Consider the following 112,721-nt stretch of genomic DNA (forward strand, 5'->3'; position numbering starts at 1 on the left):
AAGGTTGGCAGAATGTCATTATCTATACTGGAGCTCAGCCAGGACCTGGGGCTCGCCCTCCTCCTCCTGGGAAAGTGCCATTGGGTATTTGACAGCTCTATTGGGTCCATCCACTTGGGTTTAGGTATCCTCTGAAAGACCGGAGTTGCTGGGGCAGGAACCCCCCTTGGCTTCTTGCTGGAGCTAAGACTGTAGATAGCACCTACCAAATCCTCCCGCGCTTGCAGCACCCAGGCTCCCTTTGGCAATCCCTGTCCGGGTTCTGGCAGCTGAGAGCCTGCTTCTCCGCATGTGGGGTCAGGCAGGATGGCAGCCCGTCTGCAGCTTTGTCTTTATTACTGCTGTGGGAGGTGGCCACGGCTTTGGTCCATTTCTGCCCTGCACCCTCCTATATTCAACTGAACACCCCCAGAGCCTGCAGCAGGGAGGGGATGCAAGACAGACAGGTTACTGCATGCCTATGGCTTTTGCTGGTGCAGTTCCCCAAATCCCCTCTCCTTTGGCCACATCTGGACACGCCGGTGCCTGAAGAGTCCTGGTTTCCTTGCTGTGCCTGTGTAACGAGCCAGCCTTGCTCCGTCCTGGTGTCATCCACAGGACTGATGCTCCTCGGTGCCCTGAGGGTGCTCGGTGTCTGCAGGTCACGGCTTTGTCCCGGTGGCCACAACACACCGGGAAAGTTCTTTCTTCTGGATCCTTGACATCAATATTTGATGTGACCCAGGAGCATCCCAGCGGGGCTGCGCGGTGCGCCCTGAGCACGGGCCACGGGGATGGAGGTGGTGGATTAATTATTATGAAACAGCTCTGAGAAATAAATGCAGGTTGCCATGGAAGCACCAGCAGCGACAATGTCACCCCGGGGTTTAAGATGCTTTCAATGCTCCAAACACCATTTCCCTCCTCTTTCAAAACAAAATCTTCCAGGGGAGGGGAGATGGGGCTGTGTCCATAGGCTGTAAACCAGGCTCCCCTTTATTACAGCTGGGATCAACTTCATGCCTAAGCCATAGGGAGAGGGCACAGGGGCTGCAGGCAGAGGAGCCAACCCAGGAGGCAAAGGGGAGTGCAGGCTGGAGACCAGGGAATAGGCTGGGGATGCAGAGGACAGCTTCTTGTGACCCCTGCTCCTTGGGAGGTTTGGGGTGTAGCGGGAGAAGAGTTAAACATTAAAGAGGGTTGGAACATGACAGGGAAGCGTCTCTGAGGGTTTGAACGGAATAAATTGAGATCTTGTTTGAGAGAGGGAAAGAGGTGAGCAGAGATGTCGAGAATTGGTAATGCTGATCTAATGAATGCAAAAATTCAAATTACTGGAGCACCGTGTAAAAAACCCACACGAGGAAATGCCTGGAAGCTGGGCTCTGCCTGCCCCCTTCGCTCATCCGGATGAAGCAAGAAAGTGACCTTTTAACCCACTTTATTTTAATGACCCGTCTGTTGCCTGTCTCGCTGCAGGAGCCTGGGGCTTCGGTGCCTGCAGCCAGCACCAGCAAATCCAAGGGAATACCAGCTGTAGCCGGGTCTTGCCCTGTCTGTCCCATCCGCAGGCTGCAAGCATGCGATGGTGTTTAGCTGGTGCTGTGGTGCCATCTGCCAGCAGAGCCACCCTGACCAAGTGATGGCTCGCTCCTTGTGTAAGCTCAGGCAGCTCCTGCAGCACCTCAGGTGGGCATCAGCTGCTGGATTCACTGAGCCACTGAAACTTCTCACGGCCCAGAAACCAACCGTGTCCTGGGCTGCATCCAAAGGAGCGTGAGCAGCAGGTCATGGAGGTGATCCTGCCCCTCTACTCTGCCCTCGTGAGACCTCACCTGGAGCATTGTGTGCAGTTCTGGGGTCCTCAACATAAAAAGGACATGGAACTGTTGGAACAAGTCCAGAGGAGGCCACGAGGACGCTCAGGGGCTGGAGCACCTCCTGTATGAAGACAGGCTGAGAGAGTTGGGGCTGTTCTGCCTGGAGAAGAGAAGCTGCATGGAGACCTCAGAGCAGCTTCCAGCATCTGAAGGGGGCTATAGGGATGCTGGGGAGGGACTCTTCATTAGGGACTATAGTGACAGGACAAGGGGTAACAGGTTCAAACTGAAACAGGGAAGTTTAGATTGGATCTAAGGAAGAAGTTCTTTACTGTAAGGGTGGTGAGGCACTGGAATGGGTTGCCCAGGGAGGTTGTGAATGCTCCATCCCTGGCAGTGTTCAAGGCCAGGTTGGACAGAGCCCTGAGTGACCTGGTTTAGTGTGAGGTGTCCCTGCCCATGCAGGGGGTTGGAACTGGATGATCTTAAGGTCCTTTCCAACCCAAACTATTCTATGATTCTATAAATGTGACCACCACAAGCCGGTGTCCTGCACGCTTCCAGGTGTTAACAGCAGCATTTGTCCTGTTCTGGTTGGGCTTGGCCTCTAACAAACTATTCCTGCCTTTAGAGCTGTGCTTGTTCTGATCCTGCAGTCAGTCTCTCACCCACTTCAGCTCCCTGGCTTCTTGATTCTGTGGCCCCTGCCTCATTTTTGGGGCTGTCTTTGGTGTAGTGCCCTGCATGCTTAAAAACCTGTGCTGGCAGCTGCCTATAAAGACAAGGGCCTTAAAAGGCTGTTTCTGCAGTGCCTGGCTATGAGTAGAAATAGATTCAAAACTGGTGGAGAAAAAAAAACCATTAAAATTTCATAGGTTCCTCAGAGCCAAAGTCTCTGCTTTCTGAAACCTTCCAGGGCAAGGATCTCTGCTGCCTTGGAGGCTCTTCATGGACATGCTAATTGCTAACACTGAGGGCAGCAAGATTCGTCCAGGAAGGGAAGAATCACGGTCGGGGAGCTTGGGTCTGGCTCTCAGGCATAGAATCATAGAATCGTTGGGGTTGGAAAGGACCTTAAGGTCCAGTTCCAAGCCTCTGCCGTGGGCATGTTTGCACAAAGGGGATTGTGCCCCTGTGTTTTCCCCCAGACCCTGAGAGGGGTCACTCCACTGCTCAGGACTGGCCTTAAAATCGATCTTGGACTAAAAAGGAGCATTACAACCCCTGTGCGTTTGGAACCTTCACACACGTTCACGGAGAGCTCCTGGGAAAAGGTATGTTTTAACCACGTAACCAATGCCATAACTGAGCTCAGCCTTCCTTTTGTGCCGTTTGCTGCTGAGGTGAGGAGGCCAAAACCAAAATCAAAACGTAAAACCTCGCAATGCTTTTCAGCAGCCTGGGATGGCCCCGTGCAGCAGGAGGACTGCACTGTTCCAGCTGTTCAATCAAGTGATTGTGGGTGTTGGTTATGTGCTGACAGGCAGTGATACCTCCCTGCAGTAACAGCAGGAGCCAGAGCCAAGCCAGCGGGCAGAGATGCAAAGTAAGTACTCTCCTTAGATTCATTTTAATTCCCTCTGTATCTTAGGATACCCGCTAAATCATCGCCAGCAGGAATAGCATCTGCGGTTCTTAGAAGCAGCCATCAGTCCACCTGGCCCCTGTAGCTGTGCTGACCCCAGCCTGTCTGCCCGATGCTCCTGCTGTGCTGACCCTGCACCTCTGCAATGATAATGGGTGCTGATGGAAAAAAGAGGATGCAAAGCAGAGAAAGATGCACGGAGACGACAGCCGGATCTCTGGTACCTAAATCAGCCATGGGGCACTGGAGAAGTCACCTGAGGCCTGCTTGGCTCCAGCTCCAGAGACCAGCCCATGGCCATCACCCTTCTCTCAGGCCTTCCTCTCCTCAGCTTCCCACCCCAGGGTCCATTCGCTCTTATTTCTGCTTCACTCCCAGACCCGAAGCCCAGGCTGGTGCTGTTCAGTTGGAGCTCCTCGCAGGGAACAGCAGAGTACAAGGAAGGCAGTGATGGTTTCACGTGGCCTCATCCAGCAGAGGTGTAAAGCAGCATCCTCACATCCCATCAACTGCAATGAGACTTAAACGCTCCCAGCATCCCTTCACCATCAGTTTTAATGCTTTGGCATTGGGCTTGGAGGCTCTGGGGTAAAAGCCCTTCTCGCGGAACGATGAAGAAGGCAACCTCCGATCCCAGAGAGCAAACGTCAGCCTGAAGCTCGGGAAAGGGAGGGAAATAAACACCCAAGGCATCAAAGGGGATACAGATGGTCAAAACTTGATGGAGAGCCCAACTCCCTGGCAGCGAGCCTGCGGGCATTAATGTGAAAGCGATTGTTCTACAGATGCACAGTTCTGACAAACCAACGTCGAGCAGCTAATGAGAAGCCAGGAGCCATGTAACTAAAGAGCAATGCAGATTTAGCACTGCAGTTTCGATGGGGTGTTTTGGAAACAGTGAGGTTTGGGGGGGGTTGTGTGTGTTTTACAAAGCCTCCTCTTTCATTTGAGTTTAGAAACAGTTCCTGCGTTTCCTATCCCTCCCATCTCCAACCTGTTTGTGCAGCAGGTGCTGAGGAGCCCAGCCCCACGTGCGGATGCGCAGCACCAGCAGCGAGCAGTTTCCAGCAGCCCGAGCAGTCAATGGCCTTTCTGTGCGGTGCTCAGCTGCTGGCAGTGCCCGTGCTGCTGCAATCAAGCTGCTCGCAGAGCCAGGCTGGGCTGGGTGATGTGCACGGGGAGCCAGCTCCACACCGAGCTGTTGGCTCGCTCCAGCCTCCGGCGTGCAGCGAGCGGAGCGCTGTGGCCTGAGGGTGTCCCTGAACTCTTGCCATTGGTGATGAGCCATGTGAGCGGTCTCTTATGCGGCGTTCTTCATGGGTTCATTTGTCTTTTTCTCTTCCTTTGGCAGATGGAGAGCCTAAAACAGAGCGGAGCAACGTTTTGGCCGATTGTTACCCATTGAACCCATCTGCAGGAGCCAGAATAAATCAGAGTCACCCAAACGCCAGCGCAGCGGCGAGCCATGAGATAACGCTGCCCCCATCCTCTTCTCCCTATCAGGTTTTATACAATGAGTCTTATTTATGCCTGAAGCACTGGAGTGCTACACACATGATTCCCAAATGACTCCCCAAAACTTCCTGCCTCTTTCTGTGCGACAGAGCCCACGATGTGACACCCAGTGTGTAACATGGCACCAGCAGGGCCCACAGGGACAGGGGGATTTGATGCTCCTTTGCCAAAATCGGGCACCTGGGGCTGTAGCAGTTGGTCCCTGTGTCGGGTTTGGGGTGCTGAGAGCACCCTTGGGGAGGAAGCTCTGCCCTCACCGCTGCGATGCTCTGGATTGCTGCTTGCTCACACCAGACACAGACCAAACACAGATTTCTTCCTTACTGGGCCTATGGTGGGCTGGAGGAGAGCCCCAATATCCCCGCTCCTGCCCTGCACAGCCGATGATGTTTCTTGCAGCCTGGCACTCTCCACCCACCTCCTGGAAACTGCACAGAGCTGTTCCCAAAATACACAGGATGCAAGAGGAGCCCCGGCTTCAGCACAGCCCCTCTTCAGCAACTGGAGAAAATGAGAGCTGACAAAAGGTGCCCTTAAGGGTGTCTGCTTCCCAAAGGAATGACCTCAAGGGCGCTGTGAAGTGCACTGATGTTATTAAAAGGATGTGCGAGGGAGGCTTGTCAGCCCTAAGTGAAATGGATAAAAAGATGTTTTATGCAACAGGCTGTATCTGAATCGAAGGGACAATTTAAGCTGCTTTGTGGGTAATAGCATCTCTTTGATTGAGAAGCCGTGTTTTAAATATGGAATTAGTGAAAATGAGCGTGTTGGTGACCCTGTTTTCGGGGAAGGCTCTGTTATACACGTTGCAGTGAGCAATAGGACTTGAGGCACAGCAGAGTGGCTTTAACCATTCAGTGGCTTTCACCTGATTAAGAACAAGCCCCTGAGCTCTTTCCTGGCATGTCTGAGGTCTGGGTCTGGTCCCTGACCGCTCTGTGGAGGCTGTGCTCACTTGGGAGCACCAGATGTGGGGAGTGCAGGTGCTCAGCTGCTGCCAGCAGAGAGGCAGAGCCTCACCAGCCCTGGCTGACTGCCTCCTGTCTGTGCGGGGTCGGCCCCTGTTTTGGACAGCTATCACATTCATTATCCTCTCCATTCCGAGCTGTCATCTGATGTTACCGCTCCCTGACACGTTCCACCCCAGATCTTGGCTCCTTTTCAGGGCTCCCTTGATGCAGTTTGGCATCTGCCTGGCAAGAAGTGCTATTGCTGCCACCTTCCCCTATCAGCATCCCTTTCTTGTAGTGCCCTTCTGCCTTCGCGTTCAATACTACCAACTAATTAGCATCACATTATAATTGAATTGTCAAAAGGAGCTTGCATTAAGGTTGAGCAAGTCAGCAGGGTTACTGCTGTATCCTTTGGTCTTACGGCATCTTTTTAGCATCTCTTCTTCATTACTTCATCATTCATTAGTCATTACAACAGCTAAGGATTAGACTGGGAGCCTTTCGGGGCAAGCTCTATGTCTCCGTATCCCTTCTGCAGCACGCCTGCAGCACTGCAGGCAGCCAGAAAGCTGTGTCAAAGGCTGCTGTTTGGTCCCTACCCCGTCACTGACTCGCAGACTCCCTCTTCCTTCAAGCTGTGCTGAGTCTCCAGAGCGACTGAGGAGGATGTTTCCAGAGGCTTCAAGTGGCAGCAGATGTGCAGGGGTTGCCTGCCCAGGGAGTAGAAACAGCCACTGAAGCCAGAGCTAGGTAAAAGGGGCTTGAAGGAGCTCTTGCTCACTGCTGGTGCCTCTTAAGAGCTGCCCCATCCTCCTCTGTCCAGCCTCATTCCTATGGGACTGCGCTCTGTGCCCTGGTCCTGCTTCCAGCACTGAACCCTCTGCACTTGCCAGGGCTGGGGGTGAGCACCTCGACTCCTCTGCCAGCACAGCCCAGCTCCCGCTCGGCACAGACACACAAACGAGGTCTGGTGCAGCAGGGGCAGAGCTCGGAGCCCGGCACTGCTGCTGGCTGCAGTCTCACATAGCCCCACTTCCCTTCATGGCCCTCTCGGCCGTGAGTCTGGGGCTTCCCTTTCGGCGGCAGCAGCAGGGGGGTTGCAGATGGAAAGCAGCGCAGCAGAGCAGCGGGGCCGGAGCAGGAAGGAACCAATGCGGATTTGCCAGGCCCCACTGAACTCACCTCTTGTCCGCTGCCACTTTGCACAAGATGAATGCGGAGAACACGTAGAAAGTTCCATCCATCTGGGAACCCCAGCAGTCCCTGTTGATGCTCCTGCTCGTAGCCAAGCCACGAGCTCCCAAAACACCACTGGGACCCACTGACCAGCAGCACTTCCAAATAAAGGAATCAGTTCTTGCCCAGAGCCCTGCAGGGCTGAGGAAGCAAAGCTGCGTTGTCTTCTTTGCAGGTGCTTCGACCTCCTCTTCCTGAGGCTGTTCAGCAGCAGCACTTCCATTCTCCGCTCCCTTCACATCCCCGCTCCGGGCAGCTCCGAAATTCCTCAGGGAGCTCCTGCTGCTGTTCCCTCCACAGTGTGGGGAAGAGCCCGCATCACAGGCTGCAGACACCGAGGCACCCGGCTGCAGCGGTGGCTCAGGGGTGGCTGCTTTGCACCCAGCGAAGCTCTTCAGTAAAGGTGGGCTCTTCTTTGAGGATTAGGCTGACTTCCCAGCGGATTCATATGCTAACTGAGGGTGGATCCATGGGAAGCACATAGGAACCACCCAAGGGCTGGAGCAAGAGATGTGATCCTCTGTGCCAGGGGCTGGCAGGCCAGGCCAGGTCCCTTCAGTGCTCCTGTCCACACAAGCGGGTGTCCCAAGGAACCTCTGAGGAGGGGAGGTTCAATTCAATCACTGCTGATGTAGAGGCATAGCTCCAAGGAGCTACTTGTGTGCTGGCCATCAGCACTGACCCGATGCTCACGTTCAGGGCTGCCTCTGGCAGCCCCTTCCTCGCTGCTGGTTGCTGGGAACTTGAAGGAGTCCTCCCCTAGCTGGGACTTGCGAGGTCCCTCGGAGCCTGTGGCACCCAGCCTGGCCCCGCACAGCCCCTGCTTTGCTGCAGGGCAGCAGCCGGTGCAGGCAGCATCACCGCAAAGCCTGCGCAGGTGGGGGTTCATGTGCCAGCACAGCAGCACTCACCCCCCTGGTCCCACTGCGTGCTCTGCTGCTCTGTGGATGCTGCATCCCCCCGTGCATACACCCCTGGCCAGAGCCCCCGCAGGCTTCTTGGCTGCTGTATCTCTTTCCTCGCTGTAGCTTGAACACCCGGAGCCCTGCGTTTCAAAGCCCTTCCCGTTCTGCATGGACTGAGCTCCCTGGCTCTGTGCTTCCAGGAGCAGGGGCCTGGGCTTTGCTGCGGGCTGCAGGAGCCAGAGCTGCTCAATGTCCTGCATGGGAAGCCAGCCAGCCCTGCATCCCGTGCCCAGGGTCAGCGTGGCAACCTGCACCCCAGGGCTGCTGGCCAGAGAGAGAGAGCAGCCAGGACACAGCTGCCATCCCACTGCTCTTAAATGGAGCCCCTTAGCTGGGCACGCAGCTGAGGACTCGCCACCAGCACCCTGTTAATGCATTTCCCACATTACAGTGCACCCCAACTCACACATGATTAATAGAAACCTCTTGTTGCTATGGGACTGACGTATCCCTGCCTCACCTCGTCTTTCACTTTTCCTTTTCGTTTTCCAGGTAAGTGCTCTTTGTTCTTCCATTTTCCTGCTCAGAAGTGGTGGAAAAGCCGGGACTGGGGGAAGCGAAGGGGTGGGAAGGGAGATCTGGAGCTTGTGATGGGAAATGATGGATTTTTGTAAATACACAGGCAGCTTTTGCATACGGCGCAGCAGGAATAATCTGCTTTCTGTGGATCAGGAGCCATGCAATTGCACTGAGGCTGCCAGAAGGGCTTTCCAGAAGAGAGGCAGCAGAAGGGACCGGATACGCTGGGCAGCTGGGGACAGGGCTGGGGAGGTCACAGGGTGCACGTTAGTCCATCCCTGTTCTCACTTGCTCTGCATCCCCAAACATCCAAGGCAGCCAGCCTGAGCATGCCATGATGTGAAGAGCCAGCATTTGGCGTTCATCGGACTCAAAGCTGCACATCAAACCCCACGTTTGCTGCTGGGGTGGTCACGCACTTGTTGCATGATCCTGTTATTATCTGCCCTGGAAACAGCACTGTAAATAGCAGCAGGGCTTAACTCACTGCCCCACGGAGCTCAGTGCGGCAGCTCCTCATTTCCCCACAGGGCAGCAGAGGAAGGGACCTCCTGAGGAGCTGGGTTTGGGTCTCCAAGACCTCTCCCAGGGTTGTGGGGAGCCGGCGTCAGCCCCAGCATGGGACTGATGCAGGGTGGCTGCTGTCGTGGTGTGGAGGCAGAGCTAAAAGCAGCAGCAGGGACCAGTCTGGCTCCCTTTGAGGTTAGCTCCTGTTGGTCTCAGTGCTGTAAAGAGGGCTGAGTCCAACTGTGTCCTTTGTGATGGCAGAGGCAGAGCAGGGACCACTCCTCTGTGCCAAAGATGCTCATGAGAAAGGTGCTAATCCCTTCCCCGGGAGATGGCTGTTCTAACACCTTTTGCTTTGCTCAAGGAGAGTTATCTTCCTTCTTTTAAGTCATTAACGTGGAATTAGCGATACCCATGTTCTGGTTTGTTATACCTCCTAGCAGGGTTCAAAGCAGATAGATTTCCAAAGAAATGTAATTGATGCAGTGCAAATGAGCACCGTGACATTCAGCATCGAGTTGGAATACGAATCAGCGCTACCCGAGGCACGGGATATGAAGGTGATGTGGGGACCAGCAGCCTTCAGAGGAGCCGATGAGGGCCATGCATGGATGGGTAGCTCTGCTATACCAGCAGGAGACCAGCAGCCATGGGAAAAGGAAGCTGGATTCAGAGCAAACTGATTTCTCAGCTGCACCTGGCATGAAACAACCTGAAACCCAGTATGCAGCCAGCTGAGTGACTGAAAGGTCAGAGGGGAGGGCTGGGATTGCCACTCTGGATTCCAGAATAGCAGAAGCTACAGGACTTAATTCTCCCTTTCAGCAAGGCTTAGCTTAGGTTTTTCCACTGCTAGAGGATGCAACCCAGCTCTTGACAAATTGCTCCAATTGCCCTTAATCTTGAAACACAGAACACCACAGAACCCCCAGTCTGGTCTGAGTCAGATTTACCCAGCTCCATCTTCCAGGGCTCGGGTAAGATCCCGTTGTCTCCCTGGTTAAAGAGCCTCTTTGGTCAAGCTGCTGTCCCGCAGGATGCTGCGCTGCAGACCCAGAGCGGTGGCTTTGCTCGAAGGGGAGAGAAGAGAGCATCGAGCTCTTTATCACCGCCCCTCTCACACACGGGTCTCCGACTTTCGGCACGAGAAAACTCCTTTGCTTTGCAGCAGCAAGGAAACAGAAGCCAGCAAAGGACAGGACGTTTCCAGCCAGGACCCAGTGACTTTTCAGAGCAGTCGGGGCAGGGCCTTCCCTTTGCGGTCACTCAGAGCTGAGCACCCAGCCCGGGCAGCGCCAAGCTCATCAGCATGTGACAGATTCCAGTATTACTATTAAAAGCTCAAGCCCCGGAGCCAGCTCCTCCTCCAGGCCTGAAGAGCACCAACAAAAGTCACATTTCTCTGCTTGCTCTCTGGGTTTTTGAACTCCTTCATGTTCTCGACCACAAAACTCCAGAAACCTCGTGTTTTAGGGGAAAACTTGGGATCCGATAACGCAACCCTCGGGGCTGTGTGTAAAACAAGGAGGCTTGCGAGAACTGGGCCCTCCAAAAGCTACAAAGCGCATCCAGAGCAGAGGATGTGACCCCTGCTCTCTGCATGTCCTCAGCATGGAATGTTCGTTTGCTGGCCTCTTCTGCTCTGCCAGCTCTGCCTGCGCCTTCTGCATGGGAAGCAGGGAGGATGCTCTGTTGGGAAAGAGAATCCTTCACAAAGCCTTCGTCTGAGTGGTTGGGCATCCCTCACCAAAGGCAATGTGCATACAGAGGTGTCCTGGCTGCGAGGGATGATCTCAGCACACAAAGAAAACATCGGTCTGAACTGGGGGGTGAGGAGATTATAAGGATTAAACAAGATGGAGAGAGATGTTTAGTTATTATTAGCTTCAAATTCAGCCCAACGAGAGCAGCAAGGCACTGCCCATCTGCTGTCTGACATTGACACAACCTCAGTGGTTCTGTTCCCGTCTGCACCCTAAATTTGATGTTCTGGTACAACCCCAATGTAAAGCAACCCCAGAGGCAGCACAGTCTGACACTGGTGATGCGGCGCTGGCGGTACTGAAACTGCCCTGTGAGAAAAGCTTGGAGAGAAGGAAATAGCCTCTTAAATGCAGTAACCTAACGGGAGAGAGGACAGGAAGAGCTCTGCTGGGCAGGCAAAAGGCAACCCAGAGTGTTCTTAAGGAAAAACTGAGAAATGGTTATAATTAAGAGCACATTAAATCGAGTGGTAACACTACATGAGGCGGTCGTGGCTTTTCACACAGTCCAAATTGACTCCCTTGGCATCTGTGTTATAAATTCCCTTATCCATGTCTGCTCTGTAACATGACAGAGAAATGTTGCTCTGAGCTGCCACAGCAGCAAAGCACATGAGTGAGGGGGATGGAGGATCTGCCAGGAGCTGGCTTTGGGAGATGGGAAGAGGATGAAAGCTTTTCCAAAGGAAATACACACAAATTAAGGGATGGATTTTCCGAGGTCTTTCCTAAGAAATCCTCATCTCAGCAAAGGGGCTATTTCCTAGGGAAAGATTTGCCTCTGAAAGGGGAGGACGCTGGACCCAGTGCAATCCTGGAGGGTGTTTGTGCAGGGGGTTACATATGTAAACCATTCCTCAGGCACCAATGCATCACTGTTTTCAGCTCATCGTAGTCAACTCTTTCACAACGCATAAACACATCCACGTGGGAGCAGGAACCACCCTCTGCAGCGCCTGCTGCAGCCAGATGCTGCTCTGGTGGTACCTGGGCTGAAGCCACAGTCCAGCCTCATCTCTGCAGCTTCTCAAAGGCAGCTCCCATGTCCCCGCAGTGCTCAGCTTGCAGCCCTGGCCCATCAGCTGCAGCTCGTCAGGCACATTGACAAGGCTGCCAGGCCTTGATTGCAATTAGGTTGCAGCTACTCATTACCCCGGGGCCTGTTTTCCATCAGCAGGGGCACTTCAGCCTGTGCAGCAGTCAGCCGGATTTTATTGGCGATCCAGGCAAGGCTATGGAGAAGTGAGCACAGCTCCAGAGTAGGATGCAAAAGCACGGCAAAGAATAGGAAATTGAGGCCATGGTGCTTGGGAGAGCGCGTGAGGATGGTGCCAGCAGCGGGCAGGGTAATGGGTGTTTTAATCTGGGGGCCCCCAGCTGCGGGGGCTGTAAGGGAGGTGAGAGCAGCAGGGGCTCTGCCCGCTGTGTTTGTACCGAGCAGGGCAAGGAGCAGCATGAGCCAGACCCCCAGAGGAGACCCAATATCCCTGGCTCCAGGAGGGGCGGGCCCTCAGTCCCGCAGCTGCAGCTCCAGGGGTTTTAAGGATGCTCAGAAACCTTCCTTTTAGCTGGCAAAAGCTTCAGGATGGCAGCAGAGCCCCGTGCTGCGCCCGACAGCCCCCGTCCGGCTGCCGCTCACAGGAGCAGACTGCGCTTCCCATCTCCAGCCTGGTGCTGCTTCCCAGCCGGCGCTGATCCCGGGCATCCGGCACGGACCGGGTGTGTGGTGCTGCCGGAGCTGGTCCCATCCACAGCCTCTGGAGAGCCCTTTGCGCGGGTGACACCACGACTGCTGTGACTGACACCGACCTCCCGTGACGTGCACTGCAGCCAACAGCAGCACAGTGAGATACTGATTCTGCTCTATTTGACACTGTGCATATTTATAATGCCCTTTCTTCACAGCATGTTAATTGAGTCATTAACAAAGTGTTAATGACTGCGGGAACTTAAGTCCTAAACATGCCCATAAATTAGAAGTTTGCTGATGATCTGAGGCCTGGGTCGGTTACAGTTCAGCCTCATGGCAGTGGGCGAGTGGAGGCGATCCCTGCTAGCAGGGAGCAGCTCGGCCTTCCCTGCACAGCCGTGGGAGCAGAGAGGACTTTTGTCATCCTGGAGACAGGGAACATCGCCCTCACAGCTACTCGCTTAGCCAGGACAGCTCGAATTATGGCAAACGAATGTCAATGAGAGCACATTTGTATTGCTGGTTTTACTTTCTCCTTAATGAAATGTCAAAGGAAGGGAAAATAGCCGCAAATGTCAGCAATTGGTCTTTTATCACACAGCCCGTTAGACACAGCCCTTTGCAGCAGAGATGCCAATTTATTCGGAGGCAAACCTCGGATGGGTTTGACAGAGTGGAAGGAGCTCAGATTTCCATTAGTGATCACCTTTTCACCAGCTCCAGATGTGCTGATTTGCTCTAAATGCACTTTGCTATAAACATGAAGCCATTAGAGGGCAGGGGCAGAGCCTCGGGAGCAAGCGCTGCCCTGGCGGGGGGATGTGGCTCTAATAACTTGATAAATCAAAGCAGGGAGTGCCTGAGCTCTGGCAGGACAGAATAACGCAGTCACTGGGCTTAGCCTGGGGTTGCCTGTGCCCAGTGCTCCAGAGGATTCAGGGATGGCTCCGGGGGCTGTGGCCCCTCCAGCTGCGGATCTTTCCCATTGGAATCACGCAGTAACTGCTCTGGGAAATTGCCATGGAGGAAAGGATGGGAAGGAAGCCGCAGAGCAGCACACGAGTGCTGAGAGAACCAGAGCACGGAGTGATGGATTTAAGCACAGAAACGGGAAACTAAATCAGGGCTGTATCCGATACCTGCCCGTGGCTTTCTCAGGTTAGTTTATCAGCGAATTAACTGCAAAGGTGTCTGCCTTAACTCATCACGTATTGGCAAGTGGAGAGCCCTCCAGAGCTGCTGGGTGGGAGCTGAGCTTCATCAGCGATTTAGGGAGATGTTTGAGCTTGCGCTTAAACCTCAGCCTTCAGTTAGGTCTGAGTATGTCCTTCAAGCGCAGATGCTTATGTGAGTTCCTGCAGGGATGATCTGTGCGTGTGCTTAAATGTGCTCCTGACAGCGCGGGGTTTCTGGTGTTTCCTTAGAGAGCCGCTCCATGCGGGGAGTTCCTGCTTCCAAGTTTCAGTCCCCGTTCCCAACTCACCCCCTGCGTTCTCGTGTTTAAACCAGGCACTACGTGCACGTACTGGTGGCACCTATTTTAGGTACGTCCTGGTTTAGATGGGGCTTTTTGGAAGAGGAATTCTGCTCAACCCTTCCAGCACCACCTGTGCGCTCGGAGGGGAACCGGTTCTGTTGGTGACTTCAGTTTGTTGGCCCCTGGCCATAACCGCGAGGGGGAACGTTAAAATTTAACTAAAAAGGCATTTTCAATTCCACAAATGTTTCTGTGGATAATAGGCTTTGTAAAGCATTACTGCACAAATCCCAAATACGGGGTTTAACCTCCTGCTTATTATCCCTTTAATTTTGGAAAGCCTTTAAGGGCTTTAATCTTCCATACAATTATGCTCAGGCTGAGTTGAGGGCACGCTGGTGGCCGCGGTGACTCGGATGCTCTGGCTGAGCTTTATCAAATGTGGTATTTTAGTATCATGTCGTATTTTATCGGGGGGGGGGCAATCAAACACCTTTTGGGGTAAATTCAACTCTTTTGGTGTGTCCTGCTCTGAATCCGGGGGGGGAAAGTGGGACCCCCATGGGAAAGGCGTTTGCACTGGGGGGGGGTGCTCTCGGAGATCCCCCCCCCCCAGGTTTGGGTCCCGGGATTGCCCCGCGGGTCGATGGGGGCGTGGCCTCGTGACGTCACTTCATTTGCATGCGGGCCCCCGCCTCCGGACGCGGTCAGCGCTGGCGCCGCAGGAAAGTTTGCGGCGGGGCGGGCGCGGAGCGGAGCGGAGCGGGGCCGGGATGGACGCGCTCAAGTCCGCGGGTCGCGCCCTGCTCCGCAGCCCCAGCGTGCACAAACCCTCCTGGGCCAGCGGCCGGCACAAGAGTGAGACCCGCACCCCCCTGCGCGCCCCCTTTCTTCCTCCCCGCCTTTATCCGGCTTCGCGCCCCCCGCGTCCGCTCTTCTCCCTGCTCGAGTTTCCCCTCTCCTCGCTCCCTTTCCGCGCTGCTTTGCCCCGTCCGCTCTCCTGTCCCCCCCTCCCTTCCGTGCCTCCTGTACCCACTTTCAGCTTCAGTCCCGCCCTGCGCCTCTCTCTTCGCCCCTCCCGTTGCCCGCTTTGCCCCCACGCTTTTGCTCCCTTTCTCCCTTACCCGCGGGGCTCTCCCTGTCCCTGCCGGGGGGGATTTGTCCCCATTCCCGTGGCGCGGCGGTTTCTGGCTCCGTCCCACGATCGATGGCCCCCGGGCGGCCGCTCGGGTCCCCTGTGGCCGGGCAAGGGGGGGCCCAGCGCGGCTGAGCCTGCCCGGCCCGCGGGAGAGATCGAGCTTCTGCGTGTTGCTGATGTGGTGAGACCGACCCGGCCCCGCTGCGCCCTTTCGCTGGGATTAAGGGCCTGCGGGAGGCGAGGGGGGGCCGAGCTGCACACGTGGGGTGCTGGCTGTGGGGCTTTGAGGGACTCCACAGAGACCCTTCGGGACACAGCAGCCCTGACCCTGCTATGGGGTGACCTTGCAAACCGCCCTGTGCCCTTTGCTGCGCGGAGCATCGCACGGGATGGATGCGCCCTTGGCCTGGCTGCAGTCACTTGGTTAACGGGGGGACAGTGAGGTGGTGGTGGATGGTGCAGAATGGGACGTGTGAAGGAGCGTCCGTGTCTGCCTTCTGCTGCCTTGGGTGCTCCTTCCTTACTGAAAGCAGCACTTAAACCACCCAGTTTTGTCCTCTGCCAGTGTGATCTGTGGGTGGCATCATCCTGGGATGCTCAGAGGGTCCCCATTGTCAGCAAGGCCTGGAGCTGCCCTGCGCAGGATCCAGGAGCAGTGCCTGGAGGTTCCATCACCCAGCTCACCTGGCTGTTCACTGGTGCTCTCTGGTTCTAGCTGGGATGCGAGGCGAACGCAGCATCCCTCCTGTCCTTGGGTTTTCCTTTCCACCTCCTTGTTTGGCACCCATGTGTCGGGCACGGAGTCCTCCCGGGCCCGCTCCCACTCGGCTGCCGTCACTTTGACTTCCAGCCGCGGCCGTTCCCGGCGCTGGGAGTGGTGCTGGGTTCGTGGCTGCTCGTCCCGGAGCTGAGTCACCGGTCACCCCGGGGTGCGGCCGCCCCGGCTCCACAGGGAGCTGCAGTTTGGCCCCGCTGCGCTGAGGCGGCCGAAGGGGACGGAGCATAAAGGGGGAAGCCTTCAGGGACGTGTTTTGTCTGCGGCGTGCGGAGGCTGCTCTCTGGGAGCCCCACTGCCCCCCAGGGCTGGGAGGCACCTTGGGAGGGCTGTGGTTTGTTGCCACATGCTCCAAGCAAGATCCTCCTTAAGCACGAGAGTGGCAGATCCTGGGTGTCAGCTCCGTGTCTGGAAGTCAGCTCCGGTGGGGCGGTTTCAGGCTCTGAAATACCCCCTTGGCTTTCAGTTTGGTCCCAAACTTATCTCTGTGTTTAGAACCATTCTTCCCACCACCCCCCCAGCACTAAAGGAAGAGGCTGGAGGCCTCCTTGGTGGTTTCCAGGGGAGAGCAGAGACATCTCTGAGGCTTCACCCCGGCAGTGGCTCCGTGGGGCTGCTGGTGACTGATTTAGCAAGTCTGAGCACATCACCTGGATACCTGCGGCTGCACATGGGCTCAGCCAGCGGCAAATCCCGGCTTAGCCCTGGTGGGTGGGTGATGGGTAGCACAGGGTAAGGTTATCCCTGTGATAGGTAACAGAGTAAGGTTATCCCCATGATGGGTAACACAGGGTGAGGTTATCCACACAATGAGTAGCCCAGGGTGAGGTTATCCCTGTGATGGGTAGCCCAGGCTGAGGTTATCCATGTTGTGGGTAGCGCAGGGTAAGATTATCCCTGTGATGGGTAGCACAGGGTAAGATTATCCCCATGATGGGTAGCACAGGGTGAAGTTATTGCCATGATGAGGCAGCCCTGACCCCTCCCCTGTGTGTGGCTGGGGCTGATGCTCAGGATCAGGTTATGGTGTGGGCCTGGGCACTCACAATTAAGCTGAGGAACGGATGGATCTTAAAGGGCTTCTGCTGTTTGCTGCAGCTCATGGCTGAAGCATACTGTCACCTCTTCTGACAGCCCCATCTCCCCCCAGCACCTTGCATGCTGCAGGAGACCAGGCAGTAGCTAAACCAACACCTTGTTCATACCAAAACCCTCCCTCAGGGCTTCTCAGAGGTACCTTGGGGTGTCAGAATCCAAGAGCCTCTTTGTTGCCTCTCTAGAGCTCCCAGAGAACTGGACCGATACCCGCGAGACGCTGCTGGAGGGGATGCTCTTCAGCCTCAAGTACATGGGCATGACCCTGGTGGAGCAGCCCAAGGGAGAAGAGCTCTCTGCGGCCGCCGTCAAAAGGATCGTCGCTACCGTGAGTATCCGTGCTGGAGCAGAGCCCTTTCTCCTGATGCTCAAACCAACCTGTCATGGGGAGAGCATCAGAAGCCCCAGGTCTAGAGACCAAAGTGCTGTCCATCTGCAGGTCCAGCCCTTCCAGTGGTGAGCAGGCTCCTGGTGCTGTAGGTAGAGCTGTGGGCACTGGCACTGGGGAGCCTGCCCGTGGGGCAGGCTGTGGAAAGCTGTTGTTGCAACTCTGAGCTCTGGCTCCCCTTGATAAGCTCGGGTGACCCTGGGTGTGGAAGAAGCCTCTGACCCAGTAAAATCGGCCTTCCCCAAGGCTGTATCTCCTCTTGCAAGGCAGGGACAGCATTTGAATGTGGCCAGCATGTGGCTAAGAGCTGGCGGGCAGTTCTGGCTTCTCCTCGCTGGGATTTGAAGGGTTAAGGGGAGCAGGGAGCAGGAGTTTGCTCCCATTCCCAGCTAATACCACTCATCCCACTGTAACTCGGAGGTTACAGCCGTCCTCTAGCATGGAGCCTCCCTGGAGCCCCTGCTCACCAGGCTCCAAGTGAAATTAACACTTCTTTAAGCCCTCATAAAAGGGAATGAGGCAAAGCCCCGGTTGTACAGTTAACTGTTGTAAAGTCAATGGGGTGTCCAACTGCGCTGGGTAATGGCTGATCCGTGCCTGACATGTGCTGAGCTGGACAGAGGGGAGTGCTCGCATGGAACGGGAGCTGCTGGCAGAGCCCTTCACATCTGCTCTGAGCAGCCAAGGACAGAGCCTTGAAATAAAACCCCTGGGGCTGAGGCCATTGGAGGGACAGGTCTGACCCCGCAGCTCACATGAGATCCGTGGGCAGCGGGGCTGAGGACCCGCTTCTGTCAGTGTTTTATCAGTGACTTTCCCCTCCCTCTTCTCCTTCAAAGGCAAAAGCAAGCGGAAAGAAACTGCAGAAAGTGACTCTGAAAGTGTCCCCCCGAGGGATCGTGTTGAACGACAGCAGAACAAACGAGCTGATCGAGAACGTCTCCATATACAGGTGGGTTATGGGCTGCACGTCCCGAGGCTCCTCCTCTGACCCCATCTGCACCCAGGCTGAGCTGGCACCTCACTGGCCATCACGTCTGATGGGAAGCAGAAGGTGGGGAGGGAGGGCGGTGGCTAAATTTAAGGTAAATTTACATCATCTGCAGTAAGGACAGCTGGTGGGAAGCTTGGAGGTGTGTGTGTGGACTGCAGATCCTCAGCCAAGTGCTTCATGGCCACGTGTGACTTTACAACCTGTTTGTGGCTATAGCAATGACCAAACATCTGGGGCGACAGGAGGAGGTGGTGAGAGCATCTCTGAGTGGGGGAGAACACAAACAGCAGAGCCTGGGCTGCCCTCCCCTTGCTGGCTGCTCCACACTTCTGATAGAGTTAAATAGCTCTGGTGAAGAGCAGGGCTGGGACAGCAGTGGGGACCCAGTACCACCATGGGGAGGGCAAGGATGGGTTACCCCATATCCACTCCTCTGGCTTTGACAGGTATTTCATCCAAAGAGGCTGGAGGCAGGCACGGTCCTGGTGGAACAGAGCTCAACTCCGGTCCGGCCCTTTCCATCCTCTCTGTCCCTCTGCATCCCACACTCTGCTTCTGTCCTTCACCTGCTGCTCTGCCCCCCTTTGCTAAAGGTGGGGTGGGGAGCACTGGGTCGGGGTGCTCTCTGTAACCAAGCTACTAACCTGCTTGCTTTCCTCTTAGTTCAGACTAAGCTGTGTGCACAGAGCTGTGGTGCTGAGCCCCAGCCCTCCCCAGGAGAGGAACTGCTAAAGAGCAGAGCCAGGATGGGGGTCACTGCTGGGTAGCAGCAGGCAGAGCCATGGGTCTGCACTTCTTAGGTGCTGCTTCAGCTCCCCCCGTTCAGACACTGTCAACAGCCATTGGTAAAGCTGCTCCCCCCGGTCCTTGCTCACCTCCAGGCACCCCCCGATTGAGCTGCCTGAGGTCAGCGCATCCTCAGCAGGCTGCTGGTGCTGCAGGAGCAGGGGGCACAGCAAACACTGGTGTGTGTGTACCTGGGGGGGCCATGGCCCCACTCTGTGAGCGTGCCCCAGCAGCGGCGGTGCCAGGGCTTCCCTCTGACACCTCGGATCTTCTCTTGGGGTTCTCTGTGCACCGGGATGATGCTGGCTCTGAGCTCTTGCCAGATCATGTGCTGGGGCAGGACACAGGGGCCGTGGCTAAGCCGCAGCCACCGAGAGGCATCGGTTGTAACACGCGCACAGGCGGGCGCGAGTGACTCTTTCCCTGGGGATTCAATGGCCATCAGCTCTGGAGCTGGTGCTGGGGCTTTCCCATCTCTGCTCAGCGACCTTCTGCAGCTTTGTCAGCATCATTAAGAGTGGTCAAGCTGTTCTGTGGGAAAATGGGAGAAAGGGGTAAACTTCCAGGGACCTCTTTAATCCAGAGCAGGGCTCAGCTCTGGGAAACAACATCCAGGCCATTGAGCAGAGGCATCCTCGCATGCAACAAGAAACTAATGCAGTGCAATGCGTTTTGAGTGTGGCTTTCTGGAAGTCATCTGCTGGGAACCGGGACCTTCCTATCCCCTCCCTGCAACCTCTGAGGGCAGCGCAGGGCCATGGGAAAGCTTTCACCCAAGCGTCCCGCTTTCTCCTCAGGTTTTCTTTCCTTAACCCCCATTTGCTCTGTTGTATGCCCAGGGCAGAGGCTTTGCTTGCTGCTCGCGCCTGCTGCCTTGCACTAAACCTCCGGGGCTGCTCCAGCCTCTGCTCGCTGCCTTCAGATGAGATGCTCAGTGCTGCATCTCCTGGCACGGATGGGCCCGTGGGAGATGGTGGTGGCTGATGCTGAGGGACCCACTCACCTGCAGCAGGGAGCTGAGCCCCCAGTCACAGCCTGGGCTCCCCAGGCAGGTCAGCCCCTTGCTCTGCCAGAGCCTTGATCAGCATTTGGAGTCAGCCCCGCTGCGGTGCGGCCATCCCAGGGAGGCTGAGCCTCCTTCCCGTGTCCCCTGGGCTCAGGGGTCTCAGAACATCCTGCACCTCTGCTACTGCGGCCCTTGGAGCCTGACTTTCAGCTTTTCTTGAGCACCTCTGCATCAGTTTCTTTCGCTGGTTTGAGATGAAATCCTAGGCTGAGGGCAAGTCCTCCTCTCTCCTTGCCAGCTCATCCTCCAAAGCGAATCTGTGAGTGTCTCTTGTGGAGGCAGAGCATTCATCAGGCGCGGTCCCAGGTGGGACACTGCAGAGCCTTCCCCTTCTCTAACCTGCCCTTCCCCACAGGCTCAAGCACTTTCTCTCCTCTCCTCCCCTCTCCTGCCTCTGTGCACAGTGCCCGTGGTTCACACCATGGCTGCCAGAGCCGCGCTGCACTTCTCTTACGTTCACACCAGTGCCATCCGCTCCTCTGCTTTGGAAGCAGTTGCATCGAAGCCTGTTAATGCTCCTGTGCCCCCTCTGCCTTCCCTGCTTGGCCCTGGCGCTGGAAGCCCTGGGGTAGGCGCTTCCTGGCAGATGAGAGGAGAGGTTGGTTGATCTCCCCGGACAAGACGTTTCGTTCTGTCTTTCAGGATATCCTACTGCACGGCAGACAAGATCCACGATAAAGTGTTTGCCTACATTGCCCAGAACCAGCTCAATGAGAACCTGGAGTGCCATGCCTTCCTCTGTACCAAACGGAAAATGGTCAGTCCAGAGGAAGAAATGGGGATGTGGCTGTAGGAGAGGGAAGCAGAGAGGGTCCGTGCCGGTGAGATAACGGCTCTGCCCCTAGACAGAGTGAGGGGGCCCTGCCATGGGGAGCACCCCCCTCCTGCTGCTCACAGGCAGTGATCCTGGCAGTGCTGCCTGGCCGTTGCTATCGAGCAGGCAGAACTCGGGGCTGGATTCAGCCAAGGTCTAGGGCAGGGGTGGGAGGACCTGGTCCTGCACCCCCCTGAGCCCCGCTGTGTGCTGTGGTCCCACCTGATGGGACCCTTCCCTGCTCACATCCACCTCCCCAGGCTGCCAGAGAGGCTTTGGCAGGCGGGAGGTCTCTGGGGAGCTGGCAGCAAGTGCCTGAGGTGGCCTTGCTGATGGGAGACGTGCAGCCAGCGGTGCTGGGCTCGCTGCCCTGGCTCCCATTCAGTGCTTCCCATGCAAGGTCCTCGTCTAATTTTTAGCAGCCTCTCTACAGACCAGAGCCATGTGCTCCCTCCCCATGGGAGCAGCACAGGAGATCCAACTGCGTGCTGAGGATGGGGCCCAGGGCAGAGACCTGTGTATAGGAACAGTCTCTGGCTCTTGCTTTGAACCTGCTCAGGGGACTTTTTCCTGCTAATTCAGTACATCAGGATGGGCAGGGACCCACACCAGTGAGCTAGAGAGGGAGAGGCATGGGTCACTGCTGCAAGTGGGGCAAGGAGAGCACTGGGGGCCTCTCCCTGAGAGAGCCCCACAGCAGGAGGGGGCTTTAGGGGAGAGGAAGGGCAGGTTAGACCCATCTGCCTACAGTTACCCTTCCTCTGCTGCCTGTGGTGAGGCCCAGCTGGAGGACGGGATCCCCTGAATCCACAGGGAATCAAACCTGGGTGCCCATGCATCCCAGCGTGGTGATTCCTGGGTCCTTACAAGCGTTCCTGTGCTCAGCTCTTAATATTCTGCACTTCTCCCAGCTCCTTTTTTTTTCCTGGGGGAGAGAATAATGGGAGCCACAAGTCGTCTCCTTTCCGCCGTGCGTTCCCATCCGTGCAGGCAGAGATAAGCCTCGTTCTGCAGATTAGAATTCAACTCTCTCCAGTGCTAAAAGCCTTATCTCGGCGCTCCATCAGCTCGGAGCATCTCCCTCCCAGCGCACTTCTCCATGGCTTTTTGTGGCAAAACCTAGATTGGATTGATTGTTTTTAGCTTGTCTATAAAACACACGTGAGGTGCTGCCCTGCTCCTGGGGCAGGTCCCTGGATGGGCACAGGGCTTCCAGGCTCGGGCGTGTAATCAGTCTGTATTTTTAGCCCTTGGGTAATTCTCAGCTGTAGCTGGTCTATTGAACTTGATTCAGATGTGACAGCTTAAACTGTAAACAGCTGTGAGGAGTTTCATACTTAATTATGTATTTAAGGTTCTGCCATAAAGCATTTGCACTCCATCAAGGATGTAAATAGCTCCAGCACTGGATGAGCTCTCCTGCTTGGCTGGGCTGGCACCACCGGCTCTCCTCACTCAGCCACAGCTCCAGGATCCAGGGCTGCGTGCTCCAGCCCCAGCTCTGCCTTCGCTTACTTTGTGGCTTGGTAAAACCAGCCTCCTCCTGGAGGCTGCTGCAGCAGTGCAGGGTGCTCCCGGTTACCCCTTTGTGCTTCAGCTGCTCTCGAGCTCTGCCTCCTCCTGATGAAACCGCCTTTTGTGCCACATTCAGCACCTCCAGCCGCTCGGGCTGGTCAAGGTGGAGGGGTTTTAAATGCTCCTCAGGCTGTCGGCATGGGGAGGAATGGAGGGACTGAAGGGGAAGGTGCTCCTGCTCAGCCCTGGCTGTTGCCAAGCCATCCCACGCTGGTGGTCCAAGCCAGCGAGACCCCAGCTCAACTCGGGAGAGCCAGGGGAGGACCCTGGGGTCTCTCTTGTCCTGTCCCATTGCACCTAAAGATGTCTGCAACAAGCTGTGTCCTGCATGGAGCACGTCTCTGCGTTCATCCACATTCGATTACCCCTCCCCAGTCAGGAGGGGAGCCCGTGGAGCTGAGGCTGGATCCGGGTTTTAACGTGAATCTGCAAAGCCAAACCTCCACGTGGTTGAGCCCCACACGAGGAGCCGTGGGTTAACGCTGTCTTTCTCACCCCTGTCTTCCCAGGCACAAGCAGTCACCCTCACCGTGGCCCAGGCCTTCAAAATCGCGTTTGAGTTCTGGCAGGCAGCGAAGGAAGGTGAGGCTTCTCCCCTCCTCCCCCTCTTTATGTGGAAGCTCAAGGGATGACTTTGGGTTTTTTCCCAGCTTTCAAGTGCCTTTTCCCCTCGCCCCCCGAATTTCCAGGGTGCTGTTAAGGTTGATGCAACCTCTGATGTGATTTAAGGCATCTTCCACGTTTCTCTTGACAGCCCTATAAATCCAGGCAGGTTTTGGCTGTGCTCCTCTCTTGCAGGCGGAGAGTGAAGGTCTTGGGTACCCAGAGCCCTGCCACTGGCAGGATTTCTGCTTTCACCTTCAATGAGATGATAAAAGGCACCCAAAGCCTGGGCTGCTGGGGGCAGTGGAGACCTGGTGGTCCCTCCCCACTGTCCATCTTCCCTAAAGACTTGTGGGGAACCCTTCCCCAGGCAGTGATGGGGTCTCCTCGTTTTGCAGAGAAAGAGAAGCGGGAAAGGTTGGAAGGAGAAGGGACAAGCAGACCCAGCTCGGAAGCCCCTGCCCACCCCGACACACGTAAGTCCCCAAGAGCAGAGCTTTGCTTTATGCTCGGGCATGAGGAACAGCCTGAGGCTGCGGGGTTTGCCTTGACCAGGGCATGCTCCTGGGAGGGTTTGGCGACCAGCGAGGAGCAAATGCTTCTGTCCTAGCAGGGATGCTGCCCTCAGCAGAGTGCTTGGGGCAAAGTCCTTCCACCCCCAGATACATCTCATGCAGCCCCTCCTACACAGCTGCTGCCACCCCAAGTCTGGTTGCTTCTGCCCCAGGCATATTGGCTGTAATGTCCTTAGGAGCTTAGCGTGGACCCCCCCATCCCAAGTTTGGTTTTGGGTTTGTCTTGGACCCAAAACACTTGCCATCCCATTGGCTGAGGGAGATGGACATCCACATGCCACTCTGCCTCTGGCTTCCCTAAGGAAAGCCCCATAAACCTGCTCATCATTCAGTGCCATGGGTCCTCTGCTGCCTCTGAAACGCAGGATGCATGGCCAGGGAGAAATGGGACAAAAGGCTGATCTCTCTTCCATGCTGGCCATGGAGATTTGGCACAGAGGAAAATAGCATTAAACTGGGCTTCCTTGCAGGATGGCACATCTCATTTCTTCATGTGAAGGCTCAGGACTGGAGGAATCTGTCACAAACAGTGGCACATTGGGATGAGTGAGGCCCAGGGCTGCCACAGGTATAGGAAGGGGCTCCAGCCTCTGCCTGGGGGATGCTCCACAGCTGGGGCACTTTTGATCCCCTGTTACTGCAGGGTGAGGAGGAGGATTTGAGGCTTCCCTGAAACTGGTGCACCAGCAGCCCCCAGGCTGGGAACTGTTCTTCACCCAGGGCAGGATTTGTCCTCAGTCCTATAAAACAAAGCATCTTTTATAAGATGCTGAACCGCACGCAGTGTGCTGAGCTGAGGAGGTCACCCAGGGCTGTTCCCGCACTGGCATTGGGATGTCCTGGGGTGGGACCTGGCAGCTCTGCCTGGGGCTGATCCTGACTCATCCTGAGCATAAGCAGGTACCTGGAAGGCCCCCTCATGGCTGCTGGAGGGATGAGCCAGCTGGCCCTCCCCTGTGTCCCTGTCAAGAGGTGCCTGAGCTGAGCATCAGTAATAATTCAGGCTGAAACCACAGCGAATGCAGCTCCTCCGTGCTAAAATTTGGGGCCATCCTGAAGGGATGCGATGCAACCGTTTGGTTCCCTTCTAGAGGGGAAGTGCTTCCTGCACAAAGACTTGGTTTCCTGACATCTCTGCTCTCCTCTCCCCTGTCTCATTCCTTCTCCCCTCTGCTCACAGCAGCAGCCACGGGGAACTTGCTGGATTTAGAAGATTCTGCCAAGTCGCCTGTGACCAGCAGCACAAACTCCCCACACCTGGATAACAGCATGTTTGGGCCCAGCTCCTCTGTGAACAACAACATGGTGTGGGTAAGTACGTGCCCGGGGGTGCCATGCCACCTCCCTTTCCTTTGCTCCAGGTCCCATCACGGGGCTGCTTCTTGGATGGGTGCAGGCAGTGCAGGGCTGCCCGAGCGAGCTGGGTTTGGCGTCCTTGAGACGATCGATCAGTGTTCAAGCACCTGCTGCCTTTCTGAGGCTCTGTAGATAAATGATAGATACCCTGAGCAGTGCCCCTGCAGGTGAGTGAGCAGTCCTTATCCTCACGCAGCAGTCCTCAGTGGTTTGGCACTTCATTGAGAGACCACCCGACTGCTCTGTGCAGGGGAAAAGTCATGATGCTGATGGCTTTTGTTTCATTAGAATTGGGTTAGATTTATGGTCGTTGCTCTTGTTTTTCCTTTGTTCTTGGTTGTGGCTGTATCTGGCTTGTAAGAGCATGATGCCTTTAAAGTGTTTTCAATAATCTGGCTTAATTGTTCCATGGACCACCACCAACCCAGCCCATGTGCCCATCACCAGCCAGGCTGGAGCTGATCTTTGAACCCCCAACCGACCTGGGACCTCATCCCAGCCACGTGTTTCCCAATCTGGAAACAAGCTGAATGTTGCTAGGATTGTGGAGAATTGAATGCTAAATGCCTTTGCCTGGAGCCTGTTTCTTGAGTGTGGCAGGGCTGAGCCTGAGGCTTTTCAGGTTAAGCCTAAAGATCCACTTAAGTCATATCAAATCCTGGAGGCTTATCAGCGCTCTGCAGTCCCTCCCCTATCGCAGAGTTTTCATACTTTACATATTACATTAAGTCTGTGAGTGCATTACATGATTTTGGGAATAGTCAAGTCTGTCCATAGCAAAGCCCTTGCACTGCATGGGAAGCCTTTCTCCTGCAAGCAACTCAAATGCTTAAGAGCAGATCAGAGATAAAGAACCCCAGAGCTGCTTTCAAGCAGTGAAGGTTCCTCCTGTGCTGGTGCAGAGTGGCTTTCTGGGTTCCTGATCCAGATATGCCCCAAGGGATGCCTGGAGCCTGTTGCTGAGCTCCATCCAGGTCCCTCCTCCTAGCAGCACGTACCAGTCTCATGCAGAGAGCTGGAAGAGCTGAGGGCTGTGGTTAACCCCAGAGCGGGATGTGGTCCAGCTGATAGGCCAGATCCAACCCATGGGATCTGAATCAACCTGGTTTGGAGATGGTGGGAAAAGGCCAAGCGCCTGCCCCATCCCTGGGCTCTGAAAGGAGTGGTGCATCCCTGACCCGAGCCTTGGGATCTGCTCTGAGGAAGCCTGGACCACCTGGTGATACATCTCTTACCCTGGAGCTTGTACAGAGAGTGAGATAAAACCTGCCCGAGGAGGCAGATTGCTGAGAGGGCTGCTGCTTTAGGCACTCAGAAGTCAGTTTATACATATATAGATACATACTTTTTTGTCTGCTCTGCTGAAGTGTGGAGCCAGATCCCTAAATACACTTTTGTGCGTTCTCGTAGCAACTACTTCTCTCTCTTTTTATCTCTTTAACAAAGGAAATGGATGATGGTCTCGACGAGGCATTTTCAAGGTAATTCTAATAATTCCCTTTACAAGTTCAAGCCACTGGGGGCCAGCCCAGGAGACTGCGTAGTGACTGGCTTTTAATAATGCTTCTAATCTAATCAGCTGCTGTGATCTGACCTGGGCAGCTGCCCCATCGGTGCCTCAGCTGTTAATTGAAAGACAGGCTTTGAGGCTGCCTCACAAGCCAAATATTTTGACAACCTTCTAAGGATGGAGGGAGGCCCTGTGTGATAGGGAATTCAATTGCCCAAGCAGGCAATGTGTTTGTTGGCCTTGCTGGAGTGGTTTGAGCCTGCAGCGATGCTGGCCCAAGCTCCTGGCCTGGGGGAGCTTTATCCTTCCTACCTTGTTCCCATCTGTTCCCAACCTGCAGCAGCTGCTGAGGGCAGCCTCCCTGCGCCACTGGCCCTTGCTTGCAGCGTGGTTGCATCAGGGTGAGTCTGATGCACCAGTTTTGAATTCGTGCACCTGAGCACAGAGCTTGTGGCCATAGCTTCCTGTGCCTTAGTGCGCTTCCCAATCCAAATGAAGAGCTTCCCTGCACACACATGTCCAGCTGTGTTAAACAAATCCATTTCCTTTCAGGTGAGTTTCCCTGTGTGTGTGCTTGTGCAGGCAGCCCCTGCAGGGTGATGGGGATGCTTTAGGGTACAGGGGTCCCAGCGTCCGGCTCTGGGCATGAAGCCACCCAACTGGGTGCTGCAGAAGCCCCAGTTTGGGCAATGAACTGCATTGGATGCAGCTGGTGCAGGCAGCAGAGAGCTCCCAGGCTCCTGCTCCAGCTGGGACATCCTGGAAGAGGGAGCTGAGCCCAAGGCTGTCACCTCCCCAAGAGCCTGGGGGCTGTCACCTCCGCCCAGGTTTAGAGCAGTGCAGAAACTGCACGCTCAGCCCTAAGGAAGCAGACCTTCCTGCCTTGTTGGGCTCTCAGGAATGATTTACAGCTTCCACTTCCACAGTGGCCCTGTCCCAAGCTGTGTTCGATCAAGGGGCTGCTTGAATTTATGTCTTAGTGTCATCTGTTTTCCTCACCTCTGTTCCTTGCCCTACTTACTGAAGCAGATGGTGTTGACTGCGGTGTTTTGGTTTGCCCTGCTGGGTGCTGACTGTCACATCAGCCTTGGCCTTGTGGTGACTCAGTATTTGGGCTGCTCATCCACTGGGTGGGTGCTTCTCAAAGCGTTCCTGCCACAGCACCATCGCTGGACACTTCTTTATTAAAAGATGTGTTCAGGTTGAGGCCGTGCCTTCCCGGATGAAGCACCAAATACTTGAGTTAACCTTTGGCCCTGGGAGAATTGATGCTGCAGTGGTGCATTTTCACAGAGGTATTTAATAACACAGCAATAAATGGGGGCTTGTTAGGTTTTGTGAAACATCTCGTGACTCTATGATCGGGGATGTGCTGGCATGACCTCTTCAAGCCGATCCTGTGGGTACTAAACATCATCTGAGTCCTGCTGTGTCTTAACCCACGTTGTTAGATGCTCAGGCCGGGGAGCACAGCCTGTGTGTGCACACACCACCATGAAAACTCACCCGTGGTCAGCAGAGCCCTGCGCTGAGCTCAAACCCAGCTCCTGCCAACAAGAGCTCAGGGGAGGAGAGCGGCACCGTTCTGCCAGACCATTAATACCTGGGATGTCCAGGCTGTAAATTCCCTGGGTGCCTGTAGGGGAAATGTTAGGGTAAACCAGCAGCAAATGTTATGTGCCAGCTCTCCCCTTACTGAATGATTTCATTCCACTGGAGGATTTTGAAATGTGGACCTGCAGCTGGGCTTCAGCATTATGGATGCAGCAAGCATCCAGGCTATGAACTGCACAGATTTGTGTTCTTACTTTGTTTTTCTCCCCTGTTAGACTGGCTCAGTCGAGAACAAACCCTCACGTCCTTGACACAGGACTGACAGCTCAAGACATCCAGAGTGCAGAAACGCTCTCGCCGGTAGACTGGAACAAACTAGATTCCAACACAGGCGAGAAAGATGATCTGTTCATGTTTTGAGGTCAGAGGCATCTAAGAGCTGACAAGAGAATAACCACTGAAAGTCTGTGGACTGAATCATGCTGATCCAGGTGCTGTATGCAAGGGACTCTTCTTGGCTTTTCACCAAGTCAGGTGATGTTACAGCACAGTTTAGACCAAAGCTTTAGGAATCTAATGCAGATTTTTGTACTTTGCTTTTATCTAAACCACAAGATGCTCTTGAGCATATTTATTCATAACCCTTACAGTTTACATATACTATTGGAAGGTGTGTAGAGCATCTACAGTATTACATGGCAATATGCCATGGAAGAACCTTCAGCAGTGCCTGTTCCTCTCTGAAAAAAGACTATGCAACACCAAAGTCTCCCTGTAGATACTTTTGTAGACAAAGATCTGCAGATGCAAATGCAATTGCAAGCACAACTGTTACTAATCCACTGTTTTGGAACACAGCACCTGCCTAGGCGGAGCGGAGGAGATTTGCAGCAGCTGCTAACAGTGTTAAAATCAAAGAGGTAGCAGAGATCTTGCTTTTGTTATGAATGTCTGTGATACTCTCACAGTTGTCAATCACCCTTTTGAGTTCTGGCTGTTTCCTTGCCAGCTTTGGATGGGAATTGACACTTTTTTACCCAAAGACTCTATGAAGTTTTGCACTTTAAAACTTGAACTGAAAGCAGTGGTCCGAGCTGTCGAGGTAAGCGGTGCCTGTAACTTCTCTTCAGAAGCTATTAACCCCCCAAAACCCCAACCCAGCAGTGCTGCAGATCTGTTTCAGAACTGACTGCTCACGTGCGCCGTTTCTGATGTGACTCAAACACTAAGGCTCCATTGCCCTGTTGGCTTGAAAAGCAGAACCACTGGGGAGCAACAATTTGTTTTGCTGAAGCGTGTTGGAAGTTGCAGGTTGGGTGAAGCCAGCAGCACAATAGATCTGTGTTCTTAGCCCTGCTAAGTGGATTTGGCTGTGCGTGCCTTTTTACTGTCTCAGAACCATTTGGTTGTTGCTCACTCAATAGACTGAAATAGAATTGGATTAGGCAAGGCCAATACCTGGATGTTCAATTGGCAAGAGGTGCCCCTTCCAGCGGTGCTCTGATCCTCTGATCCGTGTCTCCCGCCAGGCTCGGGAAGCTGTCTTCATCTGCTCCTGGAGTTGAAAATAAGTAATGGAGGTATAAAGCTTATGCTAATTAAAAGATTAAGTTTAATGATCCTAAATAGTCGCACTGACAGTTTGCAGTGTTTGTGGCCTTATGTGAAGTATACTAATCTGTTTTATAGATTTGTAACTTGGGTTTGGAACACTAATTCATTCCCCAGATAGCTCTTTAGAACTTGCTTAAAACTGCTTGCAGAAGACAAAAAAACCCAAGGAAAAACCTCTTTGTCAGCTGTAAGGATTTATTAGGGAACAGCTGAGTGACTCTGACTAAAATTTGTTCCCCCCCCCCGAGTGTTATTGTGATAAAGTATCGAGGACTCGAGGAGCTGACTCATCATGTCTCTTAATCAAATGTGTGCTTTCGCCACAAAACTGTGTTTAAAGCAAGTTTCATCTGGAAGCTCCTGTGCCTGTGACTTGCTGGTCGTGTGTAGGGCAGCGCTCTCGCCATTGCAGGGGTTACTCCCACTTTGTCCATGCTCTGGAGACATGAACCTATCGCTTCAATCATGCCAGAGCCACGTAGAAGTGGTTGTAGCAAGCGCCTTGTCCAGCCCCGAGGAGTGGTGATCTCCCTAGGGAAGAGCTTGGGCTGTGGGAATGGCCTGTGAGCATTTCTCTGTACATTGATCTTTCTCCTTTTCTAGAGCCTCTAGGAGCACATACTGAAATGCACAGTGCTACAGATGTACGTATATAGTTTTTTAAGGAAACATTAAAGAATACCTGTACTGAGGGGAATAAAATTCTACCATTTTTTGGAGTGTCTGTGCTGGGTGACTTAATTTTTACCATGGCAATAGAGAAGCCTCTCTATTTCCAACTGGTTGAATCCTCCATCTTCCTTGATGCATACCAGTAAGCAATGGGAACATCCACGGGAGGTTTCTGGCTGTGGGAAAGCTGTGCCAGGGCCATCCTGGTGGGAAGATGACTGCAGCTGGACACTAGGCCACAGTGCTGCCTCCAGGAAATGCTTGTGGATCTGGATGTGGCCACGCTGGATGCACAGAGGGATGCACAGCAGCCGCCTGCCTGCATCACTGGGTTGGCCTCCAGGTAAGGGTGTGACAGTGGATGAGAAAAGGGAGGTTGGTGCTTCAGGCTTGTCTGAAGATTAACACAATGCTGGTAACATCAAAACCCCAAATCTCATAATTGATAGAGGTTCTGAGTTGCTCATTTAATGCATCCCCAAAACTGCAACAACCAACCCTCAGCGGCTTCTCGCTGCCAAACCCAGGCTGGGTTTACATGTGAAGTGCATCAAGTGTTGCTCTTTCCTCTCTGTTCAAGGCTTGCTCTTCAGTGATGCTCAGGTCAAATCCAGCTCTGAGCTCACGCACCGGCTGTCGGGGACGGTGCTGTGCGCCGCAGCAGGTACCAGCCTCTCAGCTTCTCTCTCCTTGGGGCACCAAGAGCCTTTGTAAATGTGTGCCAAGCTTGAGCAAGAGCTGTTGTTACCCAGATTGCTCTTGTTTAAAGCACAAGTAGAGCAACATTTCATCTGAACACCTGAATGCTGTTGTTTTTCATAGCCAGCCCCAGGGTGCTGGGGGCTGTGAGCAGCTCTGCCAGGCTTCCTTGTGCTCTGAAGCAAGAAGCAATAACTGTCCTTGTGGACAAGCACAAATGCATTTCGGCCGGGGATGGAGCAGGGACCGGGTGGGGATGGAGGCTGAACGTGTCAGCGCTGCGTGACGCCAACAGCCAGCTGCCAGAGCCCAGTGAGACTCATCCCTGTGGAAGCCAAGGGGTTGAACCAGAACAAACGCCAGGCAAAGGCTGAAAAGCCTTGTGCTGGCCTTGCTGGCACCCAGGGCAGGGGCTTGCTCTGGATCAGCAGCCAGTGCCAATAGGGTGTTTTGCAAGCGTGTCACTGCCTTTGCTGTCCATCTTCTTCCAGGGTTTACAGCACTTAATAGCAGGAGATGATGGTGCAGCAGGAGAGCAGAGCAGGGATGGATGCAGCATTAGCAAATGGCTTTTGTCACAGCTTCCGTTGCAGGGAGCAGCGGAGCCATGTGCCATCGTGGTTGCCCTCAGTCCGCACAGACAACGAGGGGTGCAGGGTTGTCCTGCCAAAGCCCTTCTGTGCATGGAAGTATATCGAGAAAATGCTGTGATTTCAGTGCCAAAAATTCCACGCACTTGTCAGAGGTAACTTCTTTATGCCTGTCCCTTCAGAGGAAATCCTGCTGATGCTCTGGTCCCCTTAACTGAGACCTAGAGCCTCAGTTCATCAGGTCGGTAACTTGGGATTGACAGTGCCCAGGTTGTGCCCCTGCAGCACAAGCCCCCTTGATCACCTGGAGCCAAGTGAGATGCAGCGAGGGCTGGGGAGAACCCAGGAGCTTTCTCCATCCGCAGCACGGGAGGACCCAGGAGCCCACAGCAGCAGCCACGGGGCCAGAAGCTGAAGTGTCCCAGCACAAAGCGAGCGAGTGGGGCCCTGCTGCAGCCTGTGGCTCAGAGGTTCTTCATGCAGCAAAGCAGCAGCTGACTGCAAGCAATCTATCAGGAGTGAGCAGACACTGCTTATGACAGAGGGAGTCTTAATATTGCATTACTTCATTTATTTAGCACCTCTCCTCTAATGCCCAGGGGAAGGACAATGGGAAAGTGGTGTGGGTTGTTGGGGGCTGGTTGTTTCTTTTCTTCCAAGCACAGAACAAACAGCCTCCAGATGGTTCTTGGCTGAGCGAAGAAATATTGGCTTTACAAAAAGAAGGGATGTCAAGTCATTAAAAGCTGCAGGAAGAGAAGTCTTCTGAGATGGGAGTGGAAATGGGGCCAAGAGAGCTGGAGCCAGAAAGCAGATGTAGGAAGCACAGGGAGACGGGAGGCAGTTGCACAGTGAGTGTGCAGTTAGAAGGTGATTCCTGACCAAGTGCTGGTTCAGCTCCTGCCACCAGCCTCTCACTGGACACACGCTCGGTCTCTTCTCCGCTGGGCTCTGATCCCTGTCAGCAGCAATTGCTTCCCACTCCAAGCTCTGGAGATGCTCCTGGCGTGGTGGCTCTGAGCCAGCAGAGCCAAAGGGCCCCTCTGCTCTGCCCGGGGAGCGGATGAGGCCTCTGCCATGGGGCCACGCGCCGCCGGCCCGCAGCCGGGGCTCTCCATCGCGCCCAGCGCCCGTCTGGCACCGCTCGGCTTTGGCAGCACCGAGCATCTCCTGGGGCATTGACCTGCTGGAAGGCTGCTGGGCTCGGCTGCCAGCAGAGATGTGTGTTTGCAACGGAGAGCTCATTGCCTGTTCCCCGCCGTGCGGCTGGGGGGGCTCCCTGGAAGCTGTTGCAGGAGCAGGGTTGTGCCAGCAAACCCAGTGTGGGAGCGCCAGGGAAAGCGGTGCCGGCTGCGCTCGCAGGCAGGGGCTGTGCCACCTCTCAGCTCTCCTCGTCGCTTTTCCTTCCAGGAGTGAGGCATGGTTGTCACCAGCGTCACTGCTCCCACGTCAGGGCTGTGGGGTCGCTCCTTTCCCTGCAGAGAAAATATAAGGAGAGGCAGGTTGTGAAACGTCAACCCCATCAGGTCTTGGCTCTAAAATCCCCGCTGACTCCTGTGATTTATCACTCACCCAGCTGCTACTTGCAGCTTGGATAAGATAAGCGGGGGGGGGAATATGAATTTTAAAAGCTTGGCTTTAAAGTCCACAGAGTAAGGCCAGGAATCCTCTCCTGGCCGAGGTAACAGGGCAAGAACATCACTGGTCACAGCTGAAATAAAACAGCCATCCACTCCAGGCTGCCCTAGGAGAGGATAATTCTGCTGCCTTCTCTTCCCTGATGTGGTTTTTGACCCATGATGTGAGAAAACCAGTATTTAGGTACAAAACCCCCGCTGCCTTCCTTGTCTTTCCATTTATCACCCAGGCCCCTCGTTTGCTCTGGTTCCGTTTCAGGCAGCAGAAGCAAACCCGTGCCTGGGACAGCCCTGAGCCATCATCTCTCTGGGCACATGGGGTGATGCCCAGCGGGTTCTCCTTCCCCTCCTTTCCAACCAGCCACTCTGCAAGCTCTGCTCCAGCTCACTCACTTTCTGCCTCCATTGGGGTTTGCTTTGCCCCTCTTCAGCCTCAACCATCAGCAGTTTCTCACCCAGCAAAGCCTCCGTCCTCCACACGCGTTTCCTCCCGCTCTCACAGCAACCTCAGCGGCAGGTTCTGTCCCGGCTGCTGAGAGTCCCACAGATGGTAACACCACTGCAGGCACAGGTATTGCTTAAAAGCCTTGATGATGATCCTTTGCAGGGAGCTATTTGGCTTGTGCCTTTGTGTTTCCATCACCCTACCTGAATCCTGCCACAACAGCCCCCAGACTTGCTGCTTCTTGGGTCTTGGTTTAGCTACAACCCTCCTCCCTTTCCCTGCTTGGCAGCATGGATTTTCATGTGACGTCCCAGCACAAGGCCTGTCACTCGGCTATTGCCTGGATCACAAGCTCGTACGCACAAGCCCCAGGTCTAATGAATGTAATAAAATGTGTAAAAGTACTAAATCTCCTCAGGCGTGACAATTTGATCACTTCTATCCACTGTCACAGCACAAGGAAAACTGTCAGGGAAGAATAAACCAGTTCTGGCTCTGGCATTTTTTATGACTTTTAATACGTTTCCTTTTTTTGTTCCTGGAAATTTAAATTATAGTGGTATGCTTCACTTAAAAAAAAAAAGGAAGTCTCCATAGCAACAGGAACATCTAAATTATTACAGCTGATCACTTCCCCACCAGAGTCACATCACTTGCCTTTGCCTTGTAGTCCCAGAGGTGCAGGCCTCTAATAGGGGCTTTGTAACTTATTTATTGTCGTGCTTATTATTTATATATCATGCTTATTTATATAGTGTGCTTTGTAACTTATTTATTATAGTGCTGTGTACACACAGCACTTTCTCCATTAATGGAGAAATCCTCCAGAAGGATTTAAGCCTGATACCTGGAGGCTGGGTTTCAGGTTTGCTCTGGGACTCCTTACTTCATGAGTCTTTCTCATCTAGGTGGGTGCTTTGGTCGTCCTGGGTGAAGGTGGAGCATTCAGCTGATGGGAATTCTTGCACTGGGGCAGGTAGGAGACATGGTGCTGAGCCTGCAGCACCAGGAACGTGCTTGTTGCATTTACAAGCTGGAGTCACTTCTAGTTGTGTTTTCTTTCCAAGTTCCCATTTGTCATCCCAGAAACCTTCCGTGGCTGCTCGACATTCCAGTGGGAAGGTGCCGCCTGTTTTCCAGCCACCACCCCTACATCTGAGCCTCCTCAGTGACTTTGGGCTCCGAAGCAGTTGGAGCTTTCCACTCTGGAGGAATTCCTTCACATTAACTATGAGGAAAGCCTGACCCATTCAGAGCTGTCCAATGGAAGAGACAAATATGCTGGAAGAAATAAAGACTATTTATTTCCCCTCCGAGTTATAGGAATCATATGCATCAGCTGGATCAATAGGTTGAAAGTGCCCAGCCAGAAAGATGTTCTACATAAAAAAGCAGAAGCCCTCCTTTAAGCTCAGGTATTATCATGTTGTAAGTGAAATTATGATAGTAAACCGTGTTTAGAGGCTCTCTTGGAAAGCTCAGGTTAAGAACAAAAGCTTAATAAATGTACTTGTACGTAGTAACAAGATCCCTGTATGTATCTATCAGATCTTATCGTGTTCACTAATAGCAGAGATTTGCTTTTGTGTCCTCTAATTCCCACTGCCGTGTGGTGCGTTCCCGGGTAATCATTTCCTGCCTTTTCCCCCAGAGGTGGCTGCAATTCAGGGACCTGTTTGCAGGGCAGAGCATGGCAATGACAGAGGAACGCAGCAATCTTCACACGTCTCAAACATCACTTATCCCTTACCCTCTGGAGCACAAGAGCTGAGGTGCGGACAAGCGGCTGTGGTTCACTGAGGCCAGCCCAAAGCAGAAACGCTGAAGGCCCAGGGAATGTGTCAGAGTTCCTTGGCTGGCTTGAGTTGTTTGTGAGGATGGGCCAGGGAGCTCCAGAGAGGGGCCTCAAGGAGAGACCCCGCAGGTTCTGGGTACAGCTGTCACTGGGGCGATGCCAGGCAGACGCTGCCACAGGAGCGGGGTGCAGCGTCTGTCAGTGGCTTCCGGATCCATTTGGTTTCAGAGGTGAGTTCAAAACAGTCAGAGTGAGAGAATGTGGGTGGTGAGAGGCTGAGAGTGATGCAAAGGATCTGTGGGACCTGCAGATCCGGCTCACGGCTGAAAATCACCTCTGTGGCTCCCGTGAAATCACCTTTTAATAAAGAGTCTGTAACAGGAACCTGTAATTGCGTGGGTGATGCGTGAGCCAGACACAACCCAGTTCACCCTCGTGTAGCTTCCTTACAGCCATGGCTCGAGCTGGAGGCAGAGATTGGCTTTCTGTTGAGCACACAAGATCCTACAGGAATGCTGGCGCTGACCTTTGTAGCAGGCAGCAGTCAAAGCTGTCGCTCCCTGTCTCACCTCTCCCACTGTTTCCTACCAGGTTTAGCAAGGAGGTTTCCCTAATCCATAGGTGGAGCTTCTGACTCACCTGAACGCACCTCTTGCCTCTCAGGTAATGAAGTAAATCCCAGAAGCCACAGCCCCAGGTATGTGGGAGCATTTGTCATGCAGTCTGCGGGCAGGGAGATGGGTCTGTGCTGCTCTGCTTGGGATCTGCTTCTTCAATTGGGCCCGATTTGATCCTCAGTGTTTTTGTTTGAGGCTTGGATGCAGCCATAAGTGGTCTGGGGATGGGCAGTGGGTCAGAGCTAATCAGCAAAGCGTGATTTGCTGTATGTGGCAGCAGTCAGCGCTGGGAGGGCAAGATCTTTGCTGTTAAGGGTGACAAGAGGGTGGACCTTGTTTCTTCATGGTGGTTGAAACACCGTGATCCAGCGGATGGCTGGTGTGTGAGTCAAGGCTAAATTCTGGGGGAAGACTGTCAGTATCTGGGTCACTTGTTCCTTCGGGGTCTCCCATGTACATATTGAGCTGACCTGACTCACGCCTGTGGAATGTGATGGGAAAAGCTGCTGGTGAAGTTATTTAAGGACTTCAGGCAGGTACAAGCACAGAAGGCATTTTACAACCATGACAGGAGAAACGTGGCGCTGGTTGTGCCTCCCCTGCCCTTGACGCTCCGTGCCTTCCCAGTTCTGCTTTTTACGTGCTCAGAAGGAGAGCGTGGTCTCTTGGGGCTGGGCTGAGGCAGAGCCAGCGCGGGCTGGAGCAGACCTTTCCAGTTACAAATGTTCCCTTGTCTCGTTGACCAGATTGCAGAAGGAGGTGCGACGCCGCTGAGCTCGGGATTACATCTCTTTATTTCTTACCGGCCGCAGCAGCAGCAGATGAGAGGTGCTGCTTCCTCAGAGGTGAGGAGACGTTTGGGTTTCATCTGGCTCATGGGGGCTCCAGGTGCCTGCAACCCCCCCAGCTGCGTGACAGCGGCTCCGGGCTGGCTCCGAGCAGAGCTTTGAGGGCGCTCACCCAGTGTTTTACTGGGATTTTGGGATGCAGCTGGTGTCTCCGTGATACCCAGCAAGAGGCTGTGACTCGACTCCTCCGAGAGCAGGGAACAGACTCTCCAACCCTGGAGGTCCTTTGTGCATCCTCACGCCCCAGCGTCCTGCCTGGCAATATGATCCCCCTTGTCATCCCCTCTCTGGTCCATGATCAGCAGATCGGGGCTGATGGCTGCAAGCTGATCTGCTCATTTTCCTTGGAGCGAGTGCAGGTGTGGTCCTGCCCTTGTGTTTTCAACACTTCACCCCCTGCCAGCTTTGGCTGACTGTCATTGAATCAGTCTTTTCCAAGTGATTAACTCTCAACCCCTCGGTATGAACCACACGCTGAGCCAGGAGTGACAAGAGCTGGGAGATGAGATTTGTGATCAGAAATGGGAAACACTCTGTCTGCAGCAAGGTGAGCCTAATCCTAACCTGCCTCATGCTTCTTGCTGGGCCTGCAAAGTTTGAAGCAGGGAGTGATAAAGCCTCCTTTAACCTTGATGAGCTTGGCCTTTATGTGATCTGGGACTTACTGAGGCTATTTCAAGAAGGTGCTGAAGTGATAACACAGTACCTGGAAAGGCTCTTTCTGGCTGTGTGGTGCAAATAAGTGCAATAGACTGTGAAGCCAGGGGAAACCATTCCCAGCATCTAGTCCAATTTTAAACAGAAACACATGGTTTGAAGATGTGTCTCTGAAAGAGCTTTCCAGCCCTGACACAGAACTGTAACCCTCTCCTCAGAAGCCTGATCCACTAGTGTGAAAGGCTTTTCAGAGAGCAAGAAGACAGACAACTAGCTCGAGAGCCCCTGACACATCAAGTGGTGTTCTGCAATCAGTCCGTTGACCATCTGTCCCTGGATTTTACCTCTTGTCTCCAGGACAGCCCTCAGCGATGGCTATTTGAGGGCTGAAGTTCCTCCTCTTTTATCTCTCTGAGCTCCTGATGCCAGGGAAGATTTTTCAGGCTGGAATGGAAAGAGCCCTGAGCAAGCTGGGTGAAAAGCTTTCGAAGCAGACCCTTAGCAAAGCATTAAAGGCTGAGCTGCATTTGCCATTGGCAAGTACACGCAGGCTCATTGGCAAGTACACGCAGGCTCCCTCCCAGCCCTGATCTGAGACGATGCTGGTGCTCCAGCCATCCTCAGGAGAGGAGGCCCGGTGCTCAGGTGCAGGTGCCTCTGCCCTCTGCACCGCACAGCCCATGGGCTGCCCTTGAGGCCACTATGGGCTCGGTTGCTTGTGTCAGTGATGGCTGGAAAAACCACCTGACAAACTGAAGCAGACACAAAGCAACAACCTTCCAGTATCAGCGTAGGTGACATCGCCTTTCCCCCACCAACAGCTTGAAAATGAGCAATTACAACCTCCCGGCAGTGCTCGCTAACTCCTACAACGGTACTTGAAAGTGCGTGGCCATGGGGATGAACTCCAAATCCCATACAGCACTTCCAGCACATGGGCTTGTGTTGCAGGAAGCTCAGCCTGTCCTGACTGTCTCTGGCTTCCAACAGCCCCAGAACCTGGGAGAACAGCAGCAGCATGAAGGCTGTTGGTATCGCAGCTCCCCATCAGCGGCCACCAGCCAGGCCAGGGGACACTGTCCCCATGGGTCACACATTTCACAGCTTAACCAAGGAATCTTTGGGGTTTGTTTCCCTTGTGAAGCCAGGATCGGAGGACACTGCCCTGAAACACTCATTTCCTTACCTCTCCCTTCCCTTAACTTGATTTCCCCCCTCACGCTTCTGATACCTGGCAGGTATTTTTATGATCCCACAGTTGCTGTTGCCTCCAGTTCTCATTTTCTGGTTTACAGCTTGCCCCATGGTCAGAGGCTCTCTCATCGGTATGCAGCGTGGGCCAGTGCAGCCCATAGGAGACCTGGCTTTAAAAATGTGAGCTAACACACAACTGCTTGAGGCTCAGAAATACTGATGCTTCTTTCCCCTCTTTCGAGCACTGCTGCAGCATGAGCACACTTGCTCACACAGACGTATGTACTGGGAGAGGGAGAAAGCACCAACCTATGCAAGGTTGGTTAGGGGCCTTGAAGAGGCTCTGTTTGGCCTGGGCAAGGATCCAAGGAAGATTTTTCTTGTTCTTTCGTGTGGGTTAGGCATTGTCCTGTGTGCAAGCTTAAGGAAAAACAAACGTCTCCGGAAATGTAATTGGATCTGTGGGTCCAAGATTTGTCATTCCACGGGATCTCTTAGATAAGAGCTGGAGAGCGATGGCTCGGTGAGGCTGGGCTGGTACCACGCAGGGTTTTCATCTCAGGGAAAGCATTTCCCTGTTCCACAGGGCTCCAGCACCAGAAAATGATACTATTCTGCACTGAGCCAGGACAAACTGAAAAGCAACTGGGGAGGATGCTTCCGAGGTCAGATCAAACCCCACGCTCTCCCACCAGCACACAGCGGGGTCCTGCCTACAGCACAGGCTTTGCTGGTGCTCTTCCACCAGTGAAGCCCCACAGTGGCTGGTACTAGAAAAGGAAACTCCTGTGTCGGTGGAGTGCAGTCACCTCTGCTGTGCTGGGGTGATGAGGCACCTACAAGCTGAGCCTGTGTGGAGGATGTGTTTTCCTTGCGGACATCTCCCTTCGCCAGACTTAGACTGGCAAAACGTCTACAGTGTGCTATAGACCTCCCCAGGCTCCGGTATAAATACAGTGCAGACAGTGATTCACCTGAGCAGTGTTAGGAATGACCTGTTTCTCAGGTTGGGAGAGATGAACTTCACCCTGAAGGTGACTTGAAAGTTATTCTGGGCTATGCTGAGCCCTCTCCATACCTCAGTGTTTCCCATGAAGCACGGTGCAGGGTACAGCAGAAAGAAGGCAACCCCCTGAGAGGCATCGGGTCTTACTGGGGATAGCGGCACCCAGGGGAAAAGTTGGTTTTTGAGAAAGAGCAGCAGATTAGGGGAAGAAAACAACCTGCAAAATAGGAGTGGGGCTCCAGCAAGGCTGCAAAGTGCAGCTGCTGCTGCTTTTATGGCTTCAGCTTAGGACTTCCCATCATCATGGAAAATCTGAACTCTTTCTTGGGCAGGTACTACTGATTTGGCACTGGAACTCCCACTCTGGAAACGTCAGCTCCACAGTGTCTCTATTTTCCTGGATTGGTTAATGTCTGCATAGGGAAAAGAGTAGTTCCATAACCTTGCACAGCAATGCATAGCAAAGCGCTTCAGCGACTTTTACTCCTCTCTACAGGGAATAGAAATACATTCAGCTGCTGGAACATCTGCCCCATTAACCTTTTCTTTTCTTTTTTCCTAGGCACTATTGATCTCTTTAAAAGAGGTTTAAATTCTGCTTAGCTTGAAGGTCCCTGGGGAGGGACTTCACCTGCCAGGCACCAGGATCCATGCAAAACGTGAAGCATCTTCTCCCAGTCAGTAACCTGGCAGCAGATTCAGATCACTGCAGACAGAGGCTGGTAACATCTGAGCAGTGCCAATAAAATACTCTGGAGCCTGTGTATTAGACTTAATATAATTGCCCAAAGGGCATCTACTGACCTACTTTACTGTACAGTTACTGTACAGTTGACAAATGATTTTAACAGAGCCTTAGTGGTCACCCAAGGATGGCCAATATATAGCACTCGAAGCTCAGATTTTCATTGCAGCACATATTTTAATGACTTTTAACTCTCTGGAAGTGCTGCTTTTTCCCTGTAATGGAAGCATTTGCGTTACCCAGTTCAAAAGCTCTAAGGTGTCTTTATTTCTCTTGGCCTGACTTATAATAGCCTAGTTCAAAAGCATTAAAGTTTAAGGGAAATGAGCTTAGCACCAAGAGGAGCAGGAAAATACTTTTTCCTCTGTGAGCTGGATGTGTTTACGTGAGGAAGATGCTTGCTCTGCAATGGATCAGCTCCTCATTCACCGTGTGCAGGGGAGCGGCTGCAGCGGACTCAGGGTCTTTCCACATTGCTTTAGTTTCACAGGGAAATAATCAAGAGGGGCTGAAGATTTGATCCAATGAGTTTATCAAGGATTTCCTAATCCAACCGAAAGGCAGCAATGCTGGACAGTAACTTATCCTATTGGCAGACAAATAGCCAGAGGACCTCCATGGCTCATGGAGTTATTGCTTGCCATTACACCTAATAACTCTAGTTGATAATCTGGCCCAAAGGTTTCTTGTACTGTTATCTCTGCTGAAGAAACAAGCCAAAACAAAAACCCAACCAGGACTGTCTGTCCTGTCACAGCTATTTCAATGCGGTTCTTTGCAACCTCCAGAAACTGGTGGGTTTTTAGTCTTTGACTTGTGGTCTCCAAAAAATTCATGTCATAGAATCATAGAATCATAGAATAGTTTGGGTTGGAAAGGACCTTAAGATCATCGAATTCCAATCCCCTGCCATGGGCAGGGACACCTCACACTAAACCAGGTCACCCAAGGCTCTGTCCAACCTGGCCTTGAACACCGCCAGGGATGGAGCATTCACAACTTCCCTGGGCAACCCATTCCAGTGCCTCAGCACCCTTACAGTAAAGAACTTCTACCTTAGATCCAGTCTGAACTTCCCGTTTCAGTTTTAATTGCTACAGAGCAGCGTATTAACCACCAGGCTCTGCTAACTGCGAGCTGGAGATCACTGCCCTCATTTATTGGGGCACTTATCTATTAGCCCAGCAGAATTCACATGCTAATCCTCATCTAAAACTATCCCCTTTGGGCAAGATCCTCTTCAGGCTCAGCACCACAGCTGGAAGCTACCAGAGCCCTGCTTGCAGTCGCTGACCCCATGGCAACAGTGCCATCACAAGTGACAGTTTCAACCCCGGGTCCAGAGAAGCCCATTGCTCAAGGGGCTGGTATAAACCTCAAGAGCTCTGCAGCAGGTAATGAAAGTGTGTGACTGCCTCTCATCCTTGGCTAAAGCAGAGCAGAACCAAAAGAATACATGGGTTTTTTTTTCTCCTACGCTGTGGACAATGAATCGGATGAGCAGGAAGGCTTCTCCTCCCGTGCTCCCACACGATGATTAATCTTCCCAGCATTTGAAGATGTTGGTCGTTATATCCTGGCTCGCTTTGAAATCCACTCTTAAAAAGCAGCAGCAGCAGGTTATGTTTATATGATGAAAGATTTTTGTGAAACACGCATTTGTTTCAACGTCCTTGGAGCAAATCTAACCCAAACCCTTTAAGGAGAGCAGAGATTATCACAGCTGGGGGAAAGCAGAGACTGCTGCAGACGGCGATGTCTCTGGGTTCGGGCCTGACAATGGACTACACAGCTGATGGTTCAATGGAAATTCACCCTTTGAATTCTTTTTCCTTCAAAGAGAAACCAGTCTTCAGTGATGATTACTAAAAGCCTGGCAGTTTCTGAAGGCATCATTCTGCTTGCTCCTTCTGTGGCTGGAAGATTCCTGTGTGCTGTCAAACAGGCTCCCCGGCGCATTTTGGAGCCATGCTTGGTCCCCACCACCAAAAGGGAAGACTGTAACCTCCTGGTTTCTTTCCAAGGAGTTCAGATGAGTGCAGACTCGTTAGGAGACCTTGAATAGCCAGATTTTACCTGAAAAGGAGAGATCTTCCTGCTCCAAACAACTCGAGATAAAGCCTGCTATAGACAGAGCGTCATTCATTCCCCAGGATGCCATTGGCCCCACCACATCTTACACAAACTGCTTTTTGGATTGACTCCAGGCACTCTTTTGACCCATTCCAAATATTTATGTTTGGTTTCAGACTGTTGGGTTTTCTTAATGCTTCTGTTTGTCAAACCCCCTCCTTGTTTCCCTTTCCTTGGAGTGCCGAGCAGTTTCATCAGCTTGTCTGCGGTTCTGGCCAGCCGGAGCTGCCTTTGCTGACAAGTCAACCCCTTGCCTGAAGATTATTCTTGGCTCTTTCCACTCGGGATCTTATTTCTGAAGCCATCTAAAATAGGACATTGCTCCACATTCACGACAGCAAATTCATTGCATTCTCATGGCCCTTACCTTACTTAAGGAGGGGAAAACAGAATACAGACACTCTGATGATGCTGGATTTAATGGGAAACAAACCCAGCTTGTGTAGGCTGCTACATTAGTCACCTGGTGTTCCAAGAAAGGAATAAACTAGAACTGCTTCTGCTCTTTCCTCCCTGTACCTTATGCTTTGTTTCTGGTTTTGCATTATTCTTCCTCTTGTTTTCTATTTTCCCTGGCACAGAAGAGGTTAAGACTGTGGAGATGTAGACCTTTACCATAACTAAGCAAGATTCTTCCTCTTGTGAAAGCTCATTCCTACCCAGTTCTGGTTTAAGAGACATAGAACAGATTGTTATCTCAGATGTGAATGGCTTTTTCCCTTGTTCCTAGAAAACATAATGCTGGCTGAGGTTGTGGTGGGTTTCATATTGTGTAAATGTCTCTCCTGCTAGCAGAGAACTGCCATTTGAGTTCTCACCAAGGCTTCCGTGCAGCCCTAAATGTGAGTCTTAATTCAGATAATTAATATCTTCTATATATGAATGCGGAGTGAAAAGGAAAGCAGTGAAACCTGCAGAGCAGTGCATGATGATGTGTCTCAGTTCAGAGGTTTGGGGGCTAGATCTGCTGTTTTATGGCATTTCAATAGCTTCCTAGGCAGGGTGAGGTGACTGCCTTCTCTGCATCAGCCATTCGCTTTTGACTGTCAAAGGGATGAGCAGGCTTGGAAGCCCCTTGCTTTACAGGTTTGGCACATAGAATCATAGAATGGTTTGGGTTGGAAAGGACCTTAAGGTTCCAACCCCGTGCCATGGGCAGAGACACCACACACTAGACCATGTCACCCAAGACTCTGTTCAACCTTGCCTTGAACACTGCCATGGATGGGGCATTTATCACTTCCATGGGCACCCTGTGCCAGTGCCTCAGCACCCTCACAGGGAAGAGCTTCTGCCTTAGATCTAACCTGAACTTCTTCTGTTTCAGTTTGAACCCATTACCCCTTGTCCTATCACTACAATCCCTGATGCAGAGCCCCTCTTCAGCATCCCTATAGGCCCCCTTCAGACACTGGAAGCTGCTCTGAGGTCTCCACGCAGCTTCTCTTCTCCAGGCTCAACAGCCCCATGTTCTCAGCCTGGCTCCATACAGGAGGTGCTCCAGCCCCTGAGCATCCTTGGGGCCTCCTCTTGCTCCAACAGCTCCATGCCCTTCTGTTGAGGACACCAGAACTGCATCCAGGGTTGCAAGTGGGAGTTTTTATGCCTGCACACCACAACCAAAATGAAATTGGGATAAAATCCACCACTGGTTTATCTGTTCTTGTAACTTAACAGCCTGCAAACTTCCTCCTTGGCAGGACAAGATGGTCAATGGATGCTGACAGGATCATTTGGAGGAGGAGGAAGGCTATTCCAAAGATGCCTTAAACTTTTATCACCTACTTTATACTTTAGTTTTCTGGCACCATATGGAGGCTGGTACCCCAGGCTGGAGGGAACTTACTCTGTTGGCTGAAGTTATCTGAACTATACAGACACGCTGTCTAGGTGACATTGCCATGGTTACGTTATTATCATCACTATTATTACATTTCAGCCTTTCAGGTGTTTTATTAGAATACCTCCTCCCAAAACAATCCCAGTAATCCATCAGCACATGGACTCATCTAAACAAATGTGCTTTTCACTTTGCTCTTTAAGTAACCCAAGGCACACTCTCCTAGGTTAAAAGTAAGCTACTACCTACCCTGTGAAACTGCAATCCACTTTCCCAGAGCAGATAACGAAGTCCTTAATTATCTGGGCTGCTCAGGAACCCTGTGTTCTGTGCCTGTATATCTAAAACCTTAAAATAATCAATATCAGACAGTTATCAGCCTGAATCCTTATGGGCCATCAGGGATTGTTTCTCTCATCCTCACTGCCTGTAGACGAGGGAGTTTAGGGCTGTTGTTTGCATAATGTATCAGCCGGTTTAAATGCATGGATTTACCCTTCTCTGATCACAACCAGATAAAAGGAGGGCAGCAGCAGTGGGCCTGACAGCCTACACACATCTAAGCCTTTAAATGGTCATTAGGGCCTCGCTGCTTGCAGGGGAGGAAGAGCCGCCTTGGGGCTGCACAGAGATGGACGATGCCTCGGAAGCTCTGTCCTCCCCACACACGGGGGAGAGCTGGGTGGGAGCACCCATCCCACATGGTGCAAGCCTGCAGGGACCCGGCAGCTCCTCAGATCAGGCTTCAGGAAGCAGAGCAGCAGATGAGGCTCCGCGCCGCCGGGAAGCCTCAGAAAGCCCTTAACGGAGTGCGGAAAGCCGGCACCTTGTTCTGTCAACTGCCGAGCTTGTTCTCTCAGAACTAAAGGAGCCCTTCCTTTTTAAAGCTGGCAATTTCGCCCGGTTCTGCTGTCACTACCTACGCTTTGTAGTAGCTATCAACAGTTTAGGTGTTGTCTGGTTTACATGCTGAGGCTGCCCTGCTTTACAATGCATTTCAATGCACTTATCCCTTTCTTTATGCTTGCGTGAGACAAAGCGGGGTGGTTGGGTTTGGGTTTTCTTTCCTTTTGCAAAACCAACTCTGTTAACTCTGAAACTGGGCCAGTAACAGAGAGGCTTCTCTCCATCTGCCTGCTCCATCCTTTCACTGCCCTGATGCCTAAAAACCACAGGTTTCAATGGTTCTCAGAGTCACAGAGGGCTTTCTGGCTACCATTGGAGTGCTGCTCGAGCACCAGGACACATCTCAACCACTGCTGCAGCCTCAACAGGAGCATTTCCTGCTGTGAGAGGGGGAAAAATACAGCCTATTTTCAAAGACAGGCTGGAGGCTTGAGCGTAATTATCTTGCCAATCTCTTTTGCCTTGAGTATTATCTATCACCCTGTAGTTTTCTTCCTCCCAGAAAAGCAGATATTAAATTCTACTTTTCTTATGGCCATAAAAGTAATTTTCTCCAAATTATTTCTTCCAGTCCTGCTAAAAACAAGACTGATAATGCAGCAGGACCCCCATCCTCCCAGTAATTACACTCTGCCTCCTCACTCCTTCAATACCAATTTCTCAATTTATTTGGCTTCTGTCTGGAGCTGCAGCCACACACAGACTGGGCTCTCTGTCTTCTTATTACACAGACGAAATCGCTTCAAAAATGTAATTAAGCGTTTACCTTGAAGACAACGCTTTGTCTTCTTTAAGAAGCATGGTATCTTAATTTAACCTCATTTAGAAAACCTTGCCTTTCTAAGCTTCTACCTTCAAGACATTACGCTAAACACCAAGCAAAACAGAAAGAGTTCTTCATTTAACCTAATTAAAAGATAAGCTTTCAACTTCTCCATCAGTGCTGTGTGAAACAACGAGCTTGGCATAGCCTTTTGGTTTGATCCAAACTGTCTATTTTATTATCCCTCTGCTTCGTTCTCAGCTGTCAATTTTATTATCCTCCTTGACGCCCACAAATCCTCTTAGAAAGCAGCATTCTCCAACCTTTTCAGTCCTGGGCCCATCTGTAAGAAGATGAAGGGACCACTATCACAGTAGTGGAGGGTTTAGGTCTGGGGGGGGGGGGGGTTTGCTCAGGTTTTGGTGTTTTCTTTATGAGGCTGATACAAAACACAGCTTGAGGTCCCCCTGGGGAAGAGGAGGTCTGAGGAGGGTGAAGGATTATTACATTTAGTCTGAGGCCAAGGCGATAGGGGATGGAACAAGGGATGAGGGAAGCCCATGGTCTGCTGCTGGTCCCTGGGGACCACCGTTAAACGCACAAGGCAGGGCAGCAGTGGAAGCGCTCCCAGCTGCACCAGTGCTCCCAGTGATGGCTCCGGCAGCTGGCTGTCAGGGTTCAGGACACATCATCACTGAGCCTCAATTGAACAGCTCAAAGTGAGGGGAGCCCTGACCCAGGAATCAGATCAGGCATTCCATCCCCGTGCTGTCTGTTGCTTAGGAAGGAGCACACTAAAGCACAGGGACTCAAGGAGCAGATGACTTCTTCCCTCGTAGCTCCAGCTCCTTGCCAGCCTGCAAAACGTTCTCTTATAGCTCTTACAGTTTAGTCACATCAGTGGCTGCAGCTCACCCTCTGCTGTGAGCCTGCTGCCCCTCTGCCTCACGCTCAGTCCCACCTCTGGTGACCTCCTCCACTCCCCAGCTCTGAGCAGTTTCAGTTGCCTTTGGGCGCCCTTTTTTCTCTTTCCTCCTAAGATTTTGCTGGGGTTTGGGGGCTTTTTGTGTTTTTTTTAACATTTACGATCAGAAACCCTTTGGTTCACCATCCTCCCCTCCGGTACAGCACACCTCACAGGGGGACTGTCAGATGTGGTTAGCGCTTGTACGGCACACTGACGGTTAAGGCGTGTGATGAGGCATTAAGCACTCGGGATCCAGGTGTGCCTCGTGGCAGCTGGCTGCGGGCTTATAAACCCCAACGGGGCAGGTTTGTGTGCAGAAAGGCCGTTCCCGAGCCCTCTCCGAGGCTCCCGCTCCTCACCTCATGCCAGGCCCCTACGGACACCCACGGACACCCACGGACACATCACCCCGGGCACCCTGACGGCCGCGGGCCTCGGGACCGCGCACACCTCCCTCGCCGGGTGCGGATCTTCCTCTCCGCTGCCCCGCCAGAGGAGCCCGGAGCCCTGGGGACGGTGCAGAGCTGGGAGCCGCTTGCAGGCTGGGGACTTGGTGGCAGATCCTGATAGGGAAGCCGGGCAGGAGGGTGGGTGAGCGGCTGGGGAGACGGCAGCTCCTCCGGGACAAAGGCTTACACCGCCGGCTGCATCCGTCCTGGTGCTGAATGAACGCGCTCTTCTCTCCCCCGCCTCGCAGGGATGCCGCAGCATGAACCCACCGCTTAGAGAGCAGCGATCGCGCCGCCTCGGCACCGCTCCCTGAGCCAGCCCGACAGCAGCGTCCGGCGCGGAGCCTGCACGGGGACTGACGCCGGGAGCCGCTCCGCCGCCCGGCTCCGGCGGGATGCGATCGCCGCCGCCTTCATGCCGGCAGCAGGGACTCTGAGCCGCCGCTCCGCGCCCTGCGAGCCCCTCGGGCAGGGACCCCGGGCAGCGGCGGGGCCCCGGACGGGAGCCGTGCACGCATCGCCCGCCGGCGGCTCCCGGTGAAGGCGCCCGCTGCAGCCGGCGCTGCGAGGGGGGCACCCCTGAGCCTTTCGCCGCCGAGACAAGCGGCGCATCCCGGGGTGGCGGCGGGTCCCACCCGGCGGCCGCGATCCGGTGCCCCATGGTGCTGCTGCGGAAGCTGCCGGGCATGCCGGGCTGGCCAACGGCGCTGGGGCTGCGGCTGCCGCAGAAGTTCCTGTTCCTGCTCTTCCTCTCGGGCCTGCTCACGCTGTGCTTCGGAGCCCTGTTCCTCCTGCCCGATTCCTCCCGCTTCAAGCGCCTCTTCTTGCCCCGCCGCGCCACCGCCTCCACCTCCTCTTCTTCCTCCGCCTCCTCCTCCTCCGCCGCCGCCTCCTCCTCCACCCGCGACACCGACCTGCCCCGCAGCCCGCCCGCCGCCGCCGAGCCCCGCCACGCCAGCCCCGCCGCGCCGCGCCGCCTGCGGGAGAAGCTGCGCTCCGCCGCCCGGCCCGCGCCCCGTGCCCGGCAGCAGGTGCAGGGCGACGGCCGAGCCGAGCCCGCCACCGGCGCTGCCCCCGCGCGGGACACGCGAGCCCCGTTCCGCTTCGACTACGAGCGGTTCCGCCGCAGCCTCCGGCACCCGGTGCGGGGCAGGCGGCCCGGCGAGGACCCCGAGACCCGCGCCCGCAGGATGAAGATAAAGGAGGTGAGGAGCAGCCGCGGCCCCCTCGCTCAGCCCTCGCAGCCTCTCCACTCTCCTCGCACCCCCCTCGCTTCCCCAGCCGTGCCCCCGCATCCCACACGTCCTCCTTGCGCCTCCTTTTCCCAAGGAAGGCGGTGGGAATTGGGGAGGGTCTCTTTCCAACGGGCGTCCCGCAGCATGGCCCCACACACGTGCCGGTCAGCGTCCGCACGCATCTCCTCCCTGGAGAGGAAAGGTGAGGGCAGGCTGTGACCTGAATTTAAAGGGATGAAATTAGGCAAAGGGAAATCTCATCTTGGTTATTAGGGTAAAAAATCATGCTTGGGGTGCAAGAGGCCGCCCTGGTGTCCATGTAAACGTGGCTGAGCTGCTCACTGATGAACGTTGTGCTGGTCCATGGGGATGGCGGGATGGGATGTGCCCCTGTGGCTGTCCCGTAACCCGCTCCGGTGCTTGCTCTGGATGGAGCTGGCCTGGGGCTTGTAACCCACTAACAGCGACCCTCCGAGCCCAGGGAATGTCACCAGCAGGGAGGCACGGGGGTGACGGCGGGGACAGGCTGGCCTGGTGCCTACAGCTTGTGCATAAAAGCCTGGCACAAGCAATGCAGAGCAATCTGTGACCCAGTTAACTGAGAGCTATAGATTCTGTGTAGTATTTGATTGTGTTTGTCGTATCTTTTGCTATGATGGATAACCAGCTTGGAGGGATTTCTGGTCTAGAAAGAGCTGCCAGTAAGTAAAATGCATGGATGTAATTAAGCAGAGTACAATATTCCTGGGTTTGCTCTCTCACAGAGGTGTAGGCATTCACCAGAGTTGCTGCCCCAGGTTGAACAGAGAAGGAAGTCACAGGTAACATGCCGAGGGCTTTCATCCACCATATCCTGCATTTTAAAACCAGGGGCTTCTTAAAGCTCCCCTCCTGGTATCTCTGACCATCATGAAAACAAAGGCTGCACCGCTGGTAAAATTCCAGCTTCTCTGGCAGACAGCAACCCAAGGTGCTGTGTTTCTTCATGATCCCAAGCAGGATTGAGCCACCCTGTCCTGCATCTTGGCTGCAGGGTATTCAGAATATTCCAGTTCCCAGCCCTCATGTGCTTGGAGCTGTGGAGCGTGTGCTTGAATGTGCTGCGTATTCCCACTGTCAAGGTATGCTGGGGTAGCAGAGCACACCCATGAATAACCCAGCTTCTACTCTGTACAAACAAATCGAATTGGAAATTGCATTTCTGGAAGCTAGTGGCACACAGTGCTTTAGTTGTAGTTAATTAGTTCTGAAATATAGGATTATTCCAAGTTGCATGGATTCAGCCCCATCTGTTTATAACAGCCATAATCAGTGCCGGGGAGCAGAGCTAGATTTTTTTTCAAGGATGAGAATCCATAAGTACTGGGTTTATGCTGACAGCTAATTACTCTTCAAACAGAGCCCTTATTCCTTAAAAGTGCCTCTGCCTCTCTTTATGCAGAGCAAGAGAGAAACAAACACCGTGCTGAGATGGGAGCCTGAATGCGCAAAAGGGACACAAGGTGCAGCCTGTGGGAGGGATAAGGTATGTTCTTTCTTCATGACTCAAAAAGACATGAAGAGAACAAACCAAGAGAGGCTGGAAGACAAACGCTGTATAAAAAGAAACAGATAGAAAAAAAAAAAACCACCAAAGAAGAAAGAAGTCATGATGCAGCATTTGGGTTTAGCAGAGATTCTTCACGTGATGTGAGAGACGCCAGCAGGGGCAGGCAGTGGGTTTGCTGCTGTTGGAAGGTGGTGTGTGCAGTAGCTTTTCTCTCCTAGAGCTCTAAGCCCTCGACTTTGATAGAACGTGTTGCTGACTGGCCTGGTACTTAAAACTTTGGGTTCCCTGCCTGCTCTCCTTTAGCCCATTCTTGCAGGTCAGCACCTCTGTAACAAGGAAGATGGATAGGGTTAGGATTTGTTTTCCTCCAGCTGTCTGCCAGAGCCTAGATGAAAGCCAGGAGAAGGAACTGGTGCAGGATCAAAGACTAGGGCTGATGTGCAACCTGGAGACTTGGATCTTTCTATCTTCTGATAGGACCCTTCCATCTGAGCAGGCGTCTGCTCTTTCCCACCCATCCTCTAAGCTGCTTGATGCTTCAGCCAAAGAGGAGGATGTATCATTAGTTTCTTGGCTGTTATGCGTGGAAAGGATCAGCTAATGTCCTGTTAGACATTTTCTGCTTAGAAGACAGTGCTGCCCAGAGTAGGAAACCCACCACTGTGGTGGCTCCCACTTTACTGCTGCCTGGGAACACTGAGCAGTACTGGGGCATCAGAGCTGCTTGGAGATGGGTCTGGCTGGGGGGTTATCTGCCTCACTTGCCATGTGCTTTGAGTGCTGTGTTTCCTACTAATGCAGCAAGGAAGAGAGGTGGGTTAGAGGGTTGAAATGACTCCTAGAAGCCTGTTAAAAGGAGTAAGTGGTGCACTGACCTGAGCTGTTGTGTGCATGCAGGTATACTGGTTTGCACTGGTGAGTAACTTAGCAGAGTGGCTGGCCGCTTAGGTTTGACTTAAGACAATTTCAGAGGCAATGAGCAGTTGTTTTCCTGAGAAGGAAAGAAGAGATGCTCTGTATTGCACTGGCTGCTGGCTGCAAAAGGTCGTTGGTCACCTGGAGAATTGCCTGGGATGTGCTGCTCCGTGGTCCTGTGGGCAGCCGAGTGTCGGCGGCACGCTGACCTTTCAAAGAAAGCTGCAGTGAAACCAGGTGACAATCTCCCTATGCTGCAGGCTGGGAAACATAAAAGGGCCTGGGATTATTCATCTCTTAAAGTGAGCTCTGAGACACGTTTCAGTTGTGCAGTTGATCAGTCAGGCTTGGCTTCGGGAATAGCTGATTTTTCACACGTGCCAAAGGGTAATCACTGATGTTCAAGAAAGGATAAAAAGAGAAGGGAAGTGGCTGCAGAAACGCCACAGTGGGATTCCAGAGTTATTTGCTCTCAACAATTTCCAGCTCAGATTGTGACTTTTCACTGAGCCAATGGTTTCCCCTCCAAGTGCCACTGCTGCGCACTCAGAGCTGGGAAAATCCGACCGTGTGGTTTCTGCCTTTTGCATCATAATCACTGAGAAAGGTGATGCTGTTGGAGCTGAGCTGACAGCTTTGCTGATGCTGGGTGAAGCAGAACGGAGTGTTCCGTGCTGTTGCTGTGTTGGCTTCGTGGGTCTCACAGGTAGGGAAGTAGTGGGGAGAGAGAACAGCTCTTCCCTAAAGTATTTTTACACCAGCTCTGTTAATGCCACCCAGTGCTTAAGGACAACAGCTGTGACAAGCTGGACCAGAAAGTGTTCATCAGTGGGATTAAGCTAGCGATCTGTCTTCTGGTCATGAGATGATGGGGAGAATGGAACAGTGAAAGAGATTTACTTTTTCTTTTCCTCTTTGGGCACAAAAAGCAAGTTTCCTTGCCTGGTGTCCGAGAATACCCAATTCCTGATGGTGTCCTTTGTCCCTTTCAAATAAGGGAATATGTCAAATTCAGGCAGGCTTTTAGCCCTCTGCTGGGATTGTACCCTTGGGTTTGACACATGCATTCATTTCCTCCAGACTAGTAACACTGAAGCCTATTCATTTTACAATATGGTTCTCTTCATCCTGGCTTTTCTCCTGTCTCCACCTTCCTCTCCCTCTCCTTGCTGTCTCCTGGCCTCGTTTAACACAGCTCTAAAGATGGATTGGCTTTTGAAAACCAGGCCCCAGGGGGAAGAAGTCCATCAGAGGCGGTGCACGCAGCTACCCTGCATCGCTCTCCTGTTAAGCTTAGCAGCTCCTGTTAAGGTAGATCAGTCTTTCAAACACAAACATATTGACAGTTTGTCACGAGAGGATCATTGGCAAGAAGCAGGAATGGTATCAGGAGCTCAGCTCTTCCGGACAGCTTCTTGGTGCTGGCTGCTGCTCCCATTGTGGGGTTTCACAGCCCTGAGCTGCCATGCGGGAGCAAGCTCCTGGTCTTGGGAAGCTCTGCTTGTTCTCCTGAGCCTGAGGTGCTGCCCTGGTGGGAGAAGTGCCTGGTGGAGTGGGGCTTGGAGCAGCTCTCGGGTGAGTTACAAGGGGCCTGGTCACACACCTGTGAATCCCATTCTTGATTGTCCTGAGCTATTTCATACCTGAAGCCAGCAGGAGAAAGACTTCAGACCTCTCCCTTTCCCTGCCCTGTGCTACTTGTATTCCTGGAGAAAAAGCCTTTTCTGTCCGTAATCTGGGGGTGAGCAGTACTGCAAGCAAATAACGGAGTCCCTCAGTGGCTTCCACCTGTATTTAACACCACAGCACGTCCCCATGCACACCTTTCTCACTGAGATCCATGGAAAACTCTTATCTGAGAGCATTTCTCTGCACTTTGAGGCCCTGGCTGCCTCCAGGCTTGCTGGAATTTGCCTTTGCTCCCTCTTCCTTCTCATGCATTTATTTGCTGAACCTGTGCAAAGGGGTTTTCTATACTGCACATCCCTCAGGCCGTGCATCCAGTGTGGGTTTTGCTTCCCCAGCCTCCAGTGGATTCACACAAACAAAGTTTAGACCTCGCCTGTCTGAGACTCTTTTGGCTGTTGAGGATGCAGGTAAAGGACTGAAAACTTATCTGTCCTATTGGCATGATGCATGAGTGTAGATAGTAGTTCCCATGCTGTGATCCGTGCTGCAGTGCTGTTTGCCATAGAGGTGCCAATGGCACCTTAGTGCATTTTGGAATTTGGGAGTACCGTGAGGATGTTTGTTCTTACCTACAGAATGCAGGAGGAAAGCACTTGTTCCACAACAGCTGAGTTTGGTGCAAGGCTGATTTGGAAACTACCACTTAGAGACAAATGCACTGTTCATCACACGACAAACTGGCTGGAGTGTGGACCTCTCCAGGCAATGTCTGACTGTGTGTGCTGGCTGTGGGGAAATGAGCTTCCAGGACACACACGTGTTGTGCAGAAGGATTTACACCTTGTGAATGCACGCAGGCTCTTTGAAAGTTCTCAGCTATAAGGACAAGGGGTTTGGGCAGCAGGGCTGGAGCCTTGGTACCATCCCATACCCTGGGGGGGGGCAAGACCAGATGTGGCTATGTCTGAAACAGGGGGTGCATGGCTGGGGGGGTGCATGGGGTGAGGTGCCCCTTGCTAGGACCTAGAACTAGTATGGGCCAAGCTCCCATCACCCCTTCAGGCATCAGGCTGGGGACTGTGTGTGTGCACTTGTGCAAATATTTACTACAAAGCAGTCGCCTGGGTTAAGATTCCATCTTTCCAGCCAAAATATTTATAGGCTCCTGATTAACTTTTTAATCAACAATTAAATCTGCCCCTTAATGGAGAAAGATTTTTGCATCTAGTGTTCTTTCCTTTGGATCTGTATGCAGGGCTTTACCAGATGATGTTAATCAGTCATGTTTGGTTTACTCTATCAGCCTGTTATTGTTTAGCTTGTTTATCATCTTGTTTGGATGCTTTTCAGTATTTAAAGCAATTCAGATTTTAGATGGGAGACAGAGGGGGAAAGGAGAATGTATCTTGGATCAGTCTGTCATTGGGTTCTGAATATGAGACTTAGATGAAGCTGCCAGAAGGGGAAGGAAGGAAACAACATTCACCTCATTGGTGGGAAGAGGGAATCGTGCGCTTGGAAAATTCTAATTTTTAAATATTCCCCCCAAAAAGTCCTTTTCCGTGAATGCTGTGGCTGGATTTGGCAGGAGGAATGAGCACACTCCATGACTGCTGTCTGTACTGCATATCCCCGTGGTGCTTCAGGTCATCCTGTGACACAGTGTTCTGGAAGAGCTCCAGAGAGGCTGTCACCAGCAGTGGTGTCAGTGAGCCGTGCTTAATGGGAGTGGATTGTGCGTGATGGACCCAGACCACTGCAGGACACAGAGCACAGTGGGAACACTGAAGGACTGGGTAATAAACATCCTCTATTGATGGCACAGGGATGTTACTTGTTTGTAATCATATTAGAGGGGGCAGAGCACCTACTGTTAATCAGACCAGGACACATGGTCCCAGGTTCTGTTCCTGATGGCAGATTCATCGAGTCGCTCTATGGATCCAATTTGCATCTCTGTAAAACGGACACAGGGGTTTTTTATCCCTAATCCAGCAAACTGATACGTGGCAAAACTGTTCCAGGCACTTGAACATTCCCTGGGAGTACTCCGGAGTGTAAGTAATGGCTAGAGGTTGTACTCAACTGAAGTGACTTCAGTGCTTCCCTTTTGCATCCGCTTATCTTGACAGCGAAGACGCAGAGTCCCTTGTGTGGATGTCTGCTGTGTGCTAGAATCAAAGGCGAGATCTCGACGGTGTTTGAAAAGGGAAGGTGTGAGGTGTGCTCCTCAGACTGACTTCTTCCCTCAGCAGAAAGGTAACGGAGCCTGGCTCTCTGGCAATAGGAGTCCTGTTGTGACTTTCCCCTTCCTTGTGTCTGTAGTTCCTTCTGTGTCACCCACCCCTGCCCAGTGGCGTCTTCCTCCTCCCCGTGTCTGTGTGAGCCAGAGGTGATGCTCCAGCTTCAGGTGCTGGTACCCACAGCTGCCTGCAGCAGCCTGTGATGCTCCCCTGCCTTCCGTGGGGCACCCTGCGGGTCCCCCCCCAGCCTGGGGGCTGTTTGCCCTGAACTTCTTTGTGTTTGTGACCTTTACCCTCTGTCAAACCCCATTGGAGTTTTCCAGCTCAGGGGTTACTGAGGAGGACAGGCAGGAGACAGCGGAGCAGAAAACAGTTCTCAGGCTTCTCTGAGCTAATTGTTGTTATGGTCCCGACTGAGTGGGAGCCAGGAGCTCATTAGTTCTAATCTGGCTTCCAACAATTCTATGGCATGGCCACAGAACTGTTGTTACCTTTCTCTCCTGGTTTATTAGTGGGTAGAGCGATTCCTAAGAGGAAGGCTGCAGAGAATAATAAATGCAAGAGATTAAGAAATTCTGCAGCATCTCATGGTGCCAACAGCACTTGCACAGGATGATGATATACAATGAAGTTATACATTCAGTACATCCTAGAGAATGTCTCTTCTCCGAGAGCTGGTACTTGCTTCAGAGGATGTCTGACACAGCTCCCACTGATTTATGGAGCTGGATGGCTCTGAGAGGCTGTGCTGAGAACTGGAGCTGCGTTAGTAACGTCCGAGCAAGCCGTGCTTAGACCAGGCTGCTTGCTCTAATTGTGTTAACATGATTTCCCTGGGCACTAAAGAAAGTGCATAACCGTGTTCTTTGCAAAGTAACGAAGGTAATTATAATGTAATCACATTTCATCTGTCCTGAAACCCTCGTGCTGTCTGGGTTAGCCAGCCCAGCTCATGAATAACAGAATTCCAGTGGAAATGGGTTGTTTCTGGCTCTTCCTCCATCCGAGCCTCTGTTTTAATCCAGAGCTATCTAGGAAGGAGACATGTTTATGTTGGTAGCTCAGCATCATGCTGGATGAACCCAAACCAACCCTTGGCCGATTCCTGCCGCTGTTTTGACTTTCTTGAGAGCCTTGCTGCAGTACTGAGACCACATTAGGGTTCCTGCCGTAGTTGTATTTGATTATCTCATCTATCAGGCGTTTGTTCTGCGTGTCGGTGGCCCTCTGACAAGCAGAAGGTTGTCACTGTTGGGTGTGGATCTGCCCACTCTCATCGGTGGCTGCACAGTGCAGTAGTTCCAGTGATGGAGCTTTTGCGGCAGCTCCCTGCCTGGGGTAGGGTGACGCAGTGGGCGGTTGTCTCCTCTTCTGGGTCTGTCACTTCTACATGTCAGAGCCTTAAAATAAACATTTGAGTGGAATATTAGGGTGCAGTTTGGTAACCGGAGCAGTGGGAGTTTGTTCCTCAGGTCTCGAAGCACAGTCAGAGCAGTACTGTGGGAGCCATTTCTGCGTTGACAGGGACATCGAGTTTCTGACCTGGGAGGTGCCTTCTGTCTCTAATTTTGATGAATCCTTATAGTTCTTATCTTTAGTTTATTACCCACATCCCTGAACTTGCCATTTCTTGCTTTATTCTTTCAGTAGTTCATTAATCATTGTTGTATGATGACTGTCTAGTGCAGTGCTGGAGCGAGGCCAGGCACTGGTCCCTGCCGTGATGGGAGGTCAGGCTAAATGAAAGCGAGCCCTTTTCCTCCTGCAGCTCAATTCCAACGTTGTTCCAACATCCACTCCACCCGCCTCGGTTATATTAAAGATCCAGTATCTGCAGCCTGATTTGTATGATTTATTGCTGCCTGTGGGACTCTTGGAAGAGTTTGTCAGCCTCTGGCTAATAAATTTGTTACTGTGGTCCAAGAATTCCTTGTAACACTTTTGTAAGGTGACAACTCTGACTTGGGGCTCTAGGAAGGCTGTGAGCAAGATTTTTGTGTCTGTTATTAGCTATTACCTTTGATAAATTATTGGACTGATCTCTGCTGTCTCCTCAATGCTTGCGAATTGCTCTGTTCCTCTCTTCAGAAGTTCACATCACCAGTAACTTGAAACAGGAGAGGAGGCAGAGGACAGCGATGCTCTGGTCTGCGCCTCGGAGCAAAGTCTGCAAAGACAGATGGGGAGCAGGTGAACCAGCAAGAAAGCATTAAACTAAACTCATCCTCCCACATCTCTCCTGTTAAGCCATCCAAGTGTGCGATAAAGCACGAGGTGTGCTGCCAGTCCTTGACTTCCCTCTTTTTGGCCTGTTCCAGCATTTGGATGGAGACAAAGGCAGTTTTCAAACACATTGAAAAAGAAAGAATAATGTCCCCACACTCCCCCGCCCCGCAGTCTGTCCGTTTTGGGTTAGTTATCACTACAGCTTCTTTTAGAGCATCCCCTTGGGCGCTGGCTTTCCAGAAATGAGAATCCTGTGCAGATGGTGTCTTTAGGGAAGGAGAAAATCACTTACCTTGTCATAATGCAGGTGTGGAAAACCAGTCCCTGCTTAGCGTTTGTGTTTCATCTACCTTCCCTTTTAGTGTGGGGGTCCTTTTAGTGTTCTGGCCTGGGTGTTTAATTGATGGATGTGCATAACTGACCTGGAATGCTGGTCGCTTTTGAAGAGAATTTGTAGTCTGTGTGCAATTAGGGCTTCACTGTGAAGACTGTGCTGTACATGCTTGAAGGGATGTAGTTGGAGTGTAAGAGCCCTAAGGCAGCCCGTAGGTATGTCACGGTGCCCAAAATCTTGAGAGCTGGGGGAATTTCCTGCCTGATTTATGCTGCAGGCGCTAAGCTCAGGAGGGGGACTCGGAGGTGACATTTGAAGGAGCACACTTACGAGGTAAGTCATTGTTTCCAGTTCCTTTCCTCAAAGCATCCTGGAATGAAACAGGAGTCGCTAAGAAAAGCCATTGCCAGAGTGCCCAGCCTAGAGGTGACTCGAGAGCCCCTGCTGATGGTGCCAGGCACAGCGTGTTGCTCGCTGTCGGGGTCCGCCTGCCATGCATTGTGTTTGCAGCCTGGCTGTAGCTGTGGAGTTGTGTGTTTGACAGACATCTCCTATGCAACTTCGCTAGCAAAAGTAATCTTGGGAGGTGAACCATTGCACGAGGATGTAAGGGTGATGACCTGTGACATAGCAGTAGTGCTGGGGAAGATGCTTGAGATGCCTCTTTGTGCATGGAAGTCTGTACAGACGCGTTTGGATCCATGGCACTGGCGCTTCCAAAGTGCAGCACATACAGTAATCCCTGAAATGAGCATCACAGAAAGTATAGCACGAGTGATGGAGTTCATAGGTATATTTTAACACTTTTATGGATCTAATATTCTAATATTAGAATATTATTATTTAGTATTCCAGTATTTTACAAAAAGACATTTGTTTCCCATCTCCTGTTGTTGCTTGAGCACATTCTGATGCCTTCTACTTTGAAATCACTTTGAAGTGCTGCAGACACATCCTCACAGCTTAAATTTGCAGGTTTGAAATCTGCATGCACAGAAGCAGTAAATGAGAGCTAAGGTCAAATTTTGCAGAGACTCAAACCCCCCTTAAGGACCTTAAATTGCTTTCCTGATTTCTTCATACTCACAGATGTTGCTGAAATTACTACTTTTGCCTTCATTCTGCAGTAATAACAAGGGAGATGGGAATGATTCCTGTGCTCATCTCTCTGGAAGTGTCCTCTCCAGGTTTTGATCTTTCCTGTATCTCGCTATTCCCTTTCTGTGTGTTTGCTGGCAGGACATCTTCACAAGCTGTACTTAGATTTGCTATTTGACAGTGACCCAAATGGTTTTTGCAGGATGCCCAATTACCTTTTGAGTGTCCATCTGTGAGAGAAACCATGTCTCAAGTCTGACAGAGTCTTAACAAGGGGTGATGGGTTCAGACTGAAACGGGAGGCTCAGGTTAGATATAAAGAAGTTCTTTAGTGTGAGGGTGCTGAGATGCTGGAATGGGTTGCCCAAAGACACGATAAATGCTCCATCCCTGGCAGTGTTCAAGGCCAGGTTGGATGAGCCTTGGGCAACACGGTCTAATGTGAGGGTTGGAACTGAATGATCTTAAGGTCCTTTCCAACCCAAACCATTCTATAAGAATCTTCATGGGCTTGTTGCTTGCTCTGTTGTACAGTGTCAGCTCAGCCGTGCTCTGGGATACTGTGTTTGATCAGTCCCAGAGGCTGACAGCGTTGGGGTGGCCGAGAACACAAATCCCTTTTCTTTCTCTTACAACTTCCCACAAGCTCTCATTCCGGGAAGCGAAGGAGATGAGGCTCCAGCTCTGCTCGTCACTCCACTAAATCACCCCGTGCCTTGCTCTAGACTTGCATCTTTGCTCTCAGACCCGCTGCCGTCCCCTTGCAGGCTGGCATCTCATTAGGAAACTAACTGCAAAATCAACTGCTCTTGCTGACATGTTTCCTGATTTAGATGCAGCTGGATCCAGCTGGGTCTTAATGCCTCAGACAGCCCTATCAAAGGATTATTATTTTTCCCCTCTTGACACAGTTAAATCTAGTTGCATGAGGAATTTAATTAGGAGTTACTTTAATTGTGTTTTGAGCTGTTCTCTCTCCCATTCAGCTTCCCTAGCAGGGGCTGTGAGTCAGGAAGACTCTTGGCTTCTATTTCTGTCCTTGTCACTAACACTGACGACCTTGGACTCTGTGCTGGGTTTCTTCAGTTCCCCCAGTGTTCAGGTCCTGCTTTTCTCCTGGCTGTGGTGGGAGGGAGGGAAGGATGCTTCCCCCTGCCCCTCTGAGCTCTGTTTCACCCTGCTGCACCCGCTGCCTGGGAGCAGAACCTGGAGCTCTCCTTTATTGCAGCTTGCTGGAAGGAGCCCTGTGGCTGTCTGATGGAAGGTGATTTCTCCTGACTTCATAGAGAATTCCTCCTTTGCTTGCAGTGCTGGAGACCAGTTTTCTGTGCCATGGTCTGCTGTGTCTTTGGCTGTTGTGCAGGAGGGAGTGAGCCGATGTGATAAAAACCACCCGTGCAAGTTGCAAAACAAGCTGCCAAGGCTTTGCCAGACACAGCTGAAGCAAAGCCCCACTCACCCGCTGCCTGAATTGCTCGGTTATATTTGCTTACAGATGCAGCTACGTGTAACAAGTAATTGCCAGTGTCTCTCGCCCATCTAACACGGAACAATCAGCTGCTGTATCTGCAGGCAGTTGGCTGCCATGCTTTGAAATTTGGGGTTAGGATCTGTTGCAGGAGCTGGAGCCCATGGGAGGAGCTGTGTGCTCAGGCTGGTGCTTGGGCTGGGGAACACCAGCCTTTATCTCGTGCTTAGGGAGCAAGCGAGTACAGCAGTGGCAAAGGGAGCTGTCAGAGAGCGGAGGCTTTCCTGAGCCTTGAGCATCATTCCAAAGGGTGTCTGTGCAGGAACTTGCTTTGGAGGAGGTGGGTTTGCAACAGGAACCAGTCCTGTGTTATCTGGGGGCTGATTGACCTCCTACCCTGGTACAGCGTGTGTAATCCCAGCGTCCCACCGCACACATCACCTCTTACACCTAAGGGTGTACGGGGAGGGTCAGGAATGGGAAGCAGAGAGGAAATACCCCTCCTGTTGGAGTCAATGAGGTTATCTCCACCTGGCTTTGGCACTGGGTACAAACAGCCTCAGGTTTCCTGTGCAGTCACCCCTTCACCATCAGCTCAATCAACATGATCACGTTGGATGGACACTGAGATGAGGCTCTCAGGAGTTACCAGTTGTGTGAAGGCCATGGATGAAAACAGCTGCAATTCACTGGTTTATTCCAAGGCAGAAGCTAACATGGATGCTATAAACTAGGCGGGCTACCCAGCATGTCTCTAAATTGCTCAAGTTCCTGTTGGGATCTATTGGATTTACTGTAATCTTTAATTATAAAAGGTAATTACTTCCAAATGGATTATCAGTGTTGGTGTCCGTTCCCGAGGGTTGCCTGGTAACGTCTCTCATGTGCTCAAGCACTGTGTTTTGTGAGGAACAGGCTCGGAAACTCGGCAGGGAAAAGCCAGTGAGTGGATATTAATGTTGCCTAAATGGAACCTTTCCATCACCTGGAGTTAACACGCAGCCTTTTTGTTCTTATTTTGCTGTTATATAATAACCTTTCTAAGGGCAGTGTCCCAAAGAAGCGGCCTGAGAAGTTATTCAGCTTCACATTAAATTCTAGTATTGTATAACATTCTGCCATGCTGTCTGTATGGAGGTGTCTATATATATATCTCCATATGATAATGTTGAAGCAGCAGCAGATAATAAACATGGTGCTGTTCCATTACCTTTCCCACAGCCAATCCTGAATTATACAAGTTTATGCAAGTCTGATTAGGAGACAATACCATCCATCATTCCCAATCGGAATGGCTCATCCTGATGTGCTCGGGCAGACTTTTACTGTCTGCAAGACTGACAGTTGGTTCCTCTTTTTTTCTCTGCATCTGGCAAATCATTTTTATACAGCTGGGGAAAATGGCATTATATTGCAGGTTAAAACTCCAGCCCAGACAAGGGCTATTCTGGGGTAGCAGGAAGGTTAGATATTGGAAAGAACAGGTCCTAAAATTGAGAGTAATGACAAGTCATCTTCCTCCTGCTGAGAAAGGAAGAGAAACCTTTCCGGTAATTTGAGGTGGGAAAAACCAAGCAAGAAATGCAATTGGGAAAGAAATACTTAAAAGTACACCCACCACCCCTTTTTACTTGGAAAAAAAACCCAACCCACCACCACCAAACCTGCAACCCCCCTGGGAATTTCTGAGCTAGCCTAATGGTTCAGTATTTGAAGGGGAGTTGAAGAAACGAGATTAAAGAGCCACAAAAGTGGTTACCTTGTGAAAATAATGGCTTTGTGTAATGTTCCTTGGAAGTACATGGAAAGGGCTGCTTGGTTGCTATATTTAGATTTCATCTTTTAAGCATTTGCTAATTATCCCAGCCGAGATGGACAAAGCTAATCAAATAGCTGTGTGGGAATGCTCCGAGTCTGCCAACAAAAGGAGGGCAAGTGGAAGGGGGGGATTTGGTCTTTTCCCTTCTCATCTCTCTGTGTTTTGCCAGTACAGGACACCAGGGACTGTCAGTGGTTCGGTTATTACGTCTTAAAGAACATCACATTTGCACAGCTCTTCAGGGTGAAAGCACTTCCTTGGTCAAGTTTTTATCCTGAGCCCTGGTTCTTCACCAGCTGGATCACTTGCTATAGGTCTTTTGGGGCTGAATTCTTCCCGACTGCCTTTCCATTGGAGTTTGATTTTTCCATGACCTCAGGTTCCCTGAAAATCAGGGAAGATGCTTTTGTTTCCTGGGCCTGGAGTGGGGACTTCCAGTGTGTGGTTTGGCATATTTGAGCTCAGAAAGCATGAGGAGTCTTGCTAAGGCACATCAACAGCAAATGGAAATGGGAGAATGGGCAAAGCTGTGGTAGCAGTGTAGGTGCTGCTGTGGTGTGCTCATTAGGATGGAGAGGTTTGGGGTGTCAGTGGAAAGCATTAAATACTTGTGTGATTTCCTGTAGTCTATGAAGGAACACAAGCATTTAGTGTTTGACCCAGTATTTTAAAGGAGAGTGCTTGTAAAGCTGATTTCCAAATGACAGTATTTCCATACATTGAAAAGAAAAGCCCTGGAAGCAGTTTTAACCTTGTTCTACACTGGGTTTGTGCAACCTGAACGCTGAAGTGTCAGGACCCTGCTAAGATGTAGTTGAAGACCCTGAAGCAGCAAAGAGCTTGGTGCAGGACAATGCCTTCAGTACCTGGCTCCGCATGGCTGCAGGGTGCAGCCCCTGTGACATACCTGGGGGCTTGTGAGTGATGTCTCTGTTGGGCTTGGCTGGAGCAATCACAAGCAAAGGTAATGGCTTGAATGATCAAAGTGGCAGGATTCAGTTTAGCTCCTTGCAGTTGATTTAACAGGTAATCATCTGGCCGGGAGCTGAAACTTCTGAAGGTAAAAACTCCCTCTCAGGTTATAGAAAAGAGCCAACCTGACAAGTTCCATTATAAATTTGGCAGTCTCTGCTATAGATCAGCTGAAAGCCAGGGTGCGGCGAGTCTCAGGGCCAGCTAGATGATTGTCTATCAGAAGGCACACTGGTTAGAACAAAATCTAAAATGGTGGCTCTATTTCCATAATTTTGGTGGTTCTGGTGCCATTTTTCAGATCTAAACTGGCATAATGCTAATGCTGACGTATTGTGATCTCTCATGACGTCAACGACATAAAATACTTGCTTCTAACGTTGGCATCTCATCGCAAAGCTGACTTGAGCACCTCGCTGTGCAGTTTTGCACCTCTCGGCTCCATCCCCTTCTCCTTCAGCTTGGCATTCGGAACCTCTGTCAAAGCTTCTGAAAGCTCCATCTCAGTCCTGCATGCAGTATATAAATGTGGAGTCCCCACTTTTAGAAACTTGATGAATCTCTGTAGTGGTTTGGAAGTGGAACTGCTAAATTTGGATTGAAAAGACAGCTGCAGAAAGCCAGAATGGGCAGAATGGTGCAGATGCTTTTGGCTTCTAAACTTTTCCCGTGGCTGCTTTTGGACCCATCATTAGAGGGAGGAAAGCTTAATCTTGGAAAATGGAAGGGTACCACGTTATGCATCCTGCCTCCCAAACACAGAGGGTTTAAAAGCAGTGAGCAAAATCCTGCTCACGTATAGGAAAGCTGTCAGTTTGATGCCGCAGAGCCTCATCCATCCCCTGCCTGATGATCAGCTCAGGGCAGAACAGAGAAGGGGAGTTTTAGACACTGCAGCCAGCACAGCCCAGGAAATCGTTTTGTAGTGGAACTTTTGCAGCACTGTGACAAATGCAGCTTACATGCTTCAATAGGCAAAGAATAAATGTATTAATTCAAAGCACAAGAAAAGGTAATGGCCTAAATGATGAAAGTGACAGTGAGTCACTCCAGGGACTCTGCAGCAGCCTCACGCAGCTCCTCCTTGTGCCAGGAGACAGCAGGAGAGGAGGGAATTGCCCTGGTAGGATCTAAGTGGCTGTTGGAGGGAAACCTGGGGTAGTTTTTTTGCCCGTGATGGAGGTACCAGTGAGCTGGTCCCAAAGAGCCAGGGATGGGGCAGAGGGGCCTGCGTCTGGTGCAGGCTCTGCAGAAGGAACTTCAGCCCTGCTGGGATGGAGCGGTTAAAGTTGAGGGAAGGACATGGGTTTCATACTCAGCTTAAAATGAGGCTGATTCAGAATTGCAACACGAGGAGTTTCACGCAGCAGAGCAGAGCCATTTCCACATCCTGTCCATGTCCAGGCTGTCTGTGTGCCAGAAGGGTGGGTCCTCCTTCCTCAGCTCTGATTTAGAAGAGAAGTGAAGCGAACAGATTGCCTGGCTGTTTCCTGCCCGGGGCACGAGCCCTATCACTCACTGGGGGAAAGCTGTCATTATAGGAACACCATCTTCCCAGCAGTAAGCTTCAGGATCAAGCTCTGAGACATGCAAGCATTCACTCAGTACCATCAGAGGGAGTGCAGACATGCCCTGTTAGGTTAATGAAGAATGAGAACTTCCCGCTCACAATAATGCTGCCACCAACCCCCCCCCCCAAACTCAAGTGAGATGATGGAGATGTGTTCGATGGATTCCGTGGAGGTTTCTCCCCGCTCCCTGCCTGGCCATGGTTCAGTTTCTCGGGAGCAGAGCGCTCCAAGTGACTGACTGCTCCACGCTGGCTGTGTTTGCCCAACATTCCTTCTCTCGGTGGTGCCGGAGTCCGAACGTTACCAATCGATTCAGCAAATGTTTATCCTCGTCCGTAGGAGCAGCTCTGGGAAGCTTTGCTTTGGAAGGCTGATGTTTGGAAAGGGGAGGGGGGATGTGGTGGGGGGGCTCTCGGGGTGTGTGTGCTAGTGAAGGAGAGGAGGTTGCCAGAGGCTTGCGGTGTTGGGTTTGTGGAGCACTCGGCCGGAGGGAAGGAGAGTAAGAGCTGAAACGATGCTGGCAGTTTCAGACCAAAGAAGCCTACGTGTTCTGGTGCTGAAGCAGAGCAGTAAATGCTGTTGCAGGCACTAGACAGGGGTGCTCTGTAGAGGAATGACTTGGTTTAAACTGTCATTTTCTCTCAAATGTCTTGTTTGAGTGAAGCGTGTTCGAGGTCTCTTCTCTCTGTTGGCTGGCAGTGGAGAATCCTGTCAATGCTCGGAAGCAGCCTTCTCGCCTTGGTTAGCTTTCTGCCAGGGACTGAAGCAAAGAAGGTGCAGGTCACCGCCACTGCTCCTTGTCAGGCTGTGGGTATTCTAAAGGGCAGCTTTCTTTACGGCGCTCCTTAGAAGCTGACAACCCCAGGCCCTCCTGCTGAGCACGGGGTACTTGGAGGTTTAAGTTTTCCTACCAGCTGGAGCCAAAGGGGCAGGAGGACAGAAAAAGCTGTGCTGGGCTCTGGGGCTGTGTGTGTTGGAACCTGCACAAAGACACTGCCTTGTGGTCCTCAGGCAAAGGTCAGTGGGCTGAGCCCGGGCAGGACAGTGCAGATGTCCCAAAAGGAATTGTTGGAGTTGGAAGGGGTTTCTCAGAAATCACCCAGCCCATCTCAGGACTCGCTTGAGGAAGCACGTTTGAGTTTCATAGGAAGACACCAAAATGTCCTGGGTCTCCCCTTTCTCCTTTATGAGCGGACTCGGTTAATTCATAGAAAACTTCAGTGCAGTCCTTAAACAAAGGCCAATTTCTCCTTTGCTCACTACTGTGTTAAGTGCATCCTGTTCCTTCGTGGGCCTGCATGTGGGAGTGCTTTTGCAGTTTGATCAAGTTTTATTTGCGCTATGATAAAGAAATGGGAAAACCAAGAAGGGAACATCCCTGTAATCGGGGATGCCTCAGCTTTGGCCTTAGGTTTTTAGCCCATTTTAATCCCCATCCTGTGTAACCTGCCTTGGCAGGGGGGTCGGACTCGATGATCTCCAGAGGTCCCTTCCAACCCCAGTGGTTCTGAAATACTGCTATACCATGGAAAAAGTCAGGACTTCTGAGATGGAGACATCTTCCCATCGTGCTGGGAATTGGGGTAGTGCAGGAATGTGCTGGTCCCAAGCTCTGCCCAGGATGAGTCTGAGGCTCCAGCAAACCGCTGAGTGCAGCGCTGTGCTCAGTGTTCGGTGCCAGCTGAGGTTTTATAACGGGTTGGTTGTTGGGTTCAGCAGTGAATGGGAAACCCCTGCTCCTTCCCGGGACGCTCGCAGTTCTGTTAAGCACTTCCACTCAATTTTTCTTTCTGCAGATGATGAAATTCGCTTGGGATAACTACAAACTCTATGCACTTGGGAAAAACGAACTGCGACCGCTGACCAAGAACGGCCACATCGGGAACATGTTTGGTGAGTCCTGGAGCAGGGTGGGTGCAGTTGCTTTGGGGTTTTTGAAGGGCACACATCCGTGTCCGTTCCTGTCTCTGCAGTGCACTGAGGTACCTGTGGTGGCCTTGATTTCTTTCCTCTTTCTGTTTTTATGACACTTCCAATACAACTCCTAGGGGTTACCTGCCCACATCCCATCGCCGGGAATCTCATTCCTACAAACATCCCTCAATGCCCAGCCTGTATCACCTGGGTACAGACCTAGCACCAAGCATGTCTGAGAGCAGTGCTAAAACCAACCAGTGTCTTTATTCAAACATGAAGGCAGTCCAAACCTGGCGATGCTGCTGTTTCTCTGATCAGATAGACAGCAGGACATGACCAAACTGAGCATTTTCTCTCTTGTTGCTCCACTGTTGAGCAAGATGTGAATCCCATAAAATATTGAATGTCTGAATCAATAGTAAAGGCTCTTTATACCATGTGCTTACTGGGCTGTATAGTTGTACTCTTTAGCAGATTACCTCTCATTGTATGAGCCACTTGCATCATTTCAGTGCCATCCCCTGCCTGTTCCAGTGGGATACTTGTTGACCTTGGAGGATATAAGTTGCCTCTTTCCTCATTTGCACTCAGAGCTTTTCCCTGCTCTGCTCACTGTGCCCTACCTTGCAGCTTTGGGGAGCTGCAAAGGTACATGTGGGAATGAATGTTTGCAGGTGGAAATAGCGTCCCAGGTCTGCTAGAATGGCCAAAACCTTGAGGAGCAGCAGTCCGGTTTGGCCTCTGGACTGCAAGGGCAGGTGGCCCTGCTGGAGATGCTAGAGGAAGGGCTGGCTTTTAGTTTAGCCACAGCACAGAGAGAAACCTTGGTGCTCTGCTTGTGCCGCCACCACCAAGTCCTTTTGTTGTTCCAGGTGAGGCACTTGGCTCTTTAGTTCCTGCAGAAGTACCAAGAGTGTTAAGTCACATCTGGCTGTGCAATGCTGCGTGTTGTGTGGAAGCCACGTTGCCAGTTGCTGAGGTATCTGGAGTTCTGGACGTGTGCCTTGTACTGCCAGCACAGGCTCTGTGTGACCAGCCCCTGCTCTGGTCCACTCTCACTCAGTCAGGAGCAGTGGTTTGGGCTTGTTTGCCATTTGCCTTCCCCTTTCAACACCCCAGGAGCAGCAGGTTTCTTACTTGTGAATGAATTTGCAGTCACTTCAGCAGGATTTAAGCGTTTTGTGACTTTTCCATTCTGGCAAACTTGTCAAAATTCCTCAAGGAACGTGCTATAAACAGGCAAAGTATTGAAAGCTTTTAAATGCATTTATCATGCTGAAACAATTGGCAGTACTTCCGTTTGCTTGCAGCGTGCGGGTGAGCACTCTCAAGGAAAATGCTTGGGAGCACAAGGATTTGCAGACAGTTGCAGAAAAGAAGCTACGTGGTACATTTCAGACTCCTGATGAGCTTTTCCTCCTTGTAACTGTGGCTGGGAAGGAATGGGAGCATTAGGCAATCCATTCCTCCAGCCCTGTCCCTCTTGTCTTCAGAGACTTCTAGAAAGGAGGACAGGGCACTACTCACCTTCTTCATTGTTGCCTCTTCCCCCTCCTGTCACATCGTGCATCTCTGATTCCAGACTGGATGTAATGGGGGCAAATTGGGTGCTCTCTGGGCTGGAGGTGTCAATATTAAGCAGAGATTTCTCTGCAGCTGCTTCCATGTGGGAGGGGAGGAACTTTTCACAGTGTTTGTGTGCACGAGAAGCAGTTGAGCTCTTGAAGGGTGATGCGTTTTCCTGTTGTGGATGCGATGCTCCCGTGGAGGCCAGCCTGGGGGAAGGGGGGAGATGGTCTTTATCAAATATTCTCTCTAATCGAAGTAGAAATACAAAATAAACACTCACCTTCTGCTCCTTTATAGCATTCTGCTGCTCTTAACAGCCCCGAGCCAGCATCCCTGCCCTGCATCTGCCCAGATGGCAGGAAAGTCACTGGCAGAAACCTCTCGTATCTCCACCCGAGTTCATCTCCTTTCTCCTCTGCCTTGGAAGGCAGCAGCTCACATCTGGGAGGGTATCTGTGCAGTTTCCATGCTGCTTCATAGCCGGAGATCAGAGCTGCCCACTACCCAAGTAAGTGCAGGGCTGCTCTGTACAGGAGGGCCGCGTTACCACTCACTTGGACTTCGATCTGGTGACTTGGTCTTAACTTTCTTCCTTGTCATTGGTGCCCTCCAGGCTCTATTGCTAGGGCATCAATTTCATCAAGATTCTCCCATGTTCTCATGTGGCTTATTTGTACAGAAGTCTTCTGATTGCTGTAATTCACAATCATTGCAACCTGAAAGCCCTTTCATTAAACCCACTAGCTGTGGTCCTTTGAGAAGCTTTATTTATTCATGTGTGATGCTTGGGATAAGATGCACCGTGCTAAACATCCCATTCCATGCCCTCCAGTGGGGTAAATATGTTTTATACTTGCAGCTGTTTCAGATGTGTGATGATTTCCCTGGAAATTACACCATGGAAGTGGGCAGAGCACACTAGTAGGGTGGAAGGATGATCTCTGTTAGTATAAAACCTGCACCACAAGATTCCAGTCGGAGTGGCTGCACCACTGTGGGGTTTTCAGGGTGATCTGCAGCACTTCTCTCCACACTGCAGCGCTCTCAAGGAAGACCTGCAGAGTATCTGGCCACTGTTAGAATCAGGTTTGTTTAAAGTTAAATTTCGTAGCTGGGCCATGGGTAAGGGTGAAGGCTGGAGGTGCACAGGCGTGGATTCTGCTCCCAGTTATTTTACCCTTCCTACCCCAGCATCTCACCATTCCCGTCTTCGGTGCTGTGAACATTAAGATCATAGAATGGTTTGGGTTGGGAAGGACCTTAAGATCATCCAATTCCAGCCCCCTGCCATGGACAGGGACATCTCACACTAGACTGTGTTGAATTCCTTGGAGTGAGGCTGCTGGAGAGATGCTTCAAGATGCTCCTGTCCTGTGGTACCCAGCATTAGGTGGCTGTATTCTCATCTGCCTGCTCCCTGCGCCTGTCAGAACCACTTACTTTTCTGACAAAATGGTTTTAAACTCCTGTTAGCTTTACAGAGTTTCTCTGGCTATGGGAGAGTGAGCTGGCATCTATTTCTGCTCGTGCATCAACTGAACTGTCAGCTACATTTGGATTGCAGAGTCTTTTAACAAAGATAAGGTAAGAAGCCTGATTTTCAGATATGTCTTGAAGTGTGCAGTGCTGGCAGCAGAAGAATCCTGCTTTGACTTTTAACCTGAGCCAATTTGCTCTGAAATCAGTGACAGCAAGTAAATATGGAACCTTGCTGTGCTGTTAGTCATTTTCACCACCGAACTACACATTAGTGTATTAATGGTCGTATAAAAATAGCAATCCTTAACTAGGTTCCCCCCCCCCCCTTTTTCCCCTCTCTTCACTTGAAATCATACTTAAAATCATGCCATTGCTTTTCTCAGCATATGCTGGGTTTGTGCATCGTTGTGAGGCTCTGTAGCTTTATCTGATGTGAATCCATGTCGCAACCGTCACATCTAGGACACAGCCAGGTCAGCAGGCCCAGGTGGCGAAGACCTGAGAGCAGCTGGAGCTAAAAGACGTAACGTGTTTAGGCTGCATCCCGATGTTGTCCCACGTTTGACTGCGTGGTGACGGAGCGCTATCTGCGCAGGATGGATAACAGTTCCTGGAAGAAGCAGTGCTCAGGCAGTGTTTGCGTACTCGGCTCAGCCCTTGGCCTCAGCTGTCCTGACAGTTTGTTTTGCGCACAAGAGGTCGTTGCTCTCGGTTGCCAGGAAATCCTTTGCTATTTTGGCTCTCCAGGATAGGGAAAGGGTTTGAAGCGCTGGGGAGGAAAAGCAGTGACCACATGGATATGGCCAGAGAGGCCTCTAGAACGTACCAAGGTGATCCTGGCGTTCAGAAACCTTCAGGTGTTTTTCCCCTGGCAAATGCAGGGCGATCCCACCGCAATTCCCCTGCTCTGTGATGCTGGGAGCATCCCAGCCTCTGCTCTGGACGGAGGTTCAGGTGACATCTCCCTGCAGGACCTGGCACACCAAGCTCCTTTCAGCAGGTAGAGAGCTCTTTGCCAGCCACTCCAGTGCTGGACCCAGTTGGACACAGAAGGCTCCGCATCGCAGAGTTGATCCCTTCAAGCAGCCAGTTCTGCCTCGTGCGTTTTCCAGATGGCTGCTTCCTTCCTCAGTGGTTTAGCTCAGAAGCCATGGAGCAGGCAGGGAATGTGCCCACCTCAACTAGAAGCAGCAGGAGTTGATGTATGAATATTTAACATGGGAAACGTAATTGCATGAAAATATTAATTTAGCCATATCCACCCTACCAGAGGAGAAATGGTAACCTTCAATTGTGCCATCATTTGGGGCAACTTTTCTGCCCTGCCTGTGAGGTTCTTTCCCTGTGATCACAAAATTACAAACCCCTGGAGTGTCCTTTTATCTGATTCAAATAATAATAACAATAATACTAATTGCTCTCTGAATTTGTATGCTGAATTATTCCTGCTGCACATGACACTGGATGGTTGGCTCCATGGGCTCTTTAAAGAGAAAAACATACTGTAAGGAAGGTGTTGCCAGAGCACTGTTGCTCCCTGACTTCATCATCCTTCTTTCTATGCATAATGTTACTCAGTTGAATCTTACTTTCAGAAAGGGCATTTTGAGTTGACGTTGGCTTTTGCTGTCACTGAAATCTGCAGCAGTAAACTTATTTCCTGTCAGCAGGAAGCAGTGAATCAGGATATCCTCCCAGTACCAAACTGTTGGAGATTGGTTGCATGAATCATGTTAGAGCTGACATTTATGCCTGTCATGTGTTTCTTTTCCCTGCTTTCTACCTGCCAAAGATCACTCCTTCCAGGCACCAGGGTTGTCATAGGAGATGTGTTCAACTCTGCTCTCACCTTGGGTCCTGCTGAGAATGGTGGCTTCCTTCAAACGTGCTGTTTCAAGCATGCGCTCAAACATGAGGGTTTTGAGCCCTAAATTCATGCAGAGATTTAAGCTTATTACAGTGGCTCAGGTTGTAACTTGTCAGCTTGAAACAGTCATTTAAAGAGTTTAAACAGAAAAAAAATCATTAATGTCTCATGTAGTGGCCTGGGGCCTTCTTCAGACACTCTTGCTCGAGCTGGACCCGGTCAGCGCTGTTGTGGCAGCATTCTTGACAAAAATAATGTATTTGAACCCAACAGATTCATCTCCCCTCAGCTGAGATGAGAAACACCTTAGAAACAGAAACAAACTCGAGAAACCCCATGGAGAACAGCCTTGGCTCAGAAGCAAAGAGCAGACGCGCGTTCCAGTGTCCTGTTGGGTTCAGCCCTTCAGATACGAGGAGAGCTGCACAGAGTGGGCAGCAAGGGTTTGGTCTGAGCCTGCCTTTAGCAGGAGGCCAGGCAAACTCCACGTTGTCTCAGGGTAAAGCCATTAATCATCCCAGGCTTCCTTACGAGTCTCATGAACTTTCCATTGACCCTGAACAGAGTCCTGAGTTTAATGAGGCCTTACAGTAGAAGAATGTCTTGGGATGTGTCAGAACTACTTTGCACAGCGAAATGGAGGAGGAGGAAACAAGAACATTTAGGAAAAGAGCCCTTAGAGCAGCGAACAAAGGCAAAAAAGGAAGGAAATTGTGTGGAGATGGTATGATCAGAGAGGGTTCTTTGGGACCTCTTTGAAAGATGCTGCGGAGTAGAACATAGAGTGGCGTGGAGGAAGCAAGCCACGTGTGCGCAGGGGATGGGTCCAGGCTGTAACTGTCTCTCTTCAAGGGACCTTCTCTTCAAGCTTCTCTCGTCTTTCTGTTTAATCACCCCGTTATGGATGTTGTTTGTGCCTCATTCTGGACCCTGATTATGCGGAAATAATTGTCTAATCTTCAGAGATATCGAGCGTGTGATTAAAAGGCAGCTGCGAGTGGGAGTACTTGGACTGCTCACCGCTTCCTCGCTGGATTACAGAGGCGTCGGTGGCAGCTCCACAGCGAAAGTCGAGTTGGAGCTTTGGCTCTTCCAACTGGCTTCATCCAACATCTTAACCGGCACCCGCTGTGGCAGCTTGGTAGTAACACAGAACGTAGGGAGCTGGATGCCACGCTTGGAGCTCCTGACTGCACACAAACCCCTGCCTTGGTCAGAATGTGTCTCTCAGAAACGCTGAGGGCTCTTTGTCTTCCAGCCACCGTTTGCAGTCAGATGCTTTCCACAGGGTCTGCTGCAGACACGAGCCCACCTGCAAGATGTGCGCTATGTAAAACAGCAGAGCAAGTGCAGAGGATTTTCAAATGTGCTTTTCGCTCTGCATTTTTATGTTGGAAATATCTTGAGGCTTCTGGTTTTCATATCTGTATCCCTCTGTATTTAGCCTTGCCTTGTTTATTCAGAGGAGATGGATGGCTATAAACCGTGTTAGCAAAAAAACCCCACTGATCTTCTGTGGTTTTAATTCATTCCTTTTCCACTCTTGAAACTTCTGAAGAGCTGAGGCAGGTTCAGAACTTGCTTTGCTGTGGTAGATCTCACATTTAGAACATAACTGCTTTATCAGGGAGCTGTTGGAGCGGGTCCGGAGGAGGCCATGGAGCTGCTGCAAGGGCTGGAGCAGCTCTGCTCTGGAGCCAGGCTGAGAGAGCTGGGCTGGGTCAGCCTGGACAAGAGAAGGCTCCTGAAGGGGAGACCTGAGAGCAGCTCCAGTGCCTGAAGGGGCTGCAGGAAAGCTGGAGAGGGGCTTGGGACAAGGGATGTAGGGACAGGCCAAGGGGAATGGCTTGAACCTGCCAGAGGGGAGACTGAGATGAGCTCTTAGGCAGAAGCTCTTCCCTGTGAAGGTGCTGAGGCGCTGGCACAGGGTGCCCAGAGAAGCTGTGGCTGCCCCATCCCTGGCAGTGCTCAAGGCCAGGTTGGACACAGGGGCTTGGAGCAAGCTGCTCCAGTGGAAGGGGTCCCTGCCCATGGCAGGGGTTGGAGCTGGATGAGCTTTAAGGTCCCTTCCAACACAACCCATATTCTATGAGCACATCTCTCTTTATGCTACTGCTGAAGTTTCTTGCCACCTTCATTATGTATCTGGTAGATTCTGCCATTCTTCTGTTCACCCTTAGACGATCACATCTCAAACAGCTCCTGCTCCAGAACTTTCTTTTCTAGAATTTCTCCAGGTCCTTATTTCCAAATTGTTTTTTTTTATAGATATCTACTGCCTTTTGTGATGAGCAGTCTCGTATCTCACTTGATCACTAGGTTTAACATCGTCCTCTAGGATGCCGACTTCCAGATTTGTCATGGGTTTCAAGGTTGGATTTATGTGTTCAGAATGTTGTGGAAGGCATTTGTCATTTGAAGACCTTGATACCTTTAAAACACACCCCCTTTCAGCCTCCTGGGATTGTTCTTGTTGCTAGAGTGAATTGTTTGGAAGCTCAGGAAAATCCCTTTAGCCTTTGCTGGAGGCATCAGTGTGAAGAATAGGGAGGATTTTTTTGGACTTACTAAAATTGTTCATCCTTCTTCTGATGTTTTATTCTCAAACGATCTGCTGCACCCTAAACCACCCTGTAATGCAGCTCCCAAAGGAAAAACAGGGGAAGAAACTCAGTGCAGGGAAAAGAAGGTATTTCAGGTCCAAGTTCTAAAGGCAGAGGTTATTTCCATACCAGTCTCGATATACCCATAACTTCCTCACTCTAATACAAACATGCGGTTAAGAACACCTGAGTTATGCCTCTTTCTTGCCCTGTTCTTGGGGGTCTCATTGCTTCACAGAGCTGGAGGATGGGCAAGCACACACAGTGTGAGTGCTGAAACGGAGTGTGCTCCAGCATCACAGCATTCCTGGTGATGGTCATCGCAGCAGCCTTGGTTTGTCTGCCTCTCGTCTCCATTTCCAAACTCAAATCTCTGCTGTGTCCCACGAGCAAGAGCAGGTAATTCAGGAACAAAGAAACTGAGGATCGAGAGAGCTTTCACTGAGGCCTTCTTCAGGCATCTGGAAGTGGAAGTTGCCTTCAGGCATTAAAATTAACACCTTTTGACTAGGCTAGAACATTCCTTCTCTCTTGGCAGGCTGCATCCTGGTTGCTGTGGGAACCGGCATTTTTAATTTCCTGACTTCTGTGTACATCCAAAATTGTAACTGTGATGTGCTCTGTCACTAAGGTAGCTCTGGGGCTTTGCAGGGAATAGAGCCATCAGAAAGCATTTGACATAGCACTTCCTGCCCTCGGAATCACTTCGGTGCGTCTCAAGGGGCATCTTCGTGAGGCTTTTTTGGGGACCTGCAATTCGTATCAGCTTGATGAGTAATCACAGAATAAAATAGGAACAGTGAGAGGTTGTTTAATCCTTCCCTTCTTCAGCTATCCCTAAGCTACCCCATGTTGGAAAGTCATCACAGGCATTCTGCTTCAGTGCTCTCCAGTGTTAAAGCTTGCACTGGTGTCTGACCTCGCTCTCCTGGGGCAAGTTAAGCTGTGACTGCTTGGCCTCTCCTGTGTTGTGCAGAAGGATTTGCCATCCTGTGCTTTGCAGCATCTCTCTGCCTCTTTGCAAAACGATGCCAAATTCCCTTCAGTCTTCCCCCCTCAAGGCTGAGCAACCCCAGACCTTTCCAGCTTTAACTACAGGGCACGTTCTGTGGCCTTCTCCTCAGGGCCATTGCTCCCCAGTGATGTCTCCAAATGAGCCAAATGTTTCTTGGTGGAGTCTGTGCCCTGGCTGAGGCTCTGCTGGTGCAGAGTGGAGCCCATGAGCCCTTCCATGTCCCTGTATCCATCCTGGGGTGGGGTTTGCTCCAGTTTCCACCATTACTGCATTGTTGGTTGGAGCTGCAGTTGTGATCTCCTGATGCCTCAATACTGTTTGCTGCAGCAAACCATGTATTCTTTATGCTTCATGGTTCGTTGTTCTTCCCTCAGGGCGAAACACATTGTGTGTCCTTATTGGATTGCATCCTGGTTATTTCAGGCTATTTTCCCAATTTGCTGAGATTATTTTGATACCTAATCCTGTCAAGCAACATGCTGGAGAGCATTTGGAGACTTTCAGCCAGGGTCTTGTTGACGGGACTTCAGCAGTGTGGGAGAGAAAAGGAAGAAGATGGACAGATGGTTTCAAGTGGTGGAGTTACCATGGCTTGATGTGTTCATGCTCATCAGCTGAGACATGGTAATGGGCCACTGGCCCTCTGCATTCACAAGTAACATGTATTTAGGTTCTGTCATCGTTGATTATTAGGAATCTTAGCTCATGTGCACAAACTTGAGTGCTTAGCAGGATAGGGGTTGACAGGAGGTGTCCAGGCCCAGAACCTCCCATTCTGTTGCATACTAAACACATAATTAATCCCATTGACTTTCTTTTGAGGTTCCTCTATGTTTGAATTCTGCCCTCACATCTGGGCTCACGTTAAGGACCAGGTCATTTCTGAGAATGTTCTGTGAGAGGTGATGTTTGCTTGTCTGGACTATAGATAAACCCACATCAGGAATGAGAAGTTTTAGAACCCAGAGTAGAACGCACTGTCTGTTCTGCAAAGCCCTTCCAGCACTATCTTATCTGCTGATGGAAGTCTGCTGCCTGGCGTTACAAGCTGCATCTCCCTCCTGGGCTGTCATAACACACCTGCCACAGCCGCTTTTTAGGAAGAGAGTTGGGAAGATAGAAGGGCACCTTCTTCCTGCTTATTATAACAAAGTGTCTCTCCTTGGAATAGCAGTCTCTGCTCATTAACTGCTCCCTGGGTCTCCTGGAGCCCATGGATAGTAATTGCAGGTAGGATGTGCGTGTTTGTTTTAACAGGCCTGTTGGGACTCCTCGCGTTAAACGATGCAAGTCCTTCAGGAGCTATGTGAAGTAACAATAAATAGTATGTAATCAGATTACCTTTACCAGTTAAAATTAATTGCAGGCATCCAGAAGAGGAGAGACCAGCAGTGGTTTGCCCCACTAGTACTGCTGCTCCTGTTTTAACCTTCTTGAACTGTTCCTCCCAGGATCGCTCCTCGCTTGCCGAATTACCTGTATTTGCCAGAAGCAATTTCCTCCGCTTCACTGGCATCTGAGCCCCGTTGCCCAAAAAAGTGCTCCCTTCCCAAAGGAGCATTTGAATGATTATTGCTTTCAGTTTTCTGCTGCGCTCTCTGGAGCCGGCAGAGTCTGCCTGCGGTAGAATCTGCGTGTCATGGGTTGGGTACGTGTGGAGAGTGGATTTGCAGTTATCTCTCCTGTATCGGGGATTGTGCTCCCGAGGCTCAGTCGAACTGCTTCCCCCTCTGTGACACTTTCAAGTAGGAGCAGTTTGATTTGAGCTCCAGGAGGTCTGGAGTCACGCAGTGATGGGACAGTGCCTGGTGTTAGAGGATTGCTAAATGATGAAAGATGGTTGGAGAAACTGGGGAGAAGAGGATTAAACTGGGGAGCTGCTGCCAAGCATTAAACGCTTAAGACTCAGTCGGCAATATGTGCTTATTGTCTGTCTTCTCTCCCCTTCTACTGAAGGAAACAGATATCTGAAGGGCTGTTACTGTGACAAACAATTCATTTTTATGCTGAACACCTTTCTGTTTCTTTCCCCAGTGTGCAATAAGAGTATTGCTAACCTGTTCCCACCAGCCTGATCTCCACAGACACATTCTGCTTTACCACGTTCCTAAATGAGCATGAGCTTTCTCTTTCTGTCTCTCCCCCATCACTTGTTCAGGGGAGAGCTGCCAGTGCTCGTTCAGTTTGAATGATAGACTTAATTCTTTGGGGGAAATGGATATTTGAAAACCATGAGTGGTTCGTAATCCAAAAAAGCTGTTTCTTTCCCAGCTGGAACACATTCTGTATTAAATTTGATCATAGCAACCTAAAAGCCAACACTTCAAGATGCTTCTCTGTGATGCCAGATTCACCTAGAGACTGTGCAGCACATCTGCTGACACCCATTGCTTGGTGCAGCTGGAACCCTGAGTCATTATCACTCCCTGTGAAGTCGCTCCTGCTGACAAGGAAGAACAGATTGAGCTGTCTTGTGGGCCAGACGTTTGGGCCATCTCCCTAATGCCTTCAAAATCCCTTGCCTTTAGGTGGGAGGTGCATCATCCTTGCTTGGCAGATGGCTCTTTCAAGGTGGTGTTACCTTTTAGTCTCTGCACAGCCTGATGTACCACAGGCTCTGCTTCTTCCCAACCACATGCTCCGGTATTAGCAGCTCTCCTTCTTCTAAGCAACTTTTCAGGGAATGATCAGCACTTTGATCTTTCCTTAGTTGGAGCAAGTGTGATAGTATCCACCTTGTAGGGTATAGGAGTAGGTTTTGAGTGGATTTAGGTATAGAATCACAGAATAGTTTGGGTTGGAAAGGACCTTAAGAGCATCCAGTTCCAACCCCTGCCATGGGCAGGGACATCTCACACTAAACCAGGTCAGCCAAGGCTCTGTCCAACCTGGCCTTGAACACTCCCAGGGGTGGAGCATTCACAACTTCCCTGGGCAACCCATTCCAGTGCCTCAGCACCCTTACAGTAAAGAACTTCTTCCTTAGATCCAGTCTAAACTTCCCCTGTTTCAATTTGAATCTGTTACCCCTCGTCCTGTCACTACAGTCCCTAATGAAGAGTCCCTCCCCAGCATCCTTGTAGGCCCCCTTCAGACACTGGAAGCTGCTCTGAGGTCTCCACACAGCCTTGTCTTCTCCAGGCTGAACAGCCCCAACTTTCTCAGCCTGTGAAGCTCATAGAGTGTCAATAACTTCAGCATTATGTTGAGTGATGCCCTGCAGTAGGTCCACAAAGTATTTCTTCCCGAACTGCAGGAAAATCGGCATCTTAGCATCAGATGATTGATAGCTGAAGAGATCAGAGCCAGCTGGTAGCCTGCAAGGCAGGGTCATGGGCCTGTCCGCCACCAGAGCTAAACCTGTAAGGAATCACGATATGGCAGGGATCAGAGGTGGCATGACAGCGTCAAGGAAGCAGGGCTGGTGTGCTGGGGTCTGCGGAGCCTCAGCACGATCCACCCCGTGTCTGTTGCCCCTGCTGCAGGGCAGGACAAGCAGCAGGGAGAGGCAGGCTCTGAAGGCAAGCAGCCTGGTGAGCTGCAGCCATGGCAATGTCCGTGTGTTGCCTTTGCCTGGAGGCTCCCTATGGTGGGTTCTGCTCTTCTGCACCCTCACCCCCTGCTCTGCCCATCAGGGGTGAGGGTAGCTGGGGGATAACCTTTCAGCTAATATCTGCAGAGAAGGGTGAGGGAGATTAATGTGAAGGAGATGGAAAACAACCTTGGGTATGAAGTGTTCCGTGCCGAAGTCCCTGAAGGACAGGTACAGGGGTTTCTTTGGAAAGCAAATTAAAATGAGGTTGCTCAAAAGCTAATGGATTATATATTTTTTGTAGTCTGCAGCAGAATGTGGTGATAAAAAAAAACATAGATCTTTTCTACTTGGGCTACTTTGTGTCCCCTTTATCTCTCCACTGCTGCCTTGTTACTCAGACGCAATTTGTTGAGTTTGCCTTACGTAAAGGGAATGCAGTTACTCTGTGTTGTAACTATCAGGTTCAGGGACAAAAACCTCAGGAACTGAGAGGCAGTGGCAAGGCTGTAACTCAGCTCTGGTGGAACTGGCTTTGCTGGCATTGTCTGCAGTACATAGGTGCTGTTCACAGGCAGCTGAAGGACTGGGTTATAATGAGGCACTTGTGAAGGTGTAGTTCTTTCTTCCTGAACAGGCCCATAACCTGTTTCCTAGTTCCTTTTGGGGTTTCTGGTTAACTTGTGTCAGCTGAATAAATAGCACCAGCCATGTCCTAGAGGTCACTGACAGCCGGCTTGATTCTACTTGGAATGTGAGCAGGTTGGTTTTCTGCTGGAGAGTATCTTCTGGAACCGGAGCATCCCTCCAGGTGCTGATGCCTCATGGGAGGTTCCTGTGCTTGAGGGCAGCTCCGGCAGGACAAGTTAAAACTCAGCTGGTGGGCTTGGTTTTGTGTGGCCATTCCAGGGGGGATATGAGCAGGTCCTGCAGGGTGCTTATGAGCAGAGGCAAAAACATGAGCTGAGACAATGGTGGGTAAACTCAAGTGATGAAGGCAGATGATGAGAGAGCAGCGGACTGGGGGACAGGCCAGCACATGAGGGGCTGCTTCCTTAGTGTCAGAGGAGCAGCATGTGCCTCGCTGCCTGTTGACTCCTGTTTCTTGTCTTGCTGCGCTGGGACTGGGTAGAACAGACTAAAGCTTTGGTCAGCGGAGGCAGCACTTCTCCTCAACGTGGATTTGTAAATCTCTTCATTTCTGTAACCACCACCTTACCTTTATCTAGACGCTTTCCTCTTGGAGGCAAATGCATCCTGGTATTTTGCTGACAAAAGAAACTAAGGCCCAGAGCAAGCAGGGAACTCTGGCCTAAACCTGCATCCTAAGGAGCTCAGGATCCCCACACTTGTGCTGCCTGAGGCAGAGCACTCTGCAGAGAGCACGGGCAGATCTCTGCTGCAAAGCACTTTGTCCAAGAAGCTGTGCAGTGGTTTTCACAGTTTCCCAGGGCCAAGGTGAGGAACTGGACAGTGCCACCCCCAGAGTGTCTGGTGACGTGATCCCAGCCAGCTCCCAGGCTTCTTGCACAAAGCTCTGGATAAATGTCAGCCTCATCCTGGGCTCCGAGCACTGTCAAGGAGAAAAAGGGACCAAAGGAACAGAAAAGCAGCGCTCAGAGGTGGTCGCTTTCCATTCTCCTGTTTTACCAAGGCGCTGATTCTGATCAAAGCCAGTCCCAGCGTTTGAAGCCGTCGCTGCCAGCATCACCAGAAGAAGGGATCGCAGTGTTTTCGGTTCTTGTTCTTCCCTGCGTCGCCCGCACCCCAAGAGGTGAAGATAAATAACAGTAACGACTGGAGTCTTTTGTGCTTCGGCAGTTACCGAGTGCTTCGTGTTTCGTAGGAACTGCATCCTCATTTTTATTCCAAACAAGATTTCAGCTCTAATTTCTGTTTTGACAAATCCGACCTGACATCAGAGCAGTGGGAGTCAAGACCTTTCATTTTTGATCTAGGTTTACATTGCGCTGATCTAAATTCCTCCCCCTTTCGCTCCTGCCTTTCAATTGTAAACTTGGTTATTAAAGTTTGCAGAAAAAGCTATTGGAAACTCTCTGCTCTGTAGCATATAAACAGGCCCGCTCTATGCAAGATTAAGTATGATAGCTTCCTAATGACTTGTGCTGTTCGTTTGAAGCATTGGCACAGTGTGTTACTGTACAGACTTTTTAAATGGCTTTGTTGAAAATGAAGGATTTGGTTTCTGTTCACTGAGAAACTTCATAAAGGCTCATTTGCCAAATGGCAGGGCCAGGCCCCCTGGGGCTTAGTCTCCGTGACATCGGAGATGACATTGCTTAACCTCCTTGCTCTAGTGCTTTGGCGCTGCCTGCTGAATAGTTGTGTTGGTGAGGTTAGGTTGGGCTTCCATCCATCTCTGTGGCAGAGAACTCCCAGCAGCAGGTAAAGCAACAGCAGGGCTATGGGAATCTCTAAATGCAGGTGGTATGGCACGAAGTAGGATTTTATTTGAGCTAAATCCTCCCATCAGGGAGATGTGTTGAAAAGCTGGTGAAGATGCTTCCATCTCCAGCTGCTTGGGAATCATAGAATGGTTTGGGTTGGAAAGGACCTGAAGATCATCTGGTTCCAACTCCTTGCCATGGGCAGGGACACCTCACACTAAACCAGGTCACCCAAGGCTCTGTCCAACCTGGCCTTGAACACTGCCAGGGATGGAGCATTCACAGCTTCCCCGGGCAACCCATTCCAGTGCCTCAGCACCCTCACAGTGAAGAACTTCTTCCTTAGATCCAATCTAAACTTCCCATTTCAGTTGGAACCCATCACCCCTTGTCCTATCGCTCCAGTCCCTGATGAAGAGTCCCTCCCCAGCATCCCTGTAGCCCCCTTCAGACACATTCCTCACTGCTCTGAGGAATCCTGGCACCGTGTCCAGTGTTGCACAGGCAGTGCCTGTAGGCACACGCTCAATCCATCGTTATTCCTTGCAGCTAGCCTGCAGAGCTGGTGGGGTTGGAGGCAGGGAGCCAGCCTCATTGCAGGAGGTGTATGTGCCGGTTTAGCCTTGCAGCAGGGCGGCCACACTTGAGGTCCTGCAAGCCACCGTGTTTGGTGGCTGCCCAGGATCACAGTGGCTGTGGGAGCTGGGCAAAGTGGCTGGTAAAAGGCACTTCTCCTTCCTGATGGAGAGAGCTATTAAAGACCCCACTCTCAGCTACCCATTGCTGAAGCATCGCTTCTGCAGCCTTTTTAAAGACTCTCAAGGGGCAGACTTGCAGCTGGGAGCCCTTCAAGTCTCATTTCTGGCCCCTGATACTCCCAGTTGGCTATTTTGGGAAGGAGGGAGCGATGGAAGGCGACTTTCTCTGTCCCTCCCATCACAGCTGCTCCACTTGGGCTGGAAATTCCAACGTTTGCTAAGCTATGGAGGCTGAATAGGTCCTGGGGTTGGGCCCCTTGTTTAGCCTTTGGGAGAAGCAGTTGCAGATCTGTGTGCTACGTCTGGGAGCAAAAGGACTTAACAGGTAGATCCTCAGCCTGTAGGTACCATAAAGGGCAGAAGGAAGAGCAAGGTCTTGGTCAACTGTATGAGCTGGTGCAGGGAGCATGGCACAGGGGTGTTCTGTGAGATGCTGGAGTGGAATGCAAGCTGCTGGACTGGCTGCCCCTTCTCTTTGGGCCTGTTCTGCATCCTACTTAATACAAACCCTCTTGAGGTAGGTCCGAGGTAACTGCTTTGTTATCAGTGAGTCACTCTGTTGCCTGACTATTGTCTCTTCTCTGGTCAGTGAGTCACTGACACCTCATTAGAGCAGCCTACAGACCCCAGGCCCTCTTCCCACTGGAAGGAGCTTGGTGGGGCTGTGTTTGGACTGTATCAGCTGAGGGTGGCATGAGGCTGCAAGGTGGATGGGTTTCCTCTGTTACAGGTAACAGTTAGCAGCTTGAACTGGTAAGAGCAGGAGCAAAGCAGGGGAAGACAAACCCTTTTCTGAGCACAGCAAAAACCACAATTTATCTCCTGGTGCCAAGGGAACGCATTGAAAATATCCTGGGTGCTCTCACAAATGCTCTGTGGTCTCTTTGGTTTTCATTTTTCTTTCTTCTTAGCCTGGTTCTGTTCCTCTTTCCTGATTTTCGTGCTTCCCTTCAGTCCCTGCTCACTCCTCAGTCCCGTAATAAAGCGTACCCAGGACTGTGCAGCTCAGCTTGCTCTTGTTTGCCCGCAGGGTGCAGAGGAGGCAGAGGTCCTTGCAAGCTGAAGGTCTTGACCTTGGCTGCAAGGAGCCCCTATGAAAAGTTTCTCTGACATAAACTGTCTCCTGTTGTGTGCAGCTCCCACAGAGACTGAAGGAGAAAGAGCTGGACCCAGGCTAATGTCACAGTCTCCTGATTAAAGGCAGTTCTTTGGTGTGAAGACTTTGTCTTTTGCTCTGCAGATCATCTTCCTAAAGAATGTGATCCTGTCCTTTGGGCCCTTTCTAATGGAGGGGCTCAGCTGTGCTGTGGGAGCAGTGCCTGGATCAATGTTCTGGCCTGATACAACATGTGGGCACCCCTTGCTATGGAAGCAAGCCTGGGTTGTAAATGTGAGCAGATGCAGAGTGTTCACATCAGCTGAATGGGGCTCAGGAAAGCTTCAGCAAGTCGCATGTAAACTCATATTGCTCGCCTGAGGATCAAGCATGCGGTTTCTGTTGCATACCTGATGCTGGTGGGTTTGATTTTCCTGTTTCTGCCTAAATTGTCGGGTTTGCTTTGCAGATAATGGGTAGCTAAAAGGAAGTTCACAAATGCAGCAGCAGTTGTGCTCCTTCCACAGTTGTACTTAGTCCCTGCTTGGTGCTTCGCAAGTGCTTTTCAAGTCAATTAGCCCTTACACGTTTGGCAGGAGGTAGGGCAGGTATGCTCCACCTTTGATCAGCCCTCATGACCTCCCTTTAAACTATATGCTGAGAAGAAAGCTGTTCCCTTTTCTGCTCCAGGCACAGGCCTGTGGGATGCTGGAGGAGAGCAGGGCTGTGATTGACGTGCAGAGGGGCCCCATGTGCTACGCGGAGGTTCTCCACTCACCTCACGTGGAGGCTTTCACCCTTCACAGTCCTCGCTCAGGTTGTGAGCTGCACCTCAAACCTGGCACTTCGTGACCAGTCTTCATCCGTGCTCTTTACAGATAGCACTACCGTTAATTGCCATGAAGGCCACCCTGAGACTGAGTTGCTTGAATGGTCTTGCTCCTCCAGACAAGCATTACAGCCCATTCCCACTGAGGCTGTGGGGAAGGGGGTGTGTTCAGTGCCACCTCCTCCCCGTGGAGCGCCCCATTCAGCACCTTTCACAAGCAGCAGTTAATGGGATGTTTGTTGGTGGTTTCTGTGGCAGCGTTCACAAGCGAGCGGGTGGATGCTCATTGCTCTGGGTGGGTGGAAGTCGGAACAGAGCAGCCTTGTTGCCAACATGGATGTCTCCATTCTTCTCATGCACAAAAGAGCAAATACACGTGGGGCTTGGACGGGGTGGTACAGGACCTCCTTCAGCTCAAGAAAAGATGAACCTTTGTATTGCTACCATGAGCTGCTGCTTCTGGTGTTCTGCTGCTCCCTCAGGGCTGGAACTGCAGGCCCTGCTGCTTGCTGCCACGAAGTCCTCCAGTTAGAGATGCCCCTGGACAAGCCCCTGTGTTGTGCCTGAGGTCCCAGTTCTTCCCACCACTCCCAGTGCAAGGTTCCTCCTTCCATTCAGGATGGCCGTGGGCTCTCACTGGGCAGTGTAGGAGCTGGTGTGGATTCCAGAGCTCTGTCCTTCCCTTTTGGCCATCGGTGAAGTGACCTTGCCTCTCCTGATCGAGGTGTATCTCCACCCCAAGAAGCCAGTTTTGCAAGCAGGATCATAGCACACAGGGCCTTAGATTTGTGGGGGCAGGTAGAATCTCAAGCATGGAATCCTGCTTAAATCATTGCTACCATTTCTGGGTACTTCCAGAAGGGTTTCTTTTGAGAATTTCATGGTTTCTACATCAAAACTCCCTCAGAGGGAGTACAATGAGGCTGAAACCAGTAATTTAGAGTGGGGAGTGTCAGCAAGAGTCAAAAGTGACAGAGTGGGTTTTGACTCCGTTTCCTTCTGAAGCTGCTTCCCCTTTGATTATATCCCTCACATTACAACGTGCAGATCTGGAAAGGTGACTGGTTTTTAACGTCTCTCAAAATAAGCAGCATGTTAAGCAAATATCACCACCCTTGTAAGCGGTGCCTGTGTATTGTAATAAACATGCTACAGTATGTATAGCACCATCTTTTGACAGCTGAGTGTAATCAGAGCCGTTGGACATTGTATCGTGAGCTCTGTCCTGATGTGATGGAGCAAAGTCTGAGCAGGAAGGAAGATGCTCCTATAGTGAAGAATGAACGTGCCAGTGTGCACAGGGGAGTCAGGATCCTTCCTCTGCATCCTCTGTCCTGGCAAGTACCAGGGTGCTGATGCCCGGTTTGCTCTCTGCATGGTTGTGGAGGTTCTTCCCTGTCATTCCCGTGATGGCTGAAGCTGCCATGGTGGCTCTCGCTCTTGCGATGGCCGCAGTTAGGTGCAGGAAGAAGGCAGCCGTGCAGTTTGCAGTTGCTTCAAAGCTGGTGCAGAAGAAAGGAAGCATCAACAAGACCCTTGTACCGAGCACGCAGCCTGCGGTTCTTCACATAGCCGCAGTTCAGGGGAGTGTTTAAACAAATGTTTGACAACCCAGCAGGGAAGCAGGCTTTGCCTTCCGTGGTGTCAAGCACAGGGGAGGGAAGCTAAGCAACTCCGAGCTACGCTTTAGTGAGCATGTTCCTAATCCCCAGTGCACTTCGTGTATTTATCGCACTTACTTGCTAAAAACATACAAGGCTTCCTCAGGTCGAGCAATATTCTTCACTTCAATTGATCATCCCAGAAACTTGTCTGTCTCTTTGCTCAGTTTGAGCAAATCCAACTTTTCTCCTTGTCTCTCTGTAGATTATGAAAGGCTTCGTGGATTAGATCATGAAATGCAATCGAGCCTGGTGGTGTTGCGCGCAGAGTATCACAGTGATGGGCTGTGCTCAGGTGGCATTGCCTTTCCTTCTCCTTTGAAACTGTTCTGCCTGCGTTGCTGTGAGCTGCTGTCTCTCCCTGCTAATAGGAATGTGCATAAAGCTCACATAATCGTTAATATTGAAGAATCATTAAGGCTGATAAAAGCAGCTCTGGCTGCGATTATGTTGTTCTTCATGGTCACTGCTTGTGGAAAACATGATAGACAAACATCAGCTCAGCTGCCTTTTAGAACCCACCAGTTGATCTAGTGGCTGTTTGACTCCATCTATTGCACACTCGGAGATAGCTCCAGTTAGATGCTCATTTTGCAAGCCTGCAGGAATAAATGGATTTCTAGAGGCTGTCTCTGCTGCCCTCATCCTTTTTCCACAGCCCCTGTTTCTGATGCAGACAGCGTCCGAAAGGCAGCAATCTGTAGCTGAGCACTGAAGTCTAGGTTGGCTTTTTATTAAGGCAATGATGTGCTGACTGGCGGAAAAGTGTCAAAACTGCAGTCTTGTAACATCAACAAAATAAGGCAGGTTGCCTTCCTCATGGGGACGAGTGCTGAAAGCAAAACGGAGCCCTGCAGGAAACCAGTGGATCTGAGCGCTTCTGCTGTGGGAAAAGCATCCACAGTTGCTTTTTTCCCTTAATAAGGAAAGGCCAAAGTCCGAAGGTTCATGACTTGACTTGCCTTTGCCTTCCTCTCCCCTCTGCAGTAGTTCTCAACAGTGCATCCGGCCGGGTTTTCCCTCTCAAGCAGAACTGGAATTGAAGTAACACGGCAGGTGTTACAGGAAGGAGCATGCAGTGAAAGGCTGGGAAGGCTGGGGGGATTTGGGGTAGTGTTCTAAAGCCTGTAGGTGAGCAAAAGGAACTGGCCTGCAGCAAATACAGACATGTCTCAGGAAACCCCCTGGGCACGAGCGGGGTGTGTGAGGCTTTGTGCTTACAGTGGGAAGGGAGATGATGGGGACAGAGCCTGTTCAAGAAACGAAACCTGAACCTCATCCAAGTGATTTCCAAGAGACTCAGCTCTGGCTGTCAGGGGGTGGTAGGAGCGGGGCTGCAAAGGAGCTGTGTGTGTGGGCCCGCACGTGCAGCCTGTCACAGCAACACAGAGGCAGCTTCACGCTGTGGCCCTGGTGCGTTACATGTGCGGAGGGATGAGTGATGAGGGTTCCAAACTGGGATCCTCCACGTGAGCATTAGTGTTTGCAGAGTTACCCAGGAAAGCAATGGCCTTTGTAATGAAAGCACAGAGGGGTTTGAGGCACAGTGTGCTTCCCTACCCTTGGCTTTCTCGTGCTAGGAATAATTCTAGGGAATGCTAACAGAGATAAAACTAGCACTGAGATGTTCCAGACCCAGGGTTGTCAGCATGTCTCATTTAACCTCAACTGCTACAAGACTGACTGCCTCCACAGCCACTGGAGTTTTCTTGGCATGCCGTGCCATGCCACTTCATTCTGTCTCGCTGGAAGTTGTCCTGCAGCCCGTCTGTGTAAGACAATGCTTGGCATGCAGTTGTTTTGCATCAATGGGCCAAGTTCTCGATTGGCATTTGCTTCATCTGCATGTGTCCCATTGCCATCTGCTGGAGGCTGGTGCGTGTGCTCCTAGGGACTGTTGTGCCAGGCAGAGGAAGGGAGCTGCCCCTGAGGCCACCCACTCCCTGCTAAAGATGCGTTGAGGTTAGTTCCTGGTCTGTGCTGCTGGTGATGTGATAGTGCTGTTCTCTGATGTCCTGGTAACCCTAGGTCATGGGATGTGCCTCTGATAACAAACACCGCGTCAAGGACAGAATGACCAAAGTCCTGTCTTGGATGCTCTTGCACAATAAAAGCACCAATTCTCTCACCTATGCTTGTAACTGGGTTAGAAAGAGGCTGAATTTTGGGTTACAGCTGAACAAAGAGTAGGGGTGGGATTGCCGAACCGCTTTGGTGTAGACAAGACTGGGAAGCAAGGCCAAGGCGTGCAGCATGCCCGGTGGCTTCAAGTGTGGACCCTGAGCTCTTCCTCGGGGGTATTGTTTCAGAAATGGAAACTGGGCCTCTCCAAAGCAGCCTGTTTTGGATAGCAGAGCTCACTGGTCCTGTTAGCCACAGCCAGTCTGGACCCCATCCAGACATCCCCACTACTGGGACTGGAAGCTGCTGCCTGTCCCAGCTCCTGCGGATTGATGTAGAGCTAAAGAAGACTGCATGGATGGGGCTTCATCACGCTGTTCTGTTTGCAATGCAGGAGGCCTTCGAGGAGCTACAGTGGTAGATGCCTTAGATACTCTGTACATCATGGAACTCGAGGAGGAATTCCAAGAAGCAAAGAAGTGGGTGGAGAAGAGCTTTGACTTGAACGTGGTGAGTCAGTTCCTGGGAATGCCTGTCCATGTCACCAAAATTCCCTGCATTTGGTCACTTCTGGTCACAGCTTTCTCAGAACCATTTGGGGAGGGGAGCTGTGGAGTCTGGGGGGGGAGAAACCACTGTCATGATTCTTCTGCCTATCCAGGGCTTCCAGCCAGGGGCCATCAGCTCAGGCTCCCAGTGTCTACCTGGAAATGAGATTCGGTGTTTAATGTTTCTTGTGTTTTGGTCTGGGTTACAAAGGCAGCTGTAGTCACTAGATGTGCCAAGGAAGTTTATTCATCAAAGAACAAGTTCTGTTTCATCTCAGTTAAATGTCTGCTTGTGGTAAGACAAGTTTTCCTTTTGCATTCTGTAGATTAAGATGGAAAACGCTGATCTCATTGACCGGGTGCTTTGTTGGTATGTCAGTGCTGTGAGCACAGCAACGTGCAGTGTCTCCACAAGTGTCCACGCTCCACAAGTGTCTGCACTTGGAGCACTGTCTGCAGATCATGTCTTCAGCATAAGATGGACATGGAGCTGTTGGAGCAAGTGCCTGGATTTGGAAGGAAGGGCATCGCTCTCTGGGCCCCTGTCCAAGCCACTTCCCAGAGCTAGTGTTAGAGCTGCTGGGCCTCTGGGTGCAGCACAGTGCTGTCAGATGAAGGATGCTGTCCTTTATCTCACTTTGTGGATGGGGCCCCTTGCATAGCTCTGACTGTTGTCTCCCAGCCAGCTCTCCTAGTTCTCATGGAAGAGCTGATGGGACCTTGTCAGGGGCATATGGAGAATGTTAAAACCCGAGCAGGGTTTAAACTTTGAGGTTTTTAATGCTGGCCCTGTTGTCTGTTGTGCAAAATGGTTCTCCCCATTGAAACAATGCATGCAGCTGCCTCATAGAAAAGCATCATTTGGGAGGGCACGACTGACATTCATGTATTCATAAAAGGAAGACCACATCTGATAAATCTGGTGAATACTCTCAGTACGTTACTGAATCAATAAACAAGGGACAAAATCAACCGGGAGATAATTTATCTGGATTTCATAAAAGCTTTTAATCTTGGCCTGCAGAATAGATTGATCTGCAAAGACAAGAGTGAATGCTCTGGATTGATCGGGGGAGTCAGGCAGCGCAGCAGAGGGGGAGAGGAGGGAAATTCATTACAGGTTGGCTCTGTACAAGGAGCACTGACAGTCCAGAAACGGGGCTCCAGCGCCCACTGCCTCTGGTTGAACCTGGGTACCGTGATGGCTCGTGCAGTTTCAATCATCATCTGAAGGAAGCACCTGCTCTGCTCTGTAACCTGCAGGTGTTTGGAAAGGGCAGGCTAGTGCAGAGGTGTGGGTGCCTCTTTGTTGCTGTGTTGGTGGAAGAGCTTTCTGAGTTTTGGCTCTATCCACGTGAGGGTAGGAATCTTTTCTCATGCAGATTCAACAGCCAGAAACACCTTGTTTTTGACAGTACGTTTTGCATGCAGTCATTTTGACGTTGGCTGCTCATCAGCTGAGTAGGTAGAGCAAAACGTGTTCCAGGTGAGCGTGTTCTGGAGTGATTCAGGGAAGCGTAGCCACGTGCATCTGCTGCCTGTGGTGGTGGCACATGGACACCACGCAGGTTGTCTCTGTCAGCGGGCCTGCCACAGGCTCCCTGCAGGCTGCGGTCCTCTCTGAGCCTGCAGATGGGCGAGTTCTTGAGTGACAGCAAATACCTGCCAAAAGCAGGCAGCGCACCAGGTCTGTCTGGTGCAGTGCCCTCTTCACAGGGAAATGCAGGAAGTCGTTTTTCCTTGTGGCTGCACAATTTTCTCTTAAATGAAGCATTTCAACAGGCAGATTTTTGCCCTGAACTGACAGCTTTCTGCAAGGCATGACCCAAGTCAGGGTTGGATGGATGGACAATGCACCTGGACATACTGTCAGCTGGGGATGAATAGGCAGTTTGGGTATTTCTCCTCCCTTCAAGCTCCTTGTGTCACTGTAGAGCAGATAAAGTGCTGTGAGATCTTAGACAAAAAGCTGCGTTTCACTGTGGGTGAGGACTGGGAGACTTTAAGTGTCTGCCTGCAGTCTGTTCCCCTTAGCTGCCATTTGTGTGTGCAGACTTTGCAGTCACGTCTGTCATTATGTATTTTCAGAACGGAGAAGCATCCTTGTTCGAGGTGAACATCCGCTATGTTGGAGGACTGTTGGCCACATACTACTTAACTGGAGAAGAGGTTGGTTTCTGCAGCTCTGCATGTCTCACACAGTCACCACTAATGAACTGAGAGGGTTCTCCAGCAGCTCTTCTCTGAGCATCAGAAGATCCCTCCATGAGAACAGGCCAAACCTGTCGTTTTTCTCAATATCAATATGCCACTAATGTTCTTTTAATTAAGTCTCACATAATTACCTTGCACACACTGTGCATGGCTCATTGGTAAATCTGTTCTCCTGTGGGCAATTCCAGCAAGACCCGTTTTCAGCTGGATACAGTGTTCCCTGGTGAAGTGCCATTTGCAGTCATCATTCTCTTTGCCCGTGTCTCTTTGTATTTTAAACATAGGCAGGATTTCATCAAGCATCATTCCAGATTCCGCCTCAGACTAAGGAGGGCGACTGCTTAGTGGCAACTGCCCCAAACTCCTAAGTCAAAGTGCCCTGGGCTGCAGGGAAGGGACCTGCATCCTGCCAACAGAGTGCTGCAGCAATGCACCATGTTCCCTTGCCGAGCAGCTGTGGGTGCCACAGACCCATCATAGGGAAGCCACCCTGCAGTGGATGCTCCCGTTCTGGCTAGAGCCATTTCCCTTCTTTCTCTCCAGCTTGCAGAGGCCAGGGCTTAATGCCATAATCTGTTTTATAATGTGCCTGGCCTGCAATTCCACAACTGGCTGTAGAGAGATGAAGAGATTATTCCTTTGCTCTGGAAGTCTTAGGCAAGCAGAAACTCTGATTCAAGGGGGAGTTTTGTGAGTGAAGGAGCTGGAAGACTGGTTCTTAAATGAGAGCTTATCTCCCATACCAAGCAATGACCATGGCTGGGTGTTGTCCACCTTAATCGGATGGGATGGCTCACCACTGATCCGTGGAATCACAGGAGCAGCACAATTACTTCCATTGCATTTTAAATGAGTTCCAGGAATGGCTTCTTTCCGTGATATCCCTCCAGGGAAAACTCTCACAGACTCCAGTGCCCCAACTCAGGCCTCGTCTTGATCACAACTTCAACAGGCTTCAGATTAACAGAGCAAAAAGAAACAGCATTAAAGCACAGAACTCCAGCAGTGACCTCTTGAGATGCAGTCAGCAGTGATGCTCAGCAGCCAGGGCAGTGCCTGGCCTATTCCCACTCAGGGTCACCACACTGAAAGGCAAACCTCATGTCCCACTCTCTTGCTTTCCCTTCTGAACCAAAGCCCTGTCTCCTTGGGAGCGGATCACAGGTCTGCAGCCCCACAGGAGAGCTCGGATTTCCTCAGTGCTGTATTTTTAGAGCAATAAATTCCTGCTTTCTGTGCACTCCTGTGAGAGCTCGGGCTGGTGGGGGGGGGGGCTTCATCTCCTGAGTCACTTACAGGCTTCCCTTGATCAGAACTAATCTCTGGAGCAAAGATTGGTGCTTGTATCAGCTTGTGCCAAAATAATTGTGTGCTGCCTTTGTGCTGCAAGCCACCATAAGCTGTAACTCGATTTGAAAGCCCAAAACTGAGGCATCACAAATGGAAAAGGAGCAGCTTAGCCACGAAACCATGAATCCTTCCTGGAAAAGAGTTGCAAGTAAAAGATTGATTGTTGGAAACCACGTTTTTTCCAACAGGAGATGACACAAGTGTTGTCAATCTAACAATGCTGCACCCTCGAAAGATGTCTTTGAATGCTAATTCAGTCATTTCAGCTCCCTGTGTCCTCTGCCACCTTGGGAAAAGGGTGGAATTTGGCCCCAAAGACTCCTCTTTGGATGAGTTCAGATCCCAGAGGTCTGCTGCTGAGACACTGGGGTGTTCTGAGCTCTGCAGCTCTGACTGTGCTCAGCCAGGCTGAGGGTTTGGCAGGGGCTGGGCCAGCTCTAGGGGAGGTTTTTAGAGGACATTCGGGTAGATCCCAACATTCAGCAAGAGTTCTGGTTCGGGTCTGTCGTGCAGTGGAGCGAGGGCAGCAGCGTACCTGGAACAGCAGGCTCTTACAGTGCAGCAGGCGGAGGTTGTTATAATGGTGTATGTGAAGGAACCCAGTGTGACTGGTGCTCACAAGCAGCCCATCACATACCGATCCTCTCTTCTTCTTTTAACAGGTCTTCAAGAGCAAAGCTTTGGAACTGGGAGAGAAGCTTCTGCCGGCTTTTAACACCCCCACGGGGATCCCGCGCGGCGTCATCAATTTGGGCAGGCAAGGCTCACGTCCCTCCCAGCGCATCGTTCTGGTTGTGGATGTTTGTAAAAGGCCAGGATTCAGGCAGGAGCAGCAGCAGCTCCTCAGAGGTGCCCCCCTCTAGTGCACATTCCTCCAGGTCATTTGTTTTGCCAACTCAAACCCCAGAGGTGCCTTGGCAGGGATTGCAGGGGACTCAAGTTAAACCCAGCTGTGTTTCAGTAACCTGGGGCTCTCTGCAGTTTCCTCCTCTACCTCTTGGCAGGGCTCCCTGCTGCAATAGCAGTTTCCTCACCCTCATCTGCTTTGGAAAGTGATGTGTAGTCTGCACCCAGCATGCATGTAGCTCTGTATCTTTGGAGAGTGCCCAACAAGATGAGGGTGAATTTATCCATGTTTGGAAAACTTGGGAAAGGAACTGGCTGGGCCTGGCTGACAGGTTTGGTGCTAGAAAGGGGGGTACTGTACAGATCCTCCAGTTTTCTCCTTGCTGCCAGCACTCAGCCATTCTCCTTCACTGGGAGCCAGCACGTTTCATGTCAGGTAGGTGGTGGTGTCACGCTGGAGGGGAGCTTTGGGTCAGATACCTTGCTGAAGGTCTCTGAGCAGAGGCACACGAGGCAGCCAGAGCAGCCTCTCATTCATGCCAGCAGACAGTGTTCCCTGCCAGTGAGGGCTCATTGGCTCCTTTTGATGCCTCCACACAAATCCCCCTGGGCAAAAGCTGCAGCTGAAGCGGAGGCAGTTGGAAATGGGGGTTAACCAAAGCCTTTCATCCTCACCTCTTGCAAAACTCCGAGCAGGAACCATGAGAATCATTCCTCATCTCTTAGCCCAGCTCTCCCGTTCCGTTCGTGTCTCTGTGCAGTGCAGGACTTTCAGGTGTTTGGCTCAAGCTGCTCCATTGCTCAGGTACCACTGACACCCTTCAGTTGTCTCATCTGCACGTGAGCCTGGTGAAAAATGGAGCCACCGCAGCCACTTTAATTGTTGCTTTCACAGAAGAGACTTTCTGCTTCCTCTGTGGCTGATGAGGGCTCTGTGGCACAGAGAAACCTTTCACAGAAATGCCAAACCTCCCCTGCCCTTCCTGGAGACAATTGGAACAGACTCTGCCTGCCTGGGCATTCCCAGCATGTTTTGCTGATGACCTTGACTAAGAGCAAAGCAAAGCAGCACTGAGCCTGCAGTCAGAACCAGTGTTACTGGCTTAAGCCCTGGCTTCAGGGCCATGAAACCGCTCTGAGGGCTCAGAGGATCGATTGCTCAGGAGCAAGGATGAAGTAGTCTGACTATTTCTACTGACTGCTACTCCTAAATCTGTAGTCTGACTGCTGCAGGCACATGATGAACAGCCAAAGGCTGTGAACCCAAAGGGGCAGGGAGCTACTCAGTGTGAGGTTGCATGCGGAGGTGGAAGCAGAGGAGAGCGAGGTGGTGCTGTGCACGCACACTGACCCCAGTGTCAGGGCGAAACCAAAGCCCAGAAGGAATTCTCTCTCCAGTTCTACTTTCGCAAGGATGTGCTAATTCCAGAGAGACCTCATCAACCCAGAAGGGGGGGAGCCTTGCCGGGTGTGTAGGTTCTGGTGGTGTCGGCCCGGGGGGGTGTTAAGAATGACATCCAGAGATTTGAAACAAACAGAAGCTGGCATTAAGTCAATTCCTACACGGGTTTTGAGGCCCCAACTACCCCAACCCCCTAGCTCTTCCCAGAGCTAACTGCCTTTATCTCTTCCTATCACTTCACACCACCTTTTCCTCTTGTGTCCCCTTTCCGCTGATGTGCTTCCCTGTGGCCTCCTGTTTTCGCACAGGCACTGTATCATCTCACACAGGCTTGTTTTCCATCCTGCTGCTCCAACTGCCACGCTGTCTGCCAGGTGCTGGAGTACATTGTCTTCCCAAGCTGCTGCTCCGTGCTCCCTGCCTATGTGTTGCTGCACTGTGGTTGCTCTCCTGATGCCTCCCATTCTGGGTCCGTGATCCCTGCTTTCCTTCCCTTAAGCCCTCTACACCTCCAGATTTTTCTTCATCATCCTCTCCTGGTCTTTCTCTTGGTTTGGCTTTGGGTCTCTGTGAGGGAAGGAGATGATCCAACCCCGTTCAGCAGCTTCCAGGTCCTGCCTGTCTGACCCGGCTCAGAAGACAGCTTCTGTTTGTGAGGTGGTGTTTGTTAGAGTGTCCCTTCAGGGCAGTAAATAAAGGAAAAGTAATTGACTCCTTTAGATAGAACATGGTGGGATGGTTTCACACCCCCAGTGGCTGCCAGGTGGTGTCCAATGTGATATTAAAACCAGCATCAGCCTGGGCAGGCTGAAGGCTGCACGGGGAGGTTTGTGCCATAGGCGCTCCATGTTCCTGGGTACCAATTTCAGCTGCACACTGTGTTTTCGAATGAAAAGCTGGTGCTGCAGCCTCCTGACATTTCCCAGGAAGGCTGATGCTTGGCAGTGACTGAGCAATTGGAAACAGTGTGAACATATTGCTGATCTAATGGCTTTTTTTGTCTGGAGGCGAAACAAACAGCTCTGGACCTGAAATGGTTTTCCATAGATCACATGGAGGGGAAGCTTTTTTTTTCCCCCTCGGAAAGACCATTAGTTTTGGCCTCCTGTAAACAGCAGAAACCCTTTTCCTTCTCCCAGACACTTTTCAGGCGCCATCTAGTGCTACCCTCCCCATCACTGGAAACCTGTTCCCTCATCAGAGTCAGCTGCAAACAGAGATGTGAAAATCAAACAACCACTTCCGAGTCCTGAAACTGTGTCCTGCTGGGACGTGGTGCATGCTGCAGGCACATAGCAAAGGCAGGGTCTGTGCTGGGGGGACCTCAGGCTGGTTTTCTTGGCAGTGAAGGTTCTGTTTTCTCTCTCTGCAGCGGCATGAGTTGGAGCTGGGGCTGGGCATCTGCTGGGAGCAGCATCTTGGCAGAATTCGGTACCTTGCACTTGGAGTTCCTGCACCTCTCGGAGCTCTCTGGCAACCCCGTGTTTGCAGAAAAGGCGAGTACTTCCCAACCTGGTCTTTAGTGAATTGGTCTCTTTATAGTGCTGGGTCCGTGCTGGAGCAGAGCAGCACTGTGGTCTGCCTGCAGCAGATAACATGGCAGCAAAGTGTTCCTTTTCCCCAGTACCAGTAGAGCTCACCAGAGGAGAAAGCTTCCGGAGTGGGACACGGGTTCAGAAACCTGTCTCCAGGCCTCAGAGCATCTCTGAGGAGGCAGTGAACTCCTGCTGGAGATCCTGCCACACCAAGAGGCCTTGGAAGGCAGCTGCCCCAGTGCTTCCTTTGGCTGTTCCCATTTGCTGCAGCCCCTTTGCCTGCCTCTCCATCACTTGCAGCCCCTGAGGAGACAGAGATGTCTTTTCCAGTGTCTGTTGTGTGAAATTGTAGAACAAACTCACTCAGACAAGGACACGGTCCAAATGAAACCATCTGTTGGATGAACAGATGAGAGAGGCTGTGAGGATAATTGTTAATTCTGATATCCTAATAGTAGTGCCTTGTACTTGCAGACCTCTTCACTCTAAATAGGCATTAAATGTACGCTCCAGCCAGCAAGAGTTCTGCTGAGGTTTCTTGTGTAGGCAAGGCCTGACAGTTGACATATTGGATTCCTTTTGTGGAACTTGTAACTGAAAATCTATTAATATTATACATTACCTTGAGCTTTTTTTTCCACAAGTGATCTTCTAGTGCATGTGAGAGCGACTTAATAAATATGCTGCTGGATACCAGCAAGCCATTGACTTGTGCTGCACGTCCCTGAGGAACCAGCTTCGAGGGAGACAAACTGTTCCAGTTAGAATCCAAATGCCCCCATGAGCCCAAAGGAAAGGGGGCCTGTCCAGGGTGGGCTGAAAACAGGCAGTGGTTCTAGGAATGCCAATAAAAAGCTCAAAATGTGACTTTTCTAGGAAATGCCCAGTGCAGATCTGTCAGTTGTGAAACAAGAAGGGAATGTGAAGAAGAGAGAGGAAGAGAAGGAAGAAGCTAGGAGACCAGAACGGAGAATAGGATGGAGTGTACGGAAAGCAGTAAGGGTGGGGTAAGCAAGAGGAATGTCACAGAGGAGTGAGCAGGAGAGGAAAGCAGAGGGTGAGGGAAAGCTAAGAAACCAGGGGAACTCTGTAGGGGAGATAAAAAAGGACTGGTGATTTGAAACACAGGAGACAGGCTGAAGATCCCTGAGGACAGTGATAATGACAGACTGCTCAGAGGAAGGGGGGAGCTGAGGAAAGACCAGTAAAGGAAACAGTGGTATGGAAAGAAAACGTGTGCGAAGGCAATGAGGGGTGGGGGAAGAAGATGAGCACTGGAATCACAAGGGCAAGAAGATGCTCTGTTAAAAAACTAGAACGGGATCCATGCTCTAGAGCCAAACTGTGGCATTTTGAGCCAGAGTCAAGCCTTTTCCCCAAGCTCATAAGCCCAGGGAGGGGTAAGGGCAGAATGTTTCTACTGGAGCCTGCTGAGCAGAGTGTGCCACAGGACATGTCCTCGCCTTCCTGCTGCCAGCCTCCGAGAGAACACAGAGGATGGTGTGGGCTCCATCTGCCCATCCCCTGGGAAGCTGCTTGAGAGGAGCAGATTAACTCATTAACTTGCAGCTTGGGACTGGTGTGATTTTAGCAGGAGTAGAGTCCATCTGTGTCTTTTATTCAAACATGTCATTACTGTGCCATGCTGCTGGACTCCCGTGAGTGCTCTGCAGCACGAGGACTTACTTGGAAGCACCAGCTTAAGTCTGCAGCCAGCTTTTAGTATACACATTCTCTAATTTGATAAAAGGTTTAGAGTGTATTAGCTGCTCTGTAGGTTATAATAGAATATTTATGCTGCATACCATTTAACTTTGTCCCTTATGGGAAGGGCCTATTGGAGTTAATGGGGGTGAAGCCAAGGGAGGTTTTAGAGCTGTTCTAGTGTATTAAAGAAGCTGTCTGTTGTTGAAATTAAAAGCCCAAATTTATCATGTTAAGTGACCACATGGTGAATTCAGGTAGTATGTGAGTCACTCATCCCTGCCACTGCTTTCCTTTGGATCATAATAAAAATCACATACCTTTCCACCCTCAGGACTGCTTCTGCAGCACTGTGAGTGAGCTGTTGCCACTGCTTGCTGAACTGAACTGGGCCTTGCAGGGTTTGTAGGATCATCTCTAAAACCCAGCACTGAGGAGCTGCAGAGCTCTCAGTGACACTGCAGGACCATTGGCTTCTTCAGCAGAGAAGTAACAGAGCTCTTGTCTCTCATCTCTCCTAGGTGATGAACATCCGCAAGGTCCTGAACAGAGTTGAGAAGCCACAGGGCCTCTATCCCAACTTCCTCAGCCCGGTGACAGGGAATTGGGTGCAGCGTAGGTATCACTGCGTTCACAGTCCTGCCGGGAGCGTTTCAGTCTTTGCATTGCTCTTTAGGAAGCAATAGTAACTGTCAGAGCAGCACGCCAAGAAAATGTCTTGTCAGGCAGCCTCTTATACACGTGATTAGATAACACAGCCCCATTTGTAAGATGCAATATAGTAATTGTACGCTTATTCCATCAGGCTTGTTTCCACCTGAGTGTCTCACCTCCAGGAAGAATTAGGGCCTTTCTTGCATGGGGGAGGATAATGGTACATGGTTCATCACACACATGTCAGAAAGCAGCACAGCTCTTTTAAGACCTCATCCTGCAGGCATCACATAGCCCACAGGCCTGCCTGGGAGTTGCATGTGTGGCTGTGAGCAGAAGCACAGTAAGATTTCCTTCCCAAGTGTGCTGCAGCAAGTAAGGAACCACCAGGAGAGGCAGAGGGCTTATGGAGCCTCACATCCCCTGAGGGTCTAGGGATGCATCCTCCTGTATGCGTCCGTGTACCTCTTACCATGGTACCTCTGTGTGTTGCAGTTTGATACAAGGGTACAACAAGGATGTATTCTCTCTTGTTGGGAACCCAGCACTGGCCAGCAGCGAAGACATGGGCATTGAATAGATGCTGTTCTGATACGAAAGAGGAGCAATAACTAGGAAGGGACTTGAAAAGAGCAAGGAAATGATAGAAGCAGTGTAACCAGGGGAAGGTTATTTACTTCCCTGCTCTACCCACACAGCCCCTTCCTTACCCAGAAAAGAGACTGTACTTCTCTTTTTGTGCCACCAAAGGGCAGAAGCTTGCCTTCTGGTAGGCACATGAAAGGCTACTTCTGCTGTTGTGCCCCACATCTCTGACCTCTCTGTTGGGGATTTGCTTGGTTTGGTTGCTGGATTTCCTGTTGCTCTGTCAAAGGAAAGAAAAGTCTTGGTTTTTTTGCAGAAGCTGTTTTTAACCTGTCCCTGGGTTATGTTTATCTTGTTGAAGCCGTTTTCTTCGAGTTACTGCATTACGTGGTGTTCTCCTGACTCTTGCACTGTTTGCTCTGCTCCAGCCCTTTCTAACTACTGTGCTAATGGCTCTGATTGTAGCTGACAGGCAGTTGCATGAGACAGAGTGGGAGCTCTAACCCTGAGCAAGCTCTGGCCTTTTACTGCTGCAGCAGTACCTCTAATGATAATTGACAGGGCTTGGCTTGAAAGGTGTCCCAACAAAGCATCTGAATGGCTGCGGTTGTCCCATTAAACCGGAGCTGGCCTTTGGTGCCATGAGGAAAGAAAATAGGCTTCTGTGTTTGTCCCATTCATTGATGTTCAAAGTTATCCAGTCCCTTTGTAAGCAGTTCAGCTGCTCCTCCGCACTGCTCTCTGCAGAGTTGCTGCAGTATGTTCCGCTTGGAAAGCAAATCTCCCGCACCCTGAGGTGCCATTTTCCATGGGTTATTCCCAACCAGCAGCCACCCTTCACGTTTTACCAGACACAGCATTAGTTCTGCCTATTCAAGGGTGCTGAGAGCTCTCCTAGAGCTCCAAGTCATGAGGGCAGCTCATGGGGCAGGCTGTTTGCAGCAGTGGTTCATGATAGAGCCTTGCGGTCTGAATCAGCCTCTTCTGCATGTCCAGTGGTGAGAAAGAGATTAGGACCGAAGCAGGGAGGCAGCTGCAGCCTGTCACAGAGATGTCCCCTGTAGGTGCCAAGCTCTCATTTTCTCTCTTGTCATTAAAGCTCTTTGCAGGAAGCAGTTTTTCTTGGAATTGCTGTGATTTTCTTAAAAGGTGTATCTTTGACCTGCCTGAATGAGCACATCTTGCAATGAAGACGCAGTGCTGCGCCTCTCCCGAGTGCAGTCCTTACCTGGAGAGAACTAAAGCACAGTCCCCTGATGAAATCAAGAGTTTGATTATGCAGTGCCTTGGAGGCAAATGCTGGCAAAGCTGGTGCCATATGGAAAACAATTATGTACCAGAGCTCCTGCTTTGGTGCTTTTATGAATGACACGCTCAGGATCACAGAGCTGCTCTGTAAAGACAGGCTGTGCAGGCCGTGTTTGCAAATAGTCTGTCCTCTGTTTTGTTGAATTCATGCGTCTAATCTCGTTGTTTTGCTTTGGATTATTCCTGGATCATTGGGCACACTGTATCAGCAATATTTGCTCTTCAGGTCAGGATGTCATGGCTGTTGATCACTTCTTTTGCTAGGATTTAGCATTTAGGATAAGTCTCAGGACGTTATGAATGTACAGAGGTAGGGAAAACACAAATCTGACCAGCTAACTCCAAACCCTGCTGCATCTGCTTCATTGGCAATGAGGACGCACACCAAGAGGTGGACACTGTTCCTTAGCAGGGATGGTACAGTCCGGGGTGGGTAATTTGTCTTGCTCTTCTAAAAAGGGGCGAACTTGGCTGCTTGGAAGAATAGATGCTGCCTTTCCCCCTGTGGTACAATTTACAGACACACTGCAGCCAGCCTTTCACCCAGGCAGGATCCTGCCGCTGCCATCCCCATTTCACAGTGCAGTTCTTCAGCATCCTCCTGTAAGGTCACAGCTCCGTGTGCTCAGAGCCGATCGCCTTGAAAATCTCTGCAGAAGGAAATATTCAGTGCACATCCTCAGACCTGACTTTATCATTTTAATATGCCGACAGCCCCAGCCTTCCCCAGGGCACTGAGTCCCACCATGAGCCAGGAATACAAATGGCATGATGGAGAGGTCCCTACAGCAGCCCCTTGCTGGCAGCTCTGTGTGATCCAGCATGCTTTTTCCCTTTCCTGAGGCAGGGAGGCAGCACCCAGTGGCTTCATATAAGTAGAGATCTATCAATACCTGCCATTGCTTTTGGTTTATGAGGCTGGGATTTATGATGATTGCTTCGTAAATAAGAAGCATCTTCAAGTTGCAGTATAAATAAGTTGCAAAGTTAAGACCTCTGCATAGTTTTGGTAAGGGATACTGATGCTTTGTAAAATGACTGAACATTTTTCTTCTGATTGCACTTTCCACCTTTCTTGCTTTTTGAAAAAGAAATGCTGCAAGCTCTCCCCAGGAAACTGGAAAGAAGATGGAGAGAACAAGGGCATTAAACAAGACATGGTTGTTTGTTCTTTGTAAAGCAGCTGCTCACTGTATATCATGAAGCTGAAGTTCTCTTCTGGCTTTCCCACTACAGATCACGTCTCCATTGGGGGGCTTGGGGACAGCTTTTATGAATATCTCATCAAATCTTGGCTGATGTCGGACAAGAAAGACTCTGAAGCTAAAAAGATGTATGATGATGCACTAGAGGTAAGGAGCAAATTGCTGCTCTATATTTTGGGGGAGGAGGACATTGGTTGTCAGACTGTTTCAGGCAAAAAATATCCCATATCTTTGGGTTCTGTGGTATTTACTCCACTCCTTTCCACTAAGTAAATACTTAATAAGCGACTTGCTGTCCATTATGTATCTCAAAATCCTGGTTTTCATCCCTTTAGGCAATAGAAAAGCATTTGGTCAAAAAGTCAGCTGGAGGATTGACCTACATCGCTGAGTGGAGGGGTGGTGTCTTGGATCACAAAATGGGCCACCTGGCTTGTTTCTCTGGGGGTATGATAGCCCTTGGAGCTGAACACGCTGGAGAAGAGAGGAAGCAACATTACATGGATCTCGCTGCAGAGATAACAAGCACATGTCATGAGTCTTATGCACGCTCAGGTAAACCTGTGGACTGCCTGGAAAGTATTAGTAAGGGGTCACCTACAGCCTTAGGAGGCTCAGCTTTGGTGTGGCAGAGGTTTGCATCCCTGTGTGTGATTTTCACTTGTCTTTTCTGGGCTATCTAGAAGAGAAAGCAATGTGGTTTACAGCTGGAGCAGAGGGACAGGCAGATGGGAGCTCCTGTGGCAGAGCTGGGAAGACAACCCACAGCTTAGTCCCACCCTGAGTCACAGAACTGGCTTTCTCCCAGCTAGACTATAGTTTGAGTCTATCTTTTCACATCCCTTCGCAGACAAAAAGGGGAGCTTAACAGATTAATTGCAAAGCATCCCACTCGATGGAGCAGAGCAGCTGAGAAGCCCAGCAGCAGAGTGTGGGAGGCCTGCAGCTGCTGGTAGGAACAAAACAAATGAAGTCTCTGCTGCTGTTGAAGAGAGGCTGGCTAAATCTTGCTCCTTCCCAAGGCCTGGAAAATTAGTTTCAGCACCCAGTGTGCTTATCAGGGAGGGCTTTGGGTGAGCAGTGACCTGATGAATGAGAGTCTGGGTTATTCTGTGCCTGCAGGGCTTTCAGCAAGAGGGGCTTGCTTTGGACACCACTCCTTCCTTTGTAGGCATCTCTGTAGCTCTTCTGAGACTGCAGGCAGCGAAGCAGCACGCTGCTTTCTTGGACCTTGTCAAGCACAGGTCTGTCTGCTCAAACTGTTCCCAAAGGTTGTTTCACACCTTCACCACATCAGCAAGCCCATGCTGGCAGCCAGTGTCCAGCACGTTTGCCCAATGAACTTCAAGCTAACCTGAAATGTTCACAAATAACTCTCCTTTTCCCCCCAGCGCTTCCAGAACTAAACCAAGTCACCCAAACTAATAACCCTCTGGTTGTGAGTGCCTGGAGCCAATTTTCACCTTCAGCAATACCCATCAGCATAGAAAGGACGGTAGCAACCTGCCCCCACTGGTGACAGTGCTGTCACTTCAGCAAGCTCATTGATTTACAGAGAATGCTTGTGCATGTCACCCTGGCTCTCAGCAGATGGCCCAGCACTGTTAGATCCCTGGGGGGAAGGTGTGCAGCACAGCTGGAGAAAGAAAATGACTCCCTGAAACACGACCACACATGGGAACAGCAGGAGAAACCTTGTGGCATGAACACAGTCATAGAGTCACAGATTGGTTTGGATTAGAAAGGATCTTAAGATCATCAAGTTCCAGCCCCCAGCTTTGGGAAGGGATGCCTCACACCAGACCATGTCGCCCAAGGCTCCGACCAACCTGGCCTTGAACACTGCCAGGGATGGAGCATTTACTGCTTCTTAGGGCAGCCTGTGCCAGGGCCTCACCACCCTCATGATCAACCTCTGTGCTCAGTTTCCCTGGTTTTTGAACACAGAGAGGGTTGGTGTTGGAAGTAGGGATCAGAGTGCTAGCCAGTGCTTGCAAGAGGTTGAGATGCTCATGTAAGGGAAACTCCAAAAGACCCAGGTACTCTGAATGTGTTACTTACAAAGTCCCAGTGAAATCAATGAAGCCTTCCCCATCATCCTGATGTCTTCCTTCTCAAAGAGGCTGCTTGTGGACCAGAGGAAAGGCAGAAGAAATGATTGCAGGTCCCAGATACCACTTCTTACAGCCTCCTTGCTGCAGTGCAGGTGGAACAGCTCAGTCTGGTGGACAGATAATTGTGAGGCAATTCCTAGGAGCAAATAGCAGCCCAGCAAAAGTGCTAGGCCATGGGGTAGATTTGTGCCTGCCCTCTGCATGCTCAAATCTGCTCCAAGTTTGTGTTTTTTCCCACCCTCAGAAACACTTCACCCTCACCTGGATAGTACCCACATACCACAGCATGAGCAACGCCTCGAGCAGCAGTGGGCACAGCTTGTGCACTCTGTGGAGCTGCCCCTGTTTTGACATCAGCGTGAGGCTGATCTGATAGACAAGCACGACTGCTCTGCCCATGCAAGCCTTAAGGACACGTTGGCAGCCTGAGCAGTATAAAAGCACGTGGAGAGTCTGTTTCCTTCTGCTCAAAATGATTATTGCATGTGTGTGATTTTTGTCCAGATACCAAACTGGGCCCCGAAGCCTTTCGCTTTGATGCTGGCACTGAAGCCATGGCAACCAGACTCAGCGAGCGCTACTACATCCTGCGGCCAGAGGTGGTGGAAAGCTACATGTACATGTGGCGGCTGACACACGATCCCAAGTACAGGCAGTGGGGCTGGGAGGTTGTGAAGGTATGGTTGGAATAACGCTTCCAGGCTGCTGCATTCTTACACAGCTCTTTCCTTTGGAGAGAAAAGAGCAGACTCTCAGTTGTGTTGGGCGCTAAGACACATTAGCCGTGCGGCAGGAATGCACAAAACAGCTCGATGTAGTGCGGTGTCTGTTGATCATTGTGAGTGTTTTCTTCTCCCTTTTGGGCTACACTAAAAACAGTCAATCAGAACAGTGGAGGTTTATGGAGAGGAGTGCTGCAGACAGCAAAACCTGCTATTAATGAAGCAGCCCTCTGCACAAAGGAGTCAATGTACTATCTGCAGTATCTAGGCTGCTCAGAACCATGGGTTTGTAAAGGGCCAGGAAAAAGCAGGAAACCTGCCTTTGCCCTGGCTTCTGTCTTCTTCCCACAAAGACCTCCGAGCCAGAAAGTCCCTCACCTCTTTCTAGCTCATGCAATAGCCTGTTAGCCCCTGCCCACATCCTAGCAGGAGCTGCATTTCAGTGGCACAGCTGTCATTTGTCTTCTTCCTGGAAAAGAGCCTCCACAAGCAGCAAGTTACCACTTGAGATCTGGTTGTGCTATTTCTGTAACATCAAGGTCAATCAATCAACTAACTTAGGTGGTTGATGTTTCTCTTGCTATTTCATTAGAACCAACTTTATTTCCAGAGTCTGGAGTAATCACTACACTCCTAGTGAGAGACAGAGCCTACTGTAATCCCAGAATTTGATTTGTAAAGCTGACTTGTAATGGACCTGATGATGATTAATGAGTTCCTACTCCATGCTGTTGTGTGTTACTGAGATTTCTTTTCCTTTCGCAGGCCCTGGAAAAGCATTGTAGAGTAGAAGCTGGTTTCTCTGGCATCCGAGATGTTTATACCACAACCCCGACCCATGACAACATGCAACAGAGTTTTTTCCTCGCTGAGACTCTGAAGTAAGTCCAGTGTCACAGAGACCTTTCAGAGTAGCATAATTCCTGCAGCATCAACACTCGTCTGCTTAATTAGTCTCTAATAATAAGGGGGAAGTCTTACTCTCTGTGGGGAAAACTGGGCAAGGCTGTGGGTGCTGCAAAGCTTTGGCAGTTTCCTCCTGTAGCACTATGCTGTCATTGGCACTCTCAAGGTTTTTGCTCATGTGGGGGATTTAAAGGACTCTTCCTGTGATTTACTGCTGTTCTAAGTGGGAGGCTCTGACTGCTGAGCTCCCTTGTATTTAGCTAAGAGACAGCATGTCTCCTCTGCCAGGCTGATGCCCTGTATACAGAGATGTGACTGTGGCCTGAATTTGCTGCCCCTTGGTGCAGAGCTGCCTTTCACAGGTAGCATGAGCCAATGTTGTTGCTGATCACAGATGCCCTCCCCGTTGTTCCACCTTTGCACCAGGGCTGGTAATTTCAAGCAGGAGAGCCCGGCAGGGAGTGAGGGAACGTGTTACCATAAACTGTGGCAGCTGAGGCCAGTGGCAGCCCCCATCACAGTCCTGCTGCCAGTGCTTGTGTGTGCCTGGAGTCCCACTCGCGTTTCCTTCCATCTCCCTCCCGGCTCCAGGTACCTCTATCTTCTGTTCTGTGAAGATGACGTGCTGTCTCTGGACGACTGGGTGTTCAACACAGAGGCTCACCCCCTGCCAGTCAACCACACGAACTTTAAAGCAAGCGTGCAGCAGTGAGGCCACTGCCCAGGCCCTGCTGCTGCAGCCTCGGCGCGTTACAGCTTTTCCTTTCCATTAAAGGAATTTGCATTGTTCCTGAAATGGTATTTTGGGGCATAGTCCAATTCCGGACAGTATTGTATGGGGAAGATGAAACCATGATGTAAGCACCTTCTTTTCCTCTGTGAGGAGCAATATTAGCCTGATACTGAGATGTTTATTCTGGGCCATATTGTACACAGTTCATAGACATTCCTTTATACAGAGAATTTATATGAAATCCACTGACTTTGCTTTATAGTGGCCAAAGGACTGGAAGTTTGCCATAAAATAGACTTCACACACACACAAACATCCTCCTTTCGTTTCTCAGTTTCATTCTTGCCTTTTATATACTCCTGGATTGATCACCTTTGTAATGAACAGTTGCCAATATACGATGCTTCCTAGGCACTTAGAAAGGGCAGGACAGGAGCATGAGGAAGAGGAGATGCCCTTTATGTGGGAGAGCAGGTGGAGCGCATGGAGCTCCATGCTGACTGTGAGCTTATGGGTTAGGATTGAAGAGAAGACATACAAGTGACATTATAATGGGTGTCTGCTATAGGCCACCTGACCAGAAAGAGCTCACTGATCAGCAAGACAGGGAACCTGATTACATAGGACATGGAAACAGTTGAAATACCAAATGTCACCTTTGTCTCAGTCTTCACTAGCAAGACTTGTCTTCAGGAATCACAGGTTCCATAGACCAGGGGGAAAGGCTGGAGCAAAGATGTACCTTTGGTGGAAGAGGATCAGGTCATGGAATACTTAAGCCAACTGGACATAGATAAGTCCATGGGCCTTGAGGGAATGCACCCACAAGTGCTGAGAGAGCTGGCAGATGTCACTGTCTCAATAATCTTTGATTGACCATGGCAACTGGGAGAAGTGCTCAAAGACTGGAGTAAAGCAAATGTTCCTCCTGTCAACAGGAAGGGCAAGGAGGAAGACCCAAAGAGCCATATGCTCATGAGGCTCACCTCAGTCCCGGAGAAGGCGACATTATCCTGGAAACCATTTCCAGGCACGGCACAGGAACAACAAACAATTCCTCAGGAGTAGCCAGCAGGGCTTCACCAAGGGGAATCGGGCTTAGTCAACTTGCTAAACTTCTATGCTGAAATGACTGGCCTGGTGGATGAGGGGAGAGCAGCAGATAGAGTCTTCCTGGACACTGTCAAAGGAGATCATCATAGACAAGCTGTTGATCTATAGGCTGAGCAGCCAGTGAGGTGGGTTGAAAACTGGCTGATGGTTGGGCATAGAGGTGGTGATCAGTGGCACAACGTCTGTTAGAGGCCAGTAGCTAGCAGAGTATCGCAGGGATCAATACTGCTCCAGTCCTGGTTAATGTCTTCATTAATGATCTGGATAATGAGGCAGAGTGTACCCTCAGCACGTTTGGTGATGACATAAAACTAGGAGGGGTGGCTGATAGACCAGAGGGTCGTGCTGCCATCCAGAGGGACCTCAACAGGCTGGAGAAATGGGCTGGTAAGAACCTCATGAAGTTCAGTAAGCAGAAGTGCAGAGTCCTGTACCTGGGAAGGAACAAGCCCATGCTCCAGCATGTGCCAGAAAGCATCTTGGCAGAAAAGGACCTGGGGGTCCTGTGGACACCAGGTTGACCATGAGCCAGCAATGGGCCCTTACTGCAAAGAAGGCCAGTGGTATACTGGGCTGCATTAGCCCCAAAGCATTGCCAGCAGGGCGAGGGAGGTGATCTTTCTCTGCTCGGCCCTGGTAAGGCCACAGCTGGAGTGCTGTGTCCAGTTCTGGGCTCCTCAGTACAAGAGAGACATGGACATAGTGCAGTGAGTGCAACAAAGGGCCACAACAATCATTAAGGGACTGGAACATCTCTCCTACGAGGAAGAGCTGAGAGCTGGGACAGTTTACCCTGCAGAAGGCTCAGGGGGAATCTTTTATATATACATGCATTAGGAGGGAGGGTGCAAAGAGGATGGAGCCAGGCTCTTCCCAGTGGTGCCCAGTGACAGGACCAGCACAAACTGAAACACAGGGGAGTCCTGAACATCAGGAAACGCTTCCTGTACTGTGCTGGTGACTGAGCACTGCACAGGCTGCCCAGGGGGCTCTGGGTGGCCGTGCTTGAGCAAGGGGTTGAACCAGATGCCCCAGAGGCTCCTGCCAACCTCACCCATCCTGTGATTCTGTGGTGTCAAAGCTGTAACTAAATCAAAAGCTGTCTGCAGAGTTCTTGATTCTAACGTATTTTTGTATACTTCTTCTGTGCTCTTAAAACACATTTCCCACACGTGACATCTCATTTCACTGCCCTTCATCGGTTTTGTGTTTTTCTACTTTCATTTGGAACTAAATGTTATGAGTCACTTGTAATAATTTCACTGCTGTAATAGTCAAATCTGTGAAACAGAATAAAGTCTTGTAACATAAAAAGCATGTTTGGGTTGATCCTCTGTCAAGCCATCTGGCAGAGACCTGCTACATCATGCTTGGAATAACTAGGTGACAATACTGCTTGATTTCAAGAGTATTTCACAATAGATGTTGATTTCCTGAGTACTGTAGCCAGTGTGTGTGGACAGCAATTCCCATCTGCACCAGCTCTCTTAAACTGCTTCTTCCCCATCTGATAGGGGTTAGCAGAAGCTCTACTAAATGTCTCGTTTTTCTAGCACAAATAAATAATCCCCAGCCAAGTTTGCGCTTCCGTGTGCGTTGTTTCTGGAATGAAGTAACACAAGGAAAGGAAAGGGAAAAGCCCGAAGCCAGGTTGTTCCATGCCCCAGGCCCTGAGCCAGCGTTCAGCCCGTGCGTCCTCTGAGCGGGACGAGTGTGCAGGAATGCTCACGCACAGCTCCTGCTCCAGTTTTGAGTACCTGCTTCACGCTTCTTGCAACAAGGGCTGGATCTGGGATCTGGAATCGGCCTCCTCCCTCCCAGCAGCCGTTCCTCTGGTCGCTGCAAAGCTGCACGGCCCTTGGTGAAGGGTTCTGTGCCTTCTCTCGCTAACTGCTTCATCCAGCAACTTGGGAAGAGAAAGTTGCTTTGAGCAAGCTCGAAAAACAAAAGATGTGTTTCTGAATTCATGCCTGTGTAATTCCCCAAGAGAAATACAGTTGTCAGATGGGGACTTAGCATTATCCCAGGGATAAAGCTGCTGGCTGGTAAGCTTGGCCTAGAGGAATGGGTTTTGGTAAATAAACATCTTGGGAGTGAGTTACCAGAGAGATTTGGATACCAGGAAGCTGGTTTAGCTCAGAGGGGTTTTATAATGGATTAAGGGAATTCCATAAATAAAAATGTCCTGCTCTTGGAGTAACTCAAAGCTCTTTGCCTGGCAAAATGTAAATCCCCAAAATAAATAGCATGGTTCTAGTTTCCTTTAGAAATAGATCCTTGGTATTATATGAAAACTCTCTGCTCGTTTTCTCTTCCACACAAGTGAGCAAGAAGAGTATTTGTAAAGTCACATCCACACACTGCTGAAGGAGAGCTGCTGCTTCCTGCACCTCAGTGGCTGCATCACAAACAGAGAGGGGGTTCAGCTGCCTGGTGATGTAAATCTTACTGATAAATTTGCTCACCAAGACACTTGTATGGGGCTTAGCACCAGCCACAGCAACAGCTTTGTGCTGCAAACAGCCATGCTTGGAAATTGCTGCTCTCCCACACCACAATCCTGCAACTATTTCTGCCTGTGTTCACAGATACCCACAGTTAAAGCCCTGAGGCCAGCGGATTAATTGCAGGCACCAAGTTAAGCATGCATGTGTTTAGCAGGAATAAAGATTCATCCCAAGGATCAGCTTTGTTCCAAGGACTGGCGCTGGTCCACAACTGGGATTTTCTGTCCTATGACAACGGAAGTAACGGGGATGTTTCCCCCACTGGTGTGTTGAAAAGCTCATGCTCTTGCCTTGCTCCTCTGCACACTCGAGCCTTGGCTGGATGCTCTTCCTCAAGCAGAGCCCTCAGCTCTGGGAGCTCTGTGTGCAGAAGCAGGTTCTGGGATGTCCCCTCTCATTTTCCACCTACCTTGTGTCCTTCCTCCTGAGTGGGGTGGTGGGATGTCTGCATCCAGATGGACGATGCACATCTTTGTCTTGGAGTAGGTAAAGAAATGGGGTGTCATGTTGAACCAGAGGTTTGGTTTTAAATGTCTAATGGAAAGGACCTGGGAAGATGTGTGTGCCTGAGCTGCTTTCCTGCCTTTCAGTCTCAGGCATGTGGGACATCAGTAGGAATGCTGCTCTTAATTTACAGTGGGTTTTTTTTACTTTGGAGTTTCCTTACCAGGAAATGCGACGGGCCTACATGATTTCCCGTTTCCCCTGTTACACTCACATTCAGAAGCGGTGGTTCTCATGTTAAGTTTCACCATCAGAACATGTGGCCTTATTTATGTCGGCAGGAATTTCTTGTAAATGAAGTTCTAATGAGAAAGTTGCATCAGTCAGAGAGATGAAAGCTCCTATGGCTCGTAGAACGCCTTAGCTGTTGTCACCGCCCATACAAGGAGGGAAGACAAAACCATGCAGAAAACAAATGCATCTTTTTGTAAGCCACACTTCATTTTTACAGCGTTATTCAATTCCCTTGGAAGGCTTTCAGTGCAATTGGTTATTGAATTCAAAAGCCTGGCAGCCATGGGATTTTTCCACATACATTTTGATCTGCTCTATTTATCTGATTGTTCCACATGTGATGCACTAAGCGCTGGCTCCCAGTGGCAGCACTTTCAAAGTGTCAGCAGTTACTTCTGATCACGTTTGGGTCTTTGGCTTCATTCCCTGGGGAGCCTCAAGCAGGTACTGTGCTGTAATTAGGAATCCTCTCAATAAACCACCCCTGCATTGTAATTGCTTTTGTTTAGTGAGAGCCGGTGAGTGTCAGAACTGCAAGTGACCCACCAGGTTGGACTGCTTCCAATTGGAATAGGAAAGGCCAAGGGGGAGTTAGAAATTCAGGCCCATGGGAACTGGGTAGGCATTGGCTCTTGCTCTTCAACTAAATGGTCTACTTTGAAATGTCTCAATCAAACTGCATTTCACTCTGCAGCCTTTGCTGGGCATTCTTTCCCGGGCATTCTTTCCCAGGATGAACTGTACGCTTCCCATGGCTGTGAAGCTTGGCACAGTGCATCCCGGAGCAGGATTCAAACTCCTATTCTACAGTAAACACACCTCTCATTTTCTTGTTCCCTTCAAAAAGCCCATGTGAAAGCAGACTTGAATACTCCTTTTTCCTTACTTCTTCCAGAGGTAATCCTGGTTTGGGTTTGGCTCAGTCTGATTGGGATTTGCTTCCTCCAGGGGGGGAAAGGGAAGATCTGTTTCCAGGTGCTTTCTCAATCTGTGCATAGAGCTCATATTTTAATGCCATCTTCCATTACACCATGACGGCTCTGACTTTCAAATGGGCTGTGGTTTCAGGCTATGGGAATAGGCTATCAATTTAAACAGTTCCTCTGCTCTGGAATGTGGAGTTACTGCATGGACTTTCCATATGGAAAACCCATCCCACTACGGCAAAAAAAAGTCAGTCCAAGTTTTTCATCCCTGCTAGGGATCTGTCAGTATCTTTCCTACCTTCAGCCAGGCTCTTTCCCTGCTGGCAAAGGGGAAATCTGGGATAGTTCTTCCTGCTGGGTGCATTTTCTTGGTTCTTTCTCTACCACAAGGATTTCCTTTGATACAGGTGTGCCTGAACGGGCCACATGGCAGATGTCTGGGTACTTAAAATGCTTCGTGAGCACTGTAACCCATCATCTTGGGAACCAGCAGTGTAGAGCCAGGAGCTGTTGGGTTCATTCTCTTTTGAGGAGAGTTAGTTCCCAGCGGATGCCCTGAAGTACTTCACCTTGTGTCTTTCATTCTTTTTCCTAGCAAATAATTCATCCATTTGTCATCTTTATGTGGTCGCTGATGACACTGGAAATGATTCAGATGTAAAACGAGCCCCTCTGCTTCTTGTCTAAATGATATCATCTTGGCTCTGCCAGCCACCCTGTCAGGTCTCCTTCTTCATACAGGTGTCTGCGGGCTTGGTCAACTCATCTCACCTCTTGCGCTCACTCCAGACACGCAAGTACATTTATCCTGTTTCAAAGCTATCTCATCCTGTTACATTTTGTGCTCTAAAGGTACTTGCTAGGTTATTTGAGGTAAGCAGCCGCTCTCCACACCTCGCTGCCCAACCTAATGAGTCCGGCAAGTTTTAAAGCACATCTGCTTGAAGTGCTTTGAGCGCTTAACTCATTCACACCCATCTCTGCTGCCAGACACTATTTCAATGTTCTGCTAATTCAGTTCTTCTCATCTCCTCCCCATGGCTCAAGCACCAGTTCTTTGATGGATGGGGAGGTGGAGGGCAAAGAGCGGTGGCAGTTTCATGAACGTTTTCTTCTGTGGTGGAGCCGGCAGAAGGAACCTTCTCCTTCCTCCATGGGCTGTGTAGATGTATGACACTGACCTGAGTTACAAATAACCCGGTGTTTATGCTGTTGCTGGGCTCCCCAGTCTGGTCCATTGCGTTGCACCATCACTGCAGGAGAAACACCAGGGGCTGTGTGAGGATCTATGGCAGGGAAAGGAACAGTACCCAAGGAGAAGGCTGTGCCTCACCTTCACTGCCCAAGCCCTGTTCCCTCTGGTCTGGCTTGCTGGCAAGATCTCCCCACCTTCCAGCTTGCTCTGCCTAATATTAGCAGCCTCTTCCTCCTTGCTTGATGCAGCTGCCACAGCCCTCTTAATGGCTTGGTCATGCTCCCCTCATCTCCAACCAGAACCCTCTTTAAACCTAAAACAAAACTGATTAGGCAGGCTTAGGAAACAGCCAAAGCTTCAAAGGATTAACCGCTAAAGCTTCCTGCTACCCTTGGAGAGATCAAACACTGGATGCTGTTAGCCCTACAGCAGCAGCAAATGGTACTAAATCTGCCGCAGCAATCAGGGGATTTCCGTGGCGGAGCAGGCTTGCAGGAGGAGCAGGGGCTGAGCTGTGAGATTACAATGACTAACCTGGATCTCTTGGCCAAGCCACCGCTCCGGGGCAACGAGACAACCGTGCAGAAGAACCTGGAAGGCACAAAGAACACGGGGAGGGTGGAAAAGTTCAGGTTGGGGTGTTGTAAAGGACAGGAGAAATGGTTCAAATTGTGGGGTGATGGCAGC

General features: G+C 51.1%; 2 protein-coding genes across 3 annotated transcripts; both read left to right on the forward strand.

Moving 5' to 3' along the window:
* The first annotated feature begins 14,701 nt into the window (after nt 1-14,701).
* On the forward strand, nt 14,702-29,742 carry LDLRAP1 (low density lipoprotein receptor adaptor protein 1). 2 transcript variants are annotated; one of them, XM_057401201.1, is made up of 9 exons: nt 14,702-14,867; nt 17,203-17,345; nt 18,245-18,357; nt 20,894-21,008; nt 23,150-23,222; nt 23,642-23,719; nt 24,999-25,129; nt 26,621-26,655; nt 28,514-29,742. In XM_057401201.1, the coding sequence occupies exons 1-9, from the start codon at nt 14,783-14,785 to the stop codon at nt 28,656-28,658; spliced, it is 918 nt and encodes a 305-aa protein (XP_057257184.1). In that variant the 5' UTR covers nt 14,702-14,782; the 3' UTR covers nt 28,659-29,742. The 2 variants fall into 2 exon arrangements, with proteins under 2 accessions (XP_057257184.1, XP_057257185.1); XM_057401202.1 differs by having other exon boundaries at nt 25,002-25,129.
* An 18,214-nt stretch (nt 29,743-47,956) lies between these two features.
* On the forward strand, nt 47,957-105,618 carry MAN1C1 (mannosidase alpha class 1C member 1). Its single transcript, XM_057401203.1, has 12 exons — nt 47,957-49,020; nt 66,671-66,767; nt 88,124-88,239; nt 90,366-90,446; nt 92,504-92,598; nt 95,462-95,585; nt 97,850-97,943; nt 101,112-101,227; nt 101,416-101,635; nt 103,699-103,871; nt 104,682-104,797; nt 105,414-105,618. The coding sequence occupies exons 1-12, from the start codon at nt 48,475-48,477 to the stop codon at nt 105,532-105,534; spliced, it is 1,899 nt and encodes a 632-aa protein (XP_057257186.1). The 5' UTR covers nt 47,957-48,474; the 3' UTR covers nt 105,535-105,618.
* Nucleotides 105,619-112,721: the final 7,103 nt, after the last annotated feature.

This window comes from Pezoporus wallicus, unplaced genomic scaffold, assembly GCF_028554395.1.
Source record: "Pezoporus wallicus isolate ANWC-B61680 ecotype Strahan unplaced genomic scaffold, APGP_CSIRO_Pwel_v1 contig_14033, whole genome shotgun sequence".
NCBI classification, from domain to species: domain Eukaryota; kingdom Metazoa; phylum Chordata; class Aves; order Psittaciformes; family Psittacidae; genus Pezoporus; species Pezoporus wallicus.

Bases quoted from the DNA above. Each gene is read 5' to 3' on its own strand.
- LDLRAP1 (XM_057401201.1), top strand. From the start codon at position 14,783: ATGGACGCGCTCAAGTCCGCGGGTCGCGCCCTGCTCCGCAGCCCCAGC. The intron at 21,009-23,149 runs GTCAGTCCAGAG...CTGTCTTCCCAG, and splicing joins TCTGTACCAAACGGAAAATG to GCACAAGCAGTCACCCTCAC. The intron at 23,223-23,641 runs GTGAGGCTTCTC...CTCGTTTTGCAG, and splicing joins CTGGCAGGCAGCGAAGGAAG to AGAAAGAGAAGCGGGAAAGG.
- MAN1C1 (XM_057401203.1), top strand. From the start codon at position 48,475: ATGGTGCTGCTGCGGAAGCTGCCGGGCATGCCGGGCTGGCCAACGGCG. The intron at 90,447-92,503 runs GTTGGTTTCTGC...TTCTTTTAACAG, and splicing joins ACTACTTAACTGGAGAAGAG to GTCTTCAAGAGCAAAGCTTT. The intron at 103,872-104,681 runs GTATGGTTGGAA...TTCCTTTCGCAG, and splicing joins GGGGCTGGGAGGTTGTGAAG to GCCCTGGAAAAGCATTGTAG.